The following is a 144,179-nucleotide window of genomic DNA, read 5'->3' as shown; positions in this document are numbered from 1 at the left end:
AAAACCACAACCTGCTGCAAATTCAGTGAAAAGTAATTCCAAATTTAACCCAGATTAATAATGCCTCCAATTAGAATGGCCAAGTTTTGCAGTTTAACAGATTAAAAACTGTAATGTTTAATGTCTCTTTGTGAACATTTTGTTCCACTCAAACCACAATCCCACAACAAATTATTACCACCAAACTAAAGCTATAAAAAAGTCCACCTTTGCATTTTGAAAACTCCATACTTTAGTGGAGTTCAGAACCGCAGTTTAATTTTGTCCTGTTGCATAAAGATGGGAGGAACCTGCTTCTAGATCCAGAAGGGTTTCCAAGTCATAGCCCTACCCAAATCAGGATATTTGGACCCATATGCTTTTGTTTGTATTCTTCACTTTTTTTTCCTTAAAATGGAGGGCGTGCTCAGATCATCTGCAAGTGCTTCAAGCTAACATGCTTTCAGCCGTTAACCTCCCTTTAGCTGAAAACCATTGCCCCTTGACTAAAGTGTAATATCCAGCCACAGATCCTCACCAGTGCAACGCAAAACAGGTTTTCTGGCTCACCCTCATGGAGAGGAAAGAGATGAGAAGGGTGAACACCAACAAAGATGCTAATTCAATTGTTTGTGATCACGCTCGCTACCCCCTACATTTTTCCAAGGTTGGTTTCTTCCCCCAGCTTCTGCATTCTTTTCCCTAGGTACAATATCTGGAGACAGAAACATGGGCTGATGATGACTGAAACCACATTCCCCTGAACAGGATGGCCCTTGCACTTTCTAGACCAAAGTACTCTCTGGGACTGTGCTAAAAAAAGATTTATAGATTTTAATCTCCTCATAAGGTATGACTGTTCAGTAGTCTATAATATATAGGATATAATACATAGGAATTTATTTAGTACTTTTTTCTTATTTCTTCTGTCAGTAGATTGCCATTTCAATTATTTATTAAGAAAATTATGTTTTTCAAGGTAAATGCATTACTTTTGTTATCTGCTTTCAATTAGCTGGGAATTCACTGTGTTCAGCCAAATGTCCATTCATCAACAAATTCCAGATTCCTGGCAGTCTGAACAAATTCCCAATTTTCTTCTTTTATGGGTAAAATAAGTGAAGATATTCATGCCTCATACTAAATTATGGCTGGGGTTAGAGTAGCCTGGAGGGAGGAGAAAACAACTATGGAAGGTCGTGAAATATATTAGTAGATGTTTTGATAGAAGTAGAGCTGAAATATTTCACAGCCTTTTTTTCTTCAGGTGTTTTTTCACGTTCACTAGATGCCCTCCTGCCCTCCTTCATGAGTAACTCAATGAATTGAGCTGGTCACTCTCCAAAATGCATGCAACAGGTTGACGAGGCCGTCTGTAGCTGCAGGGCTTTGCCTTGCACAGGGACCTGCAAAGTAAAATACATCCTGCACCACTGCAACTCTTCATGTGATGTCCAGCCCTTCCAATTAGTGAATTCACATTTTCAGTGCAAGGCTGTGCTGCAAAGTGGCTTCACCAGCGTTACAGGCTGCCCCAGGACCACCTGTACACCCTGGAATATCAAGTGAGTAGTGAGCAGGGAGAAGCACAGTGGCCATCCGTGTGCCTGGGCAGGACAGGGTCCAGGCTTCTGCCTCAGAAGTATTCCGGTGCTGGTCCTCCTTTCTCCTCCTGCAAAACATGGCTACCTAGCTGTGGGCTAGACAATTGCTGCCACAGCTACATGGCCTGTGAGACCCCAGATGGTTTCTCAGCCCAGCACCGCGTCACACCCTGTAGCTGTGTCCATCACAGCCAGTTCCCTCCACAGCCAGCTGCTCGCTGGGAGGACAAAGTCCCAGGCTGCTGCATGAGAGCTGGGCTCCTTGCAGAGGGGTTCTTTATCCTGAAAAAGGAGCAAAAGTGCTTTTTTAAAATGCAAATATGTTTTTATAAATGCCTCATGTCCAAAGGCACTTTTGCTACCTGCTTGCAATTGACACCTCACTCGGTGCTGGGCCAAAGCCCTTTACAAGGAATCTTCTAGGCAAAGCCAGGAGAAAGGCTCTGCCCCTGCTACCCTGGGCATGGAGGGCAACCAGAGATGCTGTGCCAGTGCCTGTGAGTGCTCACCACAGCTCTGAGCTCAGCTACTCTCCAGGCACTGCTTGGAGTGGTACTTCTGTGTGTGGTGTGATTGGCCCCAAGCCATGGGGAGAACAGATGAGATGGTTGGAGTGATCCCACTGTCCTGAATGTATCAGCCTCCTTCATCTCTGCAGGGCATTAGGTCACATGCCCGAGGAGGTCCCGGGCACACCACAGCTCCCTGCTGAGCCACGTTTCCTTCCCAGAGGGCAAGGAGATGGGGAGGAGGGTAACTTTCCAACAGGGAGTCAGGACCTAGCCAGGATGCTTGCTTGGACGAAAGAGCTTTGGTGTGAGACAGACTTAAAGTATAAGTAGTATTTAAAACTCAACTTTTCCCTTCCGAACTAGGAAGATTTTGAGTCATTTTAGTAATTCATTTTATCTCTTCCTTTTTTTGTTAGCGAAACTGCTGTCTCCCCTGGCTTCCTCAGCTGTTGTTGCCAAAAATCCTCTGTCCTGATCATCACCTATCAGTCACACAAAGCCATCTTGGTTTTGTGCTGCCCTTTTGTTTCCCAGCTCAGCCACCACTGACTGTGTGATTATGTTTGTTTGGTCACCTCCTCTTTCCTCATTTCCACTCACAGTGGATACTTTCTGCTCCTTTTGTTTTCTCTTTCCAATGATCCAGTAAGGCTTTTCTGTGGAGCAGGACTCTTCAGCTTTTCTCATCATATTCAGGTGTTCATAGGTCTCTCCCTCTCCTTGCACACTCAGATTGCGCTCTCCTGTGCACCGTATTTTTCATCATGTGAGTGAAGAAACAGAGTCACCACTCTGCTTCTCGTTCCCCAGGCTGTGCAGAAAGCTGACTGTCCTTACGTGGGCTGACGCCTTTTCCACCAGGTGTAGGAGAGGCAGGAAGATGAGATTTTTTTCCCTTAAGTGATTTGTGTGCATCTTAGTCAGATATTTCTCTCCACACGGCAAGATGACTAGGCTGATGTTTTGGAATAAAATTTGTGCCACCTTCACTTCTTGGTGGCACAAAGCCCTGAGAGCCACCTTGCCAGGCAGCAGCTCTGCCAACGGTGAGTGCTCCAGATGAGGGCTCTCTCAACAGGTAAAACCATCATCACCTCTTCAACATCTGTCTAATGTCCTACAGCCCAGGCAATCATGAATTCATGTGTTTATTTTACTGGTAGAATGCACCTGCAACTTAAATATTGTATGATAAGCAGATGTTCACTTCTATAAATTGAACTGTGCACAAAGATTTATAGACCCCAGAGGTTCAGATCTAGCAAGTGAGAGCCAAGGTCACAACTGGACCTTCAGATTCAATAAATCTTGACATTACTGGAGCACTGGGGGAGGGGAGGAAGGCATCATTATAGACATATAACAATTTTTAAAGTATGCCAGTGATGATCTGCAAAGCAGATGTAAGTCAGGCTGATTTTGATATGTTAAACTGACCCTCCCAGGTAAAAAATGGAATAACTCAGGGTTTTATTTGAAGTCACATATGGAATATAGGAGTGGAAATGGTGATAAGCCCCTGTTCATATGAGAAGCAGAGGGAAAAAAAACTCCATTAAAAAGAATAAAGTTCTGTTTTCATGCTGTGAGAAGGACAACGTTGATATAATCATCAGTGAATTTATCCAAATTAAAGTACTTTAAATGACATATCTGTGCTGTATTTTTCTTTCACGCAGTGCACTAATGAAAACTGCTGGTTTAGCTACAGAAAGACCAAATTGCTGCTTGAGCAGAGTAGGTACTTACTGCATCCCAATTGTGTCTCTTGGCTGTAACGGCAGACCTGGTGCTGCGGGGTGCATTTGGAGGCCTGGCAAAGAAAATAGGTTGTTGGAAGTAATTCAGACTCTAACATCTCTTCAGGCCCTGGCGTCTTTGCTGGAGCTTTAACCACAGGTTGGTGGCAAGGACAGAGGAGAAGGGAAGAGAGGCAGTATGGGCACCCAGCACCAATGTCACCAGAGAAGAAAGAGAGGTTGGAAACTGAGAGAGGGAGTGTAAGAGGCAAGGAGGGAATTTTTAAATGGGCACCAAAATATTCTGACATGGCTGCATTTAATCACTTTCACATGGGCAACTCAGTACTGCTGCCTTGTGACAGCTGCAATAAGACAACACTAAGTCTGTAAATAGAAGTGGCTGAAACATCAGAGGCAGCCTGGACTGAGCCCTGCCAGCCCAGAGACCAGCCTGGGCCATGAAGCCCTCCAGAGAAGTAGTACAAGTTTGTCTGCTCCAAACTCCATGCCATCCCTGGTGGCTCTCAGGTTAGTGCAGTTAAAGTTACCTTTTATCAGCCAACTTGCCCTCGCAGGATGGGCTGGGGAAGCCGGAGCTGCCGCTGATGTACACGGGGTGTACATGACTGGCTCCTCCCGCACCCCCTCCACCCTCTGGGCACCTGTCCTGCTCCACACCTGCAGCTTTGCAGCTGCCCACAATGTTTTAAAACAAACAGTTCAACTGGCCCATTGAGCAATTTGCAGTTACAACAAAAACCCACATGGAAGTTTCCAACAGGCAGTTATAAATTACAGTGGTGTTTTGGTGTTTCTGCCTTTCTGTTTAGAGTAACTCATAGCAGTTTGTGAGAATCATCTAACTAGCAATTTTTAGGGACTTCCAAAACATGTAGTTCAGCCAAAAGCAAAGCAGAAAAAACACTACCAGCGAAGAATTCCCCAGATACTGAATAATAACTAATAAATACAATTACCCATTACTGTAGAGGACAGAGTCAAAGAAGAGAACACAAGAGGCAGACAAAAGAAAACAAACATGATAATGTTGTACTGGCTTTTTTTCTTATTGAAGTAGATATACATGTGAACATGTCCCCTGAATTCACATACCTGAAAGTAGACCTGTCTGAAGCAGAATCAGACAGATGTAGCATTTGATGGCTTCTGTGGCAATGGAAATGAACATTTTGGAGCCAAAGTTATCACTAGCTGCCAGATACAATATTTGCAAATTAGAGTGCTCCCAAATAAGACTGTGGAATATACCCTGGCTGCCAGCTGTAATACTGATGAATAGTCATATCATCCGGAATGTATGACAGTCTGAAGCACCATCTCAGGATTTTCAAAGTGCTTGCACAAGCATGTTCTAGATGCCCATTGGCAGATACCTGCATGACCTCCTGAAAGGAAATCCAGTGGGAAAAGCTGGAGTGAGGCCAGGGTGGCTGTGGCCCAGAGCATTACCCCTGTCTTGCTCTCATCCTTGCTCCAGTTTTTCACCTCTGTGCACAGGGCTCATTTTAACTCTCACACCCATGTGTGCAAGACACGGGCATATTTTGCTTCAGAGGATGTAATGAAGCTTGTGATACATACAGGCTTGGAAAAGGCTGCATAACAATCTGATGTGCAACAAACCTTCTGTCAACTGGTCTTCGATGACCAACAGTGTGTTTTATGCACCCAGATCCCAAGTTACAGGATGGAGGCAGAGGGAGTGATTACCTGCCCCTGTGCCACGCAGCAGCCCCAGCCATCAGCCCCCTGCCGTCATCCCAGTCACCACATCCCCTCGCCTTGAGATTTTTTCCCCATGACCACAAGCTCCAGGATCATTAAGGAAAGGTATTTCTCAATGGTTTCTCCACCACTCCCTGTGAAAGTCCTACACAATCAGGGCAAGTGGGAAGTGTTTACACTGTCTGGCCTTTGTTACGGTATCTTTAAACACTGACTCCAAAATAATTCCGATTTACATACTAAATAAACACATTGTGGCTTCTTTACTGGTGAGGCACAGACTGTGAATTTCCCTGTCTTGGAAGTCGCAAAAGACAGCTTTGGTATCTACAACATCTTTTAAGGGAGCCCCTGGTGTCCTTAATGAAACATTAATTTAGGTAAATCAATATTCGGCTGCATTGTCATCCTATATCAGACCAGACTGCAGGTGAAAGTGAGTTTAGCAGTTACTATTTATTCCTATCAGACTATTAATCCCATTTCCCATTGCTGAAATAAGGCATTAAAAATCAAAGTAATCTCTCACTGAAAAGAAGACATTCCTAACAGCTGTATCGTTCAAAGGCTTTGGCCTCTTCTTTCCCCTTACCATCTCTCTAGGTAGCCCTCTGGGACACACGGTTATGTGGGATGCCAACTGCTCACTATTCATCATGGCCCTGCTCTCCAAGGGCCCATTGACTTTCAATAATTTATCACTCGTTGTTTTGTGTGTTGCTGCAGAAATAAATCAGAACTGAGAGCGCCAGATGCTCCCGCATCCCATTGTACTGTGTTAATTTATTAAAAAGGGGTTTTCTCAGCCCAGCCGTGGGGTGCAGGAATCTCCTCCACAAGCAGCAGTGAGGATGAGGGTTAAGGTCCACTGAGCCAAGGGCAAAGAGTGTTGAGAGAGAGACTTCAACGTGGAAGCACATGAGCTTGGAAACCCTTGCAGGGTGAACAGGCGGTCGGCTTTCCAAGTAGAGTTAGTGGTGATAGCACTCCAAGAAAAATACATTTAGTCCTTCAGCATGTAGCTGTTCTTCTGGGCTCACAGTCTCTTTTTGTTTCTTGGACTAAGACTCACACTCGGATACGGCAAGTAAATATCAAGCCATAAATCACAAGTTTGATGCTTGCTTATCTTTCCTCAAGGTTGTATAATATAATGGAAAAGATCAAGCATATGCAAAACTATTTTACACCGCACATGCAGAGTGCAAAGGGCCCTGAGTCTCTTCCAATGAACCCACAAGAATGATAGGTCTCCTGCTAACCAGAAGATCTATTTTTCTGAGGCATCACACAAATCCTCTCATGGATGGAAGACTTTCTGCTGTTCTTGTTTTCTTTAATGCTCTTGCAATACAGCTAATTAAGCATGTAATGACCCTTCATTCAAACTTTCTGCACTTATATATTATTGTAGTTTCATCAAATGTGCCTCTGGCAGAACAGGAAATGCAAATTTCCTATGTTCCTTCCCAGACTCCTGAAAGCACATCAACAGCTTTTTGGTACTTACCACCCTTGGTCATTTCTCATCTCCCCTTCAGAAGCAGAGAGCCGTGACTGCTAATACATAATCTTGCCTCTGACATTACTGCTGGAGCACCAGCTTGATCCCATCTGGAAGACAGGAGGGTGCTGGGACCTCTTGAAGTTCTGGGACCTCGTCCTTGATGTCCAGCAGCACCCAGGATTCACACTCAGTTGCAGCACTCTCTAAGACGTCAGGGTCTGAAGTCACACCACTGGTGCTCTTATAAAATCAGTTTCTAGCTACCTGCAAGGGGAAGAGTCAAACTGAGAATGTATGATTCTTCCAACCCCTCAGAATACTGTTCAGGGTCATTTCTCTGGGACGGTGCCTACCGAACAGGAATTGTATGATGGGATGGGAGCACACCTAGCACTGCAGGTGCATTAGCAGCCTCTCTGCTCACCTCTGAGCATGTAAAAATGGGACTTTGGAGTGTTACATAACTAACTGACAGCAAGTTTTTGTGATGGCAGCAAGAAAACACACTTTTTTGACACCAGCTCCTTTGCCAGCTTTCAAGTCTTTCCTGCACCTCCAGAGGGACTTTGCAACCTTTACGGTAAAGAGCTGGCAGGTGGGTTGTAAGCCCCCACTTCTGTCTCCATCCTCTCCTCCTCCTTCTCAGTCTCCATTTACATCAACATTTTCCCTAGCTTGTAAGCTAGGGAAAGATATCCAATGTGCATAATTCTAGAGCTGAAGTTTGCCAATATTATGAGAAAGCATAAGCAAGAGCTTATAATGGGAAATGTTATGCAATCCTGTTTTTACTGAAGGCAAAATCCCCCACTGTGCCTGCCACCAAGATTAATTCCAGATTTCCTTAGGTTCTGTGACATGTACAGGGCCTGGCTCAGCAGCTGCTAAGCACTATCGGGTCTAATGCTCCTTCAGATCTCTCAGCCCTAGTATCAAGAGCATTATCCTGAGGAGATTTTTCCTGAAGTCTTGATGAGACAAAATTGGGAAATACTGATTAGTCAGTAAGACCACTGTTTATCCTCCTGGTAAAACACAGCTTCCGCTAAACCAGACCCTTTTTCTCCTTGAAGATAAGCAAATGATAGCAAAATTACTGTAAATTGTAAGATTACTGGTTAAGGTTGCAGTAAAATGCAATTTGCAACTTAACTCTGTTTTCTCTCATTTACAGCCTTCTTCAAATGTCTTCTTTGGCAATGAAAACATTTGTCTCAACCTAAAAGTGAACTTTGGATGAGAGGGAGTCTGAATAAAACCCCTGCAGCTGCTTTTGAATTATCCAGGAAGAAAAAAATGCATATTTCCCAGTATAAATATTATCTTGCTTTTATTTTGGTTTTTGTTGTTGTTTTGTTTTGTGGGTTTGTTTTGGTTTTGTTTTGTTTTGTTTTTAGTTCAAGGAGAACATTCAGTTTACTTAGATTATTTTATTTTATTTAGATGTCAGCACGACACATCTGTATTTCTTGGTGAGACAGAGGAACATAAGAACCACTCTGCGAGGTCAGACCACAGGTCGGTCCAAGCCCGTATCCTGCCTCCGATGGTGGCCGGTAGCAGATGCTCAGAGCAAAGCACAGAGGAAGCAGGACCGGAGCCCAGAGGCCTTCACAAGTGTCCCCGCTGAGCTCCCAGCACTCAGTGGTCACAGGCCTTCCTGAGCCGCAGCTGCAGCTGGGCCTCTGCGTTTGACAGTGACCTGCTTCTCTCCAAATTTGTCTAATCCCCTTTGCAGCCCCTCTACCCTCTCAGCCTTTGCAGCTTCCTGTGATAGACACAGGCACGAGGCAGCTACACTGCCTGTGAAATTAATACTTCCTTGCCCTCTTTTTAAACTTGATCATGTCCTTGGAAGACTCTTAGTTCTTACATTACGAGAAACACTGAACAGGCTCTTTCCCTGAATAGGCCTTTTTTCATAAGCTGTTTCATTACCCCACCCGTGCAAGCTTGGTCATGGCCCTCCTCATTCTTGTTTTCCTTCTCTCTGTGCCTCTGGCTCTCCTGCATCGATTTTAGGGTTGCTGAAGCACAGCATGACTTGGACTTACAATTCAAACATAGACTTCCTTTACTGGTAGTATCTAGTACTTAATTTGCCTATTTTTTACCTCCATCACTGCGTAGGAGACAATGCTATCGCAAAATTTTCCAGCATCATTCCAAATTTCTTTCTGAATGGCAGCAGTTAGTTGTTGCATAAGCAGTAGTCACTTTGTTGCTTTACCTCTGTTTCATTACTTTACACTTTCTCCTGCCATTTTTCTCCCAGTCACTCAGCAGTGTGAAATCCTCCTGCAACTGTTTGCTGTTGGATCTTCTGAAGGGTTCTGCATCATCTGTGAGTGGAGCTGACTCACTGTATATCCCCTCTTCCAGATCTTTGGCTAAAAGATTTGTTTAGACAAAGATTTTCTAGACAAGAGCAGGTCTGCAAAAAGAATCACATCTTTTTCCCTTCACAGCTTCATTTTCCAGTATTCCTGGGGCAAAATATCATTTTTGGAAAGCTGGACACGCTTCATCAGTGATGTCTTGCTTAGTCACATACTTACTGACCTTTGCAAGGACTCCCAGCAGAGTTGCAAAGCCTGACTTTCCCCCACAGAAGCAACATTTCTCTCCTGCCACCATCTATCTCACACGCAGGATCCATCCACTTCTATCAATTCAAATTTGTGATATAACTTTCAGCACCCTGCCCAGTATAGCAGGCCAGCACGTTCTGAGGTCCATCCTTTCATTATTCTAGCTATAGTTAATATATTTGGAATAAAAGGTTCAAATTTGGGGGTTTATCAATAATTAGAAGGACAAGAAATATTGTATGTAGATGAGTTCAGTTATGTTTGCTAGTTTCTCTGTTAAAAGTGTAACTTCTTCTACAAACTGGCCCAAAGTATACCCACAAATACTTGGAAAGTTGCCCTCATAAATAAATTGTTATTTAGTTTTTGCACAGCAAAATTCAATGGTAGTTTCTTCCTCCTTAAACTCCATTTTTGTATTCACAATTTGCTCCTAAAGTCCCTGGTGGGTCAAACATACTACAAGGCATCAAATGAACATTCAGAAGTTGTCACATAGTTTGGCATCTGCAATTAATGCTGTGATCTGAGTTCACAACTTATTAGAGTCCTCTTACACTGGGAAATGCTCTGCTATTATTTTGCCTCTATAATTTCAGTTATATTGCTACAGCTTTCCCTGTGCACACTCCTTTCCTGGTATAATTGTGCATATTTGTTGATGTTTTAGCATCTTTTCCTTCAGCATTATTACCTCCAGCTTTACAGAGTAGAGATTTGCATACCAAACCTTTTTAATGTAGTCGAAGTATAACATAGGGTAAAACTATGCAAGTTTATATTTGACTTATCTGTCTGTCTTATAGACCTGAGTGCATGTGTGTGCATAACACTGCATGAGCATTCATGCAGACATTAGAGAAGGTAAATCCATGGACAAAGGTATATGTACAGGAATTGTGTTTTATTTCAAAAACTGCTATGTAAAATCAAAGAGGCAGAAGTTACCTATAGTAGTGAAGGCATCAAGTATTTAATCATGAACATAATTACAAATTACAAAGCACTGTCTGCAAAATTAATGCAACCTATGAGATGCTTTAAAAATAAGCTCATGCTTAAATATATCACCTATCCAAGGCTACTGTGGGTATCATCACAGTACCACCTAGGTAAACAAATGTAGATTAATGGAGGGAGTGTGAGTGCTTTCACCTCTCTCCCTCAAAATTAGCAGCACCACCACACTGTGCATTCCCACATGATAATACATCAGGGCTGTGCAGCTTTGCCTCCACCCCTGAGTCAGTTCAGGGCTGTGTTTGCCTCTGTTAAATTTAGGGCTTACATTTCAGGACTACTCATCTTCACTTCTCAGCTCTCTCAGCTGCAGTATATCACTCATAGGCCAACACCCTGAACCCACAGTGGGGATATCCCATGTGGCATACACTAATTTATAAATGAGAATGATATCTGAATGCATCACATTTCAGTGAAGAAAAACAAACCTTATGGACTCTTTTAAGGCTGTGATAAATTAGAATGTACACGCTACAAATATTTGTCTTGCGCCCTTATTACAAGTATTTCCTTTTCAATGGTTAATTTGATTAAGAGGTGTCCCTTTGGATTAAAACTTTGTAAGATGGATATAGTTTTCTCCAAAGCATAATTCATTTTGAATGAAGAGAGGAAAACTCATAGCTCCTGAACTTATTAATAACGATCTTAATTTAAATACATTCCTGCTTTCCTTGAACACTTACATATGTTACAGGATAGCTGAGAGGGGAGGCAAGAGAGATTATTTTTGTTTTCATGAAAAGGACCTGATCCCAGAAACACTGTGGAACACATATGATGAGGAGTTAGTCACAGTGATTTCTTTGGCAAGGGAGAAAGGCAGAAACAAAACCAAGACTGACCCAACTTTCTGTCAAATGGGGGGACAGGGATGAGGGAACCAGTGAGGATCACTCTTCTCTCCTGACACCCAGGAATGCATCTCACTCCAAAAAAGCCTCCCTGTGTTTGCCAGCCTGTGGCTGTGAAGGAGACTGAGAACAGGAGCAGTGGTGGTCAAGGCTGCCAGGAGCAGCTCAAGGCCCAGAGAGGGTCACCATGGGAAAAGGTGCTATTTAGGGGTTCAGAGGGTCAGGATTTTGCCTGGGGTCTGCCATGCTAATCTTGAATGTGCCATTTAGACTCACTTCTCAGGAGCCCTTCCTGACTTTTGTCTGACCTACTTCAAGGGCAGTATCTCTGGATCACAAGTTGACTCCTGCTGTGTCTGTGCAACAAGACAACAAGGCTCCACACACAAGTTTGCTGACATACAGGCATTACAGAGAGATGACGACAAAACTGCAGCTGTTTTTGCAAAATATCCGCTTTGCCTCTGCTCACAGAGCAATTCCTAGAATTGTCCATTAGAAAATTTGTTCCCAGCTCAGTGCCTACATAGGGGTGAGTGATTTTGTGCCTGATTCTCTCTTCAAAGGAGAGTTTAGACATACATATATTTGGGAAACGCACCTATTTTGAGAGGCCTCTTCTTCCACAAAGGTTAGTGTTTACGACGTCCATCACTGCCTCTGAGGGATGATTTTAATGATAGTCAAAGTTCAATTATAGAAAAAGGTTTGTCATTTCACTACCTCCTTAGAGGAGAATTTTCTGATAGTTTTTGAACATTGCATCAATAACTCCTGTCATACTTTCTCTCATTACAGAGCCTACAATACACTGCTAACAAACTTATTAACAAAACAAGGGGCTCCTCAACACATTATTCAAATCCATGTTGATGGTGTTTCGCTTCCCATCCCCTCCCAGCACCCACAGAAACCTCTCTGCTGACCCCAAGACCCTTGGTGAGATTTGGTCAGTGCCAGGTCTTACATCAGTGACTGGCACCCCTTCATGGCTCACATGTCCAACTTTTAAAAGAACAATTACAGCCATGCTGTGAGTTGAATGACAAAACTGAAAGGAAAATAAACTTGAAGATGTTTCCGTAGCAACTGTGTGCAGTAGTGCTGCTATCGGTTCAATGTTATAGCATCATACTTGGAATTGAAAAAAATACAGATTGAAATTTTTACCACTTCAATGTCAAGTGCAGCCTGGCAGAGACACAGCTTTACTTGGTCACATCAGTCTGTTCCCAACTCATAACTCTGGTTTTCACCTTATCTGGAAGACCACTTCGGACAGGGAACAGCAACAGCCATGAACAGAAGTTCAGGCACCATAGCAACCTCAGGAGCTGGCCCTGAAAAAAAAAAAAAAATCATTTTGAAAAAATAAATAAGTAAAAATCAGTATTGTTAAAAGAAAATAAATGTTGATAAATGTTGGTTGATTATCTCTTTCTCTTTCCCTTCCTGGTCCTTCTCACTACAACAGTGGTGTAACTTTGGCATATGCTGTTTAACAAGTCGCCTTCAGCCATCTGATATACCTTGGCTTTCTTGAAACAAAAGCCATCAGTTCCCACTGGACAAAGCCAGACTTACTCCCATGACTGTAATGATCTTCATGCAGCAAGCCTTGCTCAGTGCTTCTTGCTCGCCCTTCCTGAAACGGCCTGACTCTCAGAAACAATGTGCCCTGGTGCCATCCACCCTTTCTTCCTGGCAGACTCAGAGGTCTGTATTTTCTCTCCACCACATTACCCAGAGCAGATACGGCAGGTGATGAAAATAAGGGGAGGGAAGAGGCAACAGTCCCATTACTATCCTAATAAACACACCTATCTTTTGCTTACATTACCACCACTGTTTTAACCAATGTGGTGCACTCCACTGCACAAGGCCAGCTTTTCATGCTGAATACTGCATTATTATCCTCCAGATGGACAGTAACTATTTCCCTAGCAATGCTATTCTGGTTTGAATATTTAGGTACACAGATGAAAGGCCTCTATGACATCATACTGTAAAATCTCTTTGCACTGGTACAGTATCTATTAGTTGCACTTCTGAGACAAATGCAACATTATACCATATGACTCCAAAACCAATTTCCACTCACCTGTTCTGGAAACATCTTGTTCCATAAACTTGGGGTCCACCTTTTGGACCTGAAAATGCTCTGAAAACGCTCCCCAGAGATGGTGAACCAATTACTTTCTTTAGCTGATGCATGCTCAGCATCAGTAACATGGATTAAATTAGCAATATTAAATAAAAAAGATTGTATCTCACACAGTGATTTATGTCTTACTTCCTGCAATACAAGAGGCCTTTGGTACACTGAGGTAGAGATGCATCATACGCCACCAATGGGACATTTTTTATAAAAGACTGTGAGGGGAGGGAAGCATTCATCAACATCCACACGTTAGCTGTGCAGCTCTTCCTCCTGCTCATCGGGTGTTAATACTCATCTCATTCATTCTTTCTATGGCTCTCCACGCATCATCAGTAGGAAAAGCCTGGCCAGGGGCTTTGCAGGGTAGGGCTAAACAGGCTCAGAGTATGCAAAAGCTTCAGCTGATGAAGCGGGAGGAAGACTATGCAATCACTCTGACACACGAGAAAGAGAGCACTGCTTCTTATCCAGGGAAAGTGGCAGGTTTGTGCAACTGAGCAGAGCAATCCAGGAGGGAAAAGAACAATCAAAAAGCTGAAAGCCCTTCTCAGTGAGGAGGCAATCCTGCAATTTCTGGGCCTGCTTTGGGAAAATAGCCCCCCATTGCCTCCCAAGCAACATGCAGGGACTTGGACAACCCACGAGACCCACAGTCACCCACAGACTTCAAATGATGAGTTTTTAACCTGAGAAAAGCACCTGATCACACTACTTCGAAATGATTGGGAGCCTCCCAGGAGGCTTTGGAGCATTTCATGGCTGCATATGATGGAGTTAAAGCCTGAGAAGTCCAGTTTTCTCCTCTATAATTCAAGTAACAGCCCACCCATATACTGAGATTAAGGTGTACTTTACAATAATGAGAAGTCATTAATTCTCTTCTTACAAGAGTTTATTACGAAATCCCCTCCATTGACGCAGGATGACAGAGATCAGTATGTCAGGCAGACAATATTACAGGCATTTTTCTGTGACGCAGAATTTCAGATCCTATCCTGCTCATCAGCATACTTACATGGCATCAAGAACGTTCTCTCATACCTAGGAACTGTACCTTTTCCCACCCCTGTGCAGCCTTGCTAGCGTTACTTGCAAAACCTCCCTGCTCACAGGTTGGAGCTGGCACGGGAGTCACCGTTCGTCTTTCCTGTCTGCACGAAGCTTTGATCCAGGCTCTCATCTTCATAGGAGCCAGAGCATGGCTCCTTCTGGCTCTCCATCCCACCAGGTGCCATGAGCCAGAGCTGCTAATGCTGCGGCCAAGGAGGAGGTAGTGCGACCCTGTTGTGAATGGGTGATGTAGATCACTTAAAAAAACACTGTCAAAAGTATCAGCAAAAGGGGTTTATTGAAATATGTTGTAGAAGTGTGACTTAAAGTTTGATGGCAAGGTTCATTCTTTTAATGTACTGCATAGTCATTTGAACAACGATTCAAAACTATTAAGGCAGATTCAAATTTACCAAGACAAAATCAAAGTTACCAAGACACAAATAGGAGTTACCATACTACAAAGTCATATGCTATATCAGTCACTTACCAAAGATGTGCTGTTTATGAAAGGTCTCTCTGCCTCAAGAAGCAACCTTGAGAGGTGCCCCATCTGAAGGGGAGATCATTGTTCTATAGCCACACTGCTGAGCAGTGAGAACTCAAAGAAAGCTCACCTGGGCTGTCATATATATGGAATAAGGTGGTTGGCTTGTAGTCAAATCACATGCAATGGAAATGGTAGGCATGAGGCTCCTTGTACCCACAACTTTCTTTGTTCCTTGACAAATGAGTCTTGAAAAAGCCACTCGCTATTCGCATGTTAATTGCATGACCAGTGTTCCAAGCTCATAGGCACTGATGCTCACAGGGTCACTCTGCTCCTTCGTGGCTTTTCAGAGAACAGCCCGGAACTAGAGAAGTTCTTGCCCTGGTTATAAAAGAATTACACAGAATCACAGAATGTCAGGGATTGGAAGGGACCTCAAAAGATCATCTAGTCCAATCCCCTCACTGGAGCAGGAACACCTAGAGGAGGTTACACTGGAATGTGTCCAGGCAGATTTTGAATGTCTTCGGAGAAGGAGACTCCACAACTGCCCTGGGCAGCCTGTTCCAGTGGTCTGATACCCTCACTGAGAAGAAGTTTCTTCTCAAATTTAAGTGGAACCTCCTATGTTCCAGTTTGCACCCATTGCGGCTTATCATTGGTTGTCACTGAACCACCAATGGTTATGGCCTTTACCTCCTTTGGAGCCTGTAGCAAACTTCCACTAGTTTGGTTAAGGACTTGAATGCATCTGTCACAGACTCACATGGCTACCTACCTGCAACATTGCATTTTGAGCTGGGATCTGCCCCAGTCCCAGGATCCAGCTGTCGCAGCTGAAGCATGTTGACTACCCTGAGATGAGTTATGGATTTTGTGTGTAAGGGCAGGAAAGCAGCAAAGCAATTGCCCTTTCCCATAAAGTCAAGTCAAACCCTGTTCCCACAGAAATCAATGGTTGAATTGTCAGGACCTCAGCAGGGATGATTCAGGTCCTTTGCGACTGTCTGCCTCTCAAAAGGAGTTTTGCTTCATTAAGATGCTGAATCTTTATCATTAGAATATTTGATTAGATTCGGGTCCTGGGTTGTCTTCATGATGTGGTTGCCAACTGGGAATCAAAAGGGGCATCTCTGAACCTGCTGTGAGGCCATGAAACTTCACCGAGCGAACATTACATGGAAGGTGACAGGGAGTGGGCAGGCACATTTCTGGGGGAGTATCTGTCTGTTTGATACCATTGTTATGGAAACTTAAAACTTCAGGATAAACTGGGAAAGCCAGTGAAATGCAAATGGCACGAAGCCCAGGAGAGACCGTATTTGCTCACTACTCACCATACTTCCACAGAACAAAATGTCTGAGTTGCTGCCTTTCATGAAAATGAGCTTTCTTGGGGTCCTAAGGGCCAAACAACTCCCTCACAGGCATAAAGGTCAGGAATCCAGTGGCAGTGAGGTGATCGGTACTAATCCCAACAGCCACTTGAGATGCTTACTCTGGAAACAAACTCTCACAAAAAAGTGGCAAACTAGAAGACGTGATGCAAGAGCAAAACAAACGAAAACCATGCGTTTTGTCCTAAGATGACTTACCTACTGGGAGAGGGAGGGCAAAAGCAGCAGCTTTGTTGTGTATCTCCAGCTTCTCACATCCATCTGAAACCAGCTGGCCAGTCATGACAAAAACTTCATGCATTTTGATGAACTCAAACAGTATGATTTTAACAACACAGGAAGAAATGTCCTCCAGCAGCAAAGCAAGTGACCAGATAGAGGTGGTCCATTGTGCAACAATTTGCCAAGCAAAATGGCACGCTACCACAATCCAAAATAAAACTCTTTCAGACAAAGGAAAGGCTCATTTTTTTCTTGCAAATGGCTTAATTAATCACTTTCCTCAGCTCCAAACGAAAAGAGGTTTGAGATACAAAAGCTCAGCCTGTATTAACTTCTGGGCAAGCAGGCGCTCTTCCCTAAAATTCATCTAGCTGTCAAAATGGGGGAAAAATGCCAGCAGCAGCTATTCAAAAACTGTTAAGTCCAGGCACTTTGATGAAGCTTTTCCTTTTTTTATAAAAAGGAATAGTAATAATAGAAAAGTACACTGAAACACTGAAACCCAACTCTAGAAAAGATTTTGTTCCATTTCTCCAGAAGGGAGGGGCAGTGTGAGGATACCAACACACAATCCTTTCATGTAAATTATTTCAAATCAAAGCTCTTGTTCTTGCCTGAAGAAAAAAGTAGAATGCATCACTGTTGCCAGACCACCTGGGACATGGGGAAGAGAGGAAATTTCCAGATGGGTTTGGAGACAATTCATTTATATTTATACAGCCAGACTGTTGTTTTTTGTTGTTTTTTTTTTTTTCCTGAGCATTTCCCTTTGCTCTATCTAGACCACCAAGAATAGAGGGAGGCACAGAATTTCTATTGCATTAATAGACCTGGTGTTTATGGTTTTGGCTTTTATGAACTTGTGGGAACTCTTTATTGAGCCGTAAACTCTACTAATGGGGATATTATCTCTAAATTATATAAGTACTACAGTATTTGGGTTAGTTAAAAGAAAGGTTCAAACCAGTTACACGCTTACAGTTTATCTCAGTTACCAACATAATCCCATAATGGGAATTTAATTGCTAATTGCCAGCTTATATTGCAGAAGAACTATAATGACAACACACAATATATAGCCTGTATAAACATGTCCAGACAATTCTATATTGCCTGCTTTCACTGCTACCTTCTCATATGGAGGGGTTTTTTATTACAATGATTAACTTCCTAAAGGCCTCAAATTAGGAATTCCTCCTTGTCAGAAACGCATTTCCACCAGCGCTTCATTTGATGTATTTTAGTAAGCCTTGTGCACACACTCCAGTGGCTTTGTGAAAAAGGGACAGCCTCATGTGTATGCTTAAATACTTTGCTAAATTAGCTTCTCAGAGAACTCTAACAAGAGAAGTCCTAGTTCCATTTAAATCAACCCAGGTTTTCCTGGAGTGAAATTTGACCAAGACCCACTGCCCAAAGCCTGAGTCAAGCTCACTGAGGACAGTCAGGTCCTCCTGCTAAGTATGGCTCTGAGCTCCAGAATACCCCACAAGAGGGATGGCATGCACGGTCAGCACGTAGCATGGACTCACAGCCTCCTCTGCCCAGTCTGCCCAGCTCAGCCTGGACTACCCACAGCTGCCCTTCCTACACCTACTGCACTCACTGCAGTGTGGCTGCAACCTCCAGCAAGGCTGGGGAGCAGTCAAGTGATCACCATGCTTGACCTCCATGCTCCTCTAGCAATCACGGTAGAGCTCAAGGGTGGGATTCATCTCAGTTGACAGCAATGCAAACATTTAGCTGGTTGTTTTAAATCCCTCCACAGGCAGCACAGAGGGACGGGCAGTGTGTAGGCATCAGTACTCCAGTAGATATTCCTGTAGGCTGGTCACTCCCTGGAGGTGCCCATTGCACTTCTATCCGCATGTAAGGGATCCACAGAGCCACTGCAGGGGCAGATATCTGCACTGTAGACATCTGCAGGTAAGGGACATAGGTCTCACCCTTAAACCTCATGCTAATTTAGACTAGGCTGCATCCCACCTGTGCCACAGCAGCTCTGCAGAAAGTCTTCCTCTCATCTTTCAAGACAACGTCATTCTTCCAACAGATTTGCCTTTGGAAGAGAGAGCTCTCTCAAGTACCGCTAGGTGATACAGTGAATTTTTGCTGTTACAGATCACCCCACTGTGCCGCTTGCCGGGAATTTGCATCAGATCTTGGGGAAGTTTGTGAATCAGCTCCTTTACTGCTATTCATTCGTAGTTTTTAATATGAAATTAGCCTGACCAAAGAGGAAAGTAAAGAAGACAGGCAGCTACAGTGAAAGGCAGATGAGGATAGCTAGTTTATTTGTGTGTAGTATGTATCAGAGGAAACTTCCAGATGATTCAGAAATGCCCAGCTGTGCAGAGAAAGAGTTTATATAATCAATCCATAACCTTAATATATGATATCTATATTAACTTCCTTCCTCTTCTTGGTTATGCTCCCTCACTGGTCTTGAACTTTACATGCGAAACTGGCAGGGACACGGACTTCTCCATATACCCTTAATCTGGCTTGCTTGATGGTTGCCTAAAACGTGAGTACTGCTTCCGACTGGGTCTCACTCACCACCCTAAACAAGCAGCAAGAAATTAATTCATAGTAAAGAGTAACTTTAAAAAGTCTTCTTTCAAGACAGTTTTCTCTCAAATGTTATCCATACTGACCTCTAAAACAAACAAACAAAAACTTTAAAAATCTGACTAAGCTCAGATTGTGGCAATTTTCCTCCTGATATTGTAACTTCTTCACAAACATGCTGCCGTTTTGTTTTTCTCATTGTACTGGGGCTTGCTGGCTGAGCCATATCAAAGAGGAAGAAATGCTGTAAGTAAACATGCAATGGAAAAGTTACTGAGGGTACAGGACATTATTCCTTACAAAACTAATGTTTCCCTCCATGTCACTGAATAACCTACATATGACTACAAGATGTTAAAAACTGGAAAATTCTTTTAACGTTTAGTTCCATGTCTCAAACCATGGGAACACACAGAAGGGTCCAGCAACCAAGAGACTGGTGAATTACTATTAGTGATAAATGGACTGTTGTTCTCTGAATGCTGTCCAGTGACTGAAAACATCCAACATTTTGGTTATTGTGGAATTAGGATCCCTGCAGTTTTCCCACAGAAAGTTCACCTTTGGGAGGCAGAAATGTGTCCTGGGCTAAAAGAACAAGCCAGAGAGAAAAGATATAGGAGTCAACTGAGCCCAACCTTTTTCTGTGAAGAGCTTTCCTGCCATGAAGTAGGATCAAGTCACAACAACAAAAGGGACAAATGCAGGAGGACTTTGACATCTTTCAATTTGTGCAGATGAACACATGTCTGACAGTGGCACAAGTGGCTCTGTCTAGAAAAATACAGTAAATGCCTGTATGATGGGCAGGACACAGGAAAATATTGCCTGGTGAGGAACTTCATCTTTGTCCACAGATTGCCTATGGCTGCTTGTGGCTACCACGCCTGAGGGGACACATCTGCTGGTGACCAGAGCAGGCACTCTGCATGGGACAGGAGTAGCAGCTGATGCAAGGTCATGAGCTGACAAGCACCCACCTGCACACAAGGACTGATCCTCTTTGCTGTTTGCAGCCTGGCCAGTTGCTTGCAGCAGCAGCTATCCCAGAGAACCTGAAGCCTCTTATTCTCAAATGCCAAGTTGAGGAAATAAAAATTAGCACTGAACACGCAGCAGACCCCAGCAGTGATGGGGAGCTGGTACTGTAATGTGAAGCTCTTTGCTCCTGCCGTGGACAGCACAGATACTTGCGGAAAGAAGATATCTTTGGCTTCCCTACAGAGATCGAGAGCTGAGATTAATGGCAACTGTGAGGGCTGCCTTCCCCTTCATGCGATGCATGCTTTAAAGCTGTGGCCTCCTGCCACCTTGAAACATAATATTGTGGTATTGTCTTCATTCAGGCCCCTCATCAGCAATGTGAAAAGAGAGAAGAAGCTGGTGCTAGGATCAGAGGAGAGGTTGAAATATTCTGGGCAGCATATGCTGTAAGTCACATTATACCAGGAGTATTATTGGACTGCTCATTGGCTAGGGCTGTCCCTTCTAGAAGTACTACTGCTTGTAAAAAAGAAAACCTGGTGAAAAGTGTTTATAACACTTCAGACAACAGCATATGACACACTGTGAGCATGGTGACAAGTACTGAAAATATTTTTCAGGCCCCGTCTGCCCTGCTCCTAGAAGATCCTTTTGTGCTCATCAGGGTTATGTAAGATGCATGGGAAAAGAGGAGAAAGAGAAGTTAGAATAAAAATTCAGAAGGGCATTAATAAACCCGCTAAAATTACTGTCATCAGGTGACCCATCTCAATCTTAGGACTGAGTACTTTAGTCTTGGAAAGCTGTTAGAGACCTTCATTGTTTTAGAAGTGAGAAACCACGTTTTGTTGTCCAGTTTAAATTTATTCGTGGCAACTTAAACTCATTTGTTTACAGACTACCCATCTTCTTAACTGCAACAGATTATTTTCCTCTCCTGGCCATAATATATTTACAGAGGGAAGTCACATTATCTCTGAAACTTCATTTTATTTTGCTAAATAAGACAAATTCTTTTAGCTGTTTTCTTATCTCCATTTTATTGGGTACCTTTCTAGTTCTTCTTTGCACTGGTTCTAGTTCAAAGTCGTCTTTCTTGACCATGACTAAACTGTGATTGACGAGACCTATACACAGGGTTCCACATGTAATTATAAGAGATTATATTTCTTGCACTTTTTTTTTCTTCTGAAAAGAGGGTCCTCTTTGTCCTTTACACTTAAAGGTAAACAAACTACAGTGAAACTTGCATCTCTAAAAGCTACTTGGAAAGTTTTAAATGTTCAGAGTAAATCTTCCTTGGAAACCTTTGGCTGTACAAGATTTCCACAATTGAAACATATCCTTCTGAAGTCCAGAGCACATTAAGAATTTACAAGGGCAACTCCATTCTTTTAAAGTGTCAAGCTCAGTCTTGGTGGCATGTTGTAGAAATCTTCAACTTCCACCAAACTGGCTTCAAACACAAGTTGTTGTTGTTCTGGTTCCTGACACTATCCCTGTGGTCAGACATATTTCTTGTCATGTAAGGAGCAATCTTCCTCTTTTGACCACAAAGCAGTACATGGCCTTGTCTACAACTTGGAGCACTTTAAGTTTTCACAGTTTTCTTTGTGACACCCTGGACACAGACCATCACTTTGCTGTTTTATTGCAAACATCTTGCTAAGTAGCAGCAACACATGTAATTATGCCCTGCCCCAAGTCCTTTTTTTTGCTGACAATAAAGGTAAAAAGCTGCCAAAAGCTTCATATTTTGCCAGATGGTGGGAAAATAGTTTCTTTTCAGGAGCTAGGGGGGTTAGAGAGGAGACATAGAACTAAAATTTTCATTTACATTATCATGCAAAAGTGCAGAAGGTATTTCTAAATAGAACTCTAATTCTAAAAGGGATCTCAAAGTTTCAAAAAAGATACAGTTTTACTGAATTAAGTTATTCTTTAAACTACTGTCTTTCCCTCAGTTTGGGGATTTAGATACATTAAATTCTCATCCTTCTAAATCAAACATTTCCTCCCTGAATTTTAATTTCAGATTACAGAAAGCTCAGAGTTGTCAGTCCACCAAGTGTGTGAGTATCCCAGGCACTGGCAGAGGTGTGCTGGCTCACACCTCTTCCCCTGCAGAATCACTGCGGAGAAGTGAACTCCCCACTCCCCACTCCCCACTCCACTTCAGCTCTTCCATTCTTTAAACTGGGATAATTACTTCTCCCACAAAAGCATGCAGTAAATTCAGATGTAATCATGGCTTTGAGCTGGCATAAGCTTAAAAAGATATCAAAAATGCTAACAAGAACTCCATTTAGTCATCATGATCTTGAGCAAAGAGAAAGGCACAGGGGAAGTACTGTGCTACTGCAAGAAAGCTGTATGCTAAATTGTACTGAAACACCTTCTCTCATAGATGTCCCACCCTAGTAAACTTGGGTGGCTACTAAGCTGTGTCACATTCAAAACCAAAAGCAAAGACTGATAGCTTCCATGCCATGCCTGCAAAATATTTACTTCTACACTGGAAGGCTATAATTATCTCTGATACCAGAGCAACTTTATACTGTGCTAAAACCTTGCTAGTATTTCCTCCACAAAATCACAAGCTTTGACACAGACAGTACTTAAGCATTACCACAGGGATATAGGAAAAAAACCCACAGATACAAGCTGAAGAGCAAGAGAGGAATTACCTTACTGTGCTAAGGTCATCCAATAACCTCTTTTGCTTGCAGAACAAAGCAAAGTCAGTCAGATTTCGCTCTGCTTGGCTTAAAGGTTTCTCAATATTTTTAAGTTCTCCACATAACCAGACACAAAGATTAGAGGAAACACTTTTAATTATACTTGTATAAGCACGAAAGCGTACTGTTGATTTAGAAAGAGTTAGAAAAATGCACAAAATGTACATCTACATCGGCATAAGAAATTAAATGTAATAAAACCTACATCAGAGGTTTTTGTTCTGCAAGAAATGTTTTCAGTATCTAAGTAAGTTTTGGAGTTGAAACAGTAATCCAAAAGTAGTGCCTCGCATGGATCAGATTATTCTTCTTTGCCAAACAGATCATCCAGAAGAGGTAAGTATTTGATCTTTTTCACAGGAAGGTATGGTGGTTGTTCACCCCACTCATCTTCATTCTGAAATTAGTAACCCAGAGAATATCTTAGAATATTGAAAACAAAAATTAAAAGCTAGTCAACATAAGATTGAATAAGCTGCTTCATTTCCAATTACAAATCCGCGAAAAAGTGGACCTTTATATAGCATATTCTCTTAAAAGATTGCTACATGCACATTTTTATCAGTCTTGCAGAATACTTAATTAAAAATATTTTCTATCATTAGCCCTTTTTCACATATTTTCAAATTAAATAATGTTATCTTTTCTTCACTAAACTACTTATACTTGCAGGTCTTGTAAGTCATCTAAGTTTCAACACCAAAAATCATAGAAAATAATGACACAGAGGGAAAGAATTTAAAAGTCGGCTAAACAAGCACAACTCTGCTGCTAAAAATCTATCTGCCACATACAGGTACTGTAGCCCCAAAATATTGCTTTTAATTCATGGTAAGTCACAAAAAGAATGACAATTGCGTTTTAAAGTTGAACAAGATTTAAATCCCTTCCTTTCTCTGATTATTTCCATTCCATATTGATCTCTTCATTAAAATATTCTTGTACCGTACCAAAGATAGCCTAGATATTGCAGCTAACTAACAAAATAATCAAGTCAATAAAACTCTGTAAACTATATACTGGTACCAATTTGGACTCAGTTCATTAAAAATAGTGCTATATATCAGTATGACAGTTACAGCAAGGCTTTGGAGCTGATGAGGAACTGATTATCCCAGCATGATGATGACTGATTATAATTTCTAGTGATGCTCTTTCTCCCTTTTTGATTTCAGCTGTAACTTTCCTCCCATAACTCCATGTGCCATTCTCAACTGGGGCTCTTGGGTATAGGCCACTCCTGTCTTCTTCATACCCAAACAAAACATCATCTCTTATGCTGCTCAGAACAAATGTTTCACCACAAATGTCCACTTCAACCTCCTGCTTGTTTCACAAGCATGTTTCCTCCACACCTTCAATTTGTGAAGGCTGACTCTTGGTTCCACGGCCATTTGCACCCCACCTTCACCCCATAGGAGCCATCTCCTTCCCTCACCTTCCAAAAAATCAGGTCACGCTCAATGGCTAGATAAGCCATCCTGTGAGGGGGAAAAAACAGCCAAACATGTTCAACAGCAAGGGGATCTGTGCCTCTGCTTCTTTCACCCTTGCTTTTTGTTAGAGAGCTTAGCACAATTTTCAAGGTAAATATCCGCCAGGCACAGGCTTTGACCCTCTTTTGCTGTGGTACCAAGGCTCATGAGGCTCCTTATCCTGGTGCAATCTCCTGAGAGCAGTCATTGTTTAAATATTGAGTTATAACTTAAGCACAGAGTTCTTCGCTGAAAACAAAGAATACCCACTGAACAAAACCTAATGCACACTTTGAACCACAGGACTGCTGTATAAAACACATGCAAGGCCTTTGATTTTATCTGTACAAGATGGAAAATTCTTCTCAATGACAAGGTGAAAAATAAACCACCGTGGAAAGCAAAGCAAACCAGCAGCATTGGGCTCTTGTTAGACATCACCAACAGTCTGAGATCCTACAGAAGAACAAGCTGGTGAGTCAAGTGAGAGGAGTCAGGATAACAGCACAGTACTTGAGGAATATTGGTTTAAATGATGTCACCACCGAACTTGAATTTAAAGGAATGCTAAGTTTCTAAACAGTCTGAATGCAATCAAACATATTGTGTACAAGCATAGCAACACACTGGCTGGGCCAGAACTGGAAAACTACGTGTTGGTAGAAGGGCTTCAGATTTATCTGTTACAAAGTTGTCAAAAATCGGCATAATTGCCTTAAGCACCATCTATTTTAAAATGTTCCATTCAGCACAAGAGGGCAAGATTAATCTCTGCAGTTTGCTGATACCACATTGTTATTTACCCTAAGTAACAGGCTGGTAGAGACGTACAAAGTTGATCCACCAATACTACTCTTGCTGTATGCCCACCAGTGATGTGGTGTATCATGTACAAGTTTCTATGGAGTTGTAAAAAGTACATTGCTATTTTCTGCAGTGTCAGTGGAGTTTAAAGTATTTCCTGACTACCTCATCAAGTAATCAGATTGTTTGACAGGTGACAATGATATTTGTGGGTTAAGTGGTACTCACACCCATCGTTCATGGACAAATACACCTGTCTCCCCTTCTCTCTTTTTTTTTGCCTTCTAGAAAAATGTCGCAGAGATGTGACACCTGTTAAGCACAGGGGTGTTACAGGGCTCCTTGTCCCTGTTTGTCTTCTCTGCTTCCTTCCAAACCTCCCAGAAAAAAATTAATTTCTTCAAGAAAACAGGCACAAATATGCAAATATGAAAACTGCTGTAGTCTCCATTGGATAAGGCAGTCATGTTAAAGTTGGACAAATCATATCAATATACTGTACTGTTCCTTTGCTGGAATACACTGGTTTTACCTTGGGAAGAACCTTTATTGTCTGGAAAGCAGGGATTTGATTCTCTCTCCAGTTCAGCCCATCCACAAACTTTTTATAATCCACTTGCTTATGATCATCTTCAAGCCTAAGCAGAATAACCGTAAGATGATTCAAGGTTAAAGGAAATTTTTTCAAAAAGTTGTGTCATGTTATCTACAGCATACTAATACATTACCTTGAGGATAATATTTTTTTACTCCTTTATTACCAAACACTTGCAGGAGTACAGAAAAACACTACCAAACTGTCAGGACTTCTATATCATACATTCTACAAACACATTGTGTACAAGCATAGCAACACATTGGCTGGGCCAGAACTGAAAAACTTTTTGCACCTTATTATTGTTTCTCCTAGTAGAATTCAACTTCTTTAATGTTTATTACATTTCAACTCATTTCATTTTACTTTTGATGCATTGCCCAATCTTTTCCAGCACTGGGATCTGACAATTGTGATGAATTGGGATGACCAGTGTATGGTTCCTTTATGTAGAAAACAAACAGGTAGAATGATGCAAGATAGCTGTGCTATAACACAAGTGACCTACTTTATATGGTTTCTACAATCATTTCCTGAAAATAAGCAACCCTTCAAAAATGCTGTTTGCACACACCTTGGGATCACTGTACAATTGACAAACACACAGCTCTCTAGCCTATCAAATAATAGCCAGAATTAAGTCACAAGCTTTGTCATTTGGTTGTTGTTTTATGGCATTGTCCTTTATTTCTGTGGAATAAATACATATTTGTGTCAGTTACGAGGGTCCCCTAAATGCATGAAGATACATATGCTGCCAGCTAAGGTCTACAGACACATGTGGAATATGCTATCTCCCTCAAATTTCTAAAATCATTACTCTGCATTAATAAACCCCTTGGGAGCAGATTTGTAAGCTACATCATCCTAAATCATCTGCCATTGATTTGGATGAAGCAGCTTCAGAAAAAAAGTCCTCAATTCAGCAAAACACTTTGGTGATTAAGGCACTCGGGGACCACTGTTTTTCAGTGGGACTAGTCACATTCTCAAAAGGTATTCAAGACCTGCCACTACCATGCAAATCATTCTTAAAATGGACAACTTAACTGCTCTGCTATAAATACTGTCCTAGTAGCTCCTGTGAATGATATCTGTCTCACCTTAGACTACTTGCATACAAAAGGGACCTGTTTTAGGCATATAAGCACACCCTGCACGTGTCTGTGCTTCACTGAGGTCCACAGAGAGACATATACAACTAGTGAGACTCAATACCTATTCTTTGGTGGAAAACATCAGGTTAAACAATTCTGCCCTGTCATCTGGTCACACAAATACTACTGCACAGGAGCAAGATGATCTTGAGGAAACAAGTCTTCCAGAAAAGCATTTTATCATTTTCTTTAAGAAACAGCACTGCACAAACCATGGGCCTCAAAACCCTTCAATCACTGCAGAGGGTTCTGGTAAAAATTAAGCATGAAGGTACTTTAAGGGAGAATTTACAGCACAAACTTGGAAAACAATACTGAAGAAGAGAAGAAATAAATCTAGTGACAAAAATAAACTGCAATAAACTGCAACTCATCCTCTCCTTCTCCTCCCCCCACATCTTTCACTTCATAGTCAGCAGGAGAGATAATAATAAAATATACTGAGAGCCATAAACAGAGATGCTAGCGATAAACTGGGATGTTAAGTACAGTGAGTTATGCTGAAGATGAAAGCGAAGTCAGAAAAGAATGCTACTGTTACTAGTATTGAAGAGGAGCCTGAAACATTGCCATGAGAAACCCTCCTATGATAGCTTGCTTCTTTATTAGAGCTCACAAGCAAGTTAACATTTTCATAAAGCCTTACTTTTGGGGAATACATCAAATATAAAAGAATATCATCATTCCCGCTTCTTGTTCCAGGCTTTTGCAGGTGGCAATTGGGAAAAGAAAGGAGTTTTGCATTAGAAGTAACAAGACAATAAAAAAGCTTATACCTCTTGGAAAAAAAAAAACTATGGCACACAGATTTTGAATTTCAGAACTATCATGACTATTTTTTTCTTTCACTATATATGCATTTATCTTTTGCTTGTTGTGGAAAGTCAAAGGATTAAGTTTACTGCCAAGATGCAAAGTTGCATAAGCAGGATTTTTAAAGCAGTAGCGAAGGTGTGTAACTGCTTAAACTTTACGTTGAAGCAATGAAGTCAAGAAGAGCATTGCTTCTGCTTTCAACACACATTAACGAGGAGAAAAGACCTTTGATGTGACAGTACTATCGAACTGAGACAACAACACGGACATGAAGTTAACTATAACCAAACGTTTTAACATGGGCAGAGGAAATGGGATTTCTGGAACTCATATATAAATAGCTACAGAAAGCAGCTTAAAATATTACTCCAGGATAATCCAGAAAGAAGAAAAAATGTACTCTTTAGATCTCTTTCCAGCTATGACTTATTGTATCAACCTACTAAAAGCACACACTTCCAATTTGGCACAGAGCATTCAGATGGACTGAGGAGATGTTATCAATTTGTGCATTATTAGGACAGAGATGCCATACATTTCAGTGGCTGGAGTTAATATGACTGAAGCTGACCATGCTCTCCAGGAAAGGAAATTAGATTTGTCTTATCAAAAAGATGCAACAAAGATCTCTTGAAACCATGTTTCATTTCAGTTTTGGCCTATGACTTCACCAATGCATCTGGTTTTAGACTATGAAAGCCACTCCCCCATCCCTATTGTAGTTTGCAGACCTTTTTTTATCTTTGAAATTACACAAATAATCACACGTTTCCATTTCTAAAAATATATATTCATAATGAAATACTCCAGATGTGTGAAAAATCTGGTTAAATCAAATTATGGCCATTCCTGAGGATGTTTTGCTGAGTAAAGGCTACTTACAAATATTTTTCTTTCCCATCAAGAAATCTGCAACCCAAACATTTATGTAAAAAGTTCATGTACATGTAGAGTTTTTTAAATTCCTTAGTTTTTGATAACATTAAGAAGTTGATCTGATAATAAGAGATGAGAAGCATCATGCTAGTGCCTGGGTAACACAGGTATACACCTAAATTGTCATAAACTGCTCATATGAAAAGATTTAAAACAGTAAGCACAGACAAATCTATGCAGCTGATTACTATGAATTAAGTAATTGTGTATACATTTATTCATGTCTTGAACAATTAGAACTTAAACCATCAGTTCCTCAGCATACTGAATAACAGAAATAATTTCTTTTAAGAGATCCAAATGTTAGTGCTACAGAGTCTTTTCACCACAAATGGCACAGCGAGTCTCTGGCATCAAAGGTAACAAGCAGAAGACAGAGCGCAGAAGAAAGATCTTGTGACCATTTCCAGGACACTTGCTGTAGCAGGAAAAGAGGGTTTGCTTCCTGGAAGAGACAGGTCAGCCCCAAAAAAACCTTACAGGTAGGTAACTAGGCAAAAAAATTATTACCCAGTCACAAACCAGGGAAGAGCTGAGCAGGCAGGAGTGGCCAGGCCTGGCCTATTAGTCACTTGGGAACTGGGATGACCATGTAGGAACCCCATTGCTGTCGAGCGTGGCTACCTCAGCCACTGGAGATTCACTTTTTCAACATAACAAGGCCCTCTCTCCAGAGTCCAACAGAGGTAAAGAACTACACAGCCGCTTTCACCAGAAATTAAAATAAATATTTTTTAAAATAGGACATATGCTTGACAACTAAACTAATGTGGAACAATCAACATATAAAACTCGTCAACTCATCATCTGTTTTTCCTTCTCTCCATTTCTTTCCTTTCCTTATCTGCCAGCTGTTTATATACCCTCTGAGGAAGGACTGCATCTTTTTAAGTCCTTGTTAGCATACAATTAGCATTGCAGTAAATAAAAATAACAGAAAAACAAACCTAAATTCATTACTTAGGCAGTTTAGCAACATATATTTATTAAACAAAGTATAATTGTTCATTATGCCTGCATAAATTTGAAGAAATGTTTATAATGACTCTTGTGGTTTTCTGGCAGAAACAATGTACCATCTGCATTGCTTAATACATTGTGATTAGAAGTCTGTATTGCCCTGTGATTAAAAGCTGAGAAAATGCTGATGGAGAAAGGAAATACGTTTTAATAAGCCAGCTCAGGTAAACTGGAAAAATGGACACATTGTCGGGTACCTAAATCCTACTATTTCACCATCCTGCAACTAAAAAGGGTCTTATGAAACCTCAGTCTTTGTGCTAATTCTCTCTGCACTCTGTGAAAACTGAATGGTCTTTGGGTACAGTAAACAAAGCCTTGGGTCATCTGGAGGTGACCACAAAATTAGACAGTAACTTCTAGTCCCATCCCTTGCTTTTAATAAGTGACAGATAATTGCAGTATAATTTACAAAAGTAAATAATAAATACTTTTAGAGTATTACCTTTCAAAATGGAGAAACAGAGCCATTAAGTCCTAGAAAAATTCTTTGCCACCTAATCTTGGATAGCAAAGCTGAATAAACACATAGTTTCAGCCTTCAACTATTATCTGATCACATTGTCTAGCATCGTTTTATAGCTGAATAGAGTCCAGCTAGTGCATTAGCTATATATAGTGATTTTGTGGGAATCAGTCCAGCAACTTTTATTGTACCACTTTCTTCCTTCATAAATACAGAAACAAACCAGAGGACCACCACTTGATTAAGAAGCATCAGTGGACACAAAATTAAACAGTTTCTTATAAAAAAAAAAAAAAACCTAACTAGGGAATGAATATTGTTGACAAACTTTGCTCACACTGAATTACATACTTTCCAGGAGCAAGACTGTTCTTCACTAACAATAAACCTGCCTGTTTCCTGACTCTTCAGTCTAGAAGAAAACTACAGGAAGCGAGCGGAAAGGAAAACTCTAAATCTCATTCAGCCAATTCCAGTCTTTGACTTCCAGATTACTGGAAATTAACTCCTATTAAATAGACTTCTAACAAATCTTGCCCTGACTCTGTAACAATAAACTTCCCAAGCAACGCCAGCTGCACACATTGTTAAGAAAGAATGTGACAACCTTCCTTCTTACCTGCAGTGCAGTGACTCACCACATGAACTGCCATCTTTTGAAGCAGTTGACACTGTAACTCAGACCTGGCATGACACATAGCACTCCATCATGTGAAGTACTTCTCACACTGATTTCTGAGGCCCAGCTGCACACCATTTACCCTTCTCCTACAGAAATTTAAAATACAGGCAGCCCACAGCCCCTTTAGAGACAAAGGGAAATGTATGGTAATTTAGAAATCCATCTCTTATACAGGCTGAGTAGATAACTCCTCCATTGCCTGCAGAAAGAACCTACAGCTGCTGAATCCTAACTCAGCTGTCATGGTACCTGGCTAAAGCTGGACGAAATCCAATCCTTAGACTCCTTGTCTCCGAAGCTTATCTCTAATTTTTATTATCGCGTACTGGGCTTTCTGTTTTTAGCTGCCTACACTGAGACTCTTAAGGAGACAAGGCGTTCATTTTACAAAAGCTTTCCCTGGTATAAATTCACAAACAATAAACATGTCTCTGGAGCCCATGATGTGTCAGGCTTGTCTGTTTTTCATCAGCATTGAGTTAGTACACGAAGGAAAACCTCTAGTCCCTTGTCTGTGCATCTATTCAATTTCAGCTTTTATGAAGTGGAAACTATGAGAACTCCTTGTCTAATACGGGACGTCAACTGTCCTCCAACACATTTTCATTGGGCAGCTTAGTGGGAGTTCTAAAAAATGAGTTTTAGATTAATGCTAAAATTCAGACATGCTTCTGATGACAAATGCTTGTAACCTGTCAGAAGTGATGAACAGCAAATTGCCAAAGTCATCTATCTGGCTACTGCAGGGAACTATTCTGTAAAGTTTTGGTATGGAAACAAGGGCTTTGTGAAAAATAGCCCCTCAGGCTTCCTAAAGCAATCTTCTTGATACTGACTTAAGTAGAAAGTCCTGTTTGCAGTACAAAGATGCTGTATTAAAATGGATAGCGCATTTCTGCCTGACAAGAGTGTTTTCATTATCTGATAAATCCAGATGCTTAGTTTGCAATTCCTCCTGAAATCAAGAAGCATTTCTACCTGAAAGCATCTAAACATGACAGAAGACAAGACCTGCTCCTGTTTTTAACACAGTATGGAAGCACAGACAATACATTTAATGATTTCCCACAAGGAAGAGACCAAAGAGCAAGCATTTAAACCTATTACCATAAAATCTGGCTATGAAAACCAAACTCAACATGACATGAGTGGTCAAAACACCACAGGTTTCCCTGAACTTTAGCCTTTAATACAAGTGTGTACTGAATATTAGTTCTTTTCCACCTTCTCCCATCAATACAGCTAGCCAAGCAATTAGTCTCAAAACACTTAAATGTGCTATAGAAACATATCAAAACCATGCCAACACTCCTTTTCCTTTTTAAAAATTACAGTACGTTTCAGGTGAGATTAATAGCAGTAGCAAACCACTTTTATTTACTACTGATGCTGTCTACTTGATTCAAAGACATTTCATTGTATTCATCTTGGTATGTTTCTTAAAACTCACGTAATGTGCTTTCATATCATTATTGCTTTTACCTTACATATACACAGGAAGAGCTAATTAAAAAAAAAATAAAAGAATCTCATTGATCACGATAATATTGGTAGCTGATTCCCATAAGACTAGTTCCACAGAATTCTGTCAAAACCCAGATGATCTACCATGCCAGATAAAATGAAGTTGCTAAGATGGATGCACCTCAGCTTATAAATACTCTGTAAATAGGAAAGTCCACACATGTACAGGGACAAAATCAGTATCACAAAATTAGTAATGATGTTATATAAATGACAAATTCTTAGGAACTGTGTATGCAGTAGATACTTAGCACTGATTTGCACCCATGCCTGCAGGTCATACTATCTGCCCTTAACTTACATGGTCAGTAAAAGTTGCAGATCCTCATCAGCCAGCGGCAACTTAAAGGACTTGCAAACAGTCCTGCATGTCTCATGGGGCAGCACTCCACATCTACACAAACAGAAAAATGGGGAGAAGTGTACATTAGGTACTTTCCAGATTTACTTCAAGTGAATGTTGCTGTGAATAGGAAAACACCTGAGGAATATTGGGGTAGAGGTAAAGAAAACAAAGTTTAATGAAATTTTCTTATTACAAAGCTGAGAAACTTGAAATGCACATGGTGGCCTGCCTCCCCAACACTGAGGTCCTTAGTGACTCTCTGTGATTCTCTATCTGTGACTTCAGAGAACAAAAGGGGTAAATGAGTCATATAAAGAATCAGTTACAAATCCTTTCTTTCTTCCCTTAAATCACTGTTATCGCCTTTGATTTAAAATAGTGTCGGCCTGTGAACAGGCATCTGATTATCTCATAGAACGTTCAGTACAGTAGCTATAATTAAAAGTCCACAAACAAAATGAAAGAGAGACAAAAAAATCTATCCTCTCCTTGTTTACTGTCAAGTACTGAGAGAGGTTTAACATTACAAATAATATTCTTTGGTTTTCTCAGCAACAAACAGAAAGTAGGTAGGTTTACAAGCAGACCTTCCCAAATAACAGCTTAGAATAAACAGAGGAAACTTACTTTTCACAGTCATTGTATGTAAGCACCGCAGACAGTTGTTCAAAATTGTCAAAGTTATTTTTCTTTAGTTTTTCTTGAGCCACTGCAAGGAGGTAGTGGAGGTCTATTTTGTATTCATCTCTCACACCATAATAGTGCCCAAGGGTAATTACTTCATGTTCTGAAAATGCTCCATCAGTGATACTGACAATCAAATTTCTGTTCAGGAGAACAACAGCTTACATTAGTGTTAAGTAAAGTAGTTAAAACCAGTGAATAATCACTAAATTTCGGGGGAGGGGGGAAAGGATTAAAATGCACTTGTTAAAAAATGTTGTATTTAGATCTTTTAAGAATGTATCCACTTATATTTGAAATCCAGATCTGTTCAAGGAGGTGTAATGGCAATTATCTGAACTCTTAAATTTTTGCAGGACGTCCATATTTTGTCATTAGTTGGCTACACCTACAAAAATACTTAATAATAATGATTGAAGTCTTTTAACTGGAGATGCCATATTGGCATGTAATATTAGCAGAGATCATTTTTGTCATTGCATTTACCCAACAAGACACTCAATTAGTAAGATATGACCCTGTTTTGTTCCTAATTTGCATTCTGCAGCACATGATTAATTCTCTGTAAACACAAAGTATCCACAATAACAGTTGCATAAAAAAGAGAGAGAGAATTAACAATAGCAAAGGAGAAGTAGGGCAGAAGATCCCAGTAGAGAACAGACAAATCAAGTGTCAAGCCACACTTCAGGAAGTATTGTGAAAGCTGGCCCTGCTGGGTAGCTTTTGGGGGAAAGCTGGAGGAAGGGAAACAGAAATTGGTCACAGAGAGAGTGCAGAAAATCACAAGCCCTCTTGGCAAGAATGGAAGACAGAACGCAGCAGCAAGACCAGTTTATGCTTGGACACTGTCAGCAGAGAATCAAACACCATGCAGGGAAGAGCCTGAGATGCGCTCTTCCACGATTGCTTGTGCTGCCCAGGCAAATCAGCCCAGTCCAAGGAAATATTCCTGAGATCCACCTGATGGGCCAGTGCTGGTACTGAATAATTAGTCATTCCCGTTAATATCAAGAATTTGTTACTTGTATTAGAGCTGGAGTGATTTCTGGGCAAGCTCCTGAAGGCACTTGTAGTATATCAGCAAATGGACACAGGCTTTGGAGCTTAAGAAGCAGGACTAGTAATTACAGTTCAGAACAATCTCCTTTTGCTTTACATTATTGGTGGAGGGAAGGAGAAGGACTAATTTTAAAGACTACATTGTCTTTGCAGTAGGGGCTTTGCTGCCTTTGATGATTACAGCGTTCTTCATATGTCCTGGATGTTGACAGAACATTAGAGAGGAAAAACAACAGTAGCAAGGTACATGCCGAAACCTAGGAGGCTTCCTCCTCTCCTGGAACAAACTGGCCTGGACCACAGGTTACCTCAGCTGTTACAAGGCCTCTCATCAAACCCAACCTAGTGTAACTACATTGCCATTATCATCGCAAACATCTGCCTCTGGCGAACTCAACATAGGCCCACTGGCCTCAGTCAAAATTAGATTAATTATAGATAATACTTGTGGATAAAGTGCACTAAGAATAAATTTCACCAAAATTGCTGATGCAATTAGAGCTGTACATTGTGGTACCCTCAAGGGTACTGCATCACTGTTATTATATATTGATCTTTGAAAACAAGCAGAACAAATTATTAGTTCTGACACAAGACTCAAAATTCCAGCTGCAGAATAGTTAAATCCTTGAATGCATCTGATAATCGGTATCTTAACATCCACATGTGAACTGAAAGCAGAGGAACTTAGTACCCTTCCAAACAGCAAAATTTTATCAACAATTTTTCACTTGCTTCCTCTCAGAGGTTTGTGCAGTCCTGTTCAAATGAAGATATCTCTTCAGAGAACATGATTGTGCTTACACAGCTATTCAAAAAAAGGATGCTAAATACTGTATGGTGTCTACCTTGATTCAACTGCTGGGTATTTTCATCTTAAATAAATCAAAAAGATCCTGTATTTGCAATAGCAGGAGATAAATATAAAGAAAAGACAAGTTGTTGACAGTAGCAAACCTTATTTGAGATTATGCAAACTCAGTGACCAAAACTTGGTCCACCTACCAATATTATAATTCTCTTGTCATTACTACTATTCCGCTTACTGAATATTATTATTTATATTGTAGCAGCATTTAGAGATCCAGTCAAAACTCTTTCCTACAGTAATGCTACTGCAAGCCCAAAGAAGAGGCCAATACTGCCTAAGAAACCTGGCACTCTAAACGCTTGGGCTGGTGAAACTGAAGGCACGTAGGTAATATCACCCATCTGAGTATTTCCACAAGCTGGATTTCTACACATGGCACCAATTTTTCCAGTGTCAGGATTTTAAAGGTCTTTTATTTTCTCAAGCCAGTCAGTGACAATCAAGGCAACAACACTGCCAGATAAAATTATTATCTCATTTGGGAATTAAGCAATATTCTAGTGATTGCTAGGGACTAATAAGCAAGACCAAAGATTCACAAACAGAATTACATCTAAGTTCCTCCTGACAAAAACAAGCTGCAACAATTGTTCTCACAGCTTAGTTATATTTTGGCTTATTTTTTTATTTTTTTCGTTTTTTTTTTTTTTTTTTTTTTTATTGTTGTTATACAAGAATAAGACAGATTGCAATCTGAATTTGGTAGGCAAAGAATAAATAATAATTAACTGCTTAAGAGAGCTGTTTCTCAAGCTGAATTGAAGACAGACAGCTTTGTTAAACTCACGTGGTTCTTTGTCTCTAACAGCAAACAGTCTTGCCAGTAGCTTAGGAGAAAACCAGACTGGATAGGAACATGTGATGCGCAGGCACCTAAGTTTTAGGGGTTTCTTTCCTTCCCTTTTTAAAAGAGCTTTCAAGAGTTTTAACAAGAGCTTAGGGAATAGCTTCAGTGTACACCACGTATTTATTTCTTGGATCACGTGCCACAGACTTGGGTTCTGAAAGTAGTGGAAGTAAACTGCATAATAACAATTCTGCTTCGCTACATCATACTTTTAAGTGTATTTTAAAATGCGGCTCATATAAAATTACATAGGTAGAATCAAAGAAATCTGAACAGCCAAATTCATAGCACAGTAAAGCTTTAGCTGTATTTAAGATAAGAAAAGAGGATTATCATGCTGGTTGAAGCCGTCACACAGATAATTGCCTGTACTAAAAATAATGATTTGTAGTCAGTTATAATCACAAAATGCCACAACGGATTAAAAATAAGTAGTGATGTACCTAAGGAAATACAAAACTGAAAGAAAAATACATATTCTATTCATAGAAAAATAACTTTGACTTTTCATAGATGCAAAGAAGTGTTCTTGCCTCCAGCATTAAAACTGTTTTTTGTTTTTTTTCTAAAATATTATACATAGATTAAAAAAAAAAAAAAAAAAGAGAGCCTTTGGATTATTGGATATCACATCAGTGGACAGAAACAAAATCTACTATCACTATAAAGCACAAAAGTTAAATGTTTCTTAGAGGCAAATTCTTCCTCTGGCAACGTGAATGCTTCCTGTCAGACCCCCCCAGTCACACAGCAGGAGAGACATGGATGACTGGTAGGTGCTCAGACTGGCCCAGGTGAGCACAGAGGCCAAGAAAGCATTTACTGCACAGATTCTGCTGCTTTCTCTCATGCTCATGGTGAGGGCTACTGCATTTTTGTTGCTGAAACCGAGTGCCTCATTGCTATATAACTAGACCCATGGCACAGAATAGCACTACCCTAAATTAAATAGCCGGGCTGTACACAGCTGAACAGAATACGACTGTGATTAAATTTACACTCAAATGAGCCTCTCGTTGATAAAATAAAAATTCTTCCCTGCATTCTACAACTGTGCTCCACCAATTTTGTCATGCAAATCTTGCAAAACTTTGACTTGCTCTTAGTGTGTGTAAGAAGATAAAGTTTTGTAGAATATTATTTCATAATTGGAATTTAAACCATAATAATTTTATTTTAAACAGTTATTGTGCATATAAATTAAAAGTCTTTTCCAAATGCTATAAATTTTCCCCAGATATACATTAACTCCCCATTTTCTCCCCTTCTTACTCTGGTAATAACATCACTCTCCTCTTACTGCAATTAACAATCCATAACCTTGCTTCTGTTGAGTAAAATATCTGAGTCTAGAAATATTGTGATCAAAACTATGGCCTCTTTTAGTTTAAATCCTACATTTTATGTTCTCATTTCTGAATACCATCTTGTTTTAATTTCTCACTGCTTTCACTCTGAATTGCTGGAAGAACCTTCTACATATATTCTGATGTGCTTCAGAAACAATTTCTGCCTTGGTGAGCATTCCTGTAGGGATGCCATTCTACACAATATACATTTATCTATATGCTTTAGTTATTATGACAGTGCCTAAATATGTGTTACCACTGTGAAAACCAAAAGCTTCTAGGTAAAATCTCCTCCTCCGTTCTACATCATTAACTTTACCAGTACCCAACACAGTTCATATGCTCAAGTACTCTGGCTGTGAGATGAGATCAACTGAAATCAGCTTCCATTTCAACATGATTTCCTCTTTCAAGTACCTATAGAATCATAGAATCGCAAAACCATTTTGGTTGGGAGAAACCCTCAAGATCACCAAGTCCAACAGTTAACCTAATACTGGCACTAAACCGTGTCCCTAAGAGCCTCATCTACATGTCTTTTAAATACCTCCAGGGATGGTGACTCCACCACAACCTTGGGCAGCCTGTTCCAGTGCCTGACAACCCTTTCCATGTGGAAATTTATCCCAATATCCAATGTGAACCTTCCATGGCGCAACTTCTGGCCATGTCCTGAAATCAGCTTCCATTTCAGCACGATTTCCTCTTTCAAGTATCTACACATTTGCTCATTGCCATATCTGGATCACTGCCAGAATCCAGATTTCTGCTGCCCTTATCTATGCTGAAATTACTACGCAAGCATTAATTATTGCTCTCACTACTGCTTTCCAGTCTTTTTTAAAGATGCTGGCCACTCCATCCTATAATTTCAATACACTTTGGTTCTGTGAAGACTATCAATGATTCAAAACCCAAATAACACCATTTTCAGGAGGCAACTCAATCATTCTTTCTTGAATTTCAAAACTACTAATTAATTTGTTTGACTCTCGGGATGGACTTTATTTTTCAGTGTATATATTACTGCTGACATGACTTTCTTCACAACACCACGTGCCAGCTCCATAAAAAGCAGATAGTTGTGCTTTTCAGCTTACTTTAAACTATCACATTTCTCTTTTTTCCTGGAGCATGGATTCGCTTTCTTTCTCACACAGTCTCCAAGTAAATGCAAAACAAATGTATGCCATTTGTCAGCTTACACGTGCAGAAAGCATCAGGAAACAGTCATGCTCTATACATTTTGGGGGAATGTGCCTTCATTAAATCTCAAAAAACAAAATCCACTGTCTTACCTGAAAGGGTCATATTCAATCAACTTGGTATGCTCAGGGTCAGCAGCTGCAAACACCTGTCTGATTTCTCGAGAACGAGGTTCAGCTATGTCTTTCAGTTTCTTGATGATGACACCAACGTCAGCCATGGGGAACTTAACAAAAGAAAGCAAGACATTGGTTAGAAAGAAAGGCACTTTGCAACCAACTATGCATGCACCAGCAAGAGTTGTCAAGATGCAGGACAATGTTGCTAAGCAGCTAAGTACTACTAGTTTCTTCATTGTCTCACTTCAAATGCATAAACCAGCACTGCGTTAAGTTTGGAGGGAAGTTTACTACTGAAAAAAAATGCTTCCTGCTGAGAACAAAAAAAAATGAAACAAAAATCATCACATCATGCACTCTCAGAAAGATTATTCCAGCTACTTAAAAAGGCATCCACTCTTACTTCAAACCCTGAATTGTTAAAGCAGAAGCACAAACATTTCAAGTACAGTTCTAACAACCTGGTCCTCACTTTATGTTGGTGCATCTCACTTAATTCTCAATTAATAAAATTCACCATGTTAAAACTAATCTTTTCATCATCAGCTCCAATGATCTGTTGAACGGATATTCATATTAGATTGAGTATGCTGTTTTGCATACTCAGAATTAGCAGATTGAAAATTTGTCAGGAACCAATTGTTCCTATCATGTAAGAAGAATGCTTATTTCTGTAAATATAGGCCACTAAAATAAACTTAAATTTAGATAAACAGAACTGGAGCACTTAAGCTTCCACCCTACATTCATATTGTTGTGCTAGAGCTCTAGCAAAGATTTATTTGCTCCACTCTTCTTTAAGATAAAACATCTATGTATTTAGTCATTAAATAGGGATTGAGTCCAAGCATGAATATCTGATACACCCACTCATCTGCCACGCTCTACCTAACCTATAAAATGTAACGAACTGTCCAAAAATAGTTTTTTACCATTTCTTCCAGTAAGTAACATTGTTTTAACTAGAAATTATTTGAAATTTGTTGTGACTGGTATTAAGGACCTAATCACAGTAAAGATTAGGCCTCACTCTCAGTTATGCTGAAGTCTGTCTACAGCATTGTATCCATTCAAAGAGATCTAGTAAAGGGTATTTAAAGTCCCTAAGACACTGCCAGAGCAGTATAGAGTGATCCAAGTTTACGAAATACCTCAGAGGTTGCAGGTAACATGCTCATATTTAGAGAATACAGTTGCTGCATGCGTCAAAACTGCCCCAGGTTACAATCATGGCATGCAATGCCATGCAAGGCATAGAGTGTGGAGCAGCTGCACCAGCAATCAAAAAGTTCCAGACAGCAGCTTTCTCAGTCCCCTCCCTAAGCTGTTATTGTTTGAGTTGTAAGCACACAGTTTTGTTGAAAAAGCAGGAAGCAGAAATTGCAAACTGATGGGACAGAAGGAATCAATTACCAGAGTATTTAAAGATGGACAAAGTGTTCTGTCTATTAAAAAATCTCCCTTCTCTACATTATCAAAGCAGTTATTTTTACATCTTTTTTCTAAACTACATATTGCAAACACCTACATAGACATCGAGTATCCAGGCAGCATGGCAATAACTCTTTACCCACTTTCCCCCATTGTCATGCAATTGCTGACATGCTAGTAGTCACAAATCTAGTTCTGTTTGATTGTCTTGCTTAAGTCAGAGGTTATTATGTGGAATTCAATGGAAGCAAAACCAACCTCCATGTTTGCGCTGCAGAAGAGTACAAAATTTGAACAATGAGACTGTTTAACAGACGATTAATTCATTTCCAAGGAGGTACAGGGATGTCTTCTTTGAAAGAGCCCTCCTCAAACCTGGATAATACCAGCAGGACTGTGCACAACATACATGCTCTGCTTTGCAAGCAAATTTACACGTTCTAAACGCAAGTTTTTTCCTCAAATTGGATAAGAAACTAAAAGTGTTGAAAGTTTTGAGAATTAGATCCTTAAAGTTACTTTCAGCACAGGCAGCAATCAAAAATTACAATACTCAATGTTTCTCCCCCCGGTAACTTAAAAACAATATAATAAATACAATTCTGAAGTAGAAACATAAAACTTTCCAAATATCTCATTTGGTGTCAAACAAATGTTTCAATGATGGCAAAATCAATTCCCACCTGCACAATGATTACCAATTAAAATTTCAACTAAATAAACATACGCCTATAGAAATGTGGTCAAAATGCATTTTCCATCTGGATTTCTTTCACCAGTTTTCAGAAAAAATACTGATGCATTCTACTGAAAGAAAACCTTTGTTTATTCAGAAGGAAAATTTATTTTCTAATTTTAGAAAAAAATGACAAATAGTAATCTTAAAATTGTTTCCCCTTCTTCAAGCCATCTTCTTCTCTTCTCTAACAATTGCTGAAGTTCTTGCGATTTGAGTATGAAAATCCCTGATGCCCTGAGGCAAACAGGGTTTGTCCTTACTTCTGGAGCTCTATTCAAAGGATGTGAATAAAGCATCTATCACTGGGAGAATAAACCTTTTTTTCTACTAGCTGTTTTAAAGTGATAGATGTGCAAAGAACATTTCAAAATTCACTTTAAATAAGTACTTTTAGTGTTGCTTCCTCCCATTTTGCAGATTTTATTTTGATAATATACAACCATTCAGCCTGGAAAACCAAAATCTCATCTCTTTGATCCAGGATAATCAATGCAAAAAAAGCAGTTCCAAAGAACACTTACAATCTAATGATGCACTCTGCATTTTGGAGAACAGCTTTGGTTTTGACTCTGCTCAGAGGAGAAACAGCCCAGCAGTAAGAAAACGTAATGCATACAGCTTTGTATTTTACTGCTTAAAGCATTTAGCAGTCATAGCATTTCACATCAACACAAATTTTGCAGACCTTTCTCACTATTCCAGGGAAGGCAGGTGGTGCTAACTCCACGTTAATTTACAGAGAAATTACACCGCTCTGCTATTTCCATTTGAGTGAGAGCAGCATGTGTGGCCCAAAGGCAGCGGCAGGGTCAGGTTGCTTCTACCTCTGCCTCAGCAGCATGATGGCATCAAGACTCGCAGTCCTTGAGGCTGTGCCAGGCCTCCTGACGTCTTGGGAGTCCTGCAGGTTCCCTCACTTTGGTAAGCCAGCAGACAGGGAACAACTAAAACCTGCACTAAGAACCTCCTCCCTTCTCCAGTCACAAAAGATCTGGACAAAACGGCAGACAACAGTATCTTGTGGTATTTTCTGGGTATTTTCTCTAGGTGTACTCTTAACAAGCCTTAGCAAAAGGATAGGTCTGGGAAAGGTCTGCCGAAGGCACAGTTCATGCTGCCACCTCACCATGAGCTATGAAGCTATGCATGACCCCAAAGTCCCCAGAGTACAGCCAAGTCCAATGGCTGATGTTCAAGACCATCAAGCTATGACAAAGCAACAATCCAGAAGCAGGATTGGGATGTAGAAATGCCTTGGCTTGTGGGCTGATGCTTTCTTAAGATCAGTCTCAGAGTGACTGGGTCAGAGTTGCATATAACAGGAATTTCCAAGTATTTCAGTGTCCATTTATTCAAATATTGTAGCACAAACTTCACCATAAACAACAACAACAAAAAATCAACATTTCTTACCAAACCAATATAAAATCCCACAAAACACTCTGCAACTTTCCTAGGGTTCTCCATCCCCGTATTGTTCCTTTTTTGACCTCTGTGACAATTGCTATAGAACAGCGAATTACCTCCTATTGGATAAAGGTCTGGCTTTGGCGAATGAAGGCTTCTTTATCAGCCATTTGTGTAATGACTGGTAGCATTAAGTACGCATTAGAAGAGGCACCCCAACTCTCTATTTATTGTTGCTCTCCCCTCCGAAGGCAACACCAAAAGACAGTGAAACTCAGTACAAATTGTAAGCTTGAATTACTGACTGTGATATGAATTTCTAATATTACAAGAGAAATATTTTGGCAGATAAGTATGTATGAACCCCCAAAAATGAAATCAGGGAATAAAGCAGCCTCATCAGTAAGACTCTAAATTGGACGTGCCCCCATTTTGAGTACTGTGCACTGCTCCAGCCTCGACATCTCACAGTGGCCTTGCAAGAACAGACTAAAAAGAGCGAGACTCTTATCTGAATAGGATTGAGATGAGGGGAAAAACGCGTGGGATTTACAAAATTACGAAAGTAGTGTATAAGGTAAATGAGGATCTTCACCAAGCCCCAGAACACAAGAAGTGGCACCGAAACTAGTGGGAGGTGGGTTTAAAACAGATAAAATATATTTACTTCTTTTATCATATATTTTTTTGCAAAGCAGGCAATAAACTTTCCAACTTGCTGCCACAGAAAGCTGTGGAAGCAGACAGTATCTGTAGGTACAACAAGGCCTGCATCAATTCAGGGACAAAAGGTCCACAAACAGCCTCAAGAATGAATAGGCAGGGCTATACCTTCTCACAACCCCTAATACAATAAGAGTGAATGCTGAGAAAGTAGAAGGGGAATGGACAGTAAAGAGTGAACCAGGCTTGCATGTGCTCCCTATGTAGCATCTCCTAAATCCATCGCTACACAGAGAGCACTGAGCTGTGAACTTTAGGCGAAGAAACTAGGCATAAATAATTCTGAAAAATAAATACATATGATACAGTACTTAAAGGTAATAGAAAATAACAAGAGCTGCTTCACCTCATTTGCATGCTTCTCCATGTAGTTGAATGTGTACTCATCAGCACCCACCAAAAGAAAGTTGTGACCATGGAAACAAACTTCAGCTCCAACAAACAGATCCTGAGCCTTGAAGTATTCAGATGGCTCACTCTTAAGGAGCTCCTGCCCAGGCTTCTTAATGCGACCTCTTTCCAGGAACTTCCCACCAAGTATCCCTATGGGAAAAGAATTGTAAATAATTAATTGTGGCTTTACTTGGGGGGGAAAAAAAACCAAAAACCTGATGAAAGAAAACCCGAAAAGCAGCCTGAACCAGCTGGTTTGTATTTAAACATCAGTTTTCATCCTTGAGTTTCCTGTCTCATAATAGAGTCTTCCCTTCCCCCTCATTACTAAGAGAGAACTGTCTCTGGCAGCGGCCACAGCAACAGTTACATTGTGCATACTGTGTGACATGTCTCATTTGAATGCCTGCCAAACACCTTCCCTTTTTTTCTTTTCTTTAAAATGGGACAGAAATGTACCTCTTCAAATAGTTCCCACAACCCTGTCGTCAGCCTTGAGACTAACCCTTAAGAAACGTTAAGATGCAAAATGTAAGATGTTGGCAATTATTCTTGAATTGTTAAAGCAAAAAAGAAAAGAAAAAATCACAACTTAGAATAGCACAGTTCTACAAAGATCATGAATTCCAGTGCACTATAAATCTAATTTGTTTTTAAGGGCTTTTGAATGTTAAAAAAAAAAAACACACAAAAAAAAACCAAAAACCACACACCACAGAAGTGACTGACACTGTCTTCCAAATACTGTTCTGCCAATGCAATTTAATTGCAATTTGTTATTTCCTTTGTGTGCTGGGTATGTCACATTATTTCTTTTCACATTATAATGATTTTATTCATGCCACTGGAAAGTGCATGCAGTGCTCAAGGGTATGTGAGATACTAAAAGGAACATTTCGCTTTACAGTAATATCTTCTGGTGCACCAGAAGTTTGCCTTCCATATACCAAGCTTTCTAGAAAGCATTCTGTCACATGTTTGGTTTCATCAGGATATGTGCCCTACAACAATTCTGGAGTGCCTGGGGTTCGCTTCCTGTTTCTATTTGAGCTTCCAAGCCAAAAGTCAAAAAGCATACTTTAGTAACATTTAACTATGCCTTACACATTAGGTAGAGAAGCAAGTCAAATAAAAGGCTGAAGAACAGTGTAGTAAAATGTTTTTTATAGTCAAAATTATAAATGAATGTGAAACCCAAACTACTTATTAAACGAGAATTTGGATCAGATGTCTGTCTTAATTGCTTTACTAGCACCATAAAAGCAAAAGACAAAAACCACACTATGGTAATGGTCAGGTCTAGCTTGAATAAAAAAAAATATTCAAATCATTAACTCTAATCTTAACACATTCTTTTTCACTTAGCTATTAAAACAAATATGAAATTTTAGGTTATATAATCCTGGCAACTATTTGTAATATTTAAACAGAATGGGTCACTGTAGGATTGGAATTTCACTCCTGTCTCTGCATTTCCCTGCAACTGGGCACTTAGATTGGAAATTTACCTTAATACCTCTGTCCCATAATTGTTTTTAAATGTTACAAGCTAGCACATTTCACGTGGTATAAAGAAAAACAACAAAAAATGTCTCATTAGTTTAGAGATTTTATACAGAAACCTGATGAGATATTTTGATGGAAATCTACAAGAGCCAGGCTCAAAGCACAAAATAAACAACAGAACCAAAGACCCTCTTCCATTAAGATCAGATCAGACCTTGCAGGTGTTTGTACAGTTGTTGGCTTGGTCTTACACTGAGTAAAAAGGGAGTTGTGATCTCCTACATGGGGAGCCAAAGTTCTCATTCTTTGACCCCCATCTCAACAAGTGCTTCGAGATGTCCAGCTCTGTGCATTTCACAGTGTTCAATAGAGTTACTAACTTCCCTGTTTGACTAACCTGATCTCCTTCTACAACAAGGTGACCCACTTAGTGGATGAGGGAAAGGCTGTGGAATGTTGTCTACCTAGACTTCAGTAAAGCCTTTGACACTGTTTCCCAAAGCATTCTCCTGGAGAAACAGGTTGCTCATGGTCTGAACTGGCATATGCTTCTCTGGTTAACAAACTGGATGGATGGATAGGCCTGAAGAGTTGTGGTGAATGGAGTCAAATCCAGTTGGCAGCTGGTCACAAGTAGTGTTTCCCAGGGCTCAATATTGGGGCCAGTTCAGTTTAATATCTTTATCAATGATCTGGAGGAGGGCATTGAATACACCCTCAGTAAGTTTGCAGATGACACCAAGCTTGGTGGGAGTGTTGATCTGCTGGAGGGTAGGAAGGCCATCCAGAGGGATCTGGACCAGCTGGATTGCTGGGCTGAGGCCAATTGTACGAGGTTCAACAAGGTCAAGTGCCAGGTCCTGCACTTGGGCCACAACAACCCCAGGCAGCACTACAGGCTTAGGGAAGAGTGGCTCGAAAGATGCCCAAAGAAAAGGACCTGGCGGTGTTGACTGACAGCCAGCTGAACATGAGTCAGCAGTGTGTCAGGTGGCCAAAAAGGTCAACAGCATCCTGGCTTGTATCAGGAGCAGTGTGGCCAGCAGGACTAGAGAAGTGATTGTGCCACTGTACTCAGCATTGGTGAGGCTCCACCTTGAATCCTGTGTTCAGTTTTGGGCCCCTCATCATAAGAAGGACATTGAGGTATTGTTTAAATTTACACACTACATGCACTGGCTAGAGCTGCCCACAAACCTTGGGATCTTGCTGGTGCTATGAGTAGGTTCCTCACACATGTCACCATCCCAAGGATACTTTGTATCCTTCTCTTGTCTATTGGAATAGATGTATCAGCTAGGTTGGATGGGGCTTTGACAAACCTTGTCCAGAGGAAAGTACTGCCCATCCATGGTAGGTGGGGTTGGAACTAGATGATCTTTACGGTCCCTGCCAACCCCCAAAATTGTACTATTCTATGATTTCAGCCCTACCAGGACCTGCCTGCACCCCTACTGTGCTATTCTGCCTGCCACGCACCTGATTTCTGTTGCATAGAGTTTCCCCCTGTACTCCACGCTGGTGAGGCCACACCTTGAATCCTGTGTTCAGTTTTGGGCCCCTCACAACAAGAAAGACATTGAGGTGCTGGAGAGAGTTCAGAGGAGGGTGACAAGGCTGGTGAGGGGTCTGGAGCACAAGTCTGATGAGGAGTGGCTGGGGGAACTGGGGCTGCTCAGCCTGGAGAAAAGGAGGCTGAGGGGAGACCTGATCACTGTCTACAACTACCTGAAAGGAGGTTGTAGCATGGAGGGTGTTGGTCTCTTCTCCCAAGTAGCAAGTGATAGGACAAGACGAAATGGCCTCAAGTTGCACGAGGGCAGGTTTAGATCTAACGTTAGGAAAAAATTCTTCACAGAAAGGGTTGTCAGGTATTGGAACAGGCTGCCCAGGGAAGTGGTGGAGTCACCATCCCTGGAGGTGTTTAAAATACGTAGGCAAGGTTCTTAGGGACATGGTTTAGTGGTGGACTTCGCAGTGTTAGGTTAATGGTTGGAATCGATAATCTTAAAGGTCCTTTGTAACCTAAATGATTCTACGATAATAGTGTGAAGTACTTCTCTGCAACCTTCAGGTTGCTGGATTGAGAAACGTAACAGCAACTTTATTACTTCCATTTTAGGACTGAGATTTGGAACATTTTTGCTTGCCAATTTGTATCAATTCATGCAAATAAAAAGGCAAAAATAGCCCTTTAAACCTGTACACAAAAGCCATGGTCATGTCGTCATTTTGGGAGCCATTTACTGTTTTAACTCATCCCCTCTCTAAGATGTGATCAACCTTACTCTTCTCACACTCCATCTGCTTCAACACTTTTTCTTCTCACACACAAATGTTCTTTTCACTCCCATTTTGCATGCCTTGCTTCTTTTTCCTAGCCATTCCTATCTAACCTCTGCAAAGCTTTATTCTTAACCTCAAAGAAACCCACTCACTTTTCCTTCAGACATGACTAAAATCACAGAATCACAGAATGTTAGGGATTGGAAGGGACCTCCAATCCTCCCACCGGAGCAGGAACACCTAGATGAGGTTACACAGGAAGGTGTCCAAGCAGGTTTTGAATGTCTCCAGAGAAGGAGACTCCACAACCTCAATGGGCAGCCCGTTCCAGTGTTCTGTCACCCTCACTGAAAAGAAGCTTCTTCTCAAATTTAAGTGGAACCTCCTGTGTTCCAGTTTGCACTCATTACCCGTTGTCCTGTCATTGGTTGTCACTGAGAAGAGCCTGGCTCCATCCTCGTGACACTCAGTCTTTACATATTTATAAACATTAATGAGGTCACCCCTCAGTCTCCTCCAAGCTGAAGAGACCTGGCTCCCTCAGCCTTTCCTCATAAGGGAGATGCTCCACTCCCTTAATCATCTTCATGGCTCTGCACTGGACTCTCTCCAGCAGTTCCCTGTCCTTCTTGAACTGAGGGGCCCAAAACTGGACACAATATTACAGATGTGGTCTCACCAGGGCAGAGTAGAGGGGAAGGAGAACCTCTCTCCACCTACTAACCACCCCCTTCTAATACACCCCAGGATGCCATTGGCCTTCCTGGCGACAAGGGCACAGTGCTGGCTCATGGTCATCCTGCTGTCCACCAGGATCTCCAGGTCCCTTTCCCCCCCACTGCTCTCCAACAGGTCAGTCCCCAACTTATAGTGGAACCTGGGGTTGTTCCTGCCCAGATGCAAGACTCTACACTTGCCCTTGTTATATTTCATTAAATTTTTCCCTGCCCAACTCTTCAGCCTGTCCAGGTCTCGCTGGATGGCGGCACAGCCTTCTGGCGTGTCAGCCACTCCTCCCAGCTCGGTGTCATCAGCAAACTTGCTGATAGTACACTCTAGTCCCTCATCCAAGTCATTGATGAATATATTGAATAATACCAGCCCCAGTACTGATCCTTGAGGCACTCCACTAGATACAGGCCTCCAGCTGGACTCCGCTCCACTGACCACGACTCTCTGGCTTCTTCCCTTCAGTCAGTTCGCAGTCCACCTCACTATCCGATCGTCCAGACCACACTTCCTCAGTTTAGAAGCAAGGATGCTCTGGGAGACTGTGTCAAATGCTTTACTGAAGTCAAGGCAGACCACATCCACCGCCCTGCCATCATCTATCCACCTGGTTACGTCTTCATAAAGGGCTATGAGGTTGGTTAAGCATGACTTCTCCTTGGTGAAGCCATGTTGACTGCCCCTAAGGACCCTCTTATCCTTGACAGGCCTTCAGATGGCAACAACAATAAGTTGTTCCATCACCTTTCCAGGGATGCAGGTGAGGCTGACCGGTCTATAGTTACCCGGGTCCTCCTTCTTGCCCTTTTTGAAGACTGGGGTGATGTTTGCTTTTCTCCAGTCCTCAGGCACCTCTCCTGTTCCTCACGACTTAGTAAAGATGATGGAGAGTGGCCTCGCAATGATGTCAGTCAGTTCCCTCGGCACCCGCGGGTGCATCCCATCAGAATCCATGGATTTATGTATGTCTTGATTGCTTAACTGGTCCTTAATCCAGTCCTTATCAACAAAGGCAAACTCCTCCATTGTCCTGACTTCCTCTGGGGCCTCAGGGCAGGATAAGGAAGAGATAGAGAGAGAGAAGAGAGGGGAGAAGCAACAAAAGAAGAAAGTTGGAAACAAAGGAAATTCTACAGTCCCAGGCCTCTTCTCAACTACTGCTCTACCTCCCCCCCAACCCTACTTCATATCCTGCCTCTTCAAAGCTGTTCTCACTAAACTCTCCAATGGCTAGTTCTCAGCCACATCCTTCCACTTTATATTTCTACCACCTCTGAAAGTCAGCTACTCCACCCACTTCAACATCCTAAGCAAGTTAAAAACTCATTTCCTTGCCTTTCATATGCATCTTAAAGCATTTCTTACTGTTTGTATGCAAATTTGCCCATTTATTGTTTATTGACTAGCAATGTTCAATGGACTCCCAGCTGCAACCCCAGCATATATTCTTGTTCCAAAACAACAAGAAGCCAGAAATCAATCTCTGGTCTGGCACCCGTGCTGGCAAGAGCGTGACCAACAAGACTACATCCACACTGCATGGTGTGTGGCCCTGGCTCTGCTCTGTGTGCTGTGTGACAAACCTGGGGTCTTCAGACACAGCTACTCTTTGTGTCTTCAAACTGTTTGAAGACAAGTAAGGGCCATGTTGCAGTCCAACAGAGTGGTGGTTTATAGCATAAAACTGAGGGTATGTATTGCAGCTGAGTGTGGCAGAAGGGATTTTGAAGTGTGCAAAACCTCCTGGGATAGTGATAGATGACTGATAAGGTTGGAGCAAGCCAAACCTGGTGCAGCCTTGTCCTTACTGCCTTGCAGGAGGCTTTCCTGGAGTTAAGAATCCTCCAGGAGGAACCTCAGGTTCTCTGGGACCTTGTCTAGTTGGAATGGTGCAAAGGAGAACCAAGAGTGACCAAGCAGGCAATACAGATGATGAGGGTCCGAGATTCAAACTGTTCTCTGGACTTCTTTAATTTAACGGTGCAGCTGTGCCCTTAGCATCCTTTGTGTCTCCAGACATAAAGAACACTATTCAAACATGTCACTCACCAGTGCAGAACTAAGCTGCTCTAGAACCTCACAGCAGCATTATATAATAAATATAAACATACATGTATATATCTTTAACTGTAATAAAAGAAGTTGCATAAATTACACACCACTGGATGGCAGGAAACCAGTAAAATAATGTTGAAAGGAAACTGTTGCCATAAGCAGTGTTCAATCCTGACGTTGCAGTACAGCAGGACTAACTGGGAATGCTCGCTGAAACTTAGGCAGGTACTCTACACATTCTCAAAATATTTCTCAGAGAATTGCTTGTATTTTAATTGGGGGTGAGGTCACTACTTATGCATTCATAACATAGTTGGGTATAACCACAAATGTCCTTAGAAGTTCTTTGCATTGAAAAGGCTCAGGCTTTCCCAAAAACCTACTCATGTGCATGGCACTTAAAATGCCTTAGTAGTACCACTGGCACAGAAAGAGTTCTCTAGAAATACAGGCTACAGATATTCACCACTCCTTCATTTTTTATGGATGTGAAGTTCATCATAGGTCTGACAATTATTAACATCGGAAATAATTTTGCGTAAAGGCTTAACGTAGGGTCACAAGAATACTTAGCCCTTAACTGTAAGCTGAATGACTGGACCTCAGAAAGTCAACTGCTGGCACCAGAGCCTGAAGCAAAGGGGAGTGACCAGCTCTCCCTAGAACAGTCTTTGCTCTGGACAGTGAGTTGGGAGCGCCATATACTTTAGTAGTGAGCACAGTGAGCTGGTCAGGTAGATCTGGAATAACATACTATGGTGCCCTGTGCCAAGAAGGTCATATACGGCAATTCAAGTAGTATGAAAAGAGTTAGTCATGATGTTCCACGAGAGCCTAACATGGTCACGAAGGAAACCTTCTATTACCCTTTTTCCCTTGTCTTTGTGAGAATGTGATTTCCTGACTTTTTCTGCTCTCTGGTTTTATCAGAGGCTGACAGCAGCTTTTAAGAGTCAGTCCTTCAAACACACATGTTGAGAGGTGTCCGAGAAGTTCTGTATGTTAACTGCTCTGAAACTGTTGATGTAGGTGTTCTGTGGGCTTCACAAAAATACCCTAATCTCTCCAACAGGGTCATGCTTAGCCAAGGCTTCCCTGTCTCTCAGAATGACTTTGAACATCCTTCCCAGCACTACGTCCTTCCATCCATGTGCAAGACACTCCACAGAAATAAAGAGATTCTGAAAATCACAGAGCCTTTCATATCCCCAGCTGGAGGTAGCCCACAATGGACAACAGTCATCAAAAGAATTTAACCATGACAACATCAGGTGATCAATCTCCAGCAACAGGATAAACATGATCAAGCAACTGAGAAGTAACGAAGCATTTGCCACTTAAACACTGGTCATCTGGCTCTTGAAATTCACTTCAGTATTATGCACATACACACACACACACATATACATATAATAGCATGGGACAATCTTCACGCTTTATATGCTCAATGCTACATGATTAATTATATATTATGTTAAAAAATATCACAGCTGTTTTGCTTTCATGAGCTGTTTCTATACAATGGATGCTATATAGATATCATACCACCATAACACAATCTTGCAAAACAAAGGATTTACTCTTTCGTTCTTGATGTCTTACATTTCCTGTTTCCATCTATCATCAGTTATCATTTAATTCCTGTATGTTATCCACAACAAAAGCAAACATTTAAAGGCCAAATTTGCAAATTAAAATGTAATTAAAGTTCTAAGGCATTAAAGTTCCAGCTCCCAAAGGATATTGTGAAGTACTGTTGTACTATGAACAGTGTTATTCTGAGTGATGAAGATTATAAATTACTATGACATAGAACTATGCAAGATAATGCAGTAGACCTGCTGATGTAATTGTCATTGCATTTGAAAATCCATATCTCTGCTTCTGCTAGTAATGAGTCTGGCCACAGTGTTTACTATAAACTCCAATCAAATGAGCAGGGCAACTGGGATTGATTACAAGAGATTACTACATCTTACCTGTGTTTCGCTGTGTATGTTCAAAAACTGAAATGGTGTCATCGCTCAGGAAGTAGCAAATAAGGAATTTCCGATCTTTGTCAATAGGACTATCTGTGACGAGTTTTGCAAGAAAGCGCAGGATGTTACTTTCCAAGCCATATCTAAAAAGCAGAAGAAGAGGTAAGAAATCAAAAATGGAGTATGAGAAAATTTTTCACCACTAAGAGATGCACCCTTCTGAGTTTTGTGACACATATTAGTTATTCCCACACCAAGGAGGGAAATGGCATAAGATTCCCTGCTTTGTCAAAAACCATTTTCAGTCTAAATTAATGAAACCAGACAGAGTCAGCCAGACAGAAAGGAATCATTTTCAGGGGAAAATTACTTCTCTTCCACAGGTCTGGAATGAATTTGTACTCAAATTCAGTTGCAAATCAAGCTTTAAGTTTCTTTCCAGAAAATTTATAAAGGAAGAATACATTTAGGTACATATATTTTCAAATCAAATTCTGAACAGCAATACATACTAGGATTATCTCCACAAAATCAGGCCCACCAGATGATCCTACTGGTTGGATATTTGTTGAATGATTGTGTTTTAAATTATTTACAGTACTGCCATATGCACTACCAATACATTCCAAGCCCTTTTCTTCTTTTACAGAGGTTCTACAGGTGAATCTCTAGTATGTGACTGTGCTTTCCGCTTAGGCTTCAAAAATGCCTGACAAACCATTTCATAATGGAAAGTAAAGGGTTAATGCCTTAATATTGCCATAGTAAACTGCATGAAATTCAGCAGACAAAATAACTAAATGCCAGAAATTCAAACAGAAAAACAAATCAGTGTTGAACTGCCGAAGCATACAAAAATCCAGACTAATTCCTGGACTAGAACCTCCATCAAACTCCCACTGAAGACAGCAGAAGGGAAGGAGATGGGGGATACGAGGCTCAGAATATTTGCCTTCTCAAAAGAGAAATTTTTCTGAGTTCAGAGAAAACTAGAGTACTGTACCATTAAACAAGTCCTCATGCACCCATCCCTTAAGAGTCTGATGAGCTACATATTTTGCTAAAAAAATGACATCTGTACTTAACATTTACCTCCTTCACAAAAAGACAGAATTAAAGATGTTGGAAATATTTTTCACTGAAATACCTGTCTTTCTCCATTAATTTCTTGAAATCTTTTTTGGGAGGCTTAAGCAGCAGACCCATGCAGGAGCACAGAGAATCCTCTTCGGAACCAAATCCATTATAAGGAGGAAATGTTTTTTCTGGTTTTGGAGGTGGTGGAGCCTTATATGGAATTGGGGTAAAATCCTCTACAAGAAAGACAGCAAGATCTATTTATTACTGTTCCGATGAAGCCATTTTACTATGGATTTTAACTTCCAACATGAATATTAGCCTATTTCTGTAGCAGATAGCTGATCAAAGTCAAAGCAGGATCCCTCCTACTGTTACAGGGTAGAAGAAGACTTTACAGAAGCCAACATAAAATTATTGTTTCTTCAAAGGTTTCAGGATTTCATCTATAATCTTAAAATGCTTGACAAATATCATTAAGATACACAGGCAAAAGGAAAGATAAATATTGTTTCAAAAAGGGATAAAATAATAAATTAATTACTCTAAATTAATTTTTCAGTTTTATCCTTTGAGACAACATGATAAAGTAAATACTTGGCTTATGAGTTTCCTGCTCTCTGCTTTTTGCCAGAGGAAAACAAATACATAAAGTTTTATTCATTATTTCAAGCGTACATATATGAGAAGAATTTGGTACATTGAAGCCAATAGCTTCAGTCCACATCTCTTTTTATCCGGAGTTTTGGAATCTTTGTTTTTAATAATTTTCCCCAGTCTCAAGTCTTTCCTCACAGTGATCAATGATCTTGACTATCCCAGATACACAGCAGGAGTTCTCCTGACTCAGCAGAGACTTGTCTGGTCAGGAACTTGCACTCACTTCCCATAGGGGTTACTTCCAAAAGCCCTGCTGCCCTATGGTCACTCCTAACTCCTCTTTTGGTGAAAAACTTGCTGTATCATTTGGCCCCCTGTTGCTTCCCTGTACTGCTCTTTTGTTGCAACACAGCTCCCAGCTGCCAGTGGGGTTCATGAAAAACTTCAACTGCGTAATACAGTCTGCTGGTTAAATAAGGTTATTGGAAAATGGAAAAGGTGAAAGGAAAAAAGTAACTTGTACACGGGAGAAAACAAATGGGCAGGCCTAAGGAAAACAAAGACATAAATCATAGAAACACAGGATAACTCAGGCTGGATGGTACCTCAGGAGGTCTCTAGGGTGGTCTCCTGGTCAGGACAGGACCAGTCCCAGGTCAGACCAGGCTGCACAGAGCTGTGTCCACTTGGGGCTTGACACTTCCCAAGATGAAGCCTGTACAGCCCTGGCAGCCTGCTCCAGGGAGGAAAGATTTTCCTGATATCCAACTCTGAGCCTCTTGTTTCCACTCACGCGTGTTGTCTTGTGCCCTCCCATCTGTGAAGAGCTAGGCTGCCTGGTCTCAGCAGCCTCCCCACGGGTGGGTGCAGGCAGCTGCTCAGTTCCCTATCCAGGCTGAGCATCCCCGCTCCCTGGGCACTCCTCACCCCTGAGTGTCCTGGGGCCTCCCCTGAACTTGCCCTGGTTGGTCCATGTCTTTCCTGTCCTGGCAGACCCAAAAGGGGACACAGAACCTCCATGAAGTCTCACAAGCACTGAGCAGCAGGGGATAGTCACTTCCCTCAATTTTTGGGCAGCCAAGGCTGCAGCTGTAGCCCCATCCCAGCTCCAGAACCCACAGAGTCCTTCCCACACCAGCACAGGTGCAATGAGAAGGTCAGAGATATCTGCGGTTCCACTGGTTACGGCACTGTTTGCATAGCGGTACACCACCTCCACACCCGGGTGGGCTGGAGATGCTCCCCTGAAGAACAGAGAGCTGGTTGGGCTGGTAAGTGGAAAAAAACACGAGGCAAACTGGAAGAAGATAGATCACAAACTACAGGTCAGGGGGCAAGGAGTGTTATAAGTGACCAATGTATAAAAGTGGTCCCCATGAAATAAAGCATTTTTCTTTAAAAGTTAACTTTTCTACCCAGAACTGAAGCAAGATTAATAATCTAAACTTGTAGCATGAGTTTTCATGCAAATAGAGAAGGACAAAACTGCTGTCACTCTGAATAATTTCTGGATTGGTTTGTGACTAAAATGTTTTACATATGGCTATATCCAAATATCAAAGAAACATACTGTCTAAAAACCTGACTTGCCTAACAGTAGTATGAAGCAGAAAAATATAGAAAGCATTCAGACATCAAAGTTTTTCTTTAACTTGAAAACACAAGAAGATTGTGTTTGGCCTTTACCTCTTAGAAGAATATGGTCTGACTTGAAAAGCTGATGACAGAATCAAGGAATTGAAGAATCATACAATCATTGTGGTTGGAAGAGACCCTCAGGATTGAGTCCAACCATAACCTAAATCTGGCACTAAACCATGTCCCTAAGAACCTCATCTACACGTCTTTTAAACCCCTCCAGGGATGGTGACTCCACCACTTCCCTGAGCAGCCTGCTCCAATGCCTGACAACCATTTCCATGAAGAAATGTTTCCTAATATCCAATCTGAGCCTTCCCTGGTGAAACTTGAGGCCATTTTCTCTTGTCCTATCATTTGCTACTCAGGAGAATAAATCAACACCCTCCATGATACAACCTCATTTCAGGTAGTTGTAGCAAGCGAGAAGCTCTCCCCTCACAACCCCCTTTTCTCCAGGCTAAATCAAGAGAGGGTTTTGTATAACCATGCCAACATTTTCCTCCATAATAAGTACATGTGCTCTTCCTGTGATTCAGAAGTAAAAAGGCCAAGCCCATATTCAAAATAAAGTCCATTCAGAAATTTTCAAAGCCATCTGCACTGTGACATAGTAAGTGTATATGCAGACATACACAAAAACACTATTTTCTAAATACCGTTTGTGACAAAACCGCCCCTCGAGACATTCGCGGTGTGCCCCGTTATGTAACTTCTACACGCTGCTCTTATGACACACACGGAGCGCGCAAATCGACGTACAGCGAGGCAGAAAGCAAGCCCCGATACCCACAGGTGCTGAGCGGGCGTGTGCCCAGCGCCGCGCACGGACGGACAGACGGAGCGACCCGTGTCCCGCCGCGGCTTCCCCGTGGCGGCGGGGGGAGGGGGGAGGAAGGAGGGAGCAGCACGAGTGGCGGCAGGAGCGCGCCGGCGGCTCCCGCGTTCCCACAGCGCCACCTCGTGCCCGCGCCCCCACCGCAACGCGGGCTCTGCTCATTGGAGTCTCGGTGCTGCTTACAAACCTTGATTTTTTTAATTATGCACTGTGTTAATCTGCACTAGCATTTTCTCCGTCGAAGGCCGGAGGTTTGTGACAATGTATTTTTGGCATAAACAAACGCCTTCTCTTTGCGGGGCTGCAAATAACACCCTTCCTGCCAAAACGTGTTTGGGAAGCTGGGACATTCAGTTGAACTGATTGCAAGACAAGCTAATGTGTTTACATGCAGGTCACAGTGTATGCACATTAACACTCACGCATAAGGCATTGATTAAGAAATGCTAAAATATTTCTCTTTGTATGTCCTTTAGCCCATATGGATGAAAATCAGATTTATAAACTAAAAGGGAACTACAAATTAAGAGGAGTATTGTGTTAGCCCCAGAGAGTATATTAAATCCCTCATAACCCAAACTTGGAGCAAACGACATCCACAGAGAAGTTCAGTGCTTTGGTTCCTGTCCTTTCCCTGGTACAAAATGACCTTGCTTCACTCAGATTCACTAACAAGAACAACGCACAAGAACAACAACGTCCTGCCTTGTGCCACCTACAGTTTCCAGGATTTTAAAGGATTATGTATTCAGAGTCTCTCTTGTGAATGAGGAAATTCTGAAAGAAATTGCCATGGAGAAATGCAGTTTACCAAACTAGTTACAAGCTCATTTCTGCAACTTTTGAAGAGCCAGCTAGGCGCAGTAGACAGCCATACCAGAGCCTCATTTCATCTTTGCTGTGCCACACACCATTAGGGTGGAATCAGACAGCAACCTGCACTTAGACATAAAATGCACTCCTCTCAAGGCTATGACTGTTTCTTAAGAAAATTACCTCTGTCCACTCTGGAAAAGGAATCAATGCTCTCTTCTTCCAGGCCGTACCATTTTCAGTGTGAATTTACAGTAGGTGGAGGGTAAATAGAAAGTCTGGGATTACAAATTTCTATTTCCAGAAATAATAGCACAGATATTTCCCCCATGGACAGTTTCACCCCTTGTTAATTCATCAACTGATGCCCAGCAGGAGACGGGCTGGCACTGGGGTTTATTTCACCTAGTATATCAAACCTTTACCACATACTAGTAACTTTTTCTCTCAACATCAAAACCTGAGTGAGATTAGAACAAGCACTGGGAACATGAGGAAACAAAGCAGCTCCAGCCATATCTTTAGCATATAAACAGTCTGAAGATAGCATAGCCTGCTTAGTAAGGAAAACTAAATTCCTCAAGAAGAATTTGTTGCCACAGAGGAAGCATTAAACCACCTTGAATGAGCTTGTCTGCTTTCAGTTTCAATATACACTGAAGGTTTTGGTATATATTGTAAGATTACCTCCTGCCCTCAGTCAAAGAACCATAGGAAAACCCTCATGTATCAGATAAAACCATATTTCAAGGAAGAGTCAAGTGCTGCTTATTTTGGATAAGAGTGATAACCACACTGAATATCAGTAGGTAGCAGGCAGGCAAAAAATTCTACCTTCAGAGTAAAAGAGACATCTCTGAGCTTTGCAGCCAAGAACAGGAGAGAGAAATACCACTAGCCTTGGACAATATAAGAGATGGTGATAACCTGGAGAGATGACACGGTTAACATGATGTTCTCTATACATAAGAAAAAGATGTGTAACAACTGGGTGAGACCTGGTTTCTGTGAAAGTCTGTTTTACAATTTAGGTAAGAAGTAAAATAAGAAGGCAATACCACCATCTTCACAACTTTTACATGCAGGATTAAAGAAAACCTAGTGCTCACAGAACCATCCATGTGGCTAAAACATGACAGTGTTTATTCTGATTCAAATAAAATCACCTTTTACAGAGTCTTACTTCATGATTATTCCAGTTACCTGAAGAAAAAAAAGCATCTGTAAATGCACAAGTATATTTAGAAGCCACTGCTCAGTCTCCACCACATGCAGCAGGGATGTTAAACACCAGAGAACCTCTGATTTCTGACGAGTCCAGCAAAAATTGGCAGCAGGCTTTAATGCCCCCGCTGAGGGAAAAGCAAGAAGTCATCTGTTATCCAGCAGCAGCTGACTGGCCAAAAGCACACATGTCCTAACCAGACCATCACCCCACGCACTGCACTGCCCAGGCAGCAGGTCAGATAGGGAGCCTGAGAAATGAGGGGGTGGGAGAGCAAGGAGGGCTGGGACAGGAGAGCGATCGCAGGGTGCTGTGAAAAGGCCTAACACACAGACTTGGGAGGTGCTGGGACATGGAATAAAAATCAGTAGGAAACCAGATTTTACTGTTTGTTTGAGTTTTTTTTCCTTCAGGAACAATCTGCTATTTAAGAAAGAACATTTCGTACTTTATACTCAACTCTCTGCTAATATACTGTATTTAGTGAAAAGAACAAGTATCAGCTTCCCATCACTGCACATCAGTGTATTTCTTATTTCAGCTGGGTGACCACAACACCTACATGGCTATGGAAGACTTTTCTCCTTCTCTAAGGCTGCACTAGCAAGTCTAGACAGATAATATCACACAGTAAGGCATTTTCTCTTGCATTCATACCACTGCTGGATGACAGTAATGTCATTAGCTTCCTATTGAAGAGCATTACCTATTGTTTACCCGTGGAAAAGCTCTCCTTTGCCTTTTATACACAGTATAGAGAATAAAACAGGCAAAACCAACATTGGAAATATATTGGATATCATAATCATGCACTTCAAGGGAAATCTAATTCTGCTAAAGGGCAAATTCCATCGGCAAGCAACTTATGCTGAAACTGCAGAGTCAAAAATAAAGGTCGGCCTCTTTAATGGCTTTGGCAGAAGAGTATAAATTGAAGGGGAGTAATGTGAAAACACAATAACAAACAGCTGGATTGATGCCACGAGGTGCTGAGCACTGTGCCTTGATGTAAGAAGTAATTTATCCACTTGCTTCCTCTTACTCAAGTAAATGGTCTCCCTGGACTCAAACTGCAATTAAGTACGTTTCAGTGTTTAATTGGATGGGAGCAGAATGCTGGGCACTTTGTGGGACTGAGCCCACTGAGAATACCTTGAGAATATCTTTTACCAGACACAAACAAAATTTGTAACTCACTAAGAACGAAAGGTGAACGCTCACCATTTCTCTCTCAAAACCTGCTTCCAAGCTCAAAACTATGCTGATTCTATTCCTAGTCCCTTCTAATTAAAAAGTCATACCTACTTTTGTCCAGTCCTGATGGAGAAAACAGGAAAGAATTTTACAGCAAAATGTGAGAATCTCAAAGCTCTAAGGAAGTCTGTATTTTCTGTGAACAAGATGGGCTGCATCAAGATGGATGGTTTTTTCATGGTAGCCAGAGTCTCTGCTAGCAAGTATCATTAGAGATATGTGCAAAACACTTCCCAGTCTCACATCTTTGTGTGTTTTGTGTTAAGGAGGCAGAGCAACTGGAGAGAGCACTGAGAACAAAACAGAAAAATTATCACAGGTATAAAAGAATGGGCTATGGAAAAAGACTGAAAGGTTTCCCTTAGCACCAAATGGTCTGGGAAGGGGGTAGGGTGGTAAGATGGTGTACTGGAATAGCGTTCAAATATGTACAAAGTTCTTATAAAAAGAGGATACTGAGCAGTTGTTCTCCATGTCCAACAAAGACAATAAAAGTTACCCTTCCAGTTTACACAAACTAGTTTCAGAGTAGCTATTAAATAGAATTTCCAACTATGAGGTTAGGACAAGATACCTCAGGAGGCAAAGAGATCTCCTCCTCTGAAAGATGCTGATAAAAAGCTGTACAAACATCAGTCAGTGACAATCTATGTATATACACTATCCTGCCTCAGAACGATGGCAACGGATTAGATCACATACGGTCCCAGTTTTCTAGAATTCTACACATCAGCAACTTCCCAGTTCTCCTAACTTGCAAACTATCTAACTTTAACATGCAGGGACATAACCAGTAGTTATTGAGCCAGCATTTTTGGGGGGAAGAGCCTTTGCATTTGTGTAACACTTGGTTGCATTGATACAGAATGGTCAGCTGCATTTCATTTATTGCCTGCCATGAGTAAGAAATCCCCATTCACTGTTCCAGGATATTTTGCTCAGACAGAGGCTATTGCTGCCAAACAGCGGCAGCAGTCTTGGCTGAAAAACTTCTCAGGGAAGAAGCCCCTGTTTTGCATCTCTGGAGTTAGACTCACTGTTATTATAGATAATACTATGGTTATTGAATATGGCTTCCTCACACACTGGCTAATATAAGAAATGGTTTATTTTGGTATAGACGTGCCAGGCTGTTATTTAAAAACTCCTAATGAGACATGTTTTGCCAATTAAGAAATTTAATGCTCTAACGGCAGCACTATGCCATTTAATTTCCCAATGCAGCAGGCAAGCTTTGATCCAAACACTACACTCTATCTAATCACAAATCAAGCTGAAAGAAATAGTCTACCTGGGTATTTTATTTCACAATGTCAGAGAAAGGCCATAGTAGGATTCTTCCAACCACCTCTGAACAGTCAGCCAGTTAGCTATATTTATTGAATGAATAAACCGCCATAAAGTAACTAAGTTGTTTTTGCAGGAAGATGTCCATAATAGAACCATTAGCAAGTCTGACTGAGGAAATTCAGAGACAGATAAACGAAAGCCCCAATTGTTACACATTTCCAAAATGCTTTTCCATTATGGACATAGTTGCTTAATGTTTCCTGAATGCAGTGCTGAAACTTCAGGGGATACATATGCTAATGGTCCAGAATACACAAAACTGCATTGTAAAAACCAGTAATGTGACAGACTACTACCGTTGTGTCAGAAAATCTTATTATATGAGGATTCTGACATCCATATAAAATGAAGCATAGTGTAATGGGGAATAATTGAGCTCACTCTATTTACCCACTCACTATATGCTCTTCATTATTTTCTGACTGCAAACACAGCTATTGGAATGGGAGGGGGAAGATGAGAAGAAGACTTGGCAGTCTATCCATATGACTATTTTGTCATTCTGGTTTTAAAATAGAGGCAGTTAGGAACAGAATATGTACATTTTGTGTTAGTTTTCAACGGAGTAACATATAAGAAAGCCCTTCTGGATCACCTGCAAAATTACTGCTTTGCTGTTTAACAGCCTACAACAGATTGTTATTGTCAAAGGTTTTAATGAACATGTTTTGTCAGAAATAAAATTGGAAGACAGCTCTGTCAAACTCAGAAGTGTAAAAATACTCATAAGGAAAGGATAATTATCACTACTTACCAATTCCATACTTTGTCCTGTAATATTCTTTAGTGTATTCATCACAATCACAGAGTATTATCTTCCTTCCCCAAACATTAATTACTGCCCCTATTTTCAGGTCACTGTCTTTGTAAAATTCCTGGTGCACTGCTCCAGTCTAATAAAAGAGGAATCATTTATACAGCAGCTCTATAAATCTCAGAATCCCACAACCTTTCTTAAAATCTAGGTCATTTAGTGTGTGTGATTTAAAATATAACCTTCATAGTCCATTTGCAAGTATTTTTCACCCATGCTAAGCTACTTCACTTTCATAAATGTGGAATTTGCATACAGTAAATCTCAGTAGTTTTCATTTGAGTTATTCTCCAGTTGCAACAAAATTTTATAAAATAACTCTAGTTGTAGAGGGTAACAACCACAGAAATTACAAAAATAACTATAAAGAGATTCAAGATCTGGAGGAATTCAATAATATCTGACCTTACGATTGTCCAGAATGTAACGGCCTTTGTTTCCTACTAAATTTCCAAGCACATTGAGAACAGTGTGATTGGTGATTGTGCCTGGCTGATAGAGCCCGGTGGGAGCATACTGCAAGAAAAGAGAGCAACTCTTAAGAAATACTCTTAACAGTGGAGAAACAGAACGTGGTTACCTTAGAACTAGCAAGTTTTTTACAGACTGACTGTTATTGTAGTATTTTCTTGGGAGAATTTTTAGTAAATTCTAAGGTAATATTACACTACTGAAACTAAAAGCCAGAGTATATGTCAAAAGCCAGTATGTATGCCAGAAGAAGCAATCAGAATCTTACTATGTATCCAAGAGTAAAGCCTCCTTTTCACTGGAAGCAAATAGAAAGCAAAGGTTAGCACATCCAAACTAGCACATCCTTGTCAACATCTGCTCTAAAGGCTGTTATTTTGATCGATAATTACTATAAAAACATGCAGAAGAACCACTTGGGGTTGGTCTTACTGTGCTAACCACTGCATAAATACAGGGGATTCAAGTCAGAATGATTCTACTGGCAAAATTGTTAGTATTTTTATTTCTCTTTTAAGTTTCAAAATTACAACAGTAATTTATCCCACTAATATCAAACTTAATAGGCAAACACATTACATTTTTTAAAATTCTGAACAAACTGATGATACAGGGTAACCAAAGTGGGTTATTTTGTCATACCGTATTCCCCGACACCTCAACTTTTGACTGATCTCCTCTGATGCCCTTCTTAAAATTTCCACTGAGTTCAGAGGAAGAAGCTAGCCCTTAAAATTGCAAACATGCACTTCAATGGTAGAAGGAGTCTGTTAACATAGAGACACTGATAAATCAGCATCTCAGAACACAGGATCCACAAGGTGAGAAAAGTGCAATATTTTGCTGTTAGGCTTTTACTATGAAATCTGATGCACATCTATGGCATCACAAATAGATTACCAGTTTTAGAAGGAAAGGAAGGAAAAAGATTCCACAGTATTTTACTCCATCTGTGGGTTCACATTATTCTATCATCAGGATCTGTCTGGAGTGATACAGAAGAGTATCCAGCTCATTAATTTTATAATCATAATAGGTTACAGAGGATTCAAACCTCTTGAAGATTTCTCTGAGAGAAGCCTTCTCAAATAAGAACCTCATTAATGCCTGACAAAGCTTATTCATGGATTTCTATTGATTTTAACTAGCTTTGCATAAGGTCCCAAATCTAGGAACTCAATTTTAAGAAATCATTCTAGATTTGCTACAAAGAAGTAATGTTATGAAATACTAAAACTGAGTTTTTCCAAAGGTTCCGGATATAAGTCTCATGGATTAAACTTGAATTCACCTCAGTTTTACATTAGTCTGTTTATCAATATTGATTAATTTTCTGCACTTCCATTACTGCAAAGCTTCCATTACCTTAATAGACTACTATGGGAGAAAAGAAATCATAGAATATCTTTCTTTTTCAATTCTTTCTCCTTTTAGTTTAAGCATGACAAGACTAAACTTATTTTTTTCCATCAGTTATTAAGTTCTCATATATATGTGTAGAACCTAAACCATGCAATTATGATTAATATTCTGATAACACTTTCTAAATATCATTACAATCCTAAACCAGAATTTTCAAAACAAGGAATTTAATATTTCTTAATTAGCAGAATAATTTGAAATAAGTTGAAATTTTCACTCCCCACCTTTGGAAGCTTATCTCTTCTGAGGAAAAGTGGAACTGCATCCCGGCCTGAGTTTACTGGTAGAATTTCTTTCATATCAATAGTATCATCAGCCAAATAATAGTGCAGAACAAGTTCCCGTGGGTCATGAAACATGGATTCTGGGTCATCCCACACGCAGAAAAAACGTAAAACATGTCCATCATGCTCAAGAAATTGTTTCAAAGTGTCAATGCGCTCATAAGGGCGCAGTGGATTCATACTATCTAGAATCTGCAGATAAAGGAGAAATTAGGAGAACCACCTTTTTAACTATTTGTTCTTAAAAACAGGATACCATACTGTGGGGTACCATCCAATATTAGAACATGCTTTTAGGATTTTCAAATAACGCCACACAATTAAAATAAATGAAACACTATTTATGCTGTTAGCAAAGAACTATTTGCAGGGCTGCTATGCCCTCAGAAAATATATGAAAACAATTTTGGATTGGTTTTGATCCTTGTTTTTCTTGCAATAAGGTCCTTCGGATCAGAGAATTGTTAAATTATTTATAGTACAGCTCACATTTTCAACAAATTGCCCATGGTAATCATATGACTACATCTCCGAATAGCATCACCCTTCCTGATTCACTTCCTTCAAAATTATTTCCTATAGATGATGTGGCATAAAGAATTAATTCTTTCTTTTCCCTTTGGCGTTTTCTTTCTTTTAGTTTTAATACATAGTTTATTCACTTTTGATTCGTGTCGTACAGTTGGCAGGTACTAGGCCTGTATGTTCTCCTCTCAATATACACCCATAGGTCTGAAAAGGAATAGCAAATCTCCAACTAAAGATGTATTCCAGCTGATGTGACCTATGACAAGAAGGTATCTACAGTCACGGCTGCTGCACAATCAGTAGCACTGCATTAAGTTGGATCCCAGGATGATGATACAATCCGAGGTCTGCATTTACATACTGTTAGTTACAGACACATAGTTAAATGGTAACCTGACCAGGGTGTTCTTGCCAAGTCAAAATCCATCATGTCCAAAGTGAAGGGGCAAGACAGTCCTTCTAATCTGCAAAATTCTATTAAATTGCTTCCAAAGAAGAATGCTGACAGACATTAATAGGACAATGTAAGTTGAATTGTCTGAACAGAAAGAACTGTTGACTATGGACAGTTTATATCTCATTTCTGTTTACCCACTGATACATTTTCTGGCCTAAAAAATATGAGAGGGAAAAGGACCATTCTTTCAGAGCATCAATTCTTAAAATATGGAAAGCAGAACCAAGTTTTGCCTGCCAATGTCCCTGCTGTTTTGCAGCATTCTTTCCATTTCAGGTATCATCATGCTCATATGCTACAACTCAGGTATTTACCATCCCTCTACTATCTTTCCTCCTTCCTGACCCATGGGTTATCACCTCCAATGAAACAGAAATATGAATCTAAGGGATTTGCTATATTTTTCATTGGTCTCATGTTCTATGTCATCGTATTCCTTACTTTCCTTCATACCTTCATTTTCTGGCTACCTATTAGGAGTCTAGTGCAAACCAATTTAATTTTGCTGAAAGCAGTCCAGAGCAATCCACCCTTAATAAAATAAAAAAATACCTTCCACAAATTAGTCACAGGAAGGTGAGAGCACTAAGCAGCCAGAATTTGCTAGATAACTTTTCTGTAGAACAACTGAGAATATTAAGACCTAGATTTCAGTAATTTTTGGTCTTCTGATGCTTTTATTTCTCAAATATTTTTCTCCTTTCCATTCTCTTAAGGCACACATATGCACAATACTTGAGTGTTTTGCTTGTTTTTAAAGAATAACAGCAACAACAAAACAAGTAAGCAGGTTATGCAGTACCATATATAATGTTGACACAGTCTGCCAATATCAAGACAACCCAGCATGTGTTAATAGACACCTGTTATCTACAATGTCCGAATAAGGGAAAAGTAACCCATGGCCAGCGTGAATCACTGCTATGCAGAACCAGGACACATACTACAAATACTACTTTTCACTGGGGGACTGCAAAAAGCCTGAAAGCATGCATGAAGTGACACCAACACATTGGCCTGAGAGTGCCTCAGAGACACACAAATTATCCTATAATTCTCTGTCACAATTCCCTTCCATTTTTTGCTGCTGAGAGCTGCAGCAGTTTTCTCCATAGGAGGATTATGTTGAATGCCAACAGGTCTGTGCAGCACTTGTTGCTTTCAGAGTACTAGGCTGGATCTGTCACACCAGGCTGCATATCATGGGCTAACAGTCCTAACTGAGCCAGGTCAAGAGAAAAATACAGTGCCATCTGCACTCACATTAATCAGGAAAACCAGAACTGAGGAAATTGTCATTATTCCCTATGGAAAACATCGTTCCCACTACTATTCCCAGAGCAAAGATCCCAAATCCTGCAGAGAAGAATCCACAAAGCATCTAGGAGCTGTGAGTGAGATTTTTGGAGGAGGTGTGTATGTGTACCCCTATACTCATAAAAGAGGGAACTGTGTTCAAATCAAACCTCACAAGTCCTAAAACTGCAGAGTGTTGGGTTCTGTGCAGCAGAAGAATTTGCTTTACACATGCAAAGAGCTGTTAATAACGTGGGGGCAGAGATGAAAGATGACATATGAATAGATCGAGTGAGTCTGCAGCAAGCCACAGAAGTGCTTGAACCACCATTACAATTAGATCTTCCTTTAAACACTTTAAAAGTCTTTATTATCATTAAATTAACTCAAGCAAAATCATGAGTAGAACATATAATAGGTCCATTTTTTTTCAGTTTAGTACTGAAAGGTTTATTTTATTTTTACCGATTTATTTTGTTCTGTTTCAAAAGGCATGTGAATACATCTGGAGAAAATCAGTTATAGATGGGACTTCACTATGTTAATACAATGAGCCATATAATAGAAATTTGTAAAGCAAGTTTTCTCTTGGGATTTATTATGTTGAAATAGCTACTTTCTATTTGCTATTAGAGAAATATTTTCTATAATGCATATTACTTATAGTGATGGCACTTTTATTAAGTTTTCACTATTACTCCCTGATCTGACCTTTTGTCGCTCTTTGGTGTATGGGTCATCTGGACGATCAGCAGGAGGATTTAATCTAAATCCCATCTTCCTGAGGAAATTTTTTGTAAACTGGTCACAATCTATAATCTTATATCTTCGGGCATAAAAGATTACTTCTATGTTGATATTGAAATGATCTATAGTATAGAACTGATCTTCATGAGGAGGTGGAAGTGGAATCCGATGTCGTCGAACAATAGTTCCTGTAAAAGAAGTAGAATATATTAATAGACTAACTACCGTTGTTCTAAGGAACGCTTCACAGACTTTCTAATTTTCTATGCTGATATCACCAAAACAGACGAAGTTATTTGGGCAAACAAAATTATCCTTCATTCAGCAAAAGAACTATTAGGCAAGAGGATCCTTTTTATTAACAACAACACTTGCTGATCATAATCTGGAACTTCAAGTTCCAGTATTTGACTGAAATTAATGCAGAAAATCACCACCTTCTGGAGCAAACAGGAAACCTCTACAAAAAATTTCCATTTGTTGGTGCAAATACAACAGGTTAGTATTTTTTCAAACTACTTTTCTCATCATGAAAAGAGACATCTTTTTCACTCTTTTTGAAAACTAACAGCAGTTTCCAGTACTCATTAATTGTTTAATCATTAATTTTTATTTAAACAAACAAACAAACAAGTTGTGCAATAAACATGTGGTTGGGGGTATGGGAGGGACAAGGTTTGTCTGTACACTCTGTAGGGTGAGGAGAGCCATGTGTAACTAAGGTGAGAGAAAAAAACTGCCCTACCGAGGAAAAAAGTGTGACCTATGAAGCACAGAGGGAGGCACATTCAACTGAGCTTCCCTAAGGAGCACACTGAAAGCAGAGACAACAGAGATGAGCCAGGCTGATTGTTGGGCTGCAGTAAAGAATCCACCTCAAAAATACAGAGCCAGGAACTCATAACCCATAGTCCAACAGGAACAGTATCCAAAAAGAAAAGGGTGGGAAGGGGGTGGAGAAGAAAAAAGAGAGACATTTAAACTTTTTTAAAGTACACACTTAAATTCTCTCATTGATAGTCTTTAAATGAAAGGACTGTTATTCTGAGAGCATTGTATTTGTTTACATCTACCACATTAGAAGGAAACTGCTATTGGTCTATCAGCTGAAAACTGACAAATAGAGTGATTAATTGGGTAATGCTTCAAAAGTACTCACTGCTGACAACTAAGAGACTGAAGCATCTCTCATATGAGGAAAGGATGAGAGAGCTGGGTCTGTTCAGCCTGGAACAGAGATGGCTTGGGGAGAAAACTTGTCAATGTTTACAAATACCTGATGGGAGGGAATAAAGAAGGCAGAGCCTGGCTCTTGTCTGTGGTGCCCACTGACAGGACAAGAGGCAATGATCACAAATTAAAAGATACAAAAATCCATCTAAACACAAGAAAACACTTTTTTATGGTGAGGGTGATCAAACACTAGAACAGGCTGCCCAAAAAGGCTGGGAAGCCTCCATTCTTGGAGATACTTAAAACCCAACTGGACATGGCCCTGGGCATCTGGCTCTAGCTGATGGTGCTTGGAGTAGGGAGGGGGGGGATTAGATGATTTTAAGATATCCCTTCCAACTTCAATGATTTTGTGTTCTACAAGTATATTAGAAACCATTTATAAGCTACAGTCTCATTAAAAAAATAAGTAACACATACATGAAAGAAAGGTATGCGGCTGCATGTATGACAAGCTATGATTTATTCCAAATGAAGTTAGAGTTCACAAAGAACAGCAGATCAGCATAGCTGGGACTGAATTATTTTTTCAACAGTATAAGCGAACAAAAAAGACAACAGCAAAAGTTTTGCCACATCAATATCTCAATATAGTTGTGTGAAAATACCCTGCAGATAATAAAAAAGATGGTCCCATCTTCAGCCTCAGGCTCTTTGCTGTGTTTACCAACCAAGACGCTTCTGTAACATCAGCTTTACAATGCAGATACCCACTGGCTAAGAGCAGACAGGAATCACCAGTCTATATTATTATAATAATTCCATAGGTTCCCAGCAACTTTTTAAATTTCAGTAATTACAAAATGTGCAACTTTAGGACAACTACTGTAAACACTAAAAATTCCAAAACTAAAAATAGTTCCAGTACTAAACTACTACTACAGCAATAGTTTACTAGACACAATTATCTAAAAGGTCTATCTCATCATCTCTCCCTACAGAACTGGATCTAGTTCCAGTGCCCTTCAGCTGTGCATCTCGTCATGTTTCCCAATGAGTCCCGTTTGATCATCTTCCAGGAGTAGGAGTTTTTGTTTTGGGAGTAGGTTGGGGTGGAGGAGCCTGGGGAGAAGAGAGGTAGAGGACAAGAGAGAAAGATATTGCTGTGTGGTTTTGTTTGGTGTTTGAAGGGCCTTATTCCTAAATTAGTCTGTGGAAATTCTTTATTGTTCACTTTATTTCCCTAAGGACTAATCTGTACCAAATACCTTCCACTACTACATTATCGGAGTTGTTGAATTCTAACTGTGAAAACATACCCTTAATTTTTTAGGGGAATAAAGTAACAAAGCAGATTTACTTTACATTCCCATTAAAATAATCATTTAAGACCCTTTCAGTATCCTGATGTTTCACATGCAGCAAATCCTACGTTCTGTTTACTGACCTTTGAGTATAAACCAAATTTTAATCTCTATCTGTTTAAGCATACTTATACACATATTCAAGATGCATCCCCATGGAATTATTAGTTAGAAAATATGCTAACTAGCACCTTTTAATATTATGCAAAACTGCGTCACATTACGACTAACAAAACCACATACTTTAAAATATTTACCTGGTTTGGACTAATCTTTGGGTCACTCCTACAAAAATCAACAGATAATGTGCTAAGTCAGAATAGTCCTCTGCAAAAACACAAATCCTGTTGAATCACAATTTTAGTAAAAATAGAATGGTTGACAATTTTCTAATATGATGTGTTTTCGGAGCATATATTCACCTCAGAACTGGTGAATAAGCTTTCAGCTAGTTTTTCATATCACTTTTCAAAGTACATCACACATACCCATTTTGTTCAGATAGATAAGAATTTCTTTCCTAATAGAAAATGTCTTGAAAGGATAATATCTTTAGCAAGGATAATATCTGTAGAAAGGATAATATCTTTGCTTTTATTAGGTATCACTGTGCCTGATCAACACATGTGGAGGATGCATTTTATATTGTTGAATTTGAAATTTAATAAAACCTGATCAGCTGAGGTTAGGTCTCAGCATTTTTTAAATTGTCCTTCCTTCTGGAAAATAATTACATTTCTACTTCTAGAAATTTGCTACAAATTGTTAAAGGAAGATCTGGGCGTGCGCAACACTCAGGTTGCTTAGGATGGATGGCTATTCTTGATGTTTCTTTTGTCAGTTTATCAAGCAGACTATTCTAGTGCACCACCAAGAACTATTTTAAATATTTGCATCTGGTCAGGCTAAAGCTCTCTTCTACTGTGTTTTTGTAAAGGGAGTTGGGGTACTGCTTTTCTCCAACAGTGGTTGTGGCATCAAGTTGCACACCATAATTTGTAGTATATCTTCTTTTCTCTCAGGGATTCTGATTAATCAGCAACTACAGCAGCAGCTTAAGCAGAACTTAATAGTAGTGAAGGCCTTTTGTCTATAGGGCAGCTCACAAAGCTGGGCAGCAAATGATTCAGTCTCTGCTGCTACACTGCCTTGCAGAAGAAATAAAGTGCTAACAAGAACTTCCTCAGCACAGCTTTCTGACTCCTTCTGCACTACTCAGGAGCACACTAGAGAGAGGAGAGGAATGGGTAACATCTGGAGTTTGTATGCTCTTTGCACAGAAAGGAGGAGAAGCAACCACTACTATTCCTATGACACAAAGACTTCACCCCAATAAACAAGGGGACTTCTCACATTCACTTACCCACCTCAAAACATAGTGAGGTCATGATTTGGCCACCATCAAGTACAGCAAAATCACAATTACTTCAAGGCCTCAGGAGAGGTTTTAAACCCTTAGATAATCAGTTATATTGGAGAAGCTGACTGCAACTTCACTTTCCTGCTTGTACTCTCCTCTTCAGGCAGCTGGCCTTGGGAACCCAGCCAGCAGGCAGCTCCACTCTCTTTCTCAGCTGGCTGACCTTGGGGAAACCAGCCAGCCACTCCACTCTGCTCTGCCTTGCAGGGCCTGGATTGTACTGGAAGCTACAGTCAACCCCATGGGACATAAATGACCTTTTGATAAGACAGTATCAGCCAGCCACAGTCCTGTCAACTGGGAATTAGATCTACAAAACACTTGCACTGCCATATCTAGCCTGGCTTTCTACGGGAGGATTTCTTTATATATGGGAAGAGTAATTAGCATTCTGGCTCCAGAAGAACACAGTGGAGTTTGTTATGTGGTTAAGTTTACTGTCATTCTCTTCACTCTGTACTCCCTTATCTTTAGTTATTTTTTGTGCACTGTGATTGTCCTGGTATTTTTTGCTTTGATTCTGGTTTCTCAAGTTCACGTTGACCCCTGCATTCCTTTGTGCTTTGCATTGAGTTTCTCTGTTTGTATAGATTTCTTCTAATGCTTCTAATATTTTCCAAAGTTCAAACTACAGCAAGGCAGTTTCCAAAATTAAATGAAGTTTAAATTTCAGTTATTTGGTAGCAACCTTATCTGTCTAAATTCATGCCCAAGTACAGCAGCCAATTCCGTAATGCACTTTTTAAAAGTCACTGAAATGCATTTCCCACAGATCATTTACTGTGTCACTCTGAGGTCTTGATCAATGGTCAAAGCACATTTTCTGGCTTTTTCTTTTTTTCCAAAGCCAATATGTTTTACTTTTGTAAAATTATAATCAAAGTTAGGAATTCTTCTAACATACTTGACAGGTATTCCTTCACCACATCTTCCTGCAGTCCATAAACCTCTCCAAGATTTTCTTCTGCAAAGTCACAAGTGCTACCCACAGTGGAAAGTACAGTGAGAAACTATTATACTACATTTCTCTGATCCCACCATGCCCAGGGACACCCATTCAGACCCTCAAGCTCTCATTTGTGGGTTACAGCACAAGCTTTGGTAATCCCGTGGCCTCAAGGCATTAACCAGCCAAGCTAAGAAGATCTACCTTTGACCTACCCTATCACCTGCCTTTGATCTACCCCAGCATTTGCCATACTCTGCAAGAAGACTCCTGAGAACAGCCATTTTAGCTGCCTATTTTATAACTTTTCTTCCGCCAGCACAAACATCCAAGTTAAGGTCACCACCACCTTCTGCCTTCAACAATTGAATTCCACTTTTTCCATCACGTTTTTTTACTGTTCCTCCTTCACACAACCCCTTTCCCCTCTCCAGCTGTTCACACAGACTGAGCCTATCCTGCTCCTGATGTTCCCACACTTCTTCCTTCGCCCACATCCCTACACCTGTGCTCTTTTTGTTCAGTGCAGTTTGCCTTTCAACATTCCAAGCTCTTCTACAGTTGAACTCTCCTCTGCAAATCCCTGCCTTTTAATTAACTGTAGTGTTGTGTTTCAGCAGACATGCAGAGGACAACATTACAGTTAAGATCCTGAACTTCAGTTCAGTACCTCATCCTGTTAATGACTTTTTTTGCATGATCAAGGGCAAGATATTCATTCCTTTGTGCTTCAGTTTACAAGCTTCACAACGCACACACTTGTATTTCTGTTGTTCTCGGGCTTACAAATTCCCACTCAGGACAGGGAATTTGAATCATGTAAGAGAGATACATAATTATAATAAAAGTGGCAATGGGCCAATTTTTAACTGAAAATGGAATAAGACCAGTAGTTAATGGCTTGGGATATCTCTTTAAGGAACACTGTTTTGCCTGTGTTCGATGACAAACGTTTAGTGCCTTTAACATAACAGCTTTGTGGTTGCTCTTCAGTTATGGAGCATGAAGTCACTGCCCAAGTGCATGTCAGTAAATAAACCTCTGATAGGCACCTGCACCACCTTTTTCTCTCTACATCACATTATTCTCTAGGATAAGAATATTTGTGTAGATGTTTATGATAAAGTATAGGCCCCAGATCTTCTCATCAGCTGTGAAGCCCAAATAGTCCTTGGGCCTTTCAATCTACAGTATCTCTTCCTCCCTAAACACAATCAATACACGGAGCTTCCTTATCAACCCAGGTAACAGCAAGAAATAAATTACATACACCTTTCACACCCTGGAAGATTTCTTTTCAAACCGTCAGTTTAATACATTGTGTATACTCATTTATCCCAAATAAAGTACTGATACAAAGCCAAAGAGCCCTTCAAAACATTCTTGCATGGAAAACTCAGAGAATTCATGTTTCCTCTAACACTATTCAGTTAATTTATTTTAGATCCAATACCAAAGGTGACTCCAAAACCACTAATATAAGATACAACCAGGCTAATAGGGAGAAACTGTAACCTTCCTGTCACCACAGTATCATGACTAGACTGCCAGGAACATCAGGCCTGAAGAGGCAGCTTGCACAACCCATACCACAAAAACAATGAAAATGACTCATTCCTGTAGTGAGATTCAAAGGAATCAGCTTTGAATTTGCTTTATCCTGCTCTAATGAACTTGGCTTCCACCTTCGCTCTCAAAGGTGTCACCTCTGCCTCTCGGGTTAACTGTTCTTCCTTTGTCGATGGTCATTTGTTCTAAGCCACAAAATCCAGAAACAGCCGCTCCCACTCACATGACACAGAAGTCAAAGAAAACCTAAACTAAATGATGTCTCCAGACTCACACATATGAGGGGAGAGGGTAAGTAACTTTTGAGTTCCCAGAAGAAGAGATCCAACGTACTTTCCTTCAGATCTTGAGAAAGCACTTGCCCAGATAGGAGGACATCTCTCTGAATTCAAAATCAGATCCCACTGAAGAGCCAACAAGATTTCTGGCAAGAACTACTCAACACAAGGAGAGCAGGGCCTGATGTACTGGTTTAAGAAAAGATTCCCAGGTAATTTTATCCCAAGTCTAGCAGTAATGATGCACATAACACTTTTAAATATTATCCTACTCTGTAGACAGAGAAATTTACAGCATTTGCTCATCTGGGAAAAGAATACGGTATTTAAATGGTTACTTATATTTGAAAATTGCTGTGCTAAGATCCACCAGAATGTACAAAATATCTTTGGGGACTGGGAGGCGCAGTCATGCCAAGACATCCTGCTTATCTGGACAATATCCCTTGAAAACTTTTTTTAATTCTGGCACTAACCCATAAACACCAAGAAGCAGCAGCTGTGTTCCCCTTCTGTAACAGGATGTTGACTGCTAGATCACATTTTCTTAATGTAAACCAAATCCATTAATATTCCAATAAATCAACTCAGTAAACCCTCCTCCAAAAGTCCTCAGGCTGGCCCAAGTGCGGTGATGTGACGCTGAGGCAAGACAGCTTCTTAACTTGGAGATGTCAAGGAAAAATTACTGTGCCAAGGGCACTTTAATGATGAAAGAACCAACACAGGCACAAAAGGCGCTCTCCTTCAGTAAAAGCATAGATACTGCAATGACTAACGAACAATTACAGAGCTGCAGCTAGAGAATTTACCATCAGTGCCAGCATGGGAGGAACCAGGCTCAGAAATGGAGATCTAGAACAAAATTTGCTGTTGCAGAAGTGAAATGACACTGACAAAAGACCTACTATCATATGATTTCAAACAACTATATTAGAGAAAAAAATTGTGTATGGGAGGGGATTCTGCCTTACAAAACCTACATCTTCAGAAACTAAGACAATAAAAAAGTTCACATTATGATCCATAACAAGAAAAGACAATTATAGCTGCTCATTTACATCTCATTTTAACTATAAGTCTACACTACATATCCTTTGGAATAAACCAAGACTGTACTGAAGAAAGATATAAAGGGCAAACAAAGAATGCTATTAAAGATAGATACCTTGATTTATGCCACTATTTTTCACTCGGGGTTCAAGCACTTGAATTGTATCATCTTCAAGGTAGAAGTATATTTTACAATATCTGATTCTATATTGTTCTTGGTTTTTGTCAGGCACTTCCTCCTCAAAATAGGCATCAAAAGACAATACCTATTAAAAACAATAAATAAGTATAAAGCAGCAAAATCTCCAATGCTTTTGTAAAATACCTCAATAAAATAAGATTGTATAGATTATAAGTAACTAAATGTATGGATTTTAGGAGGTAGATTTATTTCTCAGAAATGTAAGAAGAGAAATCCACCTTAAATCACATAAATGTATAATAATTTGCTTGGCATTTTTATTATCACAACATCTAAGCAGCGATGGAACTCTAAAGTAAAGAAATAAATCAAATCTAAAACTATCAGCAGGCTGCTTAGAAAATCTTCTGAACAAAGCACTTTTGATAGTACAATGAGCTACCTAGGTCCTGAAGCAAATTTTAGACTTCTATTCAATGAATTTCTGGAAAATAAAGAGCATTTTGACAGTCATGGATTTATCACTGAGGTAAGTGGAAAGGAGAGTTCTTTTCAAGCAGACCATGCAAGCTGGCTAATGAATGATATTGAAGACTATCAGAGAGAGATGACATTTTTCAGGCGTCACTTAGAGCTGTACAACACTGGCATTTCAAAACTTACCTGGTTCTGCAGTTCAGCAAGTGGGGAAATCTCAGAGAGGATATCAACTGGTCTTCACAGTCTCTTGCAATAGCAATAATGCAAGGAAAAAAACCCTTCATAGGCAAGGCGTTCAGTGGTGGACTGCAGTGGCCTTTACGTTTGGAGATCCCAGCTCAAACTCAGCAAACCATTACACAAGTTTTGCACATCTTGGTATCATTTAATCATCAAGACCAATTTTAAGTGAATGTGCAACAATTATCTACTCACTAGCGTATTATCTACCAAGATACTTGCCATGGTTAAGTATGTGAAAGGAGGCAGTAATTAAAACACGGTTTCCATCCTGCTCCCCCAGCACATTTGGGTCAAATCAGTGCCAAAAAATACTTCATTTTGTGCAATTATTTTATTTAATATATTCAGTTACCTTTATTCTTGATTCATTAGACAAACTGAAGCATTGGAAAAAAGACAACTTACCTCTTATGTTTCAATGAGCATCTGGCAGACCATGGCTTGAAAATTCTTAAAATCTAGTGAACTAGCCAAGGTCCCCATATGACACAGAACAGAACAGTTAATAGTCTTTATTCCTTTAGCACGTGTCTTTGAAAACTTCAAAGTACTTCCATGAATACTAATGACAGAAATTTTAAAACACCCTAATAGAAAAACACAATGTCTTTTTCTACATCTGGGGAGAGAAAGCCAGCGGCTTGCTCGGGAGCACACAAGAACAGCTGCCCTGTGTCCTAGCCAGGCTTCTCAATAGGTTACTCTCCCTCTTCTTCGTCAGGATAACTGCGAGATTAAGAAAATGCTCTTTCCACAAACTCTTTCAAAGGCTAAGACCCCACTCATTTTCAACATGCATCAAACAATATGACAGACACATTTTTGGCATCAACTTTCCTGCACTGTGACCTGCCACCGTTAGGGAAATAAAATTTAAATTTTAATCAAATGACATAACTGTTGCCTGTTAAACCTGATGGCATTAAATCTTCATACAAAAAATCTAGACATGATCAGTTATGGTTTAAGTAGTACAACATGCAAGTTTCCAAAAACCTACAGACAAAAGAACTGAAAATAAATAAAAATTCATTCTGGCCACATATAATTTTTAACTGTGGATTTCACTGTTTTATGTATGAAACACAAGAATACTGGATAGAACATTTGACATACAACAGAGCTAACGTAACTCCATCGCCATTTAACATTTTGTCATCCTTCCATTTGAATAAACATTGGCGTATAGTGTCATTTTTGGTGACCAAAGTACCTTTCTTGGCCTTCAGCTACTATTCTGGAAGGACCAGGAGCCCTATGTAAATCTCTTGAATACTCCAGGGGACTTAAAAGGTACTATGGTAGAACCACTACAGCCCAGTCTGAACATCCTGGGGTTCAGCTGACAAGGAGGCGGATTTAATTCATTGCCCAACTGCTGATAAGCCATGCAACCATTGTAAACTTCCATTGATGCTGTACCCTCTTCTCCCTGTTCTGCTGGTCCCACCTGAATATAGCCATTAGAGTATAGGCACTGGACAAACATATTCTTCAAGTGTCCTATTTGATTACTAACTGTTCTTAATTTTGCCAATGATCTTCTCTGAGAATGGCTGTCTCGTGAGACACCAGCCAAGTGAAATGGTTTGTTTGCATAGATCTCCAAGCACAATCAGGTCCTAAATACACTGTATTTTTTTCTTTCACTGACCATACACCTATGTCCTGGTTTACTCCACTTGAGGAGTTTGTACAACTTCTTTTGCATTTAAACTTTATTCTCTTTATATTCTTATCAACATGCTTGTGTATGAAATAATATGCAGCAGGCAACTGCAATTTTGCAGATCAAAACATATGATTCAGGAAAGCTTAGAAGGGGAAGCAACAGAAAAGAAGATGGGTTACTTTTAATTTTAAAGCAGAGTTAATTTTAAAAATACTTGAAATGTAACACTTCCTAACTCATGTCTCATCTGTAGTACATTGCTGTGTGCAATGTTCCCATCCCTCTCTTTAAAAAATTAAATGTTGCGTATGAAAACCAAGAGTAACAAATATTGAATAAGCTTGATGGTATCTTGTAAAGTTGGCACTACATTTGCCTGACACCTGTGGTATTCAAAGTATAAGCCCAGTGACTCGTGTGTGGACTTAATCGTAGAATAAATTACATTTACACCTGCTTCCTATTAGGCATATGGAATTGCAAACATTGTTTTTTAACCTACTTAATAATGAAGTTTTATGCCTGTCCTTCCTCCAACTACTATGGTATTGCTGAAAGTTAGAAACCAAACAAAAATGGTAAGAAAGCAGACTAGATATAAAAGATAAACACCTACTCAAACCATTTTTCACATAGACCATTTTGCTGAGTCACAAACTGCAGCACTGGAGGACATACCTGCATTCTAGGCTCCTAAATGGGGAAGCTAAATCAGTTGGGTAGTACCTTTGAACTGTCTGCAATTAATACAAACACATGAGCCCCCCAGAGGACAATTCTGAACCTGCAAAATCCTGTCCTGTATTGCTCTGTGGAAGAATACACTGCTTAGAAAAGGAATGTCAAAAGCTACTTAGCTCATCCCACCAGCCAAGTTCAATGGCAGGTCCCCACTGCCTCCTACCTAACACCTTCCTTTCATAAACTTGGGTCTAATTCATGCTGAATTATGTATGACCCTGAGAAGCCAATGCATGCCTTCTCATTGAAAGGGTGCAGATAAAGCAAGTACAGGACAGGCTGAATCCTTAACACTGTGGCACACACAGTTTTGGTCCCCACTATAGAAGAAAAGATGTAGGCAGGCTGGAGAGGGTCCAGAGAAAGGCCACGAAGATGATCAAAGGACTGGAAAGCCACCACACGAGGAAAGGCTGAGACAACCGGTTTTGTTCAGCCTTGTGAAAAGAAAGCTTAGGGGAGACCTTATCACCATGTTCCAGTATTTAAAGGGTGGCTACAGGGAAGACTGAGACTCCATTTTTTACAAGAAGTCACATGGAAAAGACAAGGGGCAATGGGTACAAGTTACCCCTGGGAAGATTCCGATTGGACATAAGCGGGAAATTTTTCACGATGCGAAACAATCAGCCATCGGAATAATCTCCCCAGGCAAGTGGTGGATTCCCCAACTTTGGACACTTTTAATATTCAGCTGGACAGGGTGCTGGGCCATCTTGTCCAGACTGTGCTTTTGCCAAGAAAGGTTGGTCCAGATGATCATTGAGGTCCCTTCCAACTTGGTGTTCTGTGATTCTTGAGCGCATCGCTGAAACCTATGTGAGCAATGCTAAGGACTTCTGAGGTAATGCTAACCAAAGTCATAGCATCATAGAATCATAAAATCATAGAATCATAGAATAGTTTGGGCTAGAAGAGGCCTTCAAAGATCATCTAGTCCAACCTAGTCCCATGTTATCTGTTCAAGGCTCACATTTTCGTGTAGTAGTTCTGGTCTGCCAAAGGGACAAAGGCATAATTGTACTGCAATTACCTGCATGGCTCATCTTTTAGAGCAAAAATTATGAGATTAGCCATTCTTCCCAATATTTAAACACTGTAATCATTTAGTCATGCAACATTTCTGTGATCTGTTGAATGGTTTCTTTTTCTGGATCATTTTCCTTCTCTGATTGTAGGCCTTTTGCTTTAGAAATAAAGCATTGCTAAGTAGAATTTCATGTAAATTTAAACACGGAAAGAAATTACAGCATGCTAGAAAATTCATATAATCACAGATTACAGTTATTTGATAAGTCTCTAACTTTAGAGGTGTCACTACATTCTTACAAAAGAAAAAAATATTAATTTTAAATTCCTGTGTCTATAATAGCACAACCTACCTATATTACACATGAACTGATCACACAAAAGTCAACAGGAATTTGAGCAAGCAAACATGATGGCATAAGTGAATTCTGAGTCTATGGCATTCCACTGTGGTTAATGGTTCCCGAATGCCCATGCACATTTTCTCCTGGACTGGTGCCTGCCCTACGTTCACTCTTACCAGGCTGCCAGATAATTTCTTTACTGTCACCATTTTCACTAAAAAGAAACATATCAACCGGTTCCTTATTTTTATTATACCCTGTAGGAGATGTATCCCAATACATAAGTACTTGTATATGTTGCTGTATGGCATGATACATGTTTATATTAATTGTTCAACATACTATTATAATCTGATGGATAAATAGATATTACTACTCCTTTTGTCAATCTAGGAAGGTTTTTTTGCATGCACAAAATAATCTTCTAAAGTATGTGACTAACAGAATTTCACCTTTATATTGTCTTTGTTATATTGTAGCTATTCACAAAAAATATACAGATTTCTGCATACCTGCTTGTCAAATGCTACCCAAGAAGGAGCATCACTGCCCATCCCTTCGGGAAACACACTGTATTTAGGTTTCAGCTTCTGACCAGGTAACAGTTCACCTCCTATTCCAGGTTTATCTTCTCCAACCAGCATAGCAACATTATTGCAGAAACCCCAGTATTGTGGCTTGTGGAACTTTTCTTTCCCTATCTGTCAAAAGTTTGGAAGAAAAAGAGAAAAAAAAGAAACATTTGTGTGTTTGTTTTTAAATCCATAAGAATTAATTATCTAGGCAAGAGGGTTAATCATGCAAAAGTTTCTCCATAATTACTTTTAATACAGAGTCTAAAAACCTGTAACAACTGGAATGCTGCAAGTGAAGTGACATGTTTCTGTGGTCAGTTTGCCAACCTTGCAGATGAAAATGGAAAAATATTCCAGTAATTTACCCAGGCTGCGAGACAGGATGATACTGGCCATTTCCGCGTTCCCCCCCGCCCCCCCCGCTTCTTCCTTCTAACAAGGATTGAGGATTGAAGCAAGTCACCCACCACAACTGTTGCAAAAGACAGAAGGGAAAAGCCTTTTCTATAGATCTCTGGATCAGGAGTACCCAGAGAAGAGCTTTCTTTTATTACCTATGTCAAAGATCTTATTTATACTTGCATCCCCAAGTGCAAAGTAAATAGCATTGTACTAGTGAATACAGTTGAATATTGGGAGGTTGGATATGAATCAAAAGACAGAATATTCATTTTACCTAGGCTTATTCCAAAAGGTCTCTGTAGTGATTTCTTAATATTATTATTATTTTTTCAGGCAACTAAGGATGACGTGCTTAAAAAAATATGCACAACCAATTGCAAAGAAACCCATCTTGCCTACTTGCATTTTGCGTCTGAGGCTGGAGTCAGTCTTGACATGACACAAAAAAGCCTCTGGCCTCACATGAACATCAGTCCTGCCTGTGGGAATGTCCCTCCCCATGAGCTGTTAGGTTTGCTGGCCAGTTCCTTCCAAGGGAGGCTGCCAGTGTTGGGCTGCGCTTGGGCAGCAATCCCTAAATGATCTCATACATCAATCTCACACAAAAGGACAGAGAAATCATAGAATCACAGAATCATAGGATGTCCTGAGTTGGAAGGGACCCACAAGGATCACTGAGTCCAATTCCTGTCCCTGCACAGGACAACCCCACAGTTCACACCATGTGTCTGAGGGCTTGTCCAGTCTCTTCTTGAACACTGTCAGGCTTGGGGCCGTGACACCTCCCTGGGGAGCCTGTTCCAGTGCTCCACCACCCTCTGGGGGAAGATCCTTTTCCTAATGTCCAACCTAAACCTCCCCTGGCACATCCTCCTGCCATTCCCTCGGGTTCTGTCACTGGTCACCAGAGAGAAGAGATCAGCGCCTGCCGCTCCTCCTCCCCTTGTGAGGAAGCTGTAGCCGCCATGAGGTCTCCCCTCAGTCTCCTCTTCTCCAGGCTGAACAAACCCAGTGACTTTAGCCACTTCTCATACAGCTTCCCCTCCCAACCCTTCAACAACTTCGTAGCCCTCCTCTGGACACGCTTCAGTAGCTTTATATCCTTTTTATACTGTGGCACCCAGAACTGCACACAGCACTCAATACAGGAAAGCAAAACAAAACTAAACAAAACAGGAAAAGCCAACAGAAAGCTCCACCGACCCTTGCCCCCATGAGCAGCAGCCCTGACTCATTAGCTCCTGTCACTCTAGCATTCCTCCCTCACCCTCTCAAATCCTCAAAACACTTTGTCCAGGAATGCAGAGATGCGTCACGGCGTAATGGCACCCCAGCACACCTCATAAGGGGAGATGTAGACTACTGGAGCTGCGCTTTTCCTTGGCCTGGGACTGGGTGAACATGAGAGAAGATGAGGCTGAAGGAGAAGGAACTGATGTTGTGGGTGAGAACAGAGAAGGCCCTGAGCAGAGGAAAAGACTGGACAGCACCATTTTCATAGTGCCACCAGAGCAGGTGTCGGCAAAGTAGCAGAGGGTCAAAATTGCCTCTTATTCAGAAGACTGCACAACACTAATAATCACACACAAATATGTTTAAACTAGTACTCCCCAAAAAGGTGTAGACAGCACTTAAGTTGCTACAAGGAATAAAAAAAAAAGGCCAAGAAAACCAGCAAAGGAACAGATCATTGGTTTGCATCACAGCAACATTCAAGTGCTCCAAGATAACATAACACACACTCAGCATGGCAGTTCTGGGAAGAAGTGCAAGCAATGAGGCAGCAAAATCTTAAAGTAACCAAGTATGTATTGCATTCTGCCCATGTGAGAGTGAGAAATCTGGATGGCACCTAAGCAGCCTCATGGCTCGTGACATTCAATGTGCGTAATAGACAACACTACTGCACACTGGGAGTTACAATCTGAACCATTCACCTCCCTTGTGGTGCTCTAAATACAATGACACAGGATATGGAGCTGCCCTTGACACGAACAGCTCTATCACCACCTTAGCTTAACCTTTGCTTAAAATCATTTTGCATACCACTTGTGTCCTTTTGCAAGGACAATGGCATGGAAAATAATAAATAACTTACTATTTTTACAAATTGTTTTTAATACCATAATAATCAATGGTCATACCTTGCTTAGGTTAACAAAAGCTGGGCTAGTAAGCACCTTTTGAAACTGTTACTGCAAAACAAGAGAAGGCTCACAAACTAGGGACAGTAATGACTGGGAGTATGGAAGCACTTCTCCAAATAAGATATTTAAAAGGTAAGCAACATTTTGAAAATATGTAAATAAAAGGGTACATGACAAGTACCATAGTTGAAAAAATAATACAGAGGAAAATAAGATGGGCTCCTGAACTGTATGTTTATAACTCAGGAACAAGGGTTATTGAATAAAAGAGAAAATCAACAAAAGGAAATACTTCTTTGCATAACAACTAGTTAAGCCATGTCCCGCCTGCCTCACAGCACTGCTCATGCTAGGAATTTAACAAGATTTTTTAATAATAATGCTCAAAATAAAATATTTCATATCAGCACATTTTTTGAGCTGTGACATAAAATTTCATGCTTTGGTGCACAGTGTAAGCACTGACATTCAGGCTTTAGGAACAGATCTTCATGTGGTCATCTCACCCTTCCCTGAAGAAGTGAACACAGGCTCTCTCCTGGTATAAGACTCTGGAATAGATGGGCACTGACAGGGTTTGGCACCTAAGCTTTGTAACACATCTGCACTTGGGATGGTTTTCTCCCTCTCTTTTGGGCACTACAGAGCTGCCCTTTCTTCTATTTCTTTTTTTTTTTTTTTTTTTTTTTTAGTAATTTTGTTCATTGGTAAGCTGATAAAGAGTTGGGGAGAAGACAGAATGAGAGGGAGCTTTCTGCATTTGTCAGCTCAAATGTAAAATAACTGTAGTCAAGCTGAGTTTTAAAGTGGAAATTTCTAGGTAGAAACATCTGATTTATATTGAAGGTGCTAGAGAACTGATCCACTTTTTGGCACAGCAAGTATTTAAGTATTTTCCCCCTATTACCAAAGCATAAGTTAGGGAGAAAGGCATAGTTCTCAAACCACAGTGAGGGCAGAGGTTTAAGTGAGCAAAGGAATGCTTTTCATGTCCCCAAAGCTTCTTCTAGAAGCATTTTCTGTTCATCTGTTTCTGGGTGTTGGTGAGCTACAGTGTGGTAAAGTGTTCATCAAAGTCATCTAGGTTTGGTCCTGCTGGAAGTTTTTCAGAATTTAGGGTTGAAATCACAACATCATTCCCAATTTGAAATGAAAAATACATGGCCCAACATCTGAAATTCTGTTAAGAAACTTTTGTGGCATTCTTGTAACTTTTTAGGGTTCAACAGAAAGACTATTTTAGATTCCTGATCACAGAATTACTTATAAGCCCCTTCGCCATGAAAAGCACCTAAAACCATGTGCAAAATACTATCTTCCAAAAATATGTAATTTCTTTAAAAATAAAACAAAACAACAATAAGTTTATGAAAAAGAGTACTTATAATTGAAGATTACAAAAGAGAAAAATGACATTTGGGAAACTTCAGCTAATGAACTCAGACCACATCCAGCCTAAAATAGAGACAGAACATCATGTTACCTCCACAGTAATATTAAATGACTTCTAAAAGAAGTCTGTGAGGGTGCAGGGAAAGAGCTTTACTGTGTCTGCTGTGCTAATGCAGCTAAACCGAGCAGGCCGTATATCTGCTGAACAAAGCTAGCCATTTTCTGTGCGGTGAGCCTGAAATAAATATTGAGGATATATTCAATAGTGACTAATGCAAAGGTCAGGATTCTCTGACTGCAGCTACTGGCTTTGCAAACTCAGGCACTGCAGTCCTTAGGGAAGACTGCCTTGTGCTCTCCTCATCTTGCTCTTTAATACTCCGGTACAGAGTCAGAGCAAACTCATCAGTGAGATGCATGTTTCAGCTGAAGCAAACACAACTGAAAACCTCTCACCACAGTGGCTGGAGGGATGAGGGAGCCCTGTGACATGTGCTACCTCAGGAGCTATGTGTTTTTAACCAAGTTCCACAGGGAGCTATAGCAGAAGCCACTGGTAGCAGTCCAGTTCTCTTCCCCATATCCAGTTTTAATTCCCACCCTGAGAACAGCAGCTGCACTGTGCAGGTACTGTTCACATCCTGTATCAGGATGAACTGTGGCATTTCTGAACTACTCCAGGCTGCTGATACAGTCTGTTGCTTGCTTCCACTAAAGAATGGAAATAAATGCAAATGCTGCATACTGTGCCAGTCAAATTCATGTGACCTCCTGCCCCGTAGAAAGCACAGGTCACCACCAGATAGAAATAAGACAAACAGCAGAAGTTCCTGCAATACTTATAGGTAGCATCACTCACAGAGTTAGCAGGCACTGCTTAGTGAAAAGCCATATTTCATCTACCAGTTTACAAATCTTTTATCATCTCTGGCTTGCTGCTGAGGTTTCAGTATGTTCAGAGGTTAAGTGGTACTGTGAAAGGATAATTACCTTCAGACATTGTTCCCAGCAACTGTCGTGCCCCTCTAACACATCCCAGAACAAGGTGCATCAACATTAACAGCCTGGATCAGTACAGGAAAGACATGGACGTGTTGGAGAGAGTCCAGAGGAGGCCACCAAGATGATCAGAGGGCTAGAACACTTCTCCTGTGAGGACAGGCTGAGAGAGTTGGGTTTCTTGTTCAGCCTGGAGAAGAGAAGGCTCTGGGGAGACCTTTATGCAGCCTTTCAGTACTTAATGGGAGCTTATAAGAAAGACTGTGACACACTTTTTTGTAGTACCTGTAGCGATAAGAAGCAATGGGCTTAAAGTAAAGGAGGAGAGATTCAGACTAGATACAAGGAAGAAACTTTTTACACTGAGGGTGGTGAAACACTGGCACAGGTTGCCCAGAGAGGTGGTAGATGCCCCATCCCTGGAGACATTCCAGGCCAGGCTGGACAGGGCTCTGAGCAACCTGATCTAGTTGAAGATGTCCCTTCTCATGGCAGGGGGGTTGGACTAGATGTCCTTTGAAGGTCCCTTCCAACCCAAACCATTTTATGATTCTATGATTCTATTAGCTTGCTCTTATTGCCTGAGCTGGTACAGTCTGAGAAAAAACAACAAACAGATATGAAGGGTCCAAAATGCAACCCTGATGGGCAGCTACAGGAAGATCTGGGTTTGAGGGCTGTGAATAGACAGAGATCTTGAGGAGTGGGGCTGAGGGGCAGGAGGCAGTGGAAGGGGTTCAGGAAAGAAGGCCAGGGCAAGGAGAAGGGAAGGCACAGCAGGCAGGCTTACTTATAAAAAGGTTGGCAAGCACTCTGTCGAGAAAAACTAATGTCCAATTCTGGCATTAATAATTATAGAGCAGCAGAAAATACTCAAGCAACAGTAGCATAGTTGAGGACAATTCCAAGCTCCTGCAATAAACAAGGAAGATGAGGAATTTGTGCTGAACCACTGAAGTTTGCAACAGAAATTGATATTCTCAAGCATGTATTTCCCCCGAGATCTATAAACTCATTATCCAATTCTCTGAGAAATGCCATGCCAAATTGTTGCAGAGAATTCTCTCTTCAAGAGAGTTTTCAAACTTCAGGCATAAAAATACACTGGTCAGCTAGCATCTGGTAAATCTGACCCGTATGAATACAGAGTCTTCTCCATTAGCTGCTGATATAGGGCAAGAACATGAATGTGGTATCAGAAGCAGCAGCCACCTTCGACAACACAAGGTGGACCAGTGACACTAACAAAGCAAGTACTGGTGGTGTTGTATCACGATCAGCGTCATTCCTAACACGGTCGGGACTCTGAAAGGACACACTTTTTCCTGCAGTAACAGAGGAGATCTATTAAATGCTATGTTTCCACAACATGCAGGATTAAACATGGTTATCAAGATCCGTGATTTTCTGTCCTGACAAACAGGTGACATACATGTAACTGGCATGAAAAAAGCTGAAAATGTCGCTGTTGCACAATTTGAATATCAGTTGGACTCTACAAACAGAAGCTACTCCCCATAGCTCTTAGAACATTGGCTTCAATGGCAGGAACAAATGAAAAGAGAAATTCCCCTTTTCCAGGGTACGCAAGAGGTAGTGAAATTTGCAAACAGGTAACCCATGAGTTATTGTTTGTGAAAATAAAGAAATTAATAAACTCGTGAATTCAACAAGATAATATATGATGTGTGAATACCATGTCCTGCCACTGCTGGGCAGACGAGGGCACTTCTTCAAGGCTGTCAGGGCGGAGGAGCACCAGCCTTGCCGAGGGGCAGCAGCACTCCCAGCACAGACTCTGGCCTCCCCAGCCTCAGCAAAGGGAAAAAGCAAATTCTGCCCCCTGAGGAGGCGGACCTCACAAGCAGGCAGGAGATGGGCTAATCCATGCGCAAAATACCAGCCTGTGCTATTGTTACATCTCCTGATTGCCCACATGTGAACCTGACAGGCACTGCTGATGAGCAGGTTATCTTTAGACTTCTGTTCAAGGAATAGGAGTTTTAAAGGAGGTGAAGGGGGCTTATTTGACGAGTGGATTTGTGTGTACACAAACTACTGTAATCTTGATTTTAAAGAGATTTGAAAAAACAGGGGCGGTTCCTTTTACTTCATTTGTAGACGGTAAATATTTCATGCCTCTGATGCCTTCTGCTAGCCATCATTCTTCTCTGCCCCATGAAACCAACCATCAAACATGGCATTGCTTGTGCTGTGCCTGTCCCTTTCATCCCTGCTCTTCATTCACCACAAAGGAAACATTACCTTATGTTACCGTAGGAACCATTCTGCCTGTTCTAAAAGTGTCACCTTCCTGTGTTTCCCTCTGGTCTCATTAGTTATGATGCCCGAGCAGCAAGATTTTGTCCCAGCTACACAGGACTGTAGCAGCAGCATGGCTCTCGGGGATGTTGCTGGTTACAGCTAAGAGAGGGAAAAATAGTAAAAACCAGCCAGCAGCAACTGCCTTTCGCAGTGCCAGCAGCAGGGGTGGCTGCAAGCTGCCCAGCATCCCTGGAATTTGCTACCAGCTGGAGATGAAACATTTCTGCTCCTGACTGGAGCAGAAGGAAGCATTCCCAGCAGAGCTAACTAGAAGTAATAATAATCATAATGGAGGAGTAACACAAGGGCCAGTGGCTCTTACATCCAGAGACCTAAGTGCTATGAAAGGATTTCTTACTTCTCACATGTGGAGGCAGTTCTTGCTGCCCTAAGTCAGACTCTATGTCCCTAACTACCTTAAAGCTCTGATTTTCTGGGGACATCCCAGCCAACTCATTAAGCACATCCCAAAGTAAACTAGAAGTAGACAAAACCCATATAAACTCCTCTTCCACTGCCTTTCATGGGCCTATATACGAGGCCAGTGGAGGCATTAGGGGCAGAGAAAAGAGGATTGAAGCGGTAGCTTGAACAGTGGTAAGAGTGGAATTAATACCCATTAATTATAAACCAAGGGCTGACAGGAACAGCAATCCCCTGCCCTCTGCTCGTCCTTCTTCAGGGCATGCTTTGCTACGGTTCTTTCTGTGCGGTACGAGGTGTTGATGGCAATGCTCAGAGTACTAACAGGTGAAAATATTTTTTTCCTTTTTAATTTAGCTAGACCAGTGACACATTTTTTCCTTTGAATATGCTCTTATTGGCCTCTCATTTGTGGAACTATATGAAAATAAAACTAGATCTAATAGCCAACAACTAAGCAGAGATCAGAAATGCTTTTTAAGAAAGGCAAGTTATCAGTATTAAGTCCACTGTCTCAAGGACTATCAAAATCATAACTTGGAGAACTGACAATGGTATAACTATGGTTTTAGAATGCTGTCTAGTGGCAATTGTGACTTGGTTTTCACACCTTTAGTTCTCATAACACATATATCCACTATGTGTACTTCAGCATAGGGTGTTTCGGAGACAACTCCGAAAACAATAATCCTGATCAATTAAGTTAAATTAAAATTTGGAGGAGAAAAATGTCTCGGACAACATTGAGCTGAGCTATTCTGCTTCCACCCAGCAGATACCAATGATATACACCTATTTCAGAGTTGCTGATATGCTCACTCAGCAGTTACCTGAAACATTATAACTTTTTAATACAAATTTGAATTCAGCAAGAGAGATTGAGTAGTCACCACCAGGTCTTTTTTGTTTCTTCCTTTTTCCTTCTAAAATGACAGCACCTAGCCTGCCATTTATGGGGGAGAAGTTGCCTGTAAGATCCTCACTGCTTGTAAGCTGGGCTCGTGCTGCAAGAGGTCCTGTGTGTGCACACACCTGTGTAATGCTGACACACCAAGTGAGGCTGGGCAGTCCACATATTTCTACACAATTTAATGTTCCCGGTCCCAGCACCTAGGCAGCTACCATTGGCTCTACTTATTTTTTTTAAGGGAACTGCCAGAGCTTTTACACTGGACCATACAGTGCAAACTGATCCATAGCTCACAAAGTGGACTCCCAGATGTGCTACCAGCATGGACAAGTCTCATATTGAAGGGGTAACAATGCTTGTGGTATCATTGACATTAATACATGTGTCTTGACAAATCATTTGCAAATTGGCCCTGAAATACATTATCACCATGTACACTCTCTCTCATAGGGCAGACCAGACTCATGAGCTAGCAAAGCACCGCAACAGTCCAGATGCAGAAACAGGGACTCTAACAACCACAATATATTCACAGTGTGAAAATGACAGATTCCCTTCCAGATATTTTAACATTATTTTAAAAGTCTACATTGTTTCACCTGCCTCCTGAAGGCACCAGCTTACAGTGCCACACCCAAATCCTTCCTCACCTCCTGCACCATATCACAGTACGGATTGCATTCAGCAAATTTCTAGCTACACTTAATGAACAAGCTTGAAATAGTGATGGCAGTCTTCTCTTTTGTTTGCTATTGTAGCTTACTATGAAAATACCATCTTATATATTCAGACTGCCAATGGTATTTAATAGCACTGGCAAGTCTGTAAAGCTGTGTTAGTATCCCTAGTGTCTCCCTCGACCACTGCAAAGACTTTTTGAGTTATTTAGAGTCTATCTGCCTCTCCCCGGTCTGCTTTGCTGAGAGAATCATAGAACGTTAAGGCTTGGAAGGGACCTCAGAAGATCACCTAGTCCAATCCCCCTGCCAGAGCAGGAACACCTAGATGAGGCTACACAGGAAGGCGTCCAGGCAAGTTTTGAATCTCTCCAGAGTAGGAGACTCCACACTCCCCTGGGCAGCCTGTTCCAGTGTTCAGTTACCCTCATCGTTAAGAAGTTTCTTCCCATATTTAAGTGGAACCTCCTGTGTTCCAGTTTGTACCCACTGCCCCTTATCATTGGTTGTCACAGAGAAGAGCCTGGCTCCATCCTCATGACACTCACCCTTTATATATTTATAAACATTAATGAGGTCACCCCTCAGTCTCCTCCAAGCTAAAGAGACCCAACTCCCTCAGCCTTTCCTCATAAGGGAAGTGCTCCACTCCCTTAATCATCTTTGTTGGCCTGCACTGGACTCTCTCCAGCAGTTCCCTGTCCTTCTTGAACTGAGAGGCCCAGAACTGGACACAATATTCCAGGTGCAGTCTCACCAGGGCAGAGTAGAGGGGGAGAACTTCTCTCGATCTACTAACCACCTCTCTTCTAATACGCCCCAGGATGCCATTGGCCTTCTTGGCCACAAGGGCCAAGAGAGACGCAACGAGAGCTCGAACAGCCCCACAAGCAGCAGCCAGACCCCTCAGTCCCGGCGCGGCTGCCAGGTGCTCCCCGTCCCAACGCACAGCCGGAGGAGGTTCACACGCTCAGCCGCATCTCTCTTTCCACCTGCCGGGTGAGGAGAAGGGGGAGAGGCCTCGCCGCGGCATCGGCGCTTGCTCGCCAGCTCCGGGGTCGGCTCCGCAGGGAGCAGGCGTGCCTCAGCCCCTCCCGCCTGCCCCGCCGGCAGCCACAGCGCGTCTTGTGCCAGCCTCGGCTCCCCTCAGGCGGAGCCTTAGGGAGTGGCGGCCGGGCCAACCGACGCCGGCACCGCCCTTACGCAGTCCCGGCACCGGAGAAGGGGCGGGGAAGGGCCGTCCCCTCCGCTGTCACTCACTTTCCGGTCGCGGGAGACCCCAGGCAGGAGCGGCAGCGCCATGGCCGACCCGGCCCCGCCGGCGGACCCGCTCCCAGCCCGCGCCGCTGGGGGCGCCGTTGCTTGGAGACCGGCCCGATGGCGTCACGGGGGGCGGGGCGAAGGGAGGCGTAGCCAAGCGGGGTGCTCGAGGCCTCGGCCCCGCCCCGCGGCAGTTGGCTGGGGCCGTTGTGGCTCGGGGCCCGCGTGCTCGCTCGCTCCGGCGCCGATGCTATAGCCCGTCCAGGCGGTACGGGAGGGAGCCCCTGGCCTTAGTGCTCAGGGAGCCCCTGGCCTTAGTGCTCAGGGAGCCCCGGCCCTGCAGAGGGCGGGCTGTGTGGTCGTGCCGGCCCAAATAGGGAAGACGAGTCAGGGTTTGGGGCCGAAGCATGAATACATTTATTTAAATTTTTGATAATTCATTACCATCTTCTCCACAAGTCTCTCAAAATTTACCTCAGGCCCAAAGCGTTTAGTCCACTTCCTCCCTCCTGCCGGGGGGCAGTAACCTCTGTCCGAACATGGTTCCCCCAAAAATAACTTGGGAACCAGGGTCATAGACAGGAGCAAATCATGCGACATTTACCGTTTCCTACACGAATTAATTTCTGATATTTTTCATTTTGTGACTCTAAGAGTCCCATTTTACTTTGGGAGCCTTGAAGGCTTGGGGAGGTGAGGGGCGGGATGCTTTTATTTTTTTCCTTTTTTTTTTTTTTTTTTTTGCATTTTAGTCCATGGGGATGGCAAAACTAGGTCAGTGGGTTTCCACTTTCTGTTTTCCCAGTGTTGTATTATGCACCTGCATTTGCATTTAGTGTGGAAAGGTAAACAGTTAAAATGTATTTTAATTGAAAAGAAAAGGAACAATCATTCACCATTTTAATCACATTCGTTTCATACAGTGGGTGGTATTATGCTCAAATTTAAATTTCAAACAGAAAATACACTGAGAGTTTCTCACGGATGGCTTGGGGGGGAAGGGTTGTTTCTTTCGTGGAAGTAACATTTTCCTTGTTAATAAGGGAGGATGTGTTCCCTATCGCCTCCCAAGCTTGTTTCAGAGAACAGCAACCATGCTAAGTTATGCTCCTCCATTTACATAAAGCTGTTAATGAACATATTTTTTGAATTACTACTGCTTTTTTACAAAAAAATGAGTTTATGGATTAAATAGCTAGCTGAAACACAAATATTTCAATTCTGATATGCCATCACGCTGTCTCAGAGGACCTGTACTTCAGTTGCTTGATGTCCTCATTCTCATAGATGGAGTGGATCTCCCCTGCCATATTTTACACTCTATGATGCATCATGCCATGAAATTCCCACATCTCATCTCTCCTCCCTGAAACAGGGGCTTGTGTAAGAGCATGGGTGAGATATTTAGTCTGAATGCGTTGACAAAGTGTTTTCCGTACAGCTCCCATGGAGTGCTTGTGCGGCACTGCTACCAGAATTTGTATTTGGCTAAAGTGTTCCAATTTCAAAAACTGTAATTTCAGTGAAAATCTTTAGTTTTTTATTTTTTGCCAGAAGTTTGAAATAGGGAAGATAAGGAGGAGGAGGAGGAAGAGAAGAAGGAGAAGGAGGAAGGAAGGAAGGAAGGAAGGAAGGAAGGAAGGAAGGAAGGAAGGAAGGAAGGAAGGAAGGAAGGAAGGAAGGAAGGAAGGAAGGAAGGAAGGAAGGAAGGAAGGAAGGAAGGAAGGAAGGAAGGAAGGAAGGAAGGAAGGAAGGAAGGAAGGAAGGAAGGAAGGAAGGAAGGAAGGAAGGAGGAAAAGGGAAGGGAAGGGAAGGGAAGGGAAGGGAAGGGAAGGGAAGGGAAGGGAAGGGAAGGGAAGGAAAGGAAAGGAAAGGAAAGGAAAGGAAAGGAAAGGAAAGGAAAGGAAAGGAAAGGAAAGGAAAGGAAAGGAAAGGAAAGGAAAGGAAAGGAAAGGAAAGGAAAGGAAAGGAAAGGAAAGGAAAGGAAAGGAAAGGAAAGGAGGCTGTGCAAATTCTGAAATGGTCATTGCAGGGCAGGCAATACCGCTTTATTTCAGCAGTGAGGCTCTTCAGCATCTCTTGTTCTTTGCACGTTCATGTGATCCCTGATATCCTCTCGACATGTCTTTATGTACCTGACAAACATTGCACGAGAGACCACTGGCATAACTCATGAATCATCCCTTTCAGTTTTGGCAGCTGTCATTAGAACGAGGATCTTCAGAAAGTGCATTTTGTAGCATGTATGTGTCGATGTGTTTCTCTGTGATTATTGAACCAGCATAGCCGTGGCTTTGTGCAGAATCCCCACAGACCCCTTGCAGCTCATGGCACAACTTCTCATTTGGGAAGTAACCATTGTCAAAATACAATAACGAAGAGTTAGTGTCTCTTTTCACGTCATTTATGCTCCAGAAGTGGTATTGTCTGTTTAGTTTTTGTGGCTCATGACATAGTGGGGCAGTTGAAATGTCTTCATACCCTTCTCATTATCAATAATAAACTTGCTACAAGGTGACAGGCAGTACAGGAGGGACTGTATGGGACAAATATGCAAGGGAAACAGCAACCCTTCTTCAGGCAGGTTAGTGAAGCACACAGCATCAGTAGAGAGTCCAGTGTGTTTCCAGCAGAAAATCCTGTGAATCATCCCTAACCTTCAGGTCAAATCTTTCTGCATAGGGTTTTTACAGAAAAATGAGTTTATGGATAAAATAGTTGGATGAAACCCAAATATTTCAGGCACCTTCTGCCTCACACAGCAAAGAAACCATGAGGAACTGTGGGGAGGGGGAGCATCTTCCTCATGCACCAAAAGCACCATTGTGATGTGGTGTTTTCTACCAGGTTTTGATATTTTTTTTCTTTCAAAAGTAATTAAAAAAAAATTACATATATATATATATATATATATGTAAAAACAGAAGAAAAAAAGAAAAAACTAGATTCTACTTAGACCAGAATTAATTTTTCCTACACTACCTTCTCTTTGAGGTTTCTCTCACATGTTTATCTGTTTTCTTCCTTGCTATATTCACTCAACAATACAGACCAAGTGAAAACAAATTAATTTTAATGCCTTTTCTTGGAAAAATAGAAGTACTGCAGGAAAAGCATTTTTAATAAAAGCTTTTTATTAAATGAAGATTGCTAATGACAACAAAGGCAAGCAGTTGCCGGTAGTAAATTAACTGTATATTCTGAATGTACTCTGCAGGTAATAGTGGTGAATGTACATAAGACTGCATTAGTTGTACAGTTCAAAGGCGGAAGAAAGCAGGAGGGAAGCTAAAGCTGGAGAAAACATGAAAAATACTGGTTTTGTGATAAAAGAGATTCTAGTCTCTTTGTATTGTTGTTGAGTTTTACTAGCAAACTTAAAATCAGTAAGAGTATTCAAATTGTAAGCTTCTGAGCAACACAAAACTTTCCAGAAAAGGCTTAATTTTTTTTTAAAAAGAATGTTTTTTACTCTGACCAAATCCCATTGGCTCCAGGCTCTTGATAGTCCATTTGTCTTGAGTGCAAGACCAGGTCTTCCACTTCCAAGTTGTGTTGAGTTTAGAAAACGAAAGGAAAGTTTGACTTAAATCATCATAATTTAGTGTCATATCACTGTGAAGACATGTATCTGCTTCTGTCATACGTGTTACTACATCCTGTGTCTGGGACTGATTTTACAGGCCATGTTACAGCTGGGCTGTCCGAAATTAGATAGTTCTCAGGCTGCCTAGTTTAAAGTGAATTATGGCCCTATGTGGATCATCACGCAAGCACACTAAGACTTGAACATAGCTGAACTCTTGACATATACCTAACTAGATACCAGAAATTAGGAATGGAAAAATATTACCTATTAATATCTTCTTCCTTAGACCTGTCTTAGAAAAATACCAAATGCTGTAACAGTTATTGCAGAAACCACAGGGGGGATAGGATTAGAGGAATCAAACACACACACGCAAACAGAGATTGATAGACCCACCTGTAGCTACTCAGCGTAGGGGGAAAGGACGAATCCTGACGTGGCCGTTCATTGCGGCACAGTGTGGATCAGCTGATACCTTCAATGAACAATCCTTAGAAATATCAGTTCCTTAGATTTCCCCGTGCCTTCTATTATCTCATTGCTTTTGTTTTCACTAGTCAATGAACATGCAGCATTTTAAAATACTTCTTTGGTGGCCAGAAGACAACACTGAGATGGTAATTTTTGTCTGCAGCTGCAAAGTGTTCCAGACAACACGCACAGGCAAAACTGGGCATTTTTGGGGCTGTGGGTCTGTGCTGTCCAGGTACAATGGTGGTGCTTGACACATTATTGCTGCAGCCACCCACTGCTTCAGGTATTAAACATTAATTTCATGGCCCATAACCTCTTTCTCCTGGCAATGCTGTGGGAGATTGGAGACCACAAAAGCAGTTACATCCAGCTTGGTCTCACTGGAAGGTTTCCTTAGCCAGAATGACCTTTCCAGGGCTAATTGCTCCAATTCAGCATGTCCAATTGAGGCACTTTTGTGTGAGTCACCCTCGCTCAGATCTGCTGTGGCCTTTGGGGATGCCAGGCATGGGGCAGGGAGAAGGATGGGAGCTGTGGTACCCCTGCAGGGGTAGAGGCTGGATTTCCTCTCGCTCCCTCCCCACCCCATCATACAATCTCACAAATTCATGAGCTTCTGGAAACTTGGTGGAAGAAGTTTGCTGTCTCACAGAACAAGCTCAGTGGGCGTGTTTCACTTTGACATGCCTGTTTAAAGCATTTTGAAGTTCCTGTTCATTTGATACCCAGCTCTTTTACATAAGGTATGAGCTTTTCAGGGACGTTTGCTATCAGCCTGAGTGCCCTGTCTTTGAAGCTGGGGAAGATATGAGGGGCTGCTTTCCTAATTCCCCTACACTTCTAAAAGTACATGAAAAATTAATATTCTGGGCCTGGTAGATACCTTTGAGTTGCCCCTGCTGCATATATTCAGTGAGATCTGCAGTACGGAGTAGCTGCTTGGTTCCTCTTCACCCTCCTTACGTGGGCTGATATGAGATGCAGCCACACCAGTAAAACAAACCTGACAGAAAAGCCTCTAATTTAATTCAGAAGGAGAATGCAGATTTTTTGCAATTAAACCACAGACAGGCATGTAAAACAGCATGCAGTTGTTGCTGGGAAGAGTAGGAAAAATCCATGATAAGTAATGCAACTAACAAACTGACAGGAAGAAAGTATGAACGCAGCACTCAGCAGCAATGTAACCATTCGTCAAGATGCAATCGAGGCCTCTTGAAGTGATGTCATCACCTGCGCAAAGGATAAAGCCCGTGTTCCTCCCTACAGGTAACATCTATTTCAGAGGGAAGACAAATCACCTGGGAACGTGAAGCCCCTGTGGCAGGGGCACACAGTGACTCTCCAATGGCAGCAGCATAAAAGGGCAGCCACCCTCACAGACAGCCCCATGGAAGTCAGAGAAATGCTGCTTTTGCCTCAGCTGCATCATCCAGACACCTGATGAGAGTGCCAGACATCGCAGAATGGTGGGTCACATTTGTGGCCACAATAAAGAAGGGAGGTAGCTGTTTCCCTCCTGACTGTATTTATTTTCCCTCCCTTTATTCCTCACCTGTTTGGGATGTCAATGGGACTGAAGCCACCCACGTCACAAACATTTCCTGATTTTACTTTTTGCTCTCACACTGTTTTGCTGAAAAAAATCAAGAAGTTTGGCTCAGCAGAAGTGTTGATCTACATCTTTCCTCCCTTGCACCAGTAGTGTAACTTGTCTGTAGCCTGAATTTCCGTGCCCATTGTCAAAGCTCTCCCACCCAGCCAACGAGGCACTGCAATACACTCAGAACCCCAGCCCTGCCTCTGTTCAGCCAGACTTACCAGTCTGCTTTCTTCTGCCTAGGAAAATTCTGTCGGCATTTCTCCAAGTCTTGCAAGTTGCCTTGAGGATACGTCATCGGGTTAGGCTGCATGACTGATCAATTCTTCCTCTCCTCCCGTCCTCTGTTTTCAGGTTAATCTTTTCAGCTGATGGACAAAACAACAGCAAAAAGAAACCAACAATTTTTAAAATTCCCATAGCAATAAAGAGATAGATAGATTACAGTCAATTACCAGAAACTGCTATTGATCAAGGCTGGTTTAGAAGTATACTTGCTTTATGCAATCAAGCTTAGAGTACAATTTGTCCTGCATTCAGCATCTGTTTCAATTAAAATGAGAGGGGAGGAAAAGCCACTTATTTTAAATAAAAAGCTTTCAAGCTATCCTTGCAGGCTGCTTTGAGGATCTAGGGCAGATCAAAGCTGCTTTGAGAACTCATCCATTCTGCATCAAATATGATGCAACAAATATGATAGCACATTGTCCGCAGAAAAAATTAAGGCAGTGTAAGATATCACAGCAGCAAATACATTTTGGATTTCCAAGCAGTGGTCTCAAAACTGGTGAAGTCTGCCAGAATAATAACAGAATGGGAGTGACAGTAATCCTCTCCATCACAGAGACCAGGACATTGGCAATTGCAGGCACCACAGCAGAAGTTGTTTCTTAAATTAATCAAGCTCTGTCTTAGTGATCATGAGGTCATCTGTATGGATCAAAAGTCTTGGTCAATATCAGCTTCTCAAAACTGACTGAAATCAGTTAATTATGAATAAGTTAGGAATTGAGGTTTACCCCAAACCTAATCCCTTTGGATTGGGTGGGGAATAACCTGATGAAATTTAACAAGGGGAAGTGTAGAGTCCTGCATCTGGGCAGGAACAACCCCAGGTTCCAGTATAGGTTGGGAAATGACATATTAGAGAGCAATGTAGGGGAAAGGGACCTGAGGGTCCTGGTGGACAACAGGATGACCATGAGCCAGCACTGTGGCCTTGTGGCCAGGAAGGCCAATGGCATCCTGGGGTGTATTACCAGGGGGGTGGTCAGTAGGTCGAGAGAGGTTCTCCTTCCCCTCTACTCCGCCCTGGTGAGACCCCATCTGGAATATTGTGTCCAGTTCTGGGCCCCTCAGTTCAAGAAGGACAGGGAACTGCTGGAGAGGGTCCAGCGTAGGGCAACAAAGATGATTAAGGGAGTGGAGCACCTCTCTTATGAAGAAAGGCTGAGGGAGCTGGGTCTCTTTAGTTTGGAGAAGAGGAGACAGAGGGGTGACCTCATTAATGTTTATAAATATATAAAGGGTGAGTGCCACGAGGATGGAGCCAGGCTCTTCTCAGTGGCAAACAATGATAGGACAAGGGGTAATGGGATCAAGCTGGAACACAAGAGGTTCCACTTAAATTTGAGAAGAAACTTCTTAGCTATGAGGGTAACAGAACACTGGAACAGGCTGCCCAGGGAGGTTGTGGAGTCTCCTTCCCTGGAGGCATTCAAAGCCCGCCTGGACATGTTCCTGTGTGACCTCACCTAGGCGTTCCTGCTCCAGCAGGGGGATTGGACTAGATGGTCTTTTGAGGTCCCTTCCAATCCCAAACATACTGTAATACTGTGATACTGTGATTAGGACTTTATTCTAACATCCAGCCTAAAGGCATTCAGGGGAAACAGATCCTTTTCATCCTTGTTTTGGCATTGTCCTTTGTATAATGTGTCTCTATTTTGCTGTTTGATGCCTACTCCTTACGTAAGGACAGATAGAAATCACATCTCCTTTCAGGTTTTTACCAAGTTTAGTGAACCAGACTTTTTGGCACTTTGCTTGTGTGACAGTTCATCTTTCTTCTGAACACTCAGGTCTGCTTTTCTCTCTGCCTGCCTCAGTCTGAGGGCATCTTGCTTGAATAAATGTGGCTATTCACAACAATCTAAAAGAAGTCTCACCAAGGTGCTGCACTTTTCCGGTCGTTCTCATCTCTGCTGTCACTCTGCTATGTCTTCTCAGTATTTTTCTCCTGTCTTTCTGCTTTCTGGGGTTTGCGCTTCCTCCTACCCCTTCTCATTCCCACTCATACCACTTTTGGTTCTGCTTCCTTTCTTCACTGCTGCTTTTCTCATCGAAGGTCAAAATAAGTGAGAAAAGTGTCAGGTCCCACTTTCTAAACCTTCTGATTGAATGTGCTGAAGAATAAGTGGTCTTCAGGGAATAGGATTTATTGGGCTCTTGGCTTGAGTGGAGCCGTCTGGTTCATCCCCTTGAGTCTCTGAGCACAATTTCTTACTGCACAGCTCCACCGCTGCTCTTCCTCTCTCTAAATATACTATGAAAGGCTTTTGTATCAATGTGTGAGACCTGATCTAGGGGACACGAGAAGCAGACTTCAGTATCTGTCAGAAGTCATTTCATGCCCTTAAAATGTATTTTTCGAGGCAACTGGTCCTGGTGCTGCATGGCTAACTTGTCTGTCATCTGTTAAAAGCAAAGCTGCTGTCCAGATGTCTGTTTGGAGGTAACCTGTGTTAGCACAAAAAGAAATATCTGAACCTGAAATTCAAGTTGAGTTTGTGATTAAACTCGGTTGTCTTTATGAAGTACCTCTTCTTATTTGCTACCCTGAAGATGGGGAAAACTCCACATCTTGTCACTGAAAAGGATAAAGAAGGTTTAAATGAGAGATGAAACCCTTCTGTCATGCTAGGGCCTGACATTAGCTGGTTGCTAGCCTGTTCCGCACCACAGCAAGACTCTATTTATTTTTGTGTGCTAAGTGCGGTAGCAAGCATAGTTTACAAATAAATAAATTAGTTGAGGTTGAATCCTTAAGGGAATTTCAAGTGGAACAAAAACTAACATGAAAGTTAAGATTATAACAGCCTCGACAGTGTCCCTTTAAATTACACTTAATAAATACCACAGAGCTGGAGTGTTCTGTGGTTATGCATATATTTGTAACAAATGGTTGCACAAATATTTGGCTCCTAACGATGAACTAAATGGTATGACATTTGCCTAGGAAAATTAATTACTTTAACATGTGTTGTATAAAATATGAGATAATCATGTAATGTATGTGTATCCTGTAGAGAGTTGCTGAGTGACTAAGTTATTACCAAAGGAAATTTATGAGAAATAAACAAGAAATACTCAGAGATGCTGTAAATGTCATGTTATGCTCAAGGGCCTTTTGCGGCTGAATAATTTTAATGTGGATGACAACGACAGGATCATGCAGCGAAAAGTCAAGTTAGAATGAGTTAATCTTTGAATTTGCACATAATTTTATTGGTATTTAATGTAGCTATGATGTTACTGTTTCAGATTGTAGAGTCGGTTCATAATGAAGTGACAAGATCAAATCAGACTAAACTGAGCGATCCAGCCTGGTCTTGGCACCGCATTTTGAGCCGTCTAAGTTCAGGAAGAAAAGCTGCCTATTAAAGAAAGGGAGAATAAAGTAGTCCTCATAGTCAGATCATGGCTGCTGGCTTGGGAAACGTCTTACTGCCTAATTTATGGGACTTTTGGGAATGGTGAAGTAATCTCCCTGAGAGGTCTTGCTTGTGAAGAGGCTCTTCTGTGTGCAACTCTCACCTCTCACAAGCAGGGAAGGCTCAGCAGCTGCCAGAGCTCTGCCCTCCCCTCCCCTTAGGATGCTCTGCAGAGTCTACATGAGGCTGTGCACATGAGAAAGAAATGGAAAGCAGTGAACTGGAGAAATATGAACTGGCGAGGGAAAAGCAGATACATACATTTCTTCTCAGACAAAGAACTCAGAGCATGAGAGACCTGATCCCTAAATAGCAGCAGGTAATCATATGATAAAAAATCATATCCATTACACTCATCATCTTTCCCCTAACTAAAAAATTCAGATAAGCTAGGCTCTTTCTTGAGCAGCTAGCAGAATCTTTTTTTAAAAAACAGGTCTGATTGGTTTGGGGGAGTCTTTAACTAGTCCAATGGTTATGAGGAATGTGATAAACTAGGGCACAGCCTGCTCGTCGAGTATGTCACCAGCATTTTGTCATCCAGCAGTACAGAAAGCAGCTTCCCAGGTGGCAATCCTGGAATCAGTTCCTACCATGGCAGAGGAACAGCTGGCCAGTGTGAAGGTGGAGAACAATGTTGGTGAGAGAGTGGCAGGATTTGTAAGCTTCAGGGAACAAAGGAGAACATGAACCTGAACGCAAAGGACTTGGAGGCAGCAGACTTTAATGAACACAGGGTATCAGCAGGTAAATTCCCCTGTGGATCAAATCTATGGAAGAAAAGTGCTCCAGAAAGAGTTGATGGTTCATTAAATTAAAAAAAAAAAAAAAAGAAGACAGTAGGAACATAATCAGAAAGTATCCCTGTGTATAGAAAGGATAGAAAACGCAGTAAGAGATATCTGTGAAATCACAAGCTCTTCAATGATCTCAAGTGCAAGAAGGGAGTGTACAGAACATAGAAACTAGGTCAAATATCTAAAAATGAATGTTAAAAAAAAAACCCTCAGCATGTGCATACAAAGACAAAATCAGAAAGTCTAAAGCACAAAATAAAACACTTCTATTCTTTACTTATAAGGCATTTTAAGGGCATTTTTGATAGTAACAAAAAGGGAAACCAAGGGAAGAATTACTCCACGGGTAGGAAAATTGGCAGATGATGCTGAGAAGCTCAGAAAGCTTAGTGCCTTTTTTAAAGACTAGAAGAGGACAAACATAGTGCTTCTGTTAAAAGTGGGGGCAGGGAATTGTGGAGCCAGGGAATCAGAAATAATCATCATCCCTGTAATTCATGAGAAAAGACTAAAACAACCAATTAGGTGATTTATAATTCCATGACATTAAAAATGAGATGCAGCTTGATATGATTTGCCCAGTTTCCTTTTGTGACAAGGAAACAGGCATTGTAGATACAAGAGAAAGAATATGAGCCACACATAAGGTTGTGTATATGTGTATGCATGTGTGCTGGGGGTCAAGGGAGGGACTGGACAGGCTTGGAGGAGGCTTTCAAGCAAAGACAAAAATGTGAGGTCCCATCTGGTTCCCCCTACCAGTGCTGACGCAGCTGCTTACGCTGAAGACTACCAGGTCTGTAATAGCTGTAAAATGCAGGGAGCATCAAAGCTGAAAGGAGCTGGGAAGACAGAAACGAGTGTTGGGTGTGCTTTTGCAGCGGGGAGCAGTTGTGGCCCTTTTAAAAAGGAGGATGCAGGGAGCGCTTGCTGGAACAGTTTCTGCATTGCTTTGAGCATCTTGTGCTTCTGAGCTGAAAAGGTGTGGCCAAGGAGAAGACCCCAAAAGCCTTGCAGATAAAAGGGAGCCAACCTTGCCAGTGCTGAGAGCATCTTGCTGTGTTTCTGCATCATGGATGCTTGGGCTAACACCTGAAGGCAAGCACCAAATGCGGGGAAAGATGCTGCATGTAAGAAAGTCCAAAGTTCAAAATACCTTTCTGGAGCTGTCATTCTTTATCTGTGTTTAACAACCATATTGCATAAGACAAAAGTAATCCAGTTATATCAGGAAAATGCTCTTGTGGTGAGAATGGTGAAGAAGAGTGTCCCACCCCTGCTGAGCAGAGCATTCTCATCTTGCAGTGCTTGTAACAACAGGTTTGACAGATTTCTGCATGGTATGGCTTGGCTACAGCTGATCCACCCCAGGGTCCGTGGGATGTTGGAAATGAGGTTGTGTAGTCTCTTTCAGTATTATTTTTCACCCAGGTTATAATGATGTTTATCTGCAGTAATGGCCTGTCAGGAACCCCAAGGGAAAGGTGAGGGAATGGGTGGCCTTTCACTCACAGCGATCTGGCTCGTCTTTTGTTCTGAGGAGCACGTTCAGGTTTGTCCCTGTGGTCTCTTTTCCTTCTGCTCATCTAGCAACTCTATACTTGCTCAGAAATGGCTGAGGAAATCACAAGACCGACTTAGCGGGTGGGATGTGTTGTCTGCAGGGGCAGCTGTACCAGACACCTCTGGGAGAAATGCAGAAGCTCTGCAAGTGGGTAAGCAGTAGACAAACTGCTCGTTGGTGGAAGAATGGCAAATATGATAATTCAGCTTCTACGTGAAGAGGTTCAGTCGTAATCTGAAGTGAAGCACCCAAGCCCCGAGACTGCTCACATTCTAACCCTGGCTAGCACAACTGTTGGTAGTCCTGTCAGTTGTGTCTGCCTGACATTTTTTTAATCCAACAAAGTTGTTGAGGCAATGAAGCTTCATCCCCCCTTTGAGTGGAACAGCCTTCCTCTCTTATCCCCTGACTGTCAGTGCCACTGATGGGTTTTGCTGTCTTTATATTAAAAAGTTGGGAGAAGTGCCAGGTCTGCCCACTCTTGACTCCCTTAGCTTGTATATGTCTGATTGCTTCCCACGTAAGTCAGACAGCTTCCTCAAACTCAGTGTGTTTTTACCCAACTTCCTTAACAATTGCCATTAACCATCCCTTAAATTTCTGTGTGTCTTGATGGAAAAAGGTCCAACATTAGTCTTTGTTTTAATGGAGAAAAACAAGTTATTCTGAAGGATGGTGGAGAATAGTAACCTACTGAGAGATGCTTGAAATGCCTCCTAGGAGAGAACCCAAAGCTCAGTCTCGTCTGCAGAAGGATCTTAGGGAGACTAAGCCCCTTAAGCAAAATTAGCTCTTCTGAGTAGGTCTCTGTAGAGCATTAGGCTGACCAGAATGAAATGCAATTTTTTTTTTTTTTCTATTTGGTATGAAGAAGAGGGGAGAAAGACCATCTTTTTAAGACCTATATATTTAGAACATGTGGGTGACTGAAACTCCGTTCTTCTTTAATAAGGTAGGAACATACTAATTGTGTTCTGTGCATGCTTCATCATAGTCATAGATTTGGCAATGTAAAAATCTGTGGTGCTTGGTAGCCATCACAGCTTCGTTACAATGATCAGCCCAGATACTGGACAGTTTTGAGTAATTTATAAGAACACAGTTCATACAGGTTAATAAATTTAAATACGTATTCTATGTGAAGCAAAATATTTCGTAAAAGTGTGGCTTCTTCGGAATGGATTCTTATTTTTTTCTTGTCCACTGGTCAAGCAAAACAAGGTATGAAAACAAAATCAATTTGGGAATAATGTTATATACTCCTAAATGACATCAAGACTCTGTCATTGATACGGTGAAGTATATGACTAATATCCCTAATCAAAGGCATTTTTTGCCAATAATCAGTCTTGTTGTTTGTGCAAAAGCAGTTCCACTATATATTCAGTAGTGCAGCTTTAGTGACATGAGGGAATTACCTCCACAGATGACCTGCAAAACGTGCCCTACAATGTAGCACATAACACAGAAGAAGAAGCACATTTGTGCGATTTACCCAAGGGGAAAATTTCAGTGTTGAAGTTACAAGGCTCAAATTTAACCTGCCATATGTTTTCCCTGTTTCACATCTCATCCCATATCTTGTTCTAGGTGAGTTACTGCTCACCTAGAATCACAGAATTGTTTAGGTTGGAAAAGACCTTTAAGATCATCAAGCAACCCTGCATCAGCCAGCCGCAGTGACACAACAGTAAGTACCCTTCACCAAAGGATAACTTATTTTCTTTGGGGGGACATGGCAGCAGAGAGGGGGACTTGGGGGCAGAGCTCCAGTGAGGCTGCTCCCACCTGTGGGAGATGCATTGCTAACAGCAAGTGTTAGGGTAAACATAGGATCGCAGGATAACTCAGCTTAGAAGGGACGGTGGAGCGCCTCAGAGTAGGATTGGCTCTGAGATCAATCCATGTTGCTCATGGCTCAAGAAAGAACTTGATAACCTCCAATGACGGAGCCTGGACAACTTCTGTGGGCAACCTGCTCTGCTTTGGGAACAAATCCCTACTTACGTCCAGTCTGAACCTGTCTTGCTTCAGTGTATGCCCATTGACCCTCTCCATCCTGCCACGCAACCCTGTGAAGAGCCTGTCTCACTCATCTCACTGACCTCCCCATATGTGTGGAAAAGCAACTGCTAGGTCCCTCCACAGTCAGTGAGACTCCTATCTCAAGGATACAAATACATTCCTTATTAACTAAGCAGTCTTTTCTTAGATACAATGTCATATTGAAATAAAATAGCAGCCAGTTGAGTGCCTGCACGGATGAGATCTTGTGCTTGCTAGCAAGGAGTGTATTTGTACCAAATCCCAGGTATTCCAGGTGCAGATATGTCCACCACCACCCATTGGTCTCCTCCAAGCTGTGATGGGCAGGGGATGGGGGGGTGGAGGTAGCAGGAGACTTTCTCAGCCCACAGACCTCTAGAGTTGAATACCTCAACAGAGAGTCTCGTTCCTACGCACCTATATTTGTTCCTAAAGTACCCTTCCTACAAGGCTTCTGGCAAAATTCTGTGTTCAGACTACTGCCATCTCATACATTTCCCTGTCCTGGGTGTCTTCCAGATGGCAGCAAGTATGCAACTGAGGTGAAAGAGGCCTGGGCTGCTTTGTGCTACCCAGTTAGGGTGATGGGTTGGCATCGATACATAGATCCCAGCCACAATCCCTTTTACCTCCTATCTTCCTCCACCAGGACTCCTTCTCCCTAGCATGATCTCAAAACTGGCAAGAGGAGAGACTGATGTCTCTGTAATTTTTATAATCAGGAAAGTAAGCACTCCCACTTTCTTCTTGTCTGTGGAAACATCAAGAGGCCTAAATTCTCTTCTGTGTCTGTAAACAGCTGGGAGAGGCTGGCCCTCAAATTGCGTCCATACCACTTTTCTTCTGGATTCCTCACCCAGTATTTTGGCAGATTGCATTAATTTTGCTTTGGAACAAAATCAGATTCACTGAAATAGTTAGCAATTTTGTTAAATGTTAAACATGCAGCTGTCTTAAACAAGTAAAGTTAATTTAACTGTAAATAAGGGCAAAATTTCAGTATAATCAGATTAATAAAATGAACTGTGGTAACATCCATTGAAACAGAATGATGCAATATCAACTGCTTTTGCAGGTTGTGCTGATCTGGGAAGAAGAAATAATACGTACCTGGGAAGACTGTCACCAGAGTATTACTGAGAGTTTTTTCTGTTGCGTAATTTTTTAAGAACCATAACTATTTACTTGTCAATTGGAAATTAAACCAGTGAGACTCAATTAATGCATGACACTATTCCCTTTGAGTAGAAACATGACTCAGAAGCAGTTCATAAAGAAGACAAATTCTTGCTTAGTTTAGCTACATGACCTGCTTAGTTCTCAAAGGGACCCATCAAACTGAAATTAGGCAGTTAAAAAAAATCATTCTCAATAAATTCAGGAACTAACAGATCCTGGGATCCCTCTGCTAGTTTATATAGCTTTGCAATCACATTTTCCATTTTTTGTCAAGTTTATTTTTTAGGTGAGAACATGAAGGTGAAGGAAGGTTGTCTAATCACAACTTTATAGTCTGCACATCAAGTGACATGTTGCTCATAGCGTGATCTCAGCCCCCTGACCAAGAAAAAAGAGGTCACATTTTAGCCTTGTGCTACTCCTGGCCACAATTTCCTATGTTTTGAGTGCTTGGTTGGCCATAGTCAGGATTGCTGTGGTGGCACTGGTAATGAAAAGCATGAAGATTTTTGTAGGGCCAAGCTGCCAGCAAAAGCTGAGCCTTTCAGATCAGATCATATCAGCTCGAGGTCCTGGGGAAGGGGCATCATTTCATGTGGAGTGTGGTTGTTCTGGCCATGACTCCTCTCCCAGCTGAGACATTCCTCAGGGTGCAACGTGTGCTCTATTTTGCTGCAGATTATTTACAGGAGGTTTGAGTAACTACGACAATATTTAGAGAAACCACCCGACCCCCCTTTTGAAAAACATTTCAGGCTTAGCAGTTTTGCATTTGGGGAGAAGACAGGTTGGGAGTTTGTTGCATGCTTTCAAGCAGGAGCTGTACAGAGATAAGGGTGAGACTCCTTGCTGTAGAAACAAGCTGGATCTCTCAGGGCTATGATTCGGTAATCTAGACAGAGGCACGCCATCCCATGTGAAACACCCTACACTATCCAGGTCATCCATATAGAGCTGGTAGAGATGACACAAAACCCCGTATGGATGGCTCAGATACCCTGAGGTGTCCCAAGGGCACTGGACCCCTCTGTTCAGGCACCCGAGTCCTGCCCCCTCTGTTGCCCCACCAGACATGAGGTGTCACCCAGAACTACAACACCCTAGACAAATAATACCATGCATGCAGGAATGGCACTTTTTACTAAGGAGATCCATCAGGTGAAATTTGAGGACGTTTAAGAAGGCAAAATGCCTGAAGGACTTCATTATGCCTCTGTGAATCCCTCAGCAACACTAGGCTACCTGAAAAGCCTCTTGCTGCGTTAGATTAGCACATCCCAGAGTCACAGGAATTCACATCTGGAAGGGACACCCTCCCAAGCCTTTCTGCCTCACACACTGAGACATGGCCGAGCACTTCTGAACCATCAGTGCTGGATGTTTCCTTAATCTTCTCTTTGAGAAACTGAACAAAACATTCCTGGGTTATGTCTTCCAGTGCTGAACGATTCCTGTCATTAGGAAGTTTTCTCTCTTGCCTAGCCTAAATCTTCTTTACTTCAGTTTAAGCTGATTTCTTCTTGTCCTTCTTTTGATGGACATGATGAGCTGTTGATCATAATCCTCTTTATAACAACCTTGTATGTACTAGAAGACTGGGAGACAGATTTGCTGAGAACTTGTATTTGGCCTTAAAATAACTCTTCCAAATTATTTTGCTTTTGTACCACTTGGCCACAAAATAGACAGTTTTCATAAAAGAAAGAGACAGAAATGATCATTTGGTAACAATCTCTATCCCTCTGCAAATGCACCTTTTAGTCCTCTGAGAAGCGACCTGTCAGACATTAAACTGATACTCTTATTTATCAGTGTCATGTGTAATCTGTAAATCCTTCTAGTGAGATAAAGGTTTGCAATTTTGTTCCAACAAAAATGTTTTGAGAATTTAACTGACTGGTGCCTCTGATGCCTTATTGAACTTGCAGTGGCTTAAGTGACTAGTTCCTGAGACAAGGAAAGCTGTATTAGGTAATTTAGATAGTAACACAATAGATTTCCCACTCCTTACAAAGCTGGAGATTAAGAAAAGCTGAGCAGATAATCAACAAAATCAAAATACATTGATTTGAGAAATCACTCAGGAGCCTTTTCTCAAGCACATAGGACCAATGCTGCCACTGCAGCTCCTGGTGCAAACCTTGCCTGCACATGTCCACATCTCCTCCTCTCTCCAGAAAGAAACTTCTTGCACAAAATTCAGTCTGTCTCTTCCTAAAAATTAAACCTGTTTGTCAAGGAACAGGAACCCTGTCTGAAATCCAGAACCAATTGGCACTACTGCCATTCATCCATGAGAAGCATTGACAGCCTTTGAAAAGTAACGCAAAACCTCTGGGTGCATCATACTAGTTTAGATTACAGAGCTGGGAGATGAAGTCTGTCACTGTTCTTTATCTTGAAGGGGATTTGTTTGAAGAAGAAGCAAGGAGCAGGCAAGATGGCAAGTCTCCCAACGCTGAGCAGCCTGCCGTTGTCTTTTTCTAAATTATAAAGAAAAAGAGCCAAGCTGTTCTCACCAGCACAGCCAGTGAACCAGAGATGCCATGAAGGAGTGGGGCTGGGGCATCGCCAGCAAAAGCTAATGGGTGGCCAGAAGCAACCACCATGTCACGACAATGCTCGCCAAGATGCAGGAAACAGGCTTAATGAGACAGGAAAAAAGTCAACCCCAAAACTGAGAATAATACACATTGCGCAGGAATAACATTGCTTTAAGCCATTTGTAGAAATGCTTGTGCTCAAGCTTCACTCAGAAAAACCGCCAGTTTTCTGTGTTATGTAGCTCCTTGGTGGTGTGACGGAATAGCAAGGAGGAGCAAAAGTGATGGATGACAGTGGTAGGCCCTGTCTCATCACTGCCAAGTCAAAAGGAACTGAAAGCAATACCCGTCCATTATGTGACCTGAAGAGTAAAGCATAGTTTTGAAGGTTTGGTCATCATTCTCGAAATACCCACAGTATAGGAGGGGCAGTGTAGTGCTGTACTCCCCTGTGTCTGTAACCTCATCCCAGGGAGCTCACCTGCCCGTCTATCAAGGACCAAAGGCCCAGCTCTGATACAGCACAGCTGCGTAACCTTGAGTCAGGCTGCTGAGAAAGAGCCAAGAGAAAGTCAGCACACAGATAAGAAAGGTAAAATTAGAGACAGAGGTAGGATTGCTGAGACTGGCTTGTTTTAGAGCTCAAGGATTCAAGAGGGAAAACATCTGCAAGAAAATATATTGAATGATTTAAAAAAAAAAAGTGAGGCTGGTTGGGGCTGGTCAGAAATTAGGGGATGGTTGGGGTCTGGTCATGTTGTTGATGTTACCTCCACTCCATGGGGATGACTGGCCTTTTGAAATGCCCGTTGTTCCTTGTGGGAAAGCTATGTGAGCTTGGTTTGAGATGGGCCTCGGACTGAAGAGCCTCCAGAGGTCCCCCCCAGCCTCAGGGGTTCTGCTCCATGCATGAAGGGATGCTGCCACAACACCACCAGGGGATATGGCCATGTCCTGTCTGAGCAGCATGGGGTGGAAAAATAGGTATTAATTTTGACACCTCAAGGTGAAGCAAGGGCTCCTGTGGGTCACACTTGCAGGACGAGTGCACAGACCCTGAGAACATGGTGCCTGCCTGGACAAGCACACATGCACAGACACACAGAGCCCCTCACTAGATCACTGCAGGATTTCTGGGCTGTCAACAGGCTAATTCCAGCTGGGCTCAATTGTTCCTTTGTTTTCCTGAGCACTGAATTTCAGCCAAAGATGAGTTTGGACGTTCAAACCCACACAGCAGCTGCCAAGCAGAGCAGAGGATGTGTTGGAGGATGAGCTGGTGTCCATGGGAAGCTGAGGAGGAGGGGAGCTCCTCTTCAAATGGGAGGAGGACACAGGGACTGCCCAAGGTCCCCAGCCCTGGGTGGCCGTGCCTCCAGGCAACCTGGAGAGGTTGGCCTTGGCAGCTCTTCTGCCTTTGCAGTGCAGCTGCACAGTGGTCCATGAGGTTGCCCAGCCTTGGGCACGTGCCTGAACCACACAAGAACTGCGGTTATCAAATGAGAGTCTGTTGGCCACCCTGAGGTGATCGTCATGTCCCACTGACACCCATTTAGGATTTGGGCATGTATAAGTCCTGCAGCAGGAACCCCTCATGGCAGGTGCTGTGTAAGTCTACCAGGCAGGGTGGTCACTGTAGGTGGATGGCTTCGGATGCAGATGGATCACTGAAGGTTGCCTTCATGTCCCTGAATGCTCCTCTCAGTTTCCCAGTGGTGGTTATTCTAACACAGTCGTTGTTCCCACGACTCTTGTCTCACTGGTTTTCTTCAGTCACCCGGTCAGAGCAGTGCTGCTGGTGCTGGGCACAGTGGAAACACTCTGCAGAGCATCTTTGCCATTCTTTGGCTGGCATCTTCTGGCAGACGATTCCTCCTGCCAGCTGGAGGCAGACTGGTTTATCTGACCACTCTCTGCAGAGGCTGCTTCTCTGAAGAGCTTTAGATTTTTCTAGCCCATTTCCATCTCAATTTTTTTCCTCTCGAGCAGAGATCCTCCTGGTACTTCCCAAGGAACATACTGCATGCAGCTCTAAGAGAAGGTAAAATAAACACTGTCCAAAACTCATTACTTTGTTCCTACCTGGTCTCACTCCTTCAGCCCCTCTTCATCTCTGGAGATGTAGGCTGATGGTCGGGGCTCTGAGGGCAGCTCCGATCTGACCCTGAAGCCTATGCTGGGGAAAGGGTTTTGGCAGAAGAAGCTGTGGGCAGCCTCTTCATGGAGCTACTGCCCGGTGAAGACCCTCGTCCTGGTCCCCACCTGAGCTGTGGTGCAGCCCTGCCTGGCCATGGGCCCCATTCACCCTGACCTCCACCCCTGGGCCCATGTCCCTCACACAGGGAGGTGCCACACACCCAGGGGTAGGACAGGCCCTGCTCTGTCGCCTCTGCCACAGGGGTCCCCCACCACCCTCGGTGACGGGATCTTGCCCCCCTGGGTGACACGGGATTTAACCAGCCTGCAATTCCGATCAGGGGAGTTTGCCTGTTATTTTTATTTACTGCTTCAGCTGTGAGATCAAGCTCTACTACACATCAGGCAACCCACCAGGGGCTGCAGTGAACACCTCAGTGATGGGGAAACCTTAAGCTGGAGCTCACAGAAATACAAATAAATAAATAATAATAAAAAAACAAAACAGAAACCCGCCCAGGTCCATGGTTTCAGCCACAGTGTCTTTCAGATGCCAGAGTGGGGTGGCTTGGCTGCCATAATAGTATTTTGTGTTAGTGTATCTATCTGTAACTACATGGGGATGGGCAGCAGTGAAACCATTTCATTGAAACCATTTCACTTTCTTACCTAAAACAAATCAAACAATATAAAGGTGTGGAGACCAGACAAGGGAAAGTGTGTGGAGGTATAACATATGGAGAATTTGTATTCCTCTTCAGTCTTAACGCAGCCTGCAGATGATAAACTGTACATAGTTCAGGTAGGTTAGCAGTTACCTCCTCTATAATATATATTAATGTAGGGAAAAACAACTTTTGAAACTGTAGAAACATCATAAACCCTTTGGAAAGGTAAATCATGAGTGTAACATTGCCAAGACCTTTTTTCATATTGACAAGAAAGGATTTGCACTGAGAAATCCTATTAATAGAGATTATTTGCATAAATCTTTTGTGCAGCAGACTCCAAATGATTTGTATTATATATTTCTCCCATGGCATGTATGTTAAAGTAATGTATTTTTAATAATATATTCATGTTGCCGCTTAGAAATGTATACAGCCATGACTCACCAGTGTTTAGTTTCTCCTGCAGAAGGGAAGTCAAGCTTAGAGATCTGTAAATGCTGAAACTTCATTAAATACTCACCAGTTCTCAATAATTCCCTTTCCACTAAGTTATCTTAACTGCTCCACAAACGCTTTCCAGCATCTCCCTCTCCCTTTATAATCCTAGGATGTGATTTATCACTCCAGTCTGGGTGCGCTGACAACTTTTAATAGTACTAATTACCTTATTATCCACTCCAGTGCAAGAGTAAAACCTTTTGACATTTTCCTTCCTTCCCTGAGGAAAACAAATCCCTGTTCCTGGGATATTGCCTTCTGCTGCCTCTGTGATTACTGGGGCGAGGAATTCCTTTAGGCCCTTTGCCTTATCAACCTCATCTGTCACCAGCTTTCCATTCCCATCTCTCCGTCAGTGCTTCCTAATCACTTCACATCTTCTGTTATTTTGTGGGTTTTTTTTTTCCCCCTCTTCCTTTTTATTTGTGATGTCAATCTTCGTCACATATTCTATTCCTTATTTTCTATCAATGTACTTTTTGACATCAGGCTCTGTGATACCTTGCTCCAGTTTACTATTTTTAAACTAGTGTAGGAGTGCCTATTAAAAAAAAAAAAACAAAAACAAACAACACCAAAAAACATCCTGGCTGTTCCATATTTGAGAACTTTCTGCAACAGCTCTGAGTAAATCACACACATACACAAATTCATGTATGTCACCTACCAGAGCATCTTAATTTTCTGAAAGCAAATCTGATATCACAAAAACATTTTATCAGGTCTCCAACCTTTTCAATGCTGATATAATAAATAAATTTGCTGGGGTTTTGTGTGTATGTGTGTGTTAGGGTTTTCTGTTTTGTTTTTTTTGTTGTTTTTTTTTTTTAAGTGAGAGGCTAGGATTAATTGCGGTGCCACATACACTCAGCATCTGCTTTTCCTGCACAGTGTGAATAGTAAGAACAGATCAGCCATAGAAGAGCATTTGGATGCATGTTCAGGTGTGCAGAAACACAAGGCTAAACCGAGGGGAAAGGCTGAGGGCATAAGTGGGATAACACGTGACTTTCACAGTCACATAGATGATAGATGGGCTGCTTGGATGCAACCACTGGAGCCGCCTTCTCACAGCAGGATGGTTGGTCAACATAGGACCAGGTCAGCTGTGGCTGTGTTCAGCCAAATCTTGTAAACCCCTGAGGAGGGAGAACCCACACCTGCCATGGGTAACTTATGCTCCATCCCACTCCTGGTGAAGAGTTTTTTTTCCTAACGTCCAGTGTGACGCTCCCAAGCCACGACTTGTGGCTGCTGCAGTTTGTTGAGGAGGGGTTTGGCTCTACCATCTCTGTATCTCCCCTTCAAGTAGTTGTATGCAGCCTTATGTTGCCCCTTGGTCTCTTCTTCCCCAGGCTGAGCAACCTCAGCACTCTTTGTAGGTCCTATGCTTTAGGCCCCTAATCAGCTTAGGTGTTTTTCTCTGGACCCTTTCCTATTTTCCACATCCCTCTTGAACTGCTGGGCCCCAAAATGGTCACAGTATTCCAGATGTGATCCCACCAGTGCTGAGTACCAGGTGGATCACAACTTTCCACAATTGCTCACCATGCTCCTCCTAAGGTACCTCAGTATGTGATTTCCTCCATTTGCAGTGATACTGCAAGGTTCATCCAAATTCAGTTTGGGGTCCACCATAGCCTCCATGCCCTTTCCAGCATAGGTGCTACTCAGCCAGTGCCTGTCTATGGGTTTAACATGTGCCAGGCACTGGGCTTTCTGCTTCTCCTCATTGAACTTCCTGAGATTGCTCTTCGTGCAATGCTCAGCTTCCCCAGCTTTGGCTTTGAATTGAAGCTTTACAGTTTAGTGTGCTAAATGCCTCTCCTGATTTGGTGTCATCCCCAGATTTGTTAAGGGGCTGCATTCTGGCCCAATACACAGGTATTTGATAAAGATATTGAACAATATTCATGCAGCAGTAGTCCCTGATGTACTCTGCTTGTTACCACTTCCAGCTGGACACCAAGACATTGATCATTGCCCTTAGGCCTGGCCGTGCAGGCAATTTTCAGCCCATGTAAGAGCCAGCTCCACCAGTCTGTATGTCCTCTGTTCACCGGTGGGAATTCTCTGGGGCAATTATGTCAACAGCTTTACAAAGAACACAATGTCAAGCTTTCTCCTCTCCTCCATATACCCAGTCACTTCACCAGAGAAGGAGAATAGCCTGGTCAAGCATGATTTGCCCTTGGTAAATCACCTTCTCATTCTTCATGCCCTTGGTAGTTCAAATGTATTTCATGGAATTCATCTCACCCAACCTTCAGTATCTACAGGACAGCAAGTCATGGCCTGGGCTGCATTTAAAAGCAGAGGGCAAAAAATGGCTCCTTCTAAGTCAGATTCATCTGAGCCACTGTAGATGTCTGTTTTAGAATAAGGTAAACGTGCCACAGAAACACCCATTTCCTTTCATTTCTGTAAGGAGGCCCCCCATATTCAGACAAAATCCATGTCTTGTGCCTTCCCTTTAACTCCTGCAGAGTGTGCAGTCTCTGGTTTTCCGATTCTCTGCAGACAACCTCAAAGCCTAACCAGAGATTCCTGTAAGAAAGTGAAAAGAGAAAAAAAAAACAAAAAATGTGTATATCACTTCCAGTATTTGTTTTACCTTTGCTTTTGTATACAAACCAGTTAGTCATTAAAGCATATGCTTAGCTTTACTTGCACAAGCAGCCTCCAAACAAAGCTCCTACAGAAGCCAGCGTGCAATTCAGCTGGCAGAAGGAGCTTTTAAGTTTGGAAATTAAGTATAATATTTGATGCCACAAAAATTGAAAAAAAAATGTTTTGAAAGGCAATTTCTCAATACTTTTTAACTTTCACAATCATGCAGTTAGAGGAGCATCAGGAATATAGACTCCCTTACTCCCTTATTGCTATTAATTTTTGTTTCTCCTCTTTATTGTTCCCTGTGGATTCCAAAACAATATTTGGCAACACTCAATTTTCATACATTCCTGTCGTGCATCTGCAAATTTTCCTTATGTTTACAGATTTGTTTGGATGTATTTTGGCTTAGATTTCTGCCTGAGCAACATCAACTATCGAGGCATTTCGATTGTCTCACTGGGGAGGATTTGAAATCTGAAAATCTGTATATTTGGCTACAATGTGAGTTTGTTGTCAGTTAAAAACATGAGAAAACTGCATAACCTTTACTTCACATTTAATACTTCAAGAAAGTTGTTTAATTAAAAGTCATACTAGGTATATTGGCTCTTAATTCTCTAGGTCCTATGAGTGCATGTTGGCATGTAGGTAGCCTCTTGCTGTGATTCAAGTCCAAAGCATCTGTTACATGGGAATTGTATGGTTTAATACTCATTAATTCCCTTCGTAGATGTTAACACTTACTATTAAGTATTTTTAAAATATACAGTCCAAATATGCAGAATTTTATTTTTACAGCCTAAGGCTGTGAACAATTGATTTTGGAGGGGTTTGATGGTGAAGCCAGAACCTCTTGTATCAAGGATTAGATGCATGACAGTATATTCAATTTCTTGGGAAAGCATCCTACCAAACAGGCAACAAAACACCCTGGGTGTAGCCTGCCTGCCTCACTGCCTTATGGTTAGAGCATTTCTAATGCAAGCAGCATATTTAACTATTTAGCAATGACATCAGGTAAACTTTGAGGAGATTAGACTCAGGTTTCTGTCCTCACTCCCATGAATGCTGAGACACATCCACACCTTACAGCTTGGTAGGCAGGCTACTGGTCTAGGAAGCATTCATTTCGATTTCCAGTAAGCTTCCAAGTATTACCAATACTTCTTGACATTACTGTGTGCTACACATTACGAAATGTGCACAGGCATCAATTCTGAATTAGCATATTTACTTCTGCATTTTAGTCTGTAATGCTCTGCTGCTTCTCAAGACCTCATGACAAATGCAGTTCAATCTAGAAGGCAGCTGTATCTTTAACTGTAATATTTTTATTTTCAGTCTAACTGCTAAAATAGAATCAGCCTTCAAAGATTTCGACAAATTCTGGCCTCTTCAAGTTCAGTAATAAGATCATACTGCTTTTGACCAATCAGCCATCTCACTTTACATTGAAACCTATTTCTTGATACTGATGTAACAAAATAATTTTAGAAAATGGATTATCCCATTAAGATAATACAAAACAAATAGATGCTTTATTAGCAATCGCTCCATGTTCCATAAACTGTCAACAGATGTTCACTACATTAGAGAGGGATACATGACCCACCTTTAGTCAACTATTTAGCCTAGAATTTGATTTTGAAAAGTGACTGCTAACAATTGTTCGAGGGGGAAAAATACACCAGTCTGTAGAAGGTAAAGGTAGAATAATCTGATCACTAGAACAATTTTATCATGAACCTCATCAAGCAATATTAGCTATGGCCAGAGAAACCTAAAGTTGCTTTTCTTGCATCTTTAGATACAACTGAGCACTCCTGCAATTTACTTCAATGTTGCCCCATCTTTCCTGGAATGGAGCCTGTTCGTTTCATTAACATGCACTGGAAATGACTTCCACGGACCAGTTACGTGTTACATGAAAAGCTGCTGCCCTGTGCTAGGTTCACGTTTTCCACCTTCCGCTTAAGTTCTTCAGCTATACGATATAAAGTATAGAAATGCTGGCTCAGCCTTTCATTAATTTACATACTTCTAACACTTTCCTTCTAAATCATCTGCTTTCTAAAACTGATGTTCTTTTTTCCCCCAAAAAAAATGCTCTTCACAAAAATTTTCTTCAATCTTCATTTCACCCTTCTCTGAACCTTTTTAGGCCGCATTAGTTTCTCTCAGAGGGTAGTAGTAACTTTGAAATCATTCCAGAGAAGAACTTACCACGAGAAACACAGTGTTTCTGTTGTGCTCCATTCCTTTCTCAACAATCCCATTCATTCATTTGACCACAAGTTCATAGCGCATTTGCTTATGTACAGTGATATCCTGTTCTGAGCACATAAAATCTCAAGAACTGGCAAGAAAAGTTGCACTTATTTGTCTCAGTATTTATGTTTATCAAAGTCTGTCATTCCATCATCTTCTCACCCTGTCTGTAGGTCCTGGTAGCAGCCTCTCTACCTCACCAGCCTAGGGAACAGTCTTGGAGAACTTGGCATGTGTTGTTTCACCAGCTGTCATTCTTCTCTTCACGTCATGAATGCATGATGTGAGGCCAATCCACCAGTGTTCACCTTCCCAGTGATATCATTTCACCGTATTTTTTGGTCCCTCGGACAGTTTTACATCTACCACAACATTATGCTTCTTATTCCAAAGGCTTCAAAAAATAGTTATCATCAAAAACCCAAACAAATTTAATTCAATCGGTTCTTTATGCATTGCCTTACCAAGAATGTCAGATAATGGCAACAGATTAGCAGAACAACTTTCCTCTGCAGAAATCAGTCTTGCATACTACTGTGTATTTTGTTTGCTTTAATTCCAGTTTTAACTATGAAGCATATTCCTTGGTCACATGAACATCCTATCTAGCAAACACAGTAAGAGATGCTCCCTTGAAATCCTTTCAGAGAGTAGACCCTTTTTTAAAAATGTATCTTTATGGGTTCACGTTATTTAAGTGGTCACTTCATTCCTAAAGCCCTTCAGAACACCCAAGTTCATTCCAGTCAGGGCAGGTGACTCACGTGAGTTGGCTTCAGCAACTCTTTGACGTGCCAAAAATCCATTAGCTTCATCAGCAGAAAAGAGGTGACTGGTTACCTTCCCATTATCCTCTGGACTGAACACTGAGGCAAACAAACTTTCACATTTTAACATTCTCATCTTTCTTAATTTTTCTTTAAAGCCCAGATGACCCAGCACACACATTCCTCCTTGGGATTCCCATTTCCAATAAACTATGTTTACACAGCTTTAGATAGCTTATAAAAAATATTTAGGATGCTAATGTCATTTGTGACCATTTATGTTCCTTGGTTTGGGGGGGCTGTTTCAGGAGGAGGGGGTTAAGTTTTGTTTACAAAAGCCTGAAACAGGCTTTAGTTTAACTAAGCCCTTAAACCTCACAGATATGCATGACGTGCTTTGTAACTTACCTTGGCCAGAAGCATATATGCATATATGCAGTCAACCTATAATATAGACCTCTGAAGTTCACAGATGTGCTAATCTAAATATACACTAGGTTTTTATGTCAAAACACCTTTCATGTACAGCCCAGTTGATGGATGTTCATCCCATGTCCTGTACATATAAAGTTCATGTCCATCCCTTTGATGCTAATGAATTACTATTGTTGTTCAGATGTGTGAATGTGAACCCAACAGAACCTGCATGAGAGAAACTATTTCACATCAATTTGCTGGTACAATAAAAAAAGACAGAAATTGGGGCAGAGCAGAGAGTCCTGCTCAGGTAGAAATTTCTAGAAGTTTCACAAGTTTGAAATCCAAAAAAATGCATTAGGCATTTGTTTGGATTCTCAATTTATTTAGAATAACCTAGTAACAAATTACAAAAACCACCTCAAAAACTGACTTGAGAATAAATTTTCCAGCCCATCCAGTTATGCCTCCAATCTCCTTTAGAATCCACTTCCTGCTTTGATCTGTCAAAAATGGATGCAGCAAACACATCAAGCAGATTAAGTCCCATTTGCTTTCCCAGACTTCAGAAGAAACAGGCACTCTTCCAATACGCTAGCTGAAGCCAATCTGTACCCTCATTTTCCCATAGCTGACACCCTAGTCAGTGAAAGCCAAATTAAGTGACAACTGTAAAAAAAAAATATATATATGTCTAAGCTGGGAGAAACATAGTGGCAACAGAGGTGAAAATGAAAGTGAGTGTCCTTTCCAGCTACAATGGACTACAGGAGCAGCCTTTAGTTCCTTCAAGGCACATTGCACTGACATCCCATCGTGCCCTAGAAAGTACTGGCCCTTGCAAAGTGCTCATGTCTTCATCTCACCAGCTACCCAAGTCTGAAACGACCTCCGTGGTTTACCGAGTGTAAAACAATCAAGCATCTGATCACTGTGGAATCTGCACTTGCAATGATTATCTGTGTATCACAGTTTTATCAATGAGTTTATGCATGTCTACACATCTGGAAAAATAACATATATACATTCACTTAGCACACGAATACCACAAGCATCTTTGGAAATATTTGTACCAGATGCCTGCAGGCTAGAAACATGAAACTTTTTTATTGTCTGTGTACACAAAGGCCAGAGTCAAAGTTAATTTTCACCTTTAATAAGCTCATGATTCTTTGTTATTTAATACTCTGTAAAAAGGTATTACAGATTGATAGATTATTGCAGTGACTTCTAAAGAACAGCCATGAGGCTGAAACTACAATATCATATATTTAATCATTGATACCATCTACTACAGCATGAAGAAAAATACTTTTTAAATAAACAATATTTAACTGAAAACATAGAAATGGAGCTTTCTTTCTTACAGTATGGTAACATATCTATATTCCAAGAATAACATTTTTTTAAAATGCTAGATCTTGAAAGGTCATAGATAAAAAGAGTCATGATGAAGATGAACCAGTTTTGCCCAGAAATGCTATAATGAGCACACTGCACAGTTTTTCAGCAAATCCTAGTTTTGCCAAGCTTCAAGAGGCAAAAGCCTGAAATGTAAAAGCTTCCAAATTGTCTAGCTAGTCCACTCGTTCTGCTCTTGAAGGCCCAGTGACCCACCCTGCTTTAAGGCAGCGTGTCACCACAACTGTTCTTTGCTGATGTGAATGCCATCAGGAAGAGACGATTCAGGTCCTTATGATGCCAGGCCTAATAAAAAGCCTCCAACAAATCCACTGGACACCACAATGTTCTGTTTGATAAATTCTGTTGACTGAGAAGAAAAACAATATTTGTAAAGAACTGAGTCAGTTGTGTCCAACTGTAACATTTAATACTTAGCACAACTGCCTGGAAACAATACTACTAAAATTATGGAGGCGGGGAAGCAACGTACTTAAAAACACATAAAGCTAGGCGGCAACTGCTGGCACCAATGGAGTGAAAACTGATTCTCAGCTGTCTTTTAGAATATATTTAAAATACAGTTTCCATTTAAAAATTCAAAATACAGAGGAATTATCATTGCAATTTCATGCCATTACCACTTTTGTTTTGATACTGAAGTAAGACAGATGTTTTACAAACTCCCTTGGAAAAAAAAAAGCATGAGCACGATCATCACTTCAATTTTAATCACATGAAAGAAGTTTTTAAAAGTTTTTTTTTTTGAAGACTAGATCATTGAAAAAGAAATACACTTCACTCCTAAGAACTTAATGCTACAAAAACCACATTTGTATGACATTTGTATACAATATTTCATTAAGTAATAGCACATAGTATAACACGCTATATCAAACAAGTGCCATTTCATAAATCCTCCACTTCAAACACTTCAGACTGGCTACTAGTGCACAATTAGAAGAGAGTAACATAATCTGGAGGAAAAAAAAAAAAAAACCAAAACACAAAAGGAAACAGCCAAAACCCCCATTCTGTCCCACCCAGTTTCTACAGTGAGATGGAGAACAAGTTGAGCTATTTGGAGTATAGAAGCAGCTAAAAAACCATCTCTCTTGAACTTTCACTTCACATTCATGTTACAAATTAAATTTTTATCAACCTATATGCAACTCCATACAGGTTAAATCTGAGATGTCAAAACTCGTAATTACAGAGTACTAGTGTGGCTGCTGTTACACTGTCTGCAACATATTCCAAATCATGATTCACAGTTCCTGAGAAAGAAACTTTGATTGTCCATATGAAATTTGAAAATATCTAAAAACAGGCTGGTGGCAGTGGTGGGTTTTTTTTTGGTTTGGTTTGGGTTTTTTTGCTTTGTTTTGTTTTTTATTTCCACAATTAAATAAAAGCCTTCAAATAACAGAATGAAACAGCCTTAGTGACACTGATCATTATCACAGGCTACCTCTTTCCAACACAGTATGTAACTGACAGATTGTGACAACAGATATTCTTCAAACTATAAAAATGAGATAAACCCCACAACTCTAGCTATGAAGTGGTTATAGCTTTTCTCCAGAAACAAAGGTCAGTCTTTTTCCAACTAAGTAATTTAGTTATCAGCCGACTAAGAAGATCTGGGTTTTGTCTTTGTAGCTATCACGTTTTAACGACAACACCCTCAACCTCTTACTGCATCAGGACCTGTGTGTCATCTTTAAGAGTGAATGAACTGGAAAGCTAAATGAACAGGAGAGTATAATCTGCTAACTTTTAATAACATATACAGCCAGACCATCTCTGATGCCTTCCAGTTTTGCACCTGCATTTTCAACTAATCATCACCTGCAGTGGAAGGTAAGAAAAACTGGCTGGTAGAAAACAGTTTATCACCTTAGACTTACCTCTTCAATTAGAGTATTGATTTCAGGTGCTGCCTTATTTGCACGCTTTTTTAACTGCTTTTTTGCTTTGTTTACATCTTTTTCAACTCTCTTCCAGTCAACTTGTACGTATCCACTATGACTAGCAATCTAGGAAAATAAAGTGTATTTAGTACAGTTGTAGTTAACATTTTATGAGTCCAAATATAGTATCTTAGTACCTACACTTTTTAATATCAGACATTGTGCCCAATACAGCAAGTACTCTGCTTAAAAAAAACTAGTATTTTCCACAGTAATAATTCAAATTAGAACAAGCAATGACAAAATTCAGTAGACTACTGTTAATTTTACCTCTTCTCTATTTAGTTATAAAAACTTTAAATAACAATATTTTTCCTCAGCATTTACTGTAACTTTATTTGTAAGAAAAGGAAAGAGAAAAAACCATTCATAGGACAACAATGAAAAAACTTTCATTTCAGCTTCTTTCAAAATTGTGGAATTCAAATTTGTGACAGGATATTTGGGACTAATCAGGATAATCCCTGGAAATATTGAAAATTATTATTTTCTCCTACATCATTTAAACTGGTCAAGAAAAAAAATATTTAATACAAGAGAATTCCCATACTTCTTATAAAACCAGTTCGCAGAAAAATAACACACTCTGTAACATCAGAGAAATGGGCAAGTTTTGGGGGATTGTTCATATTTATGCTGAAACTCCCAAAACACTTAAACAACATCCATGAGATTTTTAGGACATTTCACCATCATCCCAACCCTTTATTTCTCTTACTAAGGTTTTGTCCTGGAAAAACAGAAGATGTTCTGTTGCTTGACCAACACTAGACCAATTTCCTTAAGACAATTCACAAAAGAAATACACGCTTAGATGTTTATAAGATCATAGTTTAAAAAAGGAATCAGGTAATTACTGCATGCTCTAGAGAACAGTTAAAATAAACAACTCATTAGTTGGGGAAAAAAAGAGGAAAAAATCAAACCTAAGGATTACTGCTTGTTTTAAGGGCTAAAACAAACAGATAGAGACCACTAATTTAAAGGCAAATGACTTATATGAAAAACAGCTTATGAAGAATAATATTTCTCAGATCCTTCTTAAGGTCATGTTAGGCAAATTCATGTGCTTTATGTAAATGTGGTCTATGCAAATGGTACAATTCGTAAATAAAGTTCACAGATAATGAAGTTTTGCAGAACAGATATTTAAAAATACAATTTATTTGGGATGGCATAAAAAGTTTTACATCACTTGCAGGCACTGAATTTTATTTTTCACATAGTTCTTTCTACCAAATAAGTAAAATTAGACTGTCATGATTCTGCAGAAAAAAAAAAAAAAAACAACCCACAAATAAATCTAAAACAAACACAAAACAAACAAAAAAAAAAGCACAAAAACAAATCCACACAAAACAAAAGCACAAAAAAAAAAAAAAAGGAAAAAAAAAAAACACACTACCACCAAAAAATCACCACAAAACCCCCCAAACTAAAATGTAGCAAATGTCAGACAGATTTTGTCCATATTAAAGTACCTAAATGAAGCTCCTAAAAGGCCACGTATGTCAGAAAGTAAACTTCATTTTCCATCTTTGAACAAGATTTTAGAAAACCATTAAATGAACAAATGCAAAACGAACTTATTAGATATGATATTCTCCTTTCCTTCACACATCAGAATATAACAAATTCATTGACCTTGCTTGCCTGTTGTAAAACCACTTATCCACATAGGCACTAGTGTTAGGTAGGGATAGCTAATTAAAGACTATGTATGGTATGAAAACATGAACAAGTCACTGAATGACATACCAGGAAAAAACAAAAACATTGCGTGTTGGGGTAATTTTTATATTATAAATTTAACAGGAATTACAAGAAGTCCCCAGTATTGAATTGTTGCCTTCTAACTCACACAACTGAAAACTAAATATAGACTGATCTACCCAGTCCAACACAATGTAAGAAATGCTAATATATTTGTTTATGTATAGTTTAATTAGCTCATTTATCCATACAGTACAAGGATGAGGCAGAAGGTTTTGATTATGTTATCTCTCCAGTAGTTACAACTTATATTTGTATCAAAACTCCAGTTTAAATAATATAAATTATACTACTTTTCTCCCTAAGCTTAGTAGCAGAAATCTCAAATTCTGCTTTTGAGTTTTTGTACACATCTATGGAATAAGCAAGAGAGGACAACATTTTGAATGTAAAATTTACAACTAAGAAAAAACCCAAAATAACCAACCAACAACAAACCTGTACTTCACTGCAGTGACAGAGCCTGTGTCATATCTACTTTGGCTGCAATACTACTAATTATATAACTTTGTAGGTAAGTGCAGAAATAATCCCACTGAACTCAAATGTTGGTGAGACAGATTTCAATTTTTAGATCCCAACATATCATAAAAAAACCTATGAACTTACAACAGTAAATTTACATAAACTCAAATTTGTAAAGTTCTTTAGTATTTTTAAACCCCACCCTTACAATAACAGAGAAGCTAAAATAATAATCTTCCATTGTCAGTTCCATACTTGATATATGAGACACATATAGGTCTATAGATATAGATATATATTATTAAAGAGCCATATGGCGGGTGTGTGTGTATATATATATACACAAAAATTTACTTATATGTATATATGATAATAGAATAATATATATATATTATACACACATATACCTCTCCCTCATATATCATATTAGTAAAATTTATTTTTGCACAAGATCTTCCAGAGCTGCTGAAAAAATAATGAAAAAATACAGCAATTTGGGAATACTAAATATAGGTGCATCTTTCTTTATCAAAGAAAACAGAGATCTTAAAGGAAGACCTCATTTTGGGCATGGTGCTGGAGAGGCATGTAAATACTTTGGTGATGTGAAACATTAGTAAGAGTAATGAGCAAAAAAAACGTTCAAGGGCAAAAAAATGATAAAGCAAGATGGTACAAAAAAGTTCTAATTTCCTCAAAGAGAAAACCTCTGATACTAAAAAAGCCCAACCAAGCCTGGAAGGTACAGGCAGCTCCCTGTGTTCAGTTGCTTGTACAGCATGCAGAAGCCATGTATAGTTCTGGGTATTTACTGGTATTTACATAGGTAGCAACCCCCACCACACTCAACCAGTTTCCAGAACAGATCTGACAAGTATCTCACTTCAATATACAGATGAGGAGGGACTGAGAAACGATACATTTTTGGCAGAAACTGATACAGCTCCACTGTAACCAGTGAAACTACTCCAATTAACAACAGCAAAGAAACAGTGCCCCTCAATTCTGTGTCAAAACCTGCAAGAAATAGGGTTTTTCTTTCAAAGGCTAACTCCCAGCTACCATTTGCTTTGGCTGTTTCACTAAATGTTCACTCAAAGTCTGCAGATGTCAAAATGGGATATTCAATGCAAAGCTGAATACAACTACTCATTAAGTCTCCATTCCGAAAGCCCATCGTTCTCTCCCCACTCTACTGAGATGCCACATCATCATGGTAAGCTATCAACAAACACCTGTGAGATATATAACCAAGGATATCTTAGAGTTTATTTTGCTTCTTGTATTGTTTTCAAAGATTTACTTAAGTTAGAAAATAATTTAGTGAAGAACTCAATTCATCAATGGCATGCTAATGTAAGTAGGCAAAATACATTAGTGAAAGCAAAAACAACAAACAAAAATATAATTTAATGATTAAATAATAGTCAACACACAATGGAAAAACCCACAATTTGTATGTTGACTGCAGAGCAAAAAGCAACGAAACCATCATGAAAGATACAGGAGTTTAAAAAACACAAAAAGAACAGGTGCTCACTAAGAACAATTGCTTTCAACTAACTGATTTTAGCAGAACCATGAGTTCATACTTTCCTACTCCTAGAATTTCACTGAACTCCATGCTGTATAAACCAGAAGTTATAGAAGAAAAATCCCTCACTTGCTATGAGAAAGGAATGGCCTTTTCCTTAATACAGTTTGTGGGGTATTGGTCTTATACCAGCATATTTTAAGAGCTACATGTATTTCAAGATAGTTAACTGGTTACATGAAGCTGTTGACATATCCAGCACAAAGATGTGATAACAGATCTTAATTTCGATACACTGTGCAAATTCCTTAATGTAATTTTTATTCTCTCCTCAGACTATTTTTCATTTAATCTGTAATTAGACTGAAAAATTTCTAGATCACTTACAAAAAACTGAAAAAATCTTTTTTGTTTCTTGTACAAACTGACACTCAAAAAACATATTGCTTTCAGTTTCCCACTAGATTTCTTCAAATGAAGTCATCGCATACTGAAGGAAAAAAATGCATTATTTTAGTTTCAGGACTAAAAAGTTTCATTGAATGGGCTTTCACCAAGAATCTTTCCTTCTATAGTTCTTCTTTATGTTTTAGCAGGTAATTACAGCACCAATATTGCAATCAGAAGTTGAAATTAAATCTGCAACTTCAGAGGAATTTACAGATAAAAATGAAGTTTCTAGTCGTGTGCTGAAATGTGCCTCTGCCCACTCAGGGGAAGCACTGAACATGTGTTCATAGGAAAACTAAAATCACGATGTGTGATCTTTAAATGAAAAAATTAAAGACTACAGAAATGTAATTACACAGCAGAATTTATGACACAGCATTAAAATGCAAACCGTTTTGAATTAAAATGAAAGACTAAGACATTTACTTAATTTTCTTCCAAGAGAATCTGATCTTACTTAATTAAAGATATAGACAAGTCAATCAAAACATGCAACTCATTTTTCCCCTTGGATAGTATTCCTTTTCAGATATACTAAGTGAGACCAACTAAGAAATCAGACACTCAAAGACATGGCAAATCTATTTTATGTACAGGAAAGCTGCCCTAGCTTCACAACTCAAAAAGCAAAAATACTGCACAAGTAACATCTTTTAAGTAATTTCTCTTTTCTTTTGTCTATATGTCTTAGTTTTAACTTTTCAGCTTCCTGTAGTCAGATGCACTAATGAAGGCGCCTGCAGGCAACGTTCTGTCTGCTAGCCCTGGATGCCAGGCCTTGTTCCGTTGGCAGTTCTTATCTAAACATTACTGACAAGCCTTCCAAAGAATTAAGACCAATGGCATACAATATGGGGAGCTTCTGGTCTTTAAGTCAACCAGATGAAAAGCATCACGTGTACTTCAAGATCCACTGCATATACACATATAGATGTATATAAAGATTTAATTCTTCCCTCATGATTCAGGAATATATATTATAGGCTAAAGAAGTCCAGAGAACTCCATGAAATTGATTCATTTGCTGGCATAGCACATTTTGCCAAAACTTTACACGTGGATGACTCTAAACTCTTTCAGACTCGACACCTTTTTTAAATGTTCAGGTACAAGGCCAACAACCATTGATGTCCAGGAGACTTAAAAGGGCCATAAATGCATAATTGTGAAGTGGAATGAATGCTAATACAATAAAGCTTCATTATCAAAACTATTTATCTCTTTTTGCATTGCTGTTGATGCTTGCTTTTGAGTAATTAAAAATAAAATACTCTTTGTATTTTTTGAAAACGACTTAAGCCAAATAGCTCCAAGAGCATACACTCTCATGTAAGTTCTGCAGTTCAGTTATATGTTCAACAAGGAGTTTAAAACAAACAAACCCGAACAAAAAAACACAAAGAAACCCTCAAAGCAGTAGAGAACATGATCATGAAGGAAGCAAGAATACATCACACAACTGTGACAGTTTGATGCATTACACAGGAGCAATCAGAGGTGTTACCCAAACCTTCCTGATCAATGACTGCAACAGCCATTACAATCAAAGAAATAACTAAACATAGGATATGCTTTTCAGAAACCCTTTAGGGTAATGTTGGAAAGAATAAAATATGTATCTTCAACATCCTGTCTCAAAACGGTATACTATTTGCATGAACCTAAATAGGCATCAGTCTATTTCCTATTTGAGGAAAAATAATAAGCTCACAGATATTAAGACATGAAAAATGCCAGTAAAAAAATTAAGAATTACTTGGCATCTTAGAGAAGGATACGTAAAATTCTCTTTCACTTGAAATTTCTTCATCTAATGTAAAGACTTTCTGGAAATATGCCCTCCTCTAACCACACTACCTGATGAAAAATGCAAATGGCCATGCCAGATGACATAATTAAAAAATTTTAGACTGGAAATCCAATTGAACAGAGGAATGCAATAAAGCTATCAGATGTCAGCAAAGCTTCAGAGGTTCAACAGATATAACAAGTAAATTCAGCATGGGGAGAAAAGACAAAAAAGAGGCTTCATAGTGGGACCAGAGCACCCCCCAAAACAACTGCCAAAGCAGCCTACTTCTAAAGCACTGATAAAATTCTCAAACCTATTTAAAATAAATAGAAGTTAAATTCCTTGATCTCCCTAACCAGAGGTTTACAGGCAGTTCCTCTAATCTGGCAATACTGAATTACATATAGCATCTCAGTTTTTGTACAAAGATTTCTTTTTGGCTTACTACAAACTATTTTACAGGATACAGTAGATTCCAATTTACCACTGATTTTTAGACATGTCTCTTTTGCATGCAATATTCCAGCTGAAATGTAAGTTTTTGATTGATAAGACTTAAAAGAGGAATTAGATAAGAAGCTTCCCTACTTAAATTCTATCCAACAGCTGTGTTTTTCCTATTGTTTAGTAAATAACATTTGCCAACTTATAAAGCATGAAATGCTACATACTTGAAGCAGAAGAAAGCCACCACCTACTGCAGTTGCTGCAAGCTTTCCGACTTTCTGGAACAAAAATCCCGCACACCTTAGGAGAACAAAAAAAACAACACCCAGTCCAATGAATTTGTCTGCTGAACAATGCCACACTTGAAAAATTCTTGACGACAACTATTACTATTTTTTCATTTTACAAAGTAAATGTATCATTTCACATTTTAAAATTTTAAAAACAGACTATTTAATACAACTAATATTTAATTAATAATGTCTAACAGAAGACAAAATGAGTAATGGTTGCAAGTTCATGATTGTCTGATGGTGCCTTTAAAGTAAGCTTGAAATCTCCAGACCTTGTCTACACACAAAAGCTGTATGCTGCTATTAAATGCAGCATTTTAGTAGAGTACGATGTAATAAATATAAAAGTGCCATTAAAAAATGTTCCCAAACGAAATGTTAATCTATTATGCCATCATTTAGCTTAACTACACGACCCATAAGTTAAATATCTCAGGTAAAAAGAAGTTACATCTCTACCGCAGGACCCCTCTAAAAGGCCATGGCCTCAGTCTGTTTTTAATGGATCAAAGCAACCAGCAAATCAGTATCTCCTTCCCAGTCTCTAAACACTCCCCCATCAAAGAGAACAGCACAGATACTGATATCACGGAATGATTTGGGCAGGAAGGGATCTCTGGAGGTCGTTTGGTCCAACCACCTTCCCAAAACTGGGCCAGCTGTGAAGTCCGATCCAAACTCCAAGCTAAACCAGGTTGCTCACGGTCCTAACCCAGGCAAACCTGGAATGCTTCCAAGGTTGATGGTTCCATAACTTCTCTGGGCAATTCTACTGGTGTCTGACTCCTCCCCTCTGCTGCCCACACACACAGGGGAATCTTTTTCCCCCTGCATCAGAGTAGTGAATTCATATTTATACACGTGAATACAGATGGAGAGGTATACACATCTACAGACACTATAACACACAGTTTCCAGATCTTTCAATAAGCCAGTTTTTATGTATGCCAGATGAACTCTTCCCTAGAAGTATCAGAGTTTATGTATACACAACTAACTTTTAAAAATAACTTTAAGGCTACAGAGGCAAATAAAAAAGACTGAAAGCTAAGTCTACACTCCTCAAAGCTGCACTGAGGACATGACAATTCCATTTTTAGTCTACTTCATCTTGCATATCTGGCATGATTTCAGTTTTAAAAGTTACTGTGCCACCATAATGTTGCTTTTTTCTAGATTTTTTTTTAGAATACTGGAATAAACAAATACCACTCAAATAACTTTGACAAACAGAAAATAACTTGATATAGTTGCTAAGACTGTGGTCACATTTTCCGGTTTAAGTTCTGATGATTACTGTCTAGTTTTCACCATGAATCATTTTAGCATAACTATGCTGTGGTATCTCTCTTCAGTTAACATGAGAACAGACTGTTAATTTGTTCAAAATGGCTCCAGCTGAATCTAGAGAAAAAAGTCTCTATAAAATGCGGGCCTTAAATAATTAAGTACATTCTACCACACATTTTCTTCATTTCTTTTACCTATAAAATGTGTTAGCCATAACATCATAACTAGGTTTCTAAATCCCTACTAGTAAGGAAATATGCTTTTCCATACAAACAAAAGTTATATGCAGTAATTTGCCATTTATTCCTTGTACTTTTAGCATTCTGACATTTCCCCAAATCCTCTTCAGAATAACTGGTATGGGTTTCCTTAGCTAACTGGTATTTTACCAATACGACAAAACAGTTTAGAACGACGAGTCAGAGTAATGAGTTCAAGAAATTGTTCACAATCTTGATCAATTATAAAGGAAATCTGTTTCAAGTAGCCTTGAAAAGGAATCTTCTAAGAACAGTAAAATGTCTAGCAAAGTTATGAGAAGTGATGCTCCCTCACCAGCCAGTCACACCGCCCATCACAATCTGGGTAGCTACAGAATATTTTTCTACAATTGGTCCTGAATTTCGGCCAAACACACGATTCCACCAATGGTGACGTCGTGCATATTCCGTTAAATCCAACACTTCGTAGGAATCATCGTCACTTTCGTGTTCTTGGGGGGAAAAAAAAAAAAAAGAAAAAAGTTATTTTCTCAGTTATACAGTAAATTAACAACCTATGTAAAAACCCCAAATATTAACAACCGGTTTTGGTATTACCTGGCTAATCCCATGGTTTAAATTGCAGCATACAGGCTACCTAGGGTCCAGCAGCTTCCAGAATAAAGGACCTGGGGAGTTTTTATGCCATAATCTTTTAAAGTAAGGAAGATAAGACTATAGGGAAGGTGTAATCTATAAAATCCATGACTGGCACAGAAAAGGTGAACAGGAATCTCCTACCTGTTCAAGTCAAGAAACCAAAAGGTATCAGATGAAACTAGAAGGTTCAAAAAGAATAAAAGGAAGTATTCCTGTCCTTTACCACTCACCCCCCCACAAAAGCCCTGGTTAACCTGTGGAACAGCTCTCTGCAGGTTGCTGTAGATACCAAAAGCTGATGTGGACTCCAAATAACAACAGAATAAAAGGGGAAATTTAAAAAATCCACCAGGGGCTGTCAGACACTAGGACAACCACCACGGCTAATGAGGTCTTAGGCTGAAAATCATTAAAAACATTCTGAGAATGTATCATGACATGCTTACCCTGTTAAAACTTAGTTCATCCTACAGCTGATGGCTCTCAGACATGGGATGCTGGGCTTTCACCTGACCTACTACAACTCCTTTTACAATCTTAAGCAATGCGAAACATGTCTAATGTAACAGAAAAGACACACATCTCTTCTGGATAGACAAAAACTTAGAAAGATTGAGGAAAACACTGGGCCAGAAATTCTCAGAGGGCTAGACAGCAGCATATGCTAATAAGCCAAAGACACTTCTGATCCTTTTCCACAACAGATGAAATGGATGAGGCTGGGACTTCAACCAAGTTCCACACTTTCAGTGCCGTTCCGTCAACACTTTCAAAATAGCCCTCCTACAACTTCAAATTAGAGATCCTAAATACCACATAAACATCAAAGGGATTATTATAACTTTTTTGAAAAATTATTTTTAAAGCATATCATAGTTCAATGGACAAACACACTTGAATTAATGCCCACTTCAGTTAAATGTATTTAAGGTGAAACATAAGTTCAGCAATGATGCTGGGACATTCCAAAGACAAAGAAATTAAATTACTACCTAGAACTACAAAGACTGTAGATATAAACATCCTACTAAGAATGTCAGAAACTTTTTTAAACTCTTACTACAAGTATGGGTAAAAGATTAGAGAATGGAAGAAACACTCATGTAGGTATGAATTCTTTCCTTTTATTATCACCTTAATGTTCCAGAGCACTAATACATAAATAGCAAGACTTGTAATGCTAAAATGATGTTATTGAATTTCCATTACTTCCAACTTTGAGACATCGAGTGCGAACTGTTTAACATCTTTAAATGGAAAACAACATAAAAATGCCATCACAGACTGTTAGATCCGTTAATTCTGCCCCTATATTAATTAATATTACCCAAATAAAACCCCAAACAAGTATAACACGTTGTGCAGAAAATCACAACGTTAGAGCTTTTTCTATTGATTAAAAAAAAAAAAAAAAATTCCTTTCTTAGTAGGATAATCACATGCACACTCTTCACGCACGTGAAACTGTGCCTGTGCATAAGGCGTCAGACCATAAGGCCACACCGACACACTTAAAACATCTGCAAATTAAAAGACGTGGAGACGGCGGAGCCCAGGGAAACCGCTCCCGGCTTCGCCCGTCCGCTCTGCCGGTGCTGTTCGAGGCCCCACCGAGGCCAGAGCCCGCCACTTGCCACTTCTGTCCCCGCGGGCTCTGCTGGCACTTGAGTTCTACAGCGGCTTCCAGCCGAGGGCCCGCTGCTCCCTCCCCGCCCCCTCACGCCGCTCCTCCCGAGAGGGCCACTCGGCGCTGACGCCGCGGGACGAAGCCGCGAAGCGCGGGCAGGGGCCGGGAGAAGTGCCAGGGCCGCCGGCAACCCCCACTTCAGCCCGCGCGGGGACTGGCCAACGGCGACGCGCGAGGCCCGGCGCGCAGGCGCCCCGCCCCTCCCCCACCGGGCGCGCGGACGGGAGGACGGACGGGGGAGGGGCAGAGCCCGGGCCAGCCCTCCCCAGGGCGCCGACACCATGTGGGAGACCAGGCTGCTCCGGGGAGGAAGGGCGGCCGTCATGCCTCCTCCCCTGTCCCGTAAGGGGACGGGACAGGACGCGCCGCTGCGGGCGCACCCCAGCCCACGGGGAGCTCACTGACCTGGGGCGGTGCGGGGCCTCCGCGCCGCCATGTTGGCTGGTGTTGACAGCCGAGCCGGGCCTGCGGCCGCCTCGCTCCGCCCACAAAGGGCCGCTCTGCGCCGCTGACGGCCGCGCCGCTCCGCGCGCTTCCCCAGCCAGCCGCGGCACCACCCCCTCTGCCGCCGCGGGACCGCAGCGCGCATGCGCCCGACACCCTCCCCTTTTCCATCGGGGACGCTCGGGGGCTCTCCCCGAGGCGGCGGGTGACGTCACGGGCAACGGGGGGGTCCCCCCTGCGCCGCGGAGGATTGTGGGGCCTGTAGTTCCCCAGGGGGAGCGGGGCGGCCATTTTCAAAAAGCCTCAGAGCTCTCGCTGTGGGTGAGAAGTGCCTCACGCAGCGGGGACCTTCCGGAACACACCTCGCGTTGCCACGGGCGTGAAGTGTCCCATAAACATTAATAACCAGAAAAAGGAAACAAAACGCAAGGCCCCTCAAAGAACAAAGGTTACAGTCAATGTGAGCCATGAAACATTTTAAAGAGGTGAAATTTGGAATTGCCCGACCCCAGGTTACTCCGTTTCCATGATACATGGGTGCTGCTGGTGCTGCTTTGGTGGGCTGAAGGCCACCCAATTTTATTTTGCTGCTTTTATTTTGTTTTTTTCTGTTGTGTGCTGCTCCATACAACCTTTATAGCCATAATGCAGAGGGAGCTGACACAGTAAGTCCAGGAATGACGTGGTGATGTGAACATCAAGGAAACAAAAGAGTTCAATTATTATAAATAATAAAAGATATTTGGAAACATTATTTTAAGACATTTACAGTCTCTCATTTGGACTCTCATGCTGCCAATACACAAGATAGGCAATTATAACGAAAACCCCACATACTTTCCCATGTCATAAAGGTCTTTTTAGAGGTATCTTTCAACACATGAACTAAGCATTTAAAATTCTAATTAAGCCCTTAATTACACTGTCCTTAACAGACATGCAAAAGTTAGAGAAAGATGTTCTACATGAAGGTACTTCTTAAATCAGCTCTGAGATTGAAGTTAGCATATAAAATTTGAAGTTAGTCTATAAAATACTATCTTGCTTATTAACTGATTTTTGTTGCGAACATTTGCCATCATGATAATCAGGTCATAGTATGCCAGAGAACTAGGTGGTATATTGTTTTCCTTAGATATATTTCTGTATGGAACACAAATTTGTGTCTTACAATTCAACAAAACACCTAACATCGTTGGACTTTTCATGTTTAAGCATAAAATATATGTGGTTTTTTATTCATTTCCCAATCAGTAATGAAAAGCTTGTTGACTTTTATTGCTAAACGAATTTATTTTTTTTTCTAACATGAGCAGTTTGTTTAAAAAACAAAAAGAGTTTGAAGCGTGTTATAATTAGCAGGGGAAAGCATGCTAACAAAACCAAAAAAAATCTGCTTTCCTGGTTCCTTTCATGAAAATGAGACAGGAAAAAACACAACTCAGCCACCTCATTGATGGTATCTCTAGAAAAGGTTGACATTATCTAGATAATTTGGGTCTTCCTGATTCTGGTCTGGGTTTATATCGGAGCATGTGGCTGCCCCACACTGGTTGCTGCAGCAGGTGATTCGTCTCGTGGCCAGGAGAACAGGGAAAGTGCTTGGACCAACACAGACAGACCCGCTGGCTGTTTCCAGTTTCACAACCGTTGATGCGTTTGTAAACCCTGCAGCAGTTTGTACGGCTGGCTTTCCTCTCTATTGCTGTCTCTTGGGGAGATCCCAGAAGATAATTTTTTACTACTGTTTACTTACGGCTGAGTGCATTCTCGTGGAGCTCCTGCAACCTTTTGCTTGTTCATTGCGGAGCTGAGGCTGGAGAGAGAGAACAGAAAAGATTTTCAGGATGGCCATTATAGCCAGCCTTAAACCTCCTTTTGTATCTGTCAGTGCTGGAGATTTCTTATTGAGACATCTCAAACACAGTTAGTGGTCCAACTACTCCTCCAAACCTAACACTGCTGTCTTGAGGTCCCTCTAATCTTGGGGCTCATCCTCCTCACTGGTACAAATGGCTACGCCTGCTCCCTCCTCTCTGCCAAGCCCCCTGGTGCTGTGCTCTCAGGACACCCACACATCTCATCCAGAGTCACCCGGTCCACAAGCCTTTGCAGCATTTTTGGCAGGACTCCTCGTACTTGCTTTGGATCCCACCTGGGTGTACCGCACACCCGCACCAGGCAGCCCTGCCTTCCCCCGAGTCAGGGCTGTGTGATCAGCTGAAAGGAAGGAGTTTGGGAAAAAGGCACAGAAGAACCTTTCGGCAGGTTGCAGGACTCTGCTGTCTCTCTTCTGGGACCAGGACACACCTGCTTCCCAAAAAAAGACACTTCCCAATGGGATACCAGTTGTGGAGGGTGCAGTAGGTCTTTGGCAACTGCAGCCATGGTGGGGAGTTCAGCCAGGTCCTCAGCTGCCTGATGCCAGCACAGAAAAGACCATCGGGGTTGCTCCTGCTTCCTGCAGACTTCACAGCCTGTGCAGGGACTGCAAACCCAGTGGCTCCAGTGATCCAGAATATCTTGGAGAGCTTCTGACCAGCCCCACTGTGATGTATAAAATCCCCCAAATCCATTCAAATTAAAAGTGCCTTCTTCAAGCTATCCACTGGGACAGATTTTTCAAGGAAAGGTAGGCAATTTAAACTCAGTTCACATTTTGGCTTCACCCTTAAAGGTTCTTTAGAAACAAAAAGTTTCCCTGTACAGAAAAATTGCTCTCTTCGCTCCGTAAACCCTGGCTGCAAATTCAGATTGTGCATCCACCATCTGACCACATACATGTGAGAAGCAAGTTCATTACCATGGCTTGCAAGAGAACATACATGGCATACTTACCTTGCAGATACTAAAAAAACCAAACAAATAAACAAACCACAATAAAGAAACAAAAAGCAGAGGAGAGCCCCCTAACCTTCAAACGCCTGTGTGATTCTAGTCCTGCAGCTTCTTTTTGCTGCTGACCAGACTTCCAAACTGGGACACACATTCCTGAATTTTTAACCATCTTGTGTGGTTAATTATAAAAACTAAAGGCAACACACACTGCAGGCCATCCTCACCAGGCCATATATGTAAGTAAAACTTACATTCTCAGCAGATGTGACCTAGTAAATACAGTTTGAATAACCTGGCAACAAACATACTGGAAGAAGCAGATGATTCCTTTTCGAAAAACAGACAGGACATGCTGTTATTCAAACTTCATAGGCTGGCAAATGGCAGAGAAATGTCTTCTGAGATACAGGAAGGGATTAGCGTTCTCAGTCCGTCGAGATCTAGGCAAGGGCTGTGGTGGGAAGGCAGCAGACTCAGGCTCTCGGGGGTTATAACCCTTCTGCAGCAGCCACCAGATGATTGTTTTTTGAGCAGGAGTGAAGCTTACACCAGGAGTTATCCCAGCTCTTGAGTGCTTGCCTGGAAGAGAGGGGCTGTAATCTGAGCTGTGATGCACTAGGAAGGTGTTAAAATGAGGATCTTCCTCCCTGTAGTTACTATGCTAAGAGATATATATCCTTCCATTTTATGATGGCTCGCTCGTATTGGTTGTATTCAACCTTCCTTTGTTGCTTTTCTTAACTTTGTAAAAGATTATTTAGTTATGAGAAGTTTTGTTTTGTTTTGTTTTGTGATCATCATATAAATTCTGCTTTCCAATTTTGTGGTCTTTTAATCCTATAACAATCTCTTTCATCTTAATTTGTTTATCCTAATGAAATTTCAGTAAGAAATTCCCACCACAATCCATGTATGAGGAGAGGAGGAAAGGGTGGAGAAAGGGATGTCTGTTGTCTAACTAACAAGAGTTTAAATTGTCATTTGCTGAAGGATTAAACAAATAGGTACAAAAAATAAAAACCTTAAGTTTAATATGCCATGAGAGGTTTTTAAACAGGTAAGAAATGAAGGCATCTCCAAAGCAAGATGGACTGGATCCACAGCACCTGCATTTTAATTATTAAACAAAAACGATGTTTAGTGTCAGGTAAGGCTGTGGCAGGTTACATTCCCATGACCCTAACATGGAAAAGTGCGGAGATAAAAAGTTAAGGGGAAAGACTGATCTTTCCTCTTCATTTTATTTACAATATTGTTAATAAAGCAAGCTGATTATCCATTAATCTTTTGATCTCACCTCTGTCACTAGACTTGGACTGCAGCACCGAGCTTTGACCATGACCTCATGCTATTGTATGAATCCCGTCAGTGCGTTTTTGGATGGTCTGTGTGCTGCGCATGTGGTGAACGCTGGGATGGCAGCGAGAGGGGAGCTGGGTTTTGCGGTGGAGCACGAGTGAAATTGAGCTCGTTCTTGGTTTTGGGATGTCTCCAGAAGGGAGCTAATGCTAAAGCGGTGGGAGCAGATTCCAGAAGGAGATGACTGCTGTGACTCACGGAAGTTAAACTTGCAAAATACTTAATAGAGTGTTGAGCTAAATTTGAGACTTCTTGTGATTACCTAGGCAAATAAAAGGCAAGGAGGGGAACTGAGAGTCTTAAAAATCAGAGGGTCTTAGAAGGCACTGGAAAGTTGTCTTTAATATGATACACCCAATGAGATGCAGCTCTTGTCATATTATTGTTAAAAACTTTGTTCATGTATATGCAAAGTGAGATTTTTTTTTTTTTAAGGTTTCTGCAAAGTTTATGTTCTTAATTTGTTGTTTTGCTATAAGTAAAAAAAAATAAAAGGTTTTTAAGTTTCTGGAGATAACCTTTTGTCTACTGTATATCCATATTGTAAAACTTCAGAAAAGGGTACTGACTATAGTACTGTATTAAAGAAATTATTTAAGCAGCTCTTTGTCATGATCATCAATATAGTGATATATATTAAGCTGTCTTCAGAAACAAATATCCAATTCCCTTGTTAAATCTTGTAGATATTGAGGAGTTACCTGCCACTCTCACCCAAGTACTCGGACAAACAAATGGAGGGAGTGACAACATGGACTGACAGAGGACCTTCTGGCAGTCTGTCTGGCAGAGGAAATGTAAGGAATTACTTTTTTAGAGAAGCTATGATGATGAATCAATCATACATACCACTTCCACAGTTAACAGATGTTCCTATTAAGTTTCTGTAGCGTTAACTGCACATAAACAGTTCAGAGAAAAATAAAACTCTTGCACAGCTTTTTACACAACTAACAGGGATACGATAATAACTGGGCAGGGCAGATTTAGAAACAATCCACACTGAAAAAGTTGAGGATCCTTCAGAAATGCCATCTGAGCAGCAAAGAGCCCAAATAATTACAGACTTTTCTGTTTGTGAAGCCCCATATCAAGAAAAGGTTAAAAATCCTAAACTGAAGGGAAATGTGGTAATAATGTTTTCAGTTTCTTGCAAGAAATGAAAAACAATACAGAACCGTAATAAGTAAACACTAGACAGTATACAAAGAGAAAAGATAATTAATGTGAGTCATCACTGCTGGCAACGAAAAACCTTCAATCAGATACTGCTGTGCTAGTCATAGGTAACGTTCACCGAAACACCTGGCTGCTCTCAGCTCACCTTAAGCTTTTGAAGAGCCCTCCTACAGCTTCTTCTGTGCTTCCGATTTTTGGCTGAAATAAAACTAAATACATTTCCCCCAGATAACTGAAAACATGCCAACCCAGTCAAACACGAGACTCCCGGAGCGCAGGGCTTCCACGAACTGCCCCGTTCCCTGTGGCCGTATCCCCTTCCTAGATGCAGATCTCAAAACAACATTTCTCTGGCCAAAGGACTAACTTACTTCAGAAGCCCTGAGATTAGGAGAACTGGAGTTGTTTTTCAAGGATAATTTTCCTGCAAAGATTGAGGCCCCTGGCAACTTGGGAGACAGACCGGCAAGTTAGTCATTCCTTATTGCACTCACACTGAGTAACAGTACTTCGTCACCAAGGCTTTCCCCAAGTTCACAATAGCGATGTCAAATAAAATCTAAATAATTCATTTATAACAAAGATTAAGTCTTGAGAAATTCCCCATAGGATCAGACTGTTGTTTAGTTACCTTTCAAAGCTCAATACTAATAAAGTAGACTATATCGCAGCACTGCTTCCAGTAGCACTGTTAATTTTTCCAGTTTTTAAATACTCAAATCTTGACCTCTGGTAAAATAGTAACAGTTGGACAAAAATTGAAAGCAAGCATTGCCTCTGATAAAACCGTTCAAAGACAGATAATGTGCACCTTTTCCACCTGATTTTCATTAATATTTGTTTCTGTGGAAGTATTCCATGCACTGTGACTCATCACCACTGATCATCTTCAGCACTTATGGTCTCTCCAAGGACTTGACAAGGATGCTTTCAGCCCATGGCAGGACAGAGGCAGTGCCGGCTGCTGAAGCTATTTGGGACATAATTCTGAGCTAAACATCTGTAGCAGCAGCAATCCTGAGTCTGACTGAACCTGAAAATGGCATGGGTAGGGATTAGAGGAGGAAACCTCATTGCATTGACGACAAGCAAGACACTCTGGCTCTATCTGCAGAAGTTTTGGTTGCCAGATATTTTCTGGTGCTGCTACCATCTGCCCACTCCTACAGGTTGCAGCAACAGACAGAGCGTGGTACCAGGGGCTCCAGTTCAGCCATCAGTGTTTCCATGCTGTTCTCATTCAGTCTCATCTAGAGTTACTCAGAGGAGGTTGACCAGCGTGATTTACTTGGTCCACTTCCCAACTGGAATCAAAAGTAGCATGTAGAGTTTTCTAGTCTATTCTATTCTGGAGCACAAGTCTGATGAGGAGCAGCTGAGAGAACTGAGGCTGTTCAGCCTGGAGAAAAGGAGGCTGAGGGGAGACCTGATCGCTGTCTACAACTCCCTGAAAGGAGGTTGTAGCATGGAGGGTGTTGGTCTCTTCTCCCAAGTAACAAGTGATAAGACAAGAGGAAATGGCCTCAGGTTGTGCCAGGGGAGGTATAGATTGGATATCAGGAAAAAATTATTCATGGAAGGGGTTGTCAGGCATTGGCACAAGCTGCCCAGGGAAGTGGTTGAGTCACCATCCCTGGAGGGGTTTAGAAGGCATTTAGATGAGGTTCTTAGGAACATGGTTTAGTGCTAGATTTAGGTTAGGTTATGGTTGGACTCCACTATCCTGAGGGTGTCTTCCAACCAAAATGATTCTATGATTCTATGATTTTTCACAGAACACATACTCAGAAGAGGACAAGCAAGAACAACAGACCTACGTGCAGGCAGGATCACTTCTTGGAGGCATCTACTTCTGTTAGTTTTTTAAATTCTGTTTCATGCTGAGGACTCTTTCTGGGTATTTGTCAGATGACAAATGCCATTTTGAACATGGAGCTTGTTTGCTCCCTTTTTCTTGCACACCGAGGCCTGGCTGAAGTTTCCACAGGAAGCTGTGTGGACGCTGCACTGGCTGCTGCTGGCGGCCAAGTTGTTTCTCAGTGCTCAGCCCTAGGAAGCTGTGCGTGCATTGTGTGGATGTAGATCATGCATGAGGACTGATCTATATGTTGCCTGGCAGAGGAAGAGGTTATGGAAAAGAAGCTGTTGGGCATGGTCTCCAACATATGCATAAAGAGATGCAGTAAGCAGAGAGACAGATGTTGTGACCCAAATGAGAAGGGAAGATCTTCCAGGCTCTGCAAAAACCTGACTAGTACCTAAAATGTTCTTGAAAGTGGTGAGAAGATTGAAACTATGAAAAGGTATAGGCCTTTTGTATGTGTGTGTGTACATTACTACATATTACATGAGGTAAGATCAGGAGTGACTTATATTACAAAAACTTTCTGTGTCCATTTACCTTAACCTCCACATTTCTGAAGATGTGGATACTTTCAAGACTGCCCCAAGACCAGGCTCCTGGATGGCGCAGATGCTTATTTTGCCAGGGCATTTTCTGTGTTGGTGTTAAGCCAGATGTGCATTGGGACTCCGCTTCTCTGAGGTGACACTCAGAGCTGCACCACAGAGCTGCACCAAGCTGGCTGGAGCCACGGAAAGGTGACAGGGGTCCATTAATCTCAGAATAGTTAACATCCATGTAGTCACCACACAGCAGCATCTACCAGAGGGAACTACAGCAGGGATGCACATTACCCACCAGCTCTTGTTCAGCTGGGACCTCACCCTGGACTTACCAGGAAGATGGTGAAACCAGGGAGGATGTTCTGATAATGATCACTACTGTAGATGTACTTTATCTCTTTCTTACTTACTCATGATGTATCACCAAAGTTAAAAAGTGAACTAGCGAGTGGATCATAAAACTGGGCATCAGCAGTTCGGTATTTTTAAACACAACTTCACAGCGTATCATCTATAAACCTCACATTACAGTGTTTGGTGGTATTTATGATTTTGCTTATTTGTGTTTTGCATATTTTATGTGTGTTCTGTAACCCACAGGCAGTTTCTGAATTCAACTTAGATTTTCTTTTTCTTCTCTTTTCTTATTTTTTTTCTGATTGACCAGGGCCAGTAAGTAATCTTTAGAAAATTTGTTTGTTCTGTTTGTTCCTGTCTTCTTCCTAAATGTGTTCAATGAGTGGGTGATTTGTTTGTGCTGTCATTACAAAAACCATATGTTGATGTGGTCTTATGGAGGAGTGTTTTTATTATTTTAAGAGTTCAACTAAGGATGTTTCCAAAGGAGCTATAATTGCTCTTCTAAGTACAGAGGCTGAACAATGACTGGCTTACAAATAATGCCAAAAATCTGTTCAGCTCAGCCTAATTATTTCAAAGACTAAAATCTGTTTCTCTGAAATGTCTTCTTTCCACAGTCTGAACTTTTTAACATACTAAGGAAATTATGTTTACTCAAGTTCTCTTTGGATTTATAGTCCAAATGCCTAGAACAAGGGAAAGTATCTACTTTTTCACATATATATCAAAGTATGCAAAAAACTTAAGGCTGTTCCTGTCTTCATGTGAAATGCATTGTGTCACAGCATAACCGTGGATGGATCCTGCAGGGACTTTTAAACGCAGGTTGTCTCCTGGGTGAACAGGCTGAGGAAGGTATTGCTGCTCAGATGGCTGAATCACTTTGCAGGGTGTGCAGGAACCAGATCAGCGCTGAGTTTCGTGTAGGATACTTGTGACCTCCGTGAAGAAAGAAGTCAGCACAGTTTGCAGCAGACGAGGATTTTCACTAGTGGGGCATTTGGTTTCTATCTGGTGGGAGCATAGGACCAAACTCCTGGCTGCCACCCCAGTGAAACACGTACTTCACAACATTTGGTGAAAAGGGTTGGCTGTAAGTCAATGTGTGGTGCTTCTTCTCTTCTGGCATGAGTGGAGTGTAAGACTCTGTGCAGACAGCTGGTGCTGGGGGGTTTGGTTGTCCTTTCCATGGCCATGGTCAAAACTGTAGGGAATTTTCTGCCGGGGGACTGGTGGCTGTACTGATGCCGCTGGTCAGTATTCCTGGAAATGCCTCGTGATGCTGTTCGGCACCACAGGTGAGCAAGAGACAACTGCTGAAGATGAGGTTTTGATGTAGATGGTATCAATTTACTGCCTAAATAAGAGGGGCTCATTTGCCTCTGGGGGACTGCAGGCAATATAAGGAATGCCAGGTGAGAGTAACAGTGGTAGAACTGACCCCTAAATTAGCTGGTCTCTAAGGAACTATGCTGGCAAAAGGAGAATGGCAGAAAGTGCCTCAGTGCTCAGTAAAAGCTGCTAAAGAGGCAAGTATATGGTAGAGATTCAACTATATATTTTACATATAAAATATTAGATTGTGTTATTCGGTGCTGCAGAAATAAAGAAAATGAAAAGAGGAAAATATCCGTGCAGCTGGCCAAGACCTTTAAAAGGACAGACATTTCATAATAATTTTCAGAAAAACAATTTCAAACCTCCCTGCTGCAAAGCCTCCTACACAGCCCTTGCAGAGAGCCTTTTAGAGGAGAACTTTAAACAAAGGAGTGCAATAGCATGGCAACATTTTGTGAGCAGCAATATGGCAAAAACACTACACATTTATAGGTGCATGTCAGCCAAAATAAGTTACTGATGAAGCTGCTTTCTTGTGGGTTGAAGTAAGAAATGAACAGGGGAAAAAAAAGTAAAAATACTAATTCTGCAGTGGGAGACATGTCATAATGATGCGCTTCGAAACCGTATGCATATATATAATTTAAATGTCACATAAACCATGCATATATTATATAAATCCCATTAGGTTACAAATATTACCTGAAATAAAAGTACATGCATTTCTATTTTGTATGTGTCTTTGTACATAAAAATATAATGTAAACATTGTGTTATTAGATTATTGGTGAAATGAATTGTTTATTTTTCACCATAATCCAGCAAGATTATAGAGGAAGTTGGTTTGGTGGTCAAAGCCGCAGCCTGGGATTTCAGTTCAGGTATTACTTTGTCTCAGATCTCCCACATCATGCTGTGTGGGGGTCTCCATGCCTTATCTACATCATATCTCACAAAGAATTTAAGAGGATAAATAATTTAAAGAATGAAAAACTCAAATCCATAGTGATCAGGGATAGCTAGATACTTTGGATGAACAAAACAATAATGGGTAATTTTTTCTGAAGGATTCCTTTCTGGGTATTCCTGCTCCAGGTTTCCTGGCCTGCAGAAATATCTTTTGCTGATCATGGACTTTTGAGGTATCGTACGATTGCAGCATGGGGTTTAAAAGGCAGTGTGAATGAAGAACTCTGTCGTGGTCCTTGACTGAGGAGTAGGAGGTTGTATTGCTTGCTTTGCATTGGTTCTGATCCAGGTTCATTATGGTAAAGTGCAATAGGCTTAAAAAAACCCTCCAGGCATCTAACTGGAAACCTCTGTCTCCAGAGGACCCAAGTCTCATGTCTCCATGCTCCTGGGAAGATGAGGTCGTAAACCTGGGACTCAGCCTCGCGAGGCGGTGCTTCTAGCAGGGAGGGCAGCCTACGTGGTTGTGCCTGTTCCCCCGGAGCAGCCACTTGCTCCTCACCCTTCGCTGGTGCTTCTCAGCCCTTCCTCATGCTGGTGCTGCAGGAGGGATTGGAGCTGAAAGCCATTCTGCCCCATAAAGGGATGTAGTGCAGCGAAACACATCTAGAAAAGAGACAGCCCCGTTCCTGTGTCTCAGGTTTGCAGCCTTTGGGGTTTTACTCGGTCCCTCAGAGGGTGGTGTGAGCAGACCAGGAGTGAGGGCAAACCAACACGGCCTCCACATGTGGGCTGCAGCCAACCAACGCTTTCACAGCCTGGACTCGTCCAGTACCTTTTCCCTGGTTCACAATTCAAAACCAACCCAAATTATGCTGAAAATAATTCCCTTTTCTAGAGTTCAATGAATAATGGAGTTCCTCAAACCTAAGGGAACAAACGCCATTGTTCCCTATCCTGTGGAGGCTGTAGGCACAGGGACAGGCAGAGATGGGGTTTGAAGGGCAAACTGAGAAGTTGGCTGTGCCATAGCAAAAAGACAAGCAACTTCAAAAAGAAAACAAAAAACCACAACATTAAGCTTGTTGTAGGATATTTTCTTGCTGAATATTGTCAGTGTTTCCTTTTTGGGTTGTACTGGTCAGAACAACCAACTGGAGACACTGCTGAGCATTGTTACTCTTAAAACGGTGGATCACTCCTTAATGAAAATGAAGTTGTATTTGCTGTAGCCTGTGTTTCTACCATGATCAGAGGGAAACCTGGTATTGTAGCAAATTTGGTATAACGCTGCCCCCGTGTCTGCAACATGGCACCACCCCCCAGCAAAAGGGACAGGATGGCAGCCTCCTTACAGCTGAACTGCAACTCAACGCTAGGGCAGATCTCTGCTTTAGCTTCTAGGCAGAAACCTGCCCACTCATTTTCTTTGGGAAGAACAAGAATTCAAATATTGGTTTGGCCTGAAAATTGTTCTGGCGACCCCTAAGGCAATGGTAAGGTGATTCTGCAAAGCCACAAGAAGAGAAGTATTTTCATTCACAAATCATTTCCCTGATTTAAAATGTTAATTTTTATCTAACATTTTCCTTACTCCAAAACCACACAGAGTTTCAGTTACATTTCCTTTGAAACCAGAAAGGGATCATACATAAATGCAATAAAACGAACTAAAAATACTCTTTGTGCCTTTCCCTGCCTCCCCAAATGTTAGAGGAGCAAAACTGGATGCTACTGTTGCATGAAT

At 41.1% G+C, this 144,179-nt stretch overlaps 2 protein-coding genes across 2 annotated transcripts; both read right to left on the bottom strand.

Annotated features, from left to right (window-relative positions):
* Nucleotides 1-23,266: 23,266 nt before the first annotated feature.
* EFHC2 (EF-hand domain containing 2) lies at nt 23,267-90,869 on the bottom strand. Its single transcript, XM_065851276.2, has 15 exons — nt 90,757-90,869; nt 80,159-80,347; nt 75,111-75,261; nt 67,157-67,380; nt 64,105-64,356; nt 62,393-62,503; nt 61,928-62,066; nt 53,526-53,691; nt 52,379-52,521; nt 43,777-43,973; nt 39,104-39,237; nt 33,620-33,817; nt 32,948-33,040; nt 25,983-26,088; nt 23,267-23,568 (listed from the first exon to the last, which is right to left on the bottom strand). The coding sequence occupies exons 1-15, from the start codon at nt 90,796-90,798 to the stop codon at nt 23,473-23,475; spliced, it is 2,241 nt and encodes a 746-aa protein (XP_065707348.1). The 5' UTR covers nt 90,799-90,869; the 3' UTR covers nt 23,267-23,472.
* A 27,899-nt stretch (nt 90,870-118,768) lies between these two features.
* FUNDC1 (FUN14 domain containing 1) lies at nt 118,769-132,161 on the bottom strand. The gene is made up of 5 exons (XM_065846717.2): nt 132,005-132,161; nt 129,608-129,764; nt 127,694-127,769; nt 120,946-121,074; nt 118,769-119,405 (listed from the first exon to the last, which is right to left on the bottom strand). Exons 1-5 carry the CDS (start codon nt 132,033-132,035, stop codon nt 119,328-119,330), a joined length of 471 nt encoding a protein of 156 aa, XP_065702789.1. The 5' UTR covers nt 132,036-132,161; the 3' UTR covers nt 118,769-119,327.
* Nucleotides 132,162-144,179: the final 12,018 nt, after the last annotated feature.

Source organism: Patagioenas fasciata, chromosome 1 (genome assembly GCF_037038585.1).
Source record: "Patagioenas fasciata isolate bPatFas1 chromosome 1, bPatFas1.hap1, whole genome shotgun sequence".
Taxonomy (NCBI): domain Eukaryota; kingdom Metazoa; phylum Chordata; class Aves; order Columbiformes; family Columbidae; genus Patagioenas; species Patagioenas fasciata.
Note: the sequence above shows the minus strand (reverse complement) of the source record. Positions and strands in the feature narration are given on the sequence as shown.

Bases quoted from the DNA above. Each gene is read 5' to 3' on its own strand.
- FUNDC1 (XM_065846717.2), bottom strand. From the start codon at position 132,035: ATGGCGGCGCGGAGGCCCCGCACCGCCCCAG. The intron at 129,765-132,004 runs GTCAGTGAGCTC...TTTCCCCCCAAG, and splicing joins GAGGCCCCGCACCGCCCCAG to AACACGAAAGTGACGATGAT. The intron at 127,770-129,607 runs GTGAGGGAGCAT...TGTTCTCCTAAG, and splicing joins ATGGGCGGTGTGACTGGCTG to GTGTGCGGGATTTTTGTTCC.
- EFHC2 (XM_065851276.2), bottom strand. From the start codon at position 90,798: ATGGCGCTGCCGCTCCTGCCTGGGGTCTCCCGCGACCGGAAA. The intron at 33,041-33,619 runs GTAAGTTTCCTC...CTGTTTGTGTAG, and splicing joins ACATACAATGACTGTGAAAA to ATGTGGAGTGCTGCCCCATG. The intron at 26,089-32,947 runs GTAAGTTAAGGG...TATTCTGCTTAG, and splicing joins CTGCAACTTTTACTGACCAT to GCTTGAAGATGATCATAAGC.